Source organism: Salarias fasciatus, chromosome 23, assembly GCF_902148845.1.
Source record: "Salarias fasciatus chromosome 23, fSalaFa1.1, whole genome shotgun sequence".
Taxonomy (NCBI): Eukaryota; Metazoa; Chordata; class Actinopteri; order Blenniiformes; family Blenniidae; genus Salarias; species Salarias fasciatus.
This window is the reverse complement of record NC_043766.1, coordinates 6,764,884-6,909,062: the sequence shown is the minus strand read 5'-3', so window position 1 is coordinate 6,909,062 and position 144,179 is coordinate 6,764,884. Positions and strand designations below refer to the sequence as shown.

Sequence of the window (144,179 nt, the reverse complement as noted above, 5' to 3'; positions counted from 1 at the left end):
CGTCAATACGGTGTTTCAAATTAACTGGTTTCCTTGTTACCTGGTGACTGACTTCCTTTAGCACTTCCTGCTGCTGCTGCTGCTAGTAGCCGCAGATGTTGAAATCAGACTCATAAAAGGTCGGACACGGCTTTTTGTCTGGTTTTTAACATCTATCAGCAACAAGGGACGTGAAACAAACCCAGTCGCCAGTTAACAGGGAATCAGTTCTTCCAAAACACCGGCTCCTCTCCGGTTTCGCGACACTCCTCCTCCGCTAGTTAGCTGCTGCGTTCAGGTGACTGGAGCAAGCGGCGGAAAACTGAAACTCCGTCATTCACATGAAGGCAGCGGAGACAGCTGGACTCAGGAGACACTCAGGAGACACTCAGGAGACATGTGAAGGAAGCGTGGACAGTTTGCACAAAGGAACGGCTCTCAGACAGCTTTGAACCGGCTCTCGTCGTTCACTTGAAAGAGCCGTTCAAACGAACGACTTGTTCACTGAACGTCGCAGCTCTACGAGGGCAGCACATGTGTTTCCTCCCGGTTCCAGAGCTGCAGCGCACCAGACTAATTACCGGTATTTTTTCAACGTGACAAATACACTGTGTGCCGTGACTGCGTGACAACACAGCGATATGCGTGACACTTCAGAGCCCTGCTGCTGCATCGTGTTGTCAGACATGAGAACGTCCGCGGTCCACATTTATAACAGCGCTCACAGACGTCTGCAGCTTTTTGCGTAGTTTAATGAGGCGGAGCGTACCAGCGTATTTTAATGTCAAATTGCGTACCTGCTACGCAAAATGCGTACAGGTTGGCAGGTCTGCAAAGAAAACACAGAAAAATTAGCACTGACTAGCAAAATCCTGCCTACAGCACCTCTAAAGCTAAAAATGGCGTTATTAGGCTGTAGCAGCTTTGTTTTTATCGTGATCAAAAAAAAGGAAAATAAACATTAATCAAATCTGGAGATTGTAAAACCAACATTACTTTAGCCAATCAATAACAAGGTAGCCTCGTTATCTATTGGTTTTCTAACGTGTCGATCAACCTCTCTACATTTGTAGCGTAACTGTCATGCTCCTACGCCCTTTTCGTACGCCCCCCCTTCCCCATGCGCTCCACCCCTGCTGCTAGGCTCTGCTGCCGTTATCAACACCTTTTCACCTGTAGACTTGAGACAATTTTTCTTAATCATAGCTGCAACATGCTTGCCATTTGGCGAAAATGTTTGTTTTAATCTTAAAACAAGACTTGTACGAAAAAGTCCAGAGAGTGAGAGGAGGAGGGGGTGGGTTTGTTTACGCCTGCATGCCGCAGCGCACATACAGATCAGCTGTGAACTCCGAGCGTGTGCTCCAGTCATGCAGCTCCACACAAACCTCCCCCGTCCTCCTCTGATCCACCTGAGAGCAGGGACGGGTCAGGTACAGGATTTGGCACAAGTGCAGGATTTTACTCATATTCGCTGTGTTTTGTGTTGTTGAAAAGGACACGTTGGTAGCTATGTGTTAGCGCTTTGATGCTAAGTTGCTACATACTACATGCTACTTTCTGCGTAAGGAGGAGGAGTTCCTCCGTAGAGAGCAGGGGAGGAGGGGTGTAGGTCACGCATGCACAGCATTCCAAAAAGGACTAACTGTCACTGGATTTCTCTCTCCATGGAAAATCCTCTATACAACCTTTAAGTTCTGCTACCTCCAGCTCTGCCTCCTGTCTTTTCCTCAGGGGCACTGTCACCAGAGCAAACAACATGTCTGGTCTCACCAAAGTTTTGTAAACCTTTCCTTTCATTTTAGCTGAATCACACATCACACATCACACCTGACATTTTTCTCCAGGCATTCCAGCCTGCCTGTAAACGCTTCTTCACCTCTTTTCCACACTCTTCATTGCCTTGGACTGTTGACCCTAAGTACTTAAAATCCTTCATCATCTTGGTCTCTTCTCCCTTTAGCCTCACTCTTTAACTTGGGTCCCTCTCATTAACACAGAGATAGTCCATCTTGCTACGGCTAACCTTCATTCCTTTCCTTTCCAGGGCAAACCTCCATGCCTCTAGCTTCTCCTCTGCCTATTCCCTGCACTCACTACAGATCACAATGTCATCGGCAAACATCACAGTCCATGGAGACTCCTGTCTAACCTCGTCTGTCATCCTGTCCATCACCATAGCAAACAAGAAGGGGCTCAGAGCTGATCCCTGATGCAGTCCCACCTCCACTTTGAACTCCTCTGTCACACCTACAGCATACCTCACCACTGTCTTACAGTCACTCATACATATCTTCACCACTCTAACATACTTCTCTGCCACTTCCAGACTTCCTCATACAAAACCACAGTTCCTCTGGGCACCCTGTCATAAGCTTTCTCCAGATCTACAAAGACACGATGCAGCTCCTTCTGACCTTCTCTGTACTTCTCTATCAACATCCTTAAAGGAAATTTTGCATTTGTTGTAATTTTTCTTGGCATGAAATCATACTGCTGCTCACAGATGTTCACCTCTGCCCTTAGCCTAGCTTCAACTATTCTTTCCCATAGCTTCATCGTGCAGCTCATCAGCTTCATTCCTCTGTAGTTGCCACAACTCTGCACATCTCCCTTGTTCTTAAAGATGGGCATCAGCACGCTTCTCTTCCATTCCTCAGGCATCTTCTCACTATCTAAGATCCTGTTGAACAACCCAGTCAGAAATTCTGCTGCTACCTCTCCGAGACACTTCCATACCTTCACAAGTATATAATCAGGACCAAGTGCCTTTCCTCTCTTCATCCTCTTCAATGCCTTCCTCACTGAATCCTTACTTCTTTTTTTTTTCCCTTGTCCTGTTCAGCAGCTGGGGCGTGCAATATTGTATGATTGTAGCCTTTTACTATCTGAACAGATTTTAATGTTAGCAGCAGGACGAGAATGAATCTCCTCCTGCTGCTGCCTTTATTTAAAGCTGGTGTCCAGCATGGCTGCCGGACAGGACCGGGACGGAAACGCTCAGAGAGCGAGAGACAGAAAAGAGAGAAAGATAAAGAGATGGAGAACGGGGGGGGGGGGGGCACAACCTATGTACAAATTCACAACAAATGCAAACCAGTGTTGTCAACGCACCACACGCAACCAGGAACCATCCCAAACCCCAATCTAGACAACACCAAAACAGAGCCGACAACCAACACAAAAACTGACAGAACCATACATTTATATAATTTTTTTTTTCCTTTTTTTTCCCCCTTTTTTTTTTCCCCCCTGATGAGCCATAGTAGCGAACAGACTAGTAACTAGTAGTAAACTCAGGGCGTGCATCAAGACAGGGCTACTACAGATCACCATTATTCTAACCACCACAAGAAGACAAGGTAACCGAGTATATGAAGAGTGATTAAAGATCAGCGTGATCGTGCAAATATGATGGTGATAGTGATGGCGATAGTGATCATGCATATATGACCTCTGACCCCTGAGAAGTCCAGAAGCAGGCCAGAGAGGCCCTCAGAGCCCAGACAGCCGGCGGTCATCCCAGAGCCCGGATCCAAGCCGCTCCCCCAGGCAGACGCCCACACTCCGGTTCAGAAATGGGGCAGAGGAAAGCCCCGGCCGGGGACCCCAGAGGTCCCGGGGCCCGGGCCCCGCGGAGCCACGACCGGCAGGAGCCGGTCCGCCCCGGGCGTCCCGGGCGGGCAGAGCCGAGAGCTCAAGGCCCAAGAGCCCAAGAACCGATCCCCCACACAGGCGGAGGGCCATGGCCCACCCGGGAGAACCGGCCCACATGGGCGGCTACCCACCCCAGGCCAGTACACCCCCCAGCACTCCGGCCACGCACCCCGAGATCCAGGGCATCACCCCCCACCGTCCACCCCCCGACCCACCCCTCCCACCCTGTCCTCTCCCACCTCACTCCCCCCCACCCCAACCCAACACTTACACCCACTCACTCACGCTGACACACACACACGCATGCGCGCACACACACACACAAACACACACACACACACACTCACACACAACCACTCATCCCTTCACTGAATCCTTACTAATCTTTGCTACTTCCTGGTCCACAACAGTCATCACTTCAGTTCACTATTTTTCATTTGCTCTCATTTTCCTCATTCATCAACTCTTCAAAGTACTCTTCCCATCACCCTCTTTCCCTGGATCCACTCCTGCACCTCCTCATTCCACCACCAAGTCTCCTTATCCCCTTTCCTTCCAGATGACACACCAAGTACTCTCTGAGCTGTCTCCCTGATCACCCTGACCTTGTATTCCAACACAGTATTTGCAGTATTTTACTTTTTTGGGGGCAGAACTGAAAGACTATCAATACAAAGTGGTTGGGAATGTCTTCTGTTGGTGAACAGAAATCATGAACTTGGTCCTACAAAATAATGCCATTACATTATGGCACATACAAAAAAAAAAAAAAAAAAAAAAAAAAACGATGAGATATTTGACACTATTGATAAGGTAAGCTTATTAACACTGGACCTTGTCTTACATAGAACTAATCTGAGAATGAAACAGGTCTACAGAGTTCCAGTTCATTGGAATTCAGAAAGAGTCAAAGAACTGCAATGTAACTATGTGCAAGTGTCCTATACAATCCCACAATTGATGCATACTCTCAACACTGTATAAACGATATGTATTTCCGTATTGTTATTATAATGATTGTGTTTCTCAATAGTGGCCACTCCATGTCTATTTCTGATATTGTCATGTGTGTTTCAGAGAGTCCTTGAACTAGAGGAGGCTGCAATAGAGCACCAGTTCATCTTCACAGATGAGGTTGGATTAAACTGCACAAAAAGATGAAGGAGGAGAAAGAATATCATCAGCTAGCATGATATTGTTGAAGTCCCTGCTCAGCGTGGAAGGAACATCACAATTTGTGCAGCGATTACCCACCATACATCACCGTGCTGCCCTTGGCCCCTACAACACTGCCCACCCGATTACATTCCTGGACACCTCACACAACAGAAATTGCTTCTCGTCTAATCCAGCACTATGATGCACGGCAGTCCAATGCTGCTGTGACCTCCTGACTTTGGCAGAGTAAGTTCATCTGTGTGAAAGTAGGGTGACCATACGTCCTCTTTTACCCGGACATGTCCTCTTTTTACGTCCTGTCTGGGGCTTCCGGGCGGGTTTTTTAAATTCAAGGAAATGTCCGGGTTTTACTGCTTCTCATAGCACGTGAACGTAAGTTGACCAGCGCTTTGCACACAATACTATGATACTTTGTTGGGCGACGTAATTACCGAGAGGCGGTCTTGAGCCGATCTGCGCCCCGTGCGTGCACACACACAGACGGAGCGGAGAAGACGGTGTCAGTATCCGATCCGTACCCGGAACACGATCCGTACCAGACGCCTCTGCGCATGCATCAACTCCCCGCACATGCGCAGAAGTGGGTGTATTTTATGACAATCTGCGGTGGTGGTTCAGCCTGTGAACTCGCGATCGATTAGTTTCATCTCAGAGGCCGTGCAGAGATGAGCTAGCGCCGCCAGGTATGTGTGTTTTCAGTATATATGCTCCTAAAGTTTTAATTACATTTTCTAATTTGTTTATGTCTGTTGTGAGAACATTTTAAGGCATTTTGAGGGCTTTGGGAATACTATTCGGAGAGTTACGTGCTTAATTAATGAAGCTGCTTCACTCCGTCCTCCCAGCCGCTAGTCCTTGTTACCATCTGGTCTGTATCGATGCTGATCAATCAGGGACTCTAGAGCAGGATTCACTATTGTTTATCAGTTTGGGGATATAGCTGTTGTTCTTATGAGTTCATTTGCAATTTGAAATGTGGTCAAATAAAACTACACAGACATATCTCTACAGTTACTCTGCATTCATTTTTAATAATTCATGTCTGAGTAGAGCTTTCAAGGACAGTTTTATGGTCACTTGTTAACAATTTGTTTTCACATGTTTAAAAAGGGGAATTACAACACACTTGCCTGTGATATTAAAGGTATAATACAGGATTTTCTCAAAAAGACAAAGCCAAATGTCTGTTACTCACTTTTGAACAACACGCATGCACCAGACCATCCGCCCAGCTTTCCTGCTTCTCCCAGAAAACACAGAAGCGTGCTCCGGGCATGCATGGCTCTGTTTACAGTTTCTGCGTTTGGCCTCACTCATACATAAAGCTTGTTTTCCAAAACAGTTGCAGTTTCATTATGTCAGACTCGCCATCGGTAAGTACTAGCTCAGAAGCTCACCGGCTACATAAACACTCTGAATGCGCATGCGCAAAAGGGAGAAGCTTATTGGGCGCAAGCACGTAGAACCGCCTTACGAAACCAGCTCGTCAGAATGATTGACAAACAGACACACCAATTATTTAGGTAATCCACCTGGAAATCAAAGCAAATAGAAAATCCTGTATTACACCTTTAAACCTGTTAGGAGACAGTCACTGGTTCACTCCTGTAGCTTTAATAAACCAACATGAGGTTTGATAAGACAGGGCCAGTGGTAGGAGGAAAGAGGGAACAGGTTTTATCAAGATCAAAATAGCCTCAGAACGACAGAACTAGAACAGATTTGTTGTTTGCTGATTCAGTGAAAGGAAAACAAGAAAACAGTAACATTTAAGAGCTGATTCCCTCTGTTCTTTGTTCAGTCTTCATAGATGAATGGGGCTAAACCTGTCCCAGAAGTTTGCCACCATCACAAGGATGGTCCTGGTCCTGCCCCACTCCGATCCAGTGTGTTTTCTGTGGTGGGACTAAACAAGACCAAGACCAGGAACAGCTTGGCTCTGGTTGGAACCCTGGAGTCCTGGAGTCCTGCTTCAAGTGGGAGCCCTTCCCCTCCCCAGCATCTGGGCCTCAAAGACCACGACTCAGTACAAGAAGACTCAGAGCTTCAACATTTTGACTACAGCATCCTTTATCTACAACCTGAGACAGAGTAATGGGATTGCAGTTTGCACAGAGCTACACCAGCCTTACAATACTACACTGCTAAATAAATTAAAAATGTACATACAAACATACAAATTAAATAAGTTTTAGTTTTTGTTTGTATTCTGTTCTTTGTTTTTCAATTCTTTTTTTAAATGTTTGAAAAATTTGTTCTCTTATTCATACATACAAATTGCATTTTGTTGTCTGTGGATTTGTTCTCTGCACACTGGAGTTGAGGGTAATCAAATTATATTAAAAATAACTGCAGTGAAAAGACTTTTCTCTGGTCTGTGTAATAGTGTGATGTTATGAAATTACGTAACTGTTGTGTGTCAGATGTTTACTACTGAAACTCTGTGTTGGTGTAACATCACATTTGTCTGATAATGTAAAAAGTCATAAAGTGTGGAGAGCCAGGGACCTGGCCCTGGAGAATGGGACACTGCCTGCAGGAGGACTGCAGAGGCTCAGACTTCACTGTCCATGAGAGGCTCCATTCACCGTAGGTACATTTAGCTGAACTGAAGTGTGTGTTGTGACACACAGTGAAAGCCTTCCAATTCAACAGTCTATTATGATTACATTCTTTTTAAAGCATCTTTTCACAATTAAAGTTAATAAAAGCAGACGTGCAGCCCATGCTTTAGTCAGATAACACTGTCCACATAACAAAGAAAGTGATAAAACAGTGTGGGTGATGTCAATAAGCATTAAATTAATGACAAGCAAACCTTTGAAATAAACAAAATTACTGTGTAATAAGTAATTTTCATAATGTATTCCATCCCTGAGAGTGACTGAGTATGCTAATATTATATTATAGTCTTCATTTGGCATGTTGTCCCTCCTTGCCTCTCGCGTGCCTTCTTCAGCTCCTCTCAGCAGTTTCTATGTTTTGCATACTCTGTTATAAACTGTTTTCTTGTCTGTCACATCTGCTGATCGTGTGTCCGTCCTGGCTGAGGGAGCTCTGTTGCTCACACTGAGCTTTCTTCCATTATTCCTGGTTGAGAGTTTTCTTGGGAGTTTTATCTCAATGGATGTGTGGGTATAAGGGCAGAGGATGTTGTTATGATGCTGTGTAAAGCGATTTCAGACAAATTATTTGTAAAAATGGGCTTTACAAATAAAATTACCTGGCTTTGTTTCACCATTTAGAGTTTAGTTTGATGGCATTTTCAATATAAGATGTTTAAATGATCATTTCTTTGTGAGATAATAGGATAAATGTATTTTTCTAAACTAGACACACACACAGACACACAGATCTTTTCTTAAGTATGTAATTTTGCTAAACTTTAAATTGACATATGCCTTAATAAAGTTTGTCCCAGTAGAGTTGCTGTAAGGAGCTGTTTCGCTGTAAATCATGTTGTGATGATGCGGACACATGCGCAGAAGCGTCTGGTACGGATCGTGTTCCGGGTACGGATCAGATACTGACAGACGGTGTATGGCGTCATTTTAGTGCCAAAATTCCGCGCACAAAAAAATCAAAATCGCGCACAGTTAACCCACTCTCTGTGCGCTCGCGATGCCTCTCCGCGCGCGCGTGGACTCTTTCTGCGCGCGCGCGGTCACTTTCTACGTGCGCGACATCACTTTCTGTGCGCGCGCGATCTCTTTCTGCGCGCGCGGTGACATGTCTGAGCTGTCTGCTCGCGCGGTGGTGTTGAGTTTTGGCACTCAGGGGGCGGGATTTGAGTTGACGCCACTCAACCCCCCTCTCCTTTGTGATTGGTTGCTCTAAACGTCTACTGTCTTCCGGTCAGAGCCAATCAGAGGTTAAGTAGGGTGGGTAGTCATCGTTTGGCGGCAGAATTGGAAAATTGAGGAGTAAAATTCACACAACATAACCTCCATACAGTGATTTGATTACTGTGGAGGAGACCTGGCTGTTTCCTGGGAGGAGAAATAATGAATAAAAACGTTTTCATGGAGCCATCAAGGCTATCTGTCTGAAATGTATATGTAAATTATATTTGATTTATATCTGTTAGTGTATATCTGTTATTCATCTAATTATAAATCTGTCTTAGATTTTTTTTATTACATTTAATTTGTATCAGCTAGTGTATATCTGTTATTTATTTAAGTATGTCTGTCTTAGATTTATATGTAAATTATCTAATTCATATCTGTTAGTTTATATTTGTTATTTGATTATATCTGCCTTAAAATAATATTTAAACTCTAATTTTGTTATTTAGTTTATATCTGTTATTCAATTATACCTATCCTAAATTTATAGTTAATTTTTTCTCCTTTTTTTCTGTCTTTTTCCCTCTCTCTCAGATTTCATTTGATTTTATGCCAGGATCAGTGAAGTACTTTTGCTTTTTTTTTTCCTTTGTTTTGAGCAGGTGATATGTTGATAAGTTTCATAAGTCACAAAAGTAATAGACCCATTTGAAGACAGTAGACGTTTAGAGCAACCAATCACAAAGGAGAGGGGGTTGAGTGGCGTCAACTCAAAGCCCGCCCCCTGAGTGCCAAAACTCAACACCACCGCGCGAGCAGACAGATCAGGCATGTCACCGCGTGCGCAGAAAGAGCTCGCACGCAAACAAAAAGTGATGTCACGCACGTAAAAAGTGACCGCGCGCGCGTGGTCTCTTTCTGCACGCGCGGAGAGGCATCGCGAGCGCACAGAGAGTGGTTTAACTGTGCGCGATTATGATTTTTTTGCGCGCGGAATTTTGGCACTAAAATGACGCCATAACGGTGCTGTTCAGACAGCGGAGCACTTGTTCTTCTTCTGTGTTGTTTAACGGCGGATGGCACCATTTCAACAGGCGCATTACTGCCTCCTATCGCTATGGTAACGCTTTCTTTTACAGTACGGTAATTACCATGTATTAACGTGGTAATTGCAAGGTAAGTACCATGTAATAAGGAGAAGTTACTGTAAAATTACCATGTAATTACAGGGTAACTATGTTGCTAATTACCTAGTACTTTTAGAGTAATTACCAAGCCAATTCCAGGCAAATACCAAGTAACTACCTGGTATTAAGTATTAATTACTGGGCAATTATAATGTATATAGCAACTATGTCGGTAATTGCCAAGTACTTACTAAGTAATTGATAAGTAATTACCATGTAATCACTGGGAAATGTAGACTTTTTACTAGGTATTACTAGGTACTGCTAGGTGTGTACGCTATGTATTTCCCTATTAGTCAAGTGTTTTTTACTACTTACCTGGTAACTTCTTAGTATTTCCCAGTAACTGCAACATTTACCTGGTAATTACGGTTGAACTGCAGACTACTGCAAAAGGAAGTGAGGCCTGTTTCCACACTATTACCTGGTAACTACTTATTCGTTACCCAGGAACTGCAAAAATACCTACCTCGAAATTACATAGTTATTAAAGTGGATTTGTACTGTAAAAGGAAGTGAGGTCTGTTTCCATGTTATTACATGGTAATTGCTTATTTGTTACCTAGTAAATAGAAAAATATTTACCTGGAAATTACATAGTTATTAAAGTGGATTTGCACTGTAAAAGGAAGTGAGATCTGTTTCCATGTTATTACCTGGTAATTACTCATTTATTACCCAGTAAATAGAAAAATATTTACCTGGAAATTACATAGTTATTAAAGTGGATTTGTACTGTAAAAGGAAGTGAGGTCTGTTTCCATGTTATTACCTGGTAATTACTCAGTATTTAGCCTGTTACTCGGAAACTTTCACATTACCCCATAAACTTGCACCAAAAATGCAGCAAACATGGGGTTTGCTGATGGGCAGTGTCTGTGATACAGTATCTGAACAGCACACTGTATCTGTCAGGAGATCAGAGTTTCCATCAAAAACCACCATCACCAGCCATCACATTACATGAAGATGAACGCATTATTATTACACTTCCTCACTCCAAACACCTCACTGTGACAGACATGCAAAAACAAGAGAGCTGCCAAAGATAAACATTTTAATCAAATGGAGTTCAACTTCTTATAAAACAATTTACAAAACAGTGCACATTTTTAGCAGTCAGGCACCTTTTTTTTTTTTTTAAGAAACAGAACAGATTTCTTTTGCAAAAAACAAAATACAAAAAACATTGATAAACAATCACTATAAATCAACATTAATAAGCAAACTGCTCCAGTCTTCTGAATTCACATCATCATGTGTTTTCTGCAGACCCGTCTGGTCTACAGGAACCCTTGATCTCCGTCATCTCGAATACCAAGGGCCGCCGTCGCCAGGTGTTGTCACGTTGTCCACGTCCAGACTTGTACCTCCCTCAGCGTGATGGAAACGAGGACAGCACAACTGTTCCTTCTTAATGCTCAGGGTTTATTCACTTTAACACCCAAACCCCAAACGTGAGAGCTGAAAAAATACAAATATACATTTTAATAAACAGAAACTTACACAATAAACAAATATACACATTGCACAAAACACAAATATCTTTAAACCTTCAAATATACACATGAAACCGACATTACAACCGAAATATCCACCCAAGCCTGAACCACAGCCACCCAGCACCAGCTGCAGAGCTCCACACTACCACCGCTAGAATGATCAATGAAACACCAAGAAAAAGGAAATATACACACCTCACTGACTGCTTCACATTGTAAGCCGTTTGTTTTTGCTCTTTTTACAGACTTTTTGGAGCGTTTTTTCTCTCTCCACGTTTGTGTGCACCACTTAATGTGGTCCTACCCGGAACGTCTGCAGAGGGTTAGTTCCGCCACTCGGTGATATTTATATTTAATTAAATTATGGTTCTACCTCGACTGAGAGAAAGCTTATTTATGGCAGAACGTCTGCAGACACTTGGTGATATGGTGATATTTATATTTAATTAAATTCCGGTTCCTACTCTAATGAGAGGAAGCGTGTTTACGGCGGAACGTTCTGGGTAGGACCACGTTAAGTGATGCACACATAAACGAGGAGAGAGAAAATAAGAACAAAAAACTCCGTGAAAAGAGCAAAAACAAACGGCTTACCTCCTTTACAATGTGAAGCAGCCAGTGAGGTGTGTATATTTTCCTTTTTCTTGGTGTTTCATTGATCATTCTAGCGGTGGTAGTGTGGAGCTCTGCAGCTGGTGCTGGGTGGCTGTGGTCTTATGTCCAGGCTTGGGTGGATATTTCGGTTGTAATGTTGGTTTCATGTGTATATTTGAAGGTTTAAAGATATTTGTGTTTTGTGCAATGTGTATATTTGTTTATTGTGTAAGTTTCTCTTTATTAATATGTATATTTGTATTTTTTCAGCTCTCACGTTTGGGGTTTGGGTGTTAAAGTGAATAAACCCTGAGCATTAAGAAGGAACTGTTGTGCTGTCCTCGTTTCCATCACGCCGAGGGAGGTACAAGTCTGGACGTGGACAACGTGACAACACCTGGCGACGGCGGCCCTTGGTATTCGAGATGATGGAGATCAAGGGTTCCTGTAGACCAGACGGGTCTGCAGAAAACACATGATGATGTGAATTCACAAGACTGGAGCAGTTTGCTTATTAATGTTGATTTATAGTGATTGTTTAACAATGTTTTTTGTATTTTGTTCTTTGCAAAAGAAATCTGTTCTGTTTCTTAAAAAAAAAGAAGGTGCCTGACTGCTAAAAATGTGCACTGTTTTGTAAATTGTTTTATAAGAAGTTGAACTCCATTTGATTAAAATGTTTATCTTTGGCAGCTCTCTTGTTTTTGCATGTCTGTCACAGTGAGGTGTTTGGAGTGAGGAAGTGTAATAATAATGCGTTCATCTTCATGTAATGTGATGGCTGGTGATGGTGGTTTTTGATGGAAACTCTGATCTCCTGACAGATACAGTGTGCTGTTCAGATACTGTATCACAGACACTGCCCATCAGCAAACCCCATGTTTGCTGCATTTTTGGTGCAAGTTTATGGGGTAATGTGAAAGTTTCCGAGTAACAGGCTAAATACTGAGTAATTACCAGGTAATAACATGGAAACAGACCTCACTTCCTTTTACAGTACAAATCCACTTTAATAACTATGTAATTTCCAGGTAAATATTTTTCTATTTACTGGGTAATAAATGAGTAATTACCATGTAATAACATGGAAACAGACCTCACTTCCTTTTACAGTGCAAATCCACTTTAATAACTATGTAATTTCCAGGTAAATATTTTTCTATTTACTGGGTAATAAATGAGTAATTACCAGGTAATAACATGGAAACAGACCTCACTTCCTTTTACAGTACAAATCCACTTTAATAACTATGTAATTTCGAGGTAGGTATTTTTGCAGTTCCTGGGTAACGAATAAGTAGTTACCAGGTAATAGTGTGGAAACAGGCCTCACTTCCTTTTGCAGTAGTCTACAGTTCAACCGTAATTACCAGGTAAATGTTGCAGTTACTGGGAAGTTACCAGGTAACTAGTAAAAAACACTTGACTACTAGGGAAATGCATAGCGAACACACCTAGCAGTACCAAGTAATACCTAGTAAAAAGTCTACATTTCCCAATGATTACATGGTAATTACTTAGCAATTACTTAGTAAGTACTTGGCAATTACCGACATAGTTGCTATATACATTATAATTACCCAGTAATTAATACTTACTACCAGGTAGTTACTTGGTATTTGCCTGGAATTGGCTTGGTAATTACTCTAAAAGTACTAGGTAATTAGCAACATAGTTACCCTGTAATTACATGGTAATTTTACAGTAACTTCTCCTTATTACATGGTACTTACCTTGCAATTACCACGTTAATAAATGGTAATTACCGTACTGTAAAAGGAAGCGTTACCGAGATCAATGCATCCTGACTGTTTACAACACTATTTATGGAAAACTGATGAATTCCTTCTCTACTTAATTCAACAGCAGAGCACGGAAAATGCCTAAGCTTAAAGGTGCTGCAGACAGGCTTCGGCATCTCCGCCATCTTGCTTAGGTTTACTTAAGCAAGATGGCGATTTGACCCATCTAAGATGGTGATTTGAAACCCAGCACAACCAATCCTGTCCTGTTTTCTCTGACATCACGCCCTCATGCAAGTTAAGCCCCTCCCACAAGAACGTGCGACAAACGCCCCTCTACCAATCACGGTTAGAGCCTCAGGGGCTCTTCTGATTGGTCAAAGATACCTGGAGCTGTGATTCCTTTTCAGCTCAGAACAGAGACAGATGGAAACGCTGTGCCCTTGCAGTAGTGCAGTTATGCTACACTCCTAAAGGATTATCAATGAATACTCTAACATTTAATCCAAAGAAAACACAGAAAAATTAGCATTGACTAGCAAAATCCTGCCTACAGCACCTTTAAGAGCACCTTCTCAGATGAACTGCAAAAAAAATTTCCAACATACCGAGATGAAAAATAGAATGCAGAAGAAAAGCAGGATGAAGAAAACAATTAAAGATTAAAAGTATCTATCTTTTTTGTTTGTTAAGTTAGTATCTTGGTGAGACTCTCATATTCTTCTATCTTATTACAGTTATTAAGAAAAATATTGTTGAAGCTGGATTTTCTAACAGAAGAGTTCATATTTAGAACATTATTTAGTATTTGTAAAGAGTCTAAGAGAGCTATTGTTTTGTTACAAGTTTTTACATTTCATTTTATTTTGTTAAAGAAGTTAGTTTCGCATCACTGAAGCATAATAAAGCATGTTCATCAACCTCTGAGAAGCCTATCTGAATTTGTGCCTCCAGCACCCCCCACCCCACCCTCTTATTTTTTAAATTCAAAATACGGTCACCCTATGTGAAAGGCATATACGCTATTATGATGAATAGAAAAGTGTCTTTCACTCATCATAGTATTTTACATTGAGGACATAAGTGTTCAAATGGCTCTGTAGGGACCCTCTGAACATGCCATCCCTCCATGACTCTGCTCTGTTGCTCTTCCCTCATGTGTCCTGTCCTCCCTCTGTCTCACCTCACCTCCTTGTGAAATCTTCTCCTCCTGTGTGTATTTAAACTCCCCTGTCTGTCTAAACTCCCCTTCACCATCATCCTGTGACTCCTCATATACATTCATGCGTGTTGGATTCCCGTGTTTCTTACCCTCTGTTTGTGACCTCCACTAGCCTTCTGCCTCAGACGGTAGTGGCACCCGAGACTTTTTTGTAGGTGCTATGGGGGAGCTCCATCTTTTAGTGATGGTTCTGGGGAATTTAGGGATCTGCAGTTTACTTTCTACTGGAACACCTACAATATTTGCACACTGCACCATGCCCATAGTAATTGCACACGTACAGTAAAAGCTCCTATGAGTTAAACATTTTATGCAGCACAATACACAAGATATTTGGCCAAGTGATAAATACAGAGGTTTTACAAGTCTGTCATTTAACAACACCTCTGAATGTAAAAATAACACAATACTTATTCTCATTAACAGGGATGAACAAATCTATCACAATCAAAACACACTGTAGGTTTTCATTTCAGCCTCAAACACTAACCCTGTGTTTCCACCGGACGCGACGCAAATTTTTCGAGGGATGAGATTACATACAAAGTCAATGTAATGACGCAATTATCACTCAATCTTGAGCGGCAAGTGATGACGCGGCGAGCGACAAGCGGCGAGTGTTTCCCCCTGAAAATTTGTGTGCTGGTAGACACGCGCTGCCACCCACTGCCGCTCCCTGCCCGATGATCGCCGTCCGCCACTTCATCACTTGACGGTTGTCGCTCAAGTTGAAATAATTGAACTTTTCAAGCTAATTCGCGCCAGGACAGCCTATCAGCGTGGTGGTCGTCACAGATGTTCTGACGTAGGGCACGCAGGGCTCTGACCACCAAAATAGTTGGCGTGATGCCACGGCGAGTGGTGAGCGGCGTGCGCGATTTCATTTGTTCACCGCTTCTGTTGGAAGCGTCAGCCTGAAGTAGCGCTGGAACCAGCCGTCCAGGCACAGCTCCTGCAGAAGACGGTCGAACTCACTGAGCTCATACCGCCTCCATAGGGTGGCTTGCATCCAGAAGCGATGTCGGGCGCCTCACCTGCAGCTGAAGCTGACTCCTCCATGCCAAATACAGAGCAGCGATGGTGGTAGTCGGAGCCATCTTAATCTCAGTCTTTATTTGTTAAAGAACTTTTCATATTCATAAAAACAAAGCAAAGTAAAAACAATCATAAAAACAAAAAAGAGCAAAAAAACGCACCATCGATCAGTATGCACACACAGAGAGAGACAGAGAGAGACAGCCAGGTGTACACAGGACTGTGGGACAAACATCAGAAGAATCCTGCCCACTGCTGCTGTGCAGGAGACGGCAATGAGAGGGATTGTGATGTTTCTGCAGAATGTTTTGTTTTACATATTTGTAACAGCGATAAAACTCGAGCGTTTAGGGTGGTGCAGTTTAATTTGTCACGCAAATGAATTCACACACCAGCGATAAAACTCGCGCGTCTAGCACGGCGCCATTTCATTTGTCGTGTGAATGCAGTCGCGTTCAACGCGTCCGGTAGAAACACGGCGTAAGACCACAAAGTTATGCTGCCAGTTGACAAAAATTCCACTAAAAGAGAAATATTTGGTTCAAAAGCTCTGATGACATATCAAGAAACATCAAATACAGCTAAGCAGAGGAAGTCACAGTTTGGATCTCAGCCACCAAAAAGGCAATAATCATGCGCTTACCATTAGATGTCGTAATAAAATGATACATGGTTGTTGTGATTAAGAGAAACAGGCAAAGCTGGGGTTACACTCCCCCACCCCCCACCCACACACACACACACACACACACGCACACACACACACTTTTAGCTAAATACTTTATGACTCTTATTTATTACTATAAATAGGTTATGTTCACCAGAAAAAAAAGCACTCTCATCAACAGGGATAGGAGCGGCAAGACATGAGCTGCTGCTATTGGCTGATTCAGACCACATGGGGTTTTAGTAAAAAAAAGTAAATAAATATATATTGTATTGCTATATGTATTGATTAATCAGACAACAAATCCCAATACTCAGATAAAATGCAATCTAAAGAAACTACTTCTTTTTTTTTAATCATACTTCTTGAGGTGCTATGGGGATGCTATGGTGATCCCCAGGAGGAGCTTCATCACCCCCAAACCCCCCACCCCAACCCCTTGACACGCCTGTGGCCTCAGCCCTTTGGACTTGCCTGCCTGCTGATTCCTAATGAAGGTTTTTGAGAGTTATGGAACCCGAGTCTGCCTTTGAGTCCACCTTGGTTCTGACAGGCTCTTATAAATGTCTATTAAAGGTGCATTAAGGAGTTTGCACGTTTTATGCGAAACAGCGGCCCCTGCAGGACTTGGGCGTAATGCAGCTTAGTGAAAAACTCATGCCTGTGACTTGTGTTCACGGAAGAGAGGAACTCCTTCCTTGCTCTTTGAGTAGCGCTCGAGCAAAATGTAAGTTTCTTTTACCTGGTGGGGTCTGTGCTGGAGTTGTGGCAGTGCTAGTCTTTTCTTACTTTCTGGAAGATCCTGCTCAGTTGTTGCTCACTAAGCATCTGGCGGAGTAATGGCGGACAAAATGAAACCTAACTAAATCAGGCCAGCCGGAGTGTGCATTAGGTCATTCCTTTCAAATTCTCCCAAAAAAAATTCTGGTGCCGGACCGGCACTGCAACTTTCAAGTGACAATTTAGCTCTGTTAGCGGTACTTGCCATGAATAAGTCAGGGCACATTGTACACATCATTAAAAATGTGTAACATATTTATGGTGGAAAGTAAGTATTTTTAAAGCTGAAAAACTCCTTAATGCACCTTTAATATGATGGTTTGTATGTGTCATTTGAAGACAAAATATCATTTTAAGAAGAAATTGCATTATTTTTAGTATAAAGTTTCATATAGCAGGAGAATTGAGGGGTTTTACCCATTGTGTGCGTTATTTTGGATTTGTGAGTAGTGTTCTGAGAGAAAGAGGCATGTTTTCATAAAATGAGTGTAAACAATCAAGAAAAACTGTAAAAGATGACATGAAGAAAAGAATACCTGTGATGAATGCATTTAAACAGATGTCTCCTTGTTGGCATTCAACTGTCTGTCCGATTATGCATTCCAGATCATTGAAATCTGTGCATACGTGACACAGGATTGCTCCAGCTGTAATGAGGGGGAAAAAGTTAATTTAACTTTGAATATGTTAAATGAAACCTTAACTATATTGTATTAATTCTGAATGTATTGAGTGAACGTTGAATATATTGAATGAAACTTCACTGACGTCAACAAGACACTGTCACCATCTTCTAGTTTTTAATGTGTGCATGCTGCTGGTGTGGAGACATAAGAATAGCCAGGCTTTATTGTAAAGTTAGTAGAGGTAAAGGTTTAATAAACACATCTGCTCTGTGCAGAATCATGTCATGTATGACTTGAAAATTTGATCTAAATGTTATTTATACCTCTGTGTGCGAAACTTGCCCAGGCTGACAGCGTGCTGCCAATCATTAAAAATATTTCATACATTATGCTTCAGGCTGCATTGTACTATGAATGTGGGCGATTCTTAATGTATTTAAACAATAAATGAAGCCTGTGATGTGCAGATTAATCCGCTGTATTAAGAAAGTGCTGCGTCAGAGTGCAGTGCCAGTATACTCATCGATTTGCTGTATTTGTTGCAGCTACTTAAGGTGAAAAGACCAGAAGAGTATTGGGGTTTTTTTTTCACTTTTTTTTTTTTGAGACCATCATTTTCTAAACACGGGCCTTCCCTGGTTCCTCTCATGAAGTGTAACGCTGTGGCACTTTTCACTCCAGTCATGTTCAGGCAGCTTGGACATTACAATGTGAGGTGTTCAAAATTGGCAATTCGGTGTTAACTGATTATTAAATTAAAGGAGTGACACAATGGCACAAGGAAAATAAATGTGGGGTATCTGTGAAACTTATAATGTGAAACCCATTTTTACAGTGTTGTTTTCTTTTCATATAATTGGCAAGAGAAAATATCTTTGAGAATGCATATAATAGGTCCATATCTCTAACATTCATGAAATCAGTTGAAAATGACACCAAGCAGCTACTGTTCAATATGCAGACCTGGGGTCTGTTTCACAAAGCAGGCTCAACAAACACTGAGTCGAACCCTGAACTGTGAGTTGATCTACACTGAGTCCAATTTTTTTTTCACTTTCAGAAAGGCTGATTTGAATTGGTTAGATCAATAATCACTAATTTCACCCAGAGTTAGGCGCCTGCGCATAACTTCAAAAAGACAGCATAAAAGAAGCCTCGTTCTGACAAGTCCATGGCAAGAAGGAAGCAGCGGGAGCGGTTTTCATTTTAATATGGTCATAGGGTGCATTTGAATATGTTTTTAGAAAGTAGTGTAACACAGCTGCAAAAACACTGAGAATATTGTTGCTTGGATCAATGTGTCAGTTTAAATGTGGTCCTTTGCAATCAAAATAATGTTGCAATAATGTTACAGAGGGAAACTGCTTGAATTGTAGAATATTCATTTATTCAATTTAGGTAGAATCGGACTGGGAGAAGCAAACTTGGAGGCAGCCTAAAACGAAATATAAAAGCATTGTTCAAACAGGTGACACCTTGGAAAAATCTCAAGGGATAACCATGATGATTTTCACCATGTTCTGAAATGAAAAGTAAATAATAAGTGGCTGTTTTATAGTGCATTCTGCTACTTTCACAAGCATAAACGTCTTCTCTATCTGTCTATCTTTCTATCGAGTAATTGTCATGTCCTGTTACAGCAGCATTGCACATTACAAATTACAAGATGGTGACAGTGCCTTATTGATGCCACTTAAGTTTCATTCAATATATTCAAGGTTTCCTTCAATGTATTTAAGGTTTCATTCAGTGTATTCAAAGTTCCATTCAATGTATTCAAAAGTTTATTACATTTATTCAAAGAATAATATGCTGTTCAGAAACTTTTTTATTCTTTATAAATTTTAGTCCTCTATTATTGTTAAATGTGCATAAGGTGTAAAAGTAAACATAAAAGTAAGTTTGGTTACCTGTGCTGGAGAATGCCCAGATGAGAGTTAGAGAGAGGATCAGCTTCATCAGGATGATTAGCAGAGTCTTCCTGGAGGCTGCATCTGTCTCTGCTGAGCTTTCCTTCACTTTTTATATTGTGCTGTTGCTGAAATGCTGGATGAAAAATTCACGTGCAGCTGCTTAAATTACTGGGTGTGTTTTCCATGATTACAGGACGACCATTGAGACGTTCCCCATTTCATTCACTCAGTGAATCACCTCACCCTTTCAATTTGCCATTTAAAAAGTTCTTTACCGAAAACACTAAGGACATGCCACTAAGATAAAAATAGTTGGTTTTGTTTGCTTGCACCTAAGACAATGACTTGTTAACCTCCCATTATATTTAATTTGATAATTGAATCATTGTGTGTCTGCTGTGAAACCATACACACACTTCTATACAGTTATCAAATGAAGAGTTGTTATGATGCCTATGAATATTAAAATGTTTCCTGAAATGTCATTACATCTATGGCTATACAGAGATGTGGCCATCATTCAGGCTTTCATATATTTTTATAATTGGGAGTTAGAAAATCCATGTAAAAATATTTTTTTCCAAAGAAATGAGGGGTTTTCTTTAATAATGTAGTTTGGTTAAATAAGTATAAATTGTGATTTTTAAAAGTCAAATTTGATTATTTATGTTATTTCTGTCCATCATGGTGTGGCTTTGTATGTAAGAGATCAGTTGATCTCAGTCAACTGTCTGGTAAAATAATTTAATTTAATTTAAAGGTTAAAAAAGATTTATGGAAACCTGAAAACTAGCGGTCAAACTGCATTGAGACACATGTCTTGGGGTTACTTTTTTGGGTAACAAAGTAAAGCAGCACATTATGCTTAAAATATCTGCAACAAAATTACTTTACCGGACTACAGTGTTGTGCTTTTCTGTGCTACTCAAGCTGTGTTTGCCTATGTGTGAAGTTCTGATTCTTCCAGCCTGCACTGTGCACCCTGCACAGCCAGCTAACAGCACGGCGAAAAGATAACCACAATTTATCGTTTCATCTCTCTCCAACCTTCGTAGACCACAGGATCTTTAGCTCATGAAAAGATCTCTTTTCACTCACCTAAACACCAAAATTTCTCCATGTGAAATCCTACACAATGTCTACAAATTGGCACTATTACATTGTGAGTGGAGGGACATTTTGTTTATGAGTCGTGATATGGTCTTTACGTGATGGTTCCTGCTTTTCCAAAAACAAACTTGATCTTCCACCCCTTTGTTGTGACTGCTGGACTACAGAGAAGGAAAGTGTTCAAGACATGAAATGAGCTGGGACTTTGCAGCTTCTACTAGTAAGACCAATGAGGTTCCCACTGCTCCCTGTTGATCACCTGCATCCTGTCCCTTCTCTCCACCCCCTCATCAATCAAATACTGGTGATGAGAACTTTCTGTCTTTTCTTTCTATTTTTGTTGCATTTCTGTTTTAATTTTATATGATAAAATCACCAGACCTTTATTTTTATTTTTATACTTTTTGTTGACCTTTCATTTCTTTTTGAGATGAATATAAAGAAAAAAAATATTTTTAGGAGGTTATTTCCGTCAGGTTTCCAAAAGAATGTGTTATCAGACTCTCTTCCTTTTACATTATACAATTAACACTATCTAGCCAGGATAAATGATGATACAACCATGTTTTTCCAAGTACCGAAACTGTAAATTAAGAAATTTGGAAGTGAAGTAATAAGTAGTGATATTACTTCTTCAGTGAAGTAACTTATAAAGTAGTTTCAAAACTATTCACAGAAGTAATGAGTAACTATTAACTAATTAGTTTTTTTAGAATAAGTACCCCAACAGTGATCTTGGCCTACCCTGGTTTCAATTTTCATAGAGCTGCATGATGAAATTGTCAGACAGGATGTTGGACCGACCAGAATCCCTTTATCAGAAGTGGACAAGAGGATAGAGTTTTTTGCTGATGTAATTATCAGTTACCTTCAAAATGCAAATATAACAAGATTATGAACTGATGTCAGGTTACAAACTGAACATCGCAACAATACAAGCACTCTTATATAATTTTAAAGCAAATAAAATGGAATTTCTATAAATTAACTTGCGAAGGAAGATCAATAAAACATTTAGTAATACTAATTACTCAAGAACTTGACAAGTTCTATGAAATAAACTTTAAGCCAAAACATTCTAAGATGCAGAAAGACATGGTAAAATGGTCCAGGCTAGCATTACATCTCAATTCTAGAATTGAAATCCAACTAGAGGTCATAAAATTAATATTGCATCAATGTGTGAGTTTGAAAAAACTTTGTCAGACTCTGTAATTTTCTCTGGCCCCTTACCCAACTTTACCACTGATGACATGTTTAACCAAATATTCTTATTGGAACGGCCGACTATCTCAGTTGTCTTCGACACCAACTTCACCTTTGAGCTTCACATCAAACAGGTCATAGAAGCAGCTCAGAGATGGGAACTTGAGTCATGTGATTTGGACTTGAGTCAGTTCGAGTCTCTTTTTTGATGACTTGTGATTTCACTTGAAAAAAGTTCAAGACTTGAGACTCAACTTCAACTTGCAAGTTAAAGACTCAGGACATGGCTTGACTTGAGACATAATGACTTCATTGTTGTTGATTTTGCATTTTCAGTATTAATAAAAATGCTTCATCCCACAGCCAATCAGAGAGTGGCTTTTGGTCCCAAAGCCAATCAGAAGATGGGGATAATGATTAGCAAAGTATGGAAAGTGACAGTTTGATTTCTTAGATAATTGATTTCATAATGTGGCTAAAAGTACAACCAGCACTGAGTGTTTCTGAAATCTGTCTCTGATAACTGATGTACATAGTATGTTTATTGAGTGATATTAAAGCGGCTGTGAAGAGACTCAAAAGTGAGGCAGGCAGTTCTTCGGCCTCGTGGTAGGGGGCGCTCCATAAATTAATTAATTAAATACTTGTTGAAACAGTGCATGAAAATAAGGAGACTCAACTTGACTTGACTTGAAGAAAAAAATGACTAGGGACTTCCTTGAGACTTTCACTTCTGTACCTTGGTCCTCAGTGGCGGACCGTGCATTTCACACTAAGGCCTTCAGAACAGATTCGCCTGAAACAATCCACCCTTCAATAACTATTTTATGTCTATAAAAAAATATCTTATTAAACAGATATGCATATAAAGGGTTGTTGCACAGCAGATAGATACTTGTGCAGCCACAAAAAATGCCTTTGCTGAAGTCTCCTACTACATCTGTGCACATACAATAAGCATCAACTTAATAAAACAGCAATATTATTTAGGAAAAGAGGAACATTTTACTCACCAAAATCCTGATTATTTGTAAACAAAATCCATCCACCTTTCCTTCCTCAAAAAGAGTTCATTTGCTCTGTCATATAGATTATCCGTGCGTTTCAGTTCAATCAGCAGATCCTTCTCCATTGCCATCAAAGCCAGGGCTGAAAGTCCAGCTTGCCCTGTGGTACTTCTGGGGTAAGTTTTAATTCTCTTCAGGTCTTCTTCTGCTTCTTCTTCTTCTTCTTTGGAATAATTGCGGCGGCAACCAACAACTTAGGTGCATACCGCCACCTACCGTATCTCTTGGTGAATGTAAATCAGAAGGCCTGGATATGCTGTTGTTAGCGTACGCTAGCTAGAAGGCGCTGAGTCGCCAACTCGAAATCTGATTGCTTGAAGCAACTGTCTGTTTGACGCTTCACTTTACTTTACTGGGCTATCAGAACGGACTGTGAAGGCCTCAGGCAGATTTCTTTTTACCCTAGCAACAGATGATGCCTGAAATCTGATTGGTTAAATGATTTAACATAAAAAAACACATGTCTGGAAGCAGCGCAACCACGGGAAAACCATGAAAGGAATCAGAACATACCGTTTGGAATCATTTATTTGTCATTCATGGACAAAATATAATTTACATCAGTCTGTAATTCAGATACTTTTTAGGCCAGCAGAGAAGGCTTTGCAGGCCCTGATGGCCCACCACTGTCTATGCCTTCCTTCCACTTGAAAACTTTGCCCAACTCCAACCATTTCTCTCCTGCAACAGAAACTCTCATTCATTCTTTCTTTCATTACTTCCAGACTGGACTACTGCAATAGCCTCCTCTATGGTTTACCCTCAAAACTTATGAACAAAGTTCAAATCATCCAAAACTCCACAGCACGTCTCCTCAGCCACACCAGCTCATGGCATCACTTCACCCTCATCCTTCAAAACCTCCGCTGGGTCCCTGTCGAACAACGCATAACATTCAAATTCCTCCTCCTCACCCACAAAGCCCTCCATCACCAGGCCCCCTCCTACGTCTCAGACCTCCTTCAGGTCCACAATCCTTCCCACAGCCTCTGACCTTATTTTACTCCCTCCTCATCCCACCACCAAGAACCAGACAATGAACCTGGAGGGACAGACTTTTTGTGCTGCTCCACATTGAAGTCGCTTTTAAAAACCCATCTGTTTAAAATAGCTTTTAATATTTAACTACTCTTACATCTTTCTTTGTTTTAACTACCCTATACCTGCTATTTTCACCTTTTTGTGTCTTTGTTTTAAGCTTCCCTTTAGAACAATGTTGAGAGTTTTTGCTATAAAAATCACAAAGGGCTGTACAGAACAAGATAAAAGGACATACAAATGTTTATACATATAATAGAATTTCTCTGGTGAAATATTCAGATAAAAACTTCTCTAAATAAAAGTGTCTTCAAGTCTTTTTTGAAAGAGTCCACAGGGTCGGCCATGGACTGACAGGAGCAAGTGGCTCCAGAGTCTGGGGACAACAACCTGAAAGGATCCATCTCCCTGGGTTTTAAGCAGTGTGTTTGGGACCTTCAGGAGTTTGTGGCCTGAAGGCCAAAGGGTTGGCTGTGAGGAATTGGGACATAAGAAGTCCGTAATGTACTGGGGGGGCTCATCATGTAACACTCTGAAAGAATCTGATGAAAAAATAATGAAAGGGAAATTAAAATCTTATTCAATACTTCACTGATTTTATGAGATGTGTTTTAGTCAGGTTCTTTGAAATGGTACTGTGTAGTCTTATCTATAATTATCCAACAAAACTGGTACTCTTTTGCCAAAACTTTTGTTTTCTTTAAGAAACAGTACACAGTGTCTTTTTGTTGTCATGTGAAACAAAAAAAAAAAAAAAGTGCCACTGCTCATTTGAACTTTTGTCTTTTGTTTTCTTGGAAGACTGAAGTTTTCAAGATTGTCATGCTGGTGTTTCTCAGCCAACATTCCTGCTGGGTGTGGTTCAACGATCTTTTGTGCACTGCTCAAACAGTGACACCAATCAAAGCATTTACTCAGAAGCAAGGTGTGATGTTACTGAGCTTGCTTAAGGCTTTGAGAGTTGATTTTACATTTTCTAAGAAGATGGAAAAGAATACTTGGTAACACTTTATTTTAGCCCCCCTATGTAACACATTATAAGTACATTTATAAAGCATTATAATGCCATTATAACATGTGTAGCTACAGTTATAAACATTCATAGATGATCACAATTCCAGGACTTAACCCTAACCCTAACCCTATGCTGTATAGTGCTGTATAGTGAGTTATAAAGCATTGTGATCATGTATGAGTGTTTATAACTACTTATAATGTTTTATACCAGGTGCTTAAAGTAAAGTGTTACCGAATACTTTGTAGGTCCCATGTGATGGCCAAGGCCACACATTCAGCAGGAAGGCGAAACCCTTCACTTAATTTCTTAAGTTGCAGATAGCCACACCCCAAACATTTCACTTCACACAACACAAGATGTTTGCTTTAGAATTAATTTGCTTTTCTTAGTCTTCCACTCTTTAAATGGAGTGCACACATTCATACCTTGAAAGACACCTGCCATTATGTTTTCTGTTTGTAATAATTGTGTTTTCTTTTGAGTTACCCTGCTGGTGGGAGGTTCCATCTTGGAGTGGCAAAAGATGTGGCAGTTGAATAAAGACTCTTTATGGCAGAGACCACCTGATGAGCTGAAGCATGTGCTGCCACGTCAGAGGGGGATTTTGACTGGACTTAAAGGATAAGTTCGGTTTAAACAGTTTTCACGTTGTTTATAGAAAGCTGTATAACAATATACTCACTCAGAAGGGTTTTCTGATTCGAAAAGTGGTCCGGGAGAAAGTTAGATCCATAGTCGAGCTGCAGACCTCCATATACTGTTAGCCAATTGGGCATCCGTGGCGCCGGCTCCCAAAACGGCTTTAATCGTCCAAAAACTCATTAGTTTCACCAATATTTCCCCATTGTCCGCTCACGCCACTCCTCCACCACAGCCCGGTGTCGCAAAATACATGCTGTTGCGGTTTTACAGATCTCTGAAAAGAATACAGTGATCTGGAAGTAAACTGAAATACATTCACCAAGAGACACTGTAGGTGTCGCTGTGCACCAAAGTTATTGGTCGCCACCCCTCCAAAGAAGAAGAAGCACATCTCTGAACTGCAAACATCTGCTTCGCAAAAACGCTGTAATTCCAGAGGAATTCCAGGGCGATGATGCTGGTTTCAAAAAGAACCCCGGTCTCATTGGAAACCATTCAAAAATGCCGATTTTCAGAGTGCAAATAAACATATAGAGCGCCCGGTTTCAGAACATATTTTGGTCTCTATCACTAACCGTGCTGTCTTCACCAGACTCTGATTTTCATAAAAATCATCTGTTGATTTCATATTACAAGTTCAAGTTTTGCATAAATCGCCCTATCACAGCACCTCCTCTGTCTGCGTGATGCAGTCACGTGACGGGCGGGACCAATCACATTTACATCCGGTTTCAAATATTCAATGTGGAGACGTCCTGCTGGACTCGCTGAAGTCTTCAGAGCAGCGGGTGGGAACGCAATGGGTGACGTCACGGAAGGTCTATCCATTTATTTACAAATCTATGGTCTCCACCTGTTCTTTTTTTTTTTTTTTTCGTTCAGTCCAGCGCTATATTTACTCCCTCTCAGCTCATTCTGTTAGGTCTGTTTGTTATGTTAACACCTCAGTTTTGTGAATTGTGTATGAGTTTGTTCTATTGACCTCTTCTAACTTGTGTTTGTATTTTGCTGTAGTTTCTTGTAAATACAGCAAAAAGGATTTTTTTCCAACAAGCTTTAGTTTTTTTTCTGTTTTTCCTCATTGCTGGACTGTTTGGCCCATGACATCCTATATAAGAGTAAAACCTTACTTCCACCGTATAGATTGTGCCAGTACAGCACAGTACAGTACATGTTTTCATATGTTTCGCTGAAGATAGTACCAAAAGAACCGTACCCAACTGTTACGATTTTTCATTACCTCTTCGTTGAGGTATCTGGCACATCGGGACGGTTACCATAAAAAGGAGTGACAATACTGTCTGCTGATTAGTAGTGACGATCATCTCCCTCGAAAAACCCACCATGTTTAAACAGTTCATTCACTAAATAAATCCTCTTTCATTCTCATATGTCACTTTGCACACACTGCTTGTTTAGTAAAGCTTTGTTTTTGTTTTGTTTTTTTGTTTTTTTATGACGGCACACCACCCAGCATTGCTCATCTGGTGTCATTGTGCAGGTCTTCATAAATGGAGAGGACGAGACTGTATGGTGAGTTCCCACAGTTTCACATTGGATCAAAGACGTTTTATTTCATCTCAAATGGGAGAAAATGACATTATCATTGAGAGGTGCAGAAAATATATTTTATAAGGTGTGAAGGCCTCTCCTGAACTTTTTTTGATCAACCATCTACTGAGGTGCAAGAATTAATCTTTCATTTAGTACAGTATTTTCGGGTTGAATTTGTAACTCTGTAATTTTGTTGAAAACTTTAATAAATATAGTAGGGCTGTCAGTCGATTAAAGTATTTAATTGCTATTATTCGAATGATTGTCCATAGTTAACTATCAATTAATCGCAGATTGATCGCACATTTTTTTATCTGCTCTAAATGTGAATTAAAGGAAGAATTTTCAAGTTCTGAATACTCTCATCAGCATGGGAGTGGACAAATATGCTTGTTTTATGTAAATACGTGTTTATTATTGTTGCTAAAGTCTGGAACAATATCAAATACTGCCCAGAATCATCTCCACATAACCTCAAACATTCTGCATAAAAAATAGGCTGGAAGGGAATTTTTACCTGAATGGAACATTATTTAGTAATAATCTGACCATGTAATCATGTAGTCCTACCAACTACATTTCCAGTTTTCCAAACATTTTTCAACACAAACTGATTGAGCTCCTGCATCAATAACAGACTCCTAAACCAGTAAATCCCATTGGTCAACAAGAGAACAGAATTTCCTGAAGCCCTCATAAAAGAAAAGAATGGCACAGCCTCCTTATTCCTCTCTGCTCCTCATCCAAGCATTGATTGTATATATAATGGACGTGGGTCCAAAACGTGAAGCCTACCCGAAAGACTCAAAAACTTGCAATGACACAGTGTCCACCAGGGGCTGACTCCAAAAAGGCTGTGATTCCATAGACTCCAATTCAAAATGAAATATCAATAAAACTGGATCAGCTGAGTTTCTACAGCTCAGAGTTGTTGTTTTTTTTTTTTTTTTTTGTTTCATTTCACTTCATCCAGAAGAGAGATCAGGCAGTCCATCTCAAAATAATGTAACAACGTGCAGCAACTTGATGCAGGAATGAAGACAAGAGCTTTGATTCAACAGTCCAGGATCCCCCCGCTCACGGTCCGACGCATAAAAATAAACGAACACACAAAATGAACTCAGAACACAAGAACTCAACTTAAACAACACAACGAGCAATAAAAGGAACAACCATTAACACAAATAAAGCCCCAGAACAACCCCAAAACTTCCAAACGGGGAGCTCCCAGCATGCTCTGCAGCATGCAGCACATCACAGCGACCCCACGGTCGCTATGATATATTAATACTGAATTTTTTAGAGTGTTAACATTTTCATAATGAGGGGGTGTGGCTACTTGATTGATAGGTCTGCTCTGGCTTTCAGGAGGTTTACATTATGGAGCCAGCATTAAGATTCAGTTCTCCGACAGTTGTTATTTTCCACAGTTACTCAGTTTGTTGACTAGTTTCGATTCATTGTTGATTATTTGTAACCATGACTAGTTCCTGGATTAACTACTCTAAAAGACCCTCGAAGGATTCTGTTGTCCAGTTTTTTTCTGTAATTTTTGCATTTACATATAATATTAACGATATGATGTTTTGTGTTTCAACAAAAAAGTCATTTTTTCTGAGGTGTTGTGGCCTGAACATGAAGTTTAACCTGGGTCGGAGAGAAACCCAGATGGAGGGAAGCTCCACCGCTAGCCGTGCCTGGCAGCCGGGGGGATAGCATCGTTAGGGCCAGGGGAGAAAACAGCGCTAGCGGCCGAGGAGCTAGTGCCACTACTCGGGAGAAAAAAACTACCGACGGCCATGGAGCTAGTACTGCTACTTGGGAGAAAACAGCATGAGCGGACAGGGGAAAAACTGCTACGGGGCAGAAAGCAATGCTAGTGGCCGGAGAGGAAGCACCGTTTGTGCTCACTGTCAGGGGACAAACCACCACTAGTGGCTGCTGCCAGTGCTGAGCGGCCGCCCGGCGGGCACTTCTCTCCATGTACCCTCAAGCCTGTGAATCCCTGAAGAGAGTCAAGATACTGCTTAGCTGCCTGCTTGAGGACCAGGTCAAATATATAAACACTTCAAACGTTATTATTGAAAAACAAATGATGTGCAAACACTATGGAAGCAGTTTACAGCAGACCATCACATTATCACACAAAACAACAGTCCTGGGCTTTCAGTGTGCTCCGTTGCCTTGCTGTCTTTTTTTCATCTCTGGCTCCAAAATTCCATCATGTCAGCCTCCAAGCTGGCTTCATTTTGTAATAATAGAAAGAAACGGGTGACGTGACGAATATGGAGACGCTGCATTCACGCTGCTGCAGATTGGAGCCGACGTGTCTATGTGGTGGGCATCTTGGGGAGGTGCCACTCACTTAGACATGTTACACCAAACTGCTTCTCCTTCTTCTTTTTTTGGCAGATCACAAACAGCTTTAAGGTGCATACTGTCACCTACTGTACAAGAGTGTGCAGTATCACACCACGTACTTCTCAGTTTCTCAAATTACAATGTGAGATAAGGGTCACAAAACATGTGCAAGTTAATTGTGTGTCAAATAAATTAGTGGCATTATTAGGAATTTGAAGTAATTCATTATTATCACGCCAATTTTGACAACCCTAACATGTATTTAACACTAAATCACTCAAATAAATACATTTAGATTAAATAACTTTGAATTGTAATCGCAATTGAATTTTAGTTGTTCTATCACACAAAACAAGGTTATGTGTCAGGAAAAATTTTCTTAATTTGTGATATGAAGGTATTTGCTGCAGTTGTTAGTTGGATACAGACCCAGTGAAAAAAGGGAGTCATTCCAGAACAAGTTGGACATCCCAGTCTTGAAATTTAATTAGGGACGCACTCCCTAAAAGCAGCATGCTGTTAGCTTCGCTACTTTCATAAGTCAGCTGTTATCTTGGCAAACTAGTTAGTTGGGTTTTGATCAAGTCATTCATACTCCAACATCACTAGGCGGGATGTGACTTCTGAGATGGTGCAAAAGAGATTAAAATGCTGTGCATCTTGGACAGAACAGAGCAGGTTGTCAGTGACAGTCATATTTTTAGAGGAAATGTCCATGATATAGTTGCGATGGAATTTGATTGTTGGACATTGCTAAAGGGGTTTGATTTTTGTGTTTGTCATTGTTGTGTTTACTGTTCTGCACACAGTCAATACCATAATATGTTTAGTTCTAAGAGGAAGCAGTCATCCACAACATTATAATGATACACAGTTTTAATTTACTCCGCATGTCACACACATTTGTATCTTAAAAGACACAGACCCACATGAAGTTGTCCACCCCTGCCCTAACACTTTTCAGTATGATAGTCGAAGAAGAAAACAGTGAATAACACGAGGAAATATCATCAAATATTCAATACAGAGAACGTTTATGACAGTGAGCTTTCAGAGGAGACCAGTAGGGGGAGCGCGAGAGCAAAAGTTGCATAGTTCATGGGGGGGGGGGGGGGGGGGGGGGGGGGGGGGGTGTTACGTGCTTTTTTTTTTAGCCTTTTAGTATCAACCTACAGCACACTCAAGCAACAACTTTGCCCAAAGTTGGATTGTGGAGGCTGCATGTGTCAAAAAACAACTTAAATTAAATTTGCCTCTGCATCATGGCTGCCTCAAACAACTGGAAATGAGTCCCTGCCTCTTTAAGAATCTCCTCACCTTAGCGACAGGCCCCCCTCAGAGTGTCCATTTCCATGTGCATGCTCTGTGAGTGGAGAGGGGCGGGGGAGCACGAGCTGTGCAGGAGGAGCTATGCAGACTACATCAGACCTGGGGCAGAGCTGTGCATTATGGGCGGAGCTGTGCAGCACCAAGCGTTTCAGCGCTCAACATGGCTGCCAGAGGGAGATTCAGGGATTGCTCAAATATGTGTGAATGGTTCAGGAAACAACTCCATGCGTCTTTTTAATGACACTATAGCATTATACAAAGCTCAAGAAAAAGTGGATTTTGCATAGTACCCCTCCTTTATGGAATGTTTTAAAAAGCTTGATAGCAGAGGGAATTAGTTTCAAATAGTGACAACTTTTTCTTCGTTCACTTTTTAGGTCTTTTTTTGGTCTGAAGGCCAAAGAGAGAATGACTCTTGGCGTTGAAGAAGACAAATGTATTGTTTTCTTCACTGATCTCCCTAAGTCAGGGGTGTCAAACTCGTGCCAGAAAGGGCCGAGTGGCTACAGGTTTTCGTTCCAACCAAGCAGGAGCACACCAGACTCCACTCATGTCATCAGGTCTTCAGTGTAGCTTGATGACATGAGTGGAGTCTGGTGTGCTCCTGCTTGGTTGGAACGAAAACCTGCAGCCACTCGGCCCTTTCTGGCACGAGTTTGACACCTGTGCCCTAAGTGCATTTGTCCTCTTGGTCAATAGTAAAAGCAAGGAATAAAGTTAACATTAGCATGAATTTTTAACTCTGTTACTTGCAACCCTATTACCGAGGTTACACTAAACTGAATATAGCAAATAACCAAAAATAATAAGAACTGAATAAAAAGCATGCCTGTGATGACTGAGCTGAGCCAATCAAGCTTTGTGTAGTTTAGATGAATAATAACACAAAATTTAACAGAAGATTTTTTATCAGAAACTTTGTTTTTATAGATACAAAAGATTTATTAATGCAAGAGTGGTGTGGAAGCCTAAGACAGTTACAACAGGTAGCATGAATAACCAGAAGAAAACAAGTAAACAAAGACAAACCAGCAAAGAATAAAGACAGAGACAGCTCTAAATGGGCTTGGCAGGGGGCAGAGACAGGACTCCATCATGCCGTGGCTTTGTTTATAATGCTCTCAGTCAGAGACACGATGTAGGGATGTGACTAATGTAGATGCTTAAGCTATAACCAAAAGTGCAGTGTCATCTTCATTGGCAGCAATGGGTTAGGGTTATGGAGTGTAACACTAATTTTGTATCGATAGTATCCACATATTTGTGGTTTACATTTTTACAAAAAAAAAAAAAAAACACAAAAATGCAATGACTGAAAAACTGTTATTCCAACTGCAGTGTTTAGTACTGAACAGATCAGTCTTTTCACAAGACAAGTAAGACAGGTGTCTCTACGGACACAAAAGCTTCTAAATCTGTTTTCCTTAAACCTTGAAACATGACTATCATGAGTTCTTACTCAGTCTTGAAAGCTGGCGAAAGGATCAGTGAATTCTACGTTTTCTGGAAGAAGCGGGCACATTTCAGTGGATGTAACCTGTAACCCTTCTACAAAACTAGACATATCCCAACCGAAACTACAAACACAACCACTTCTCAGTCAACATCAACCACTCCCATGTCAACTTCAACCACACCTGAGCCACTCACAGTTACTTTTGCATCACCTGCTGTTACAGTAATGACCCAACAACAGTTAACACCCCATCACATGATCTGTGAGCAAAAATAAAAGCTTTGCTGTAGAAATTACAGCAACTGTCAGCCAAGATAAACTTGAGCTGCAACAGCAACTGGGACTTTCCCAACTGCACCTACAATTGCTTGACTACCAACAACTGCTGCTTCATCAGGTCCATCTTTCTCTCTGTGGATAACAGCACCTTCTACAGCTGTTCTACCAACAATTGGTTCTACATGAGCTGCTGCATGGCCACCACCATCAACTGATTCCCCGACACTACTAATAATCTGCTTCATGACGATGGTCATCATTACCCCACTTGCACAGAATCTTAACTTGTGTAATAACAGTTTCACTTCAACATTTTATCAGTTGAGTTTCTTAACTGTGAATCTCTCCACTAGGAGATAATCATCTCATTTTTTTAAAACCTGATTTCCCCTCCTAGCAAAATATTTAAGTAAAAATAAGAAACTTTTGCAGAACCAGGCTCAGGTGTCAGCTTTCAGCTATTCCGGTTGGTGTGAGGGGTTAGAAAGAGAGAAAAGGAAAGGACACACAGATTGAGAGAGGGGGGGGGGGGGGGGGGGGGGGGGGGGCGTAGAAGTGACAGATGTCAAGTGAGTGAGGACAGAAGAGAAGCTATAGCAGCTTCACTGAGAAAACGATCTGGGGAGGCCTGAACCAGCCCTAACTGTAAGCTTTACTAAATAGAAAGATCTTAAGCCTAACCTTGAAAGCAGAGACTGTGTCAGCCTCCCTAACAGAAACTGGGAGCTGGTTCCACATAACAGGAGCCTGGGAGCTGAAAGCTCTGCCTCCTGTTCCACTTTTAGAGAATCGAGGAGGGCAGATACTTTGAGAACACCCGGGTTAAAATAAGGATTTTAAATTCTATTCTAGATTTAACAGGAAGCCAGAGAAGAGAGGCTAATATTGGGCTGATGTGATCTCTTCTGCTAGTTCCTCTCAGAATTCTTGCTGTAGCATTTTGAGCTGACCAAAGAATTTTTAGGCCACTGTTCAGGCACCTTGATAACAGGGAATCACAATAGCTCACATTACACCAGTTCTAAAGTCGCTCCATTGGCTCCCTTGGATGGATTTTAAGGTTCTCTTTAATTACTGTTATTTTGTTCATTTATCGTTTATTGCTCTTCTCTTTCTCCTCTGCATCAGAGCAAAGCAACATGGCGGAGTTTAGGTTTCGCTTCAGCCACAGCTAGTCGCTGATTGGTCAGTGATTGACCAATCAGCGACCAGTATGTGTTGACGTCACATTTCCAGCCCGACTCAGCCCGAGTCGACCCTGCTGTTGAGCAGGGCCGAAAACCTACCCGGGTTGTGTCAAAGCAGGCTGGTGGAAACGCCCGCAAGCGGGGTAGTGCCGAGTCGAGCCGAGTAGAGTAGGGGAGGTGGAAACGCGCCATTATTAGTCTTTAAATGTCTTAAATGGCTTTGCACCTTCTTATTTAGCTGATTTGTTTTTACCATATCGATCCTCGCGGGCCCTGAGGTCCTCTGGCAGCAGCCTACTGTGAGTCCCAAAAGCCAGAACCAAGACCCATGGTGAGCCGGCCTTTAGCCACTACAGCCCCCGCCAGTGGAAAAGCCGGGCGGAGAACCTCAGGACCGCAGACTGTTGATATTTTTAAAGGGAGGTTAAAAACATAACTTTTAATCAGGCTTTTAAAGGTGCTGTAGGCAGGATTCTGCATCTCTGCCATCTTGCTTAGGTTTACCTAAGCAAGATGGCGATTTGACCCATCTAAGATGGCGATTTAAAACCCAGCACAGCCAATCCTGTCCTGTTTTCTCTGACATCACGCCCTTGCGCAAATCACAAGAGCCCCTCCCACAAGAACGCGCGACGAACGCCCCTCGACCAATCATGGTTAGAGCCTCATGGGCTCTTCTGATTGGTCAAAGATACCTGGAGCTGTCGAGATTCCTTTTCAGCTCAGAACAGAGACAGATGGAAACGCTGCGCCCTCGCGGTAGTGCAATTATGCTACACTCCTAAAAGATTATCAATGGATACATATAATCCAAAGAAAACACAGAAAAATTAGCATTGACTAGCAAAACCCTGCCTACAGCACCTTTAACTGACCTTTTATTTCCCTCTTATTTTCATCATTATTTATGTAATTTTGTTCAATTTTATTATGTTCTTTTAATTTATTTTACTTTTTTACTTTTATAATCTTATCTTACTTATTTTATTATCAACTGAAGCATATCCTTTTAAGTTTTTAGTTGTTAAACTTCAGTGTTAGTGTGTGTGTGTGTGTGTGTGTGTGTGTGTGTGTGTGTGTGTGTGTGTGTGTGAGTGAGTGAGTGAGTGAAATGAATATGAAAATTGCTCTACAAATAAAGGTTGATTTGATTTTGTGTGAGTTTTCAATTTATATCTACATTTGCTTCCGAAACAAATTGCCTTGGTGTAACTCTGTTACATTGCTGGTTTGAGAAGTGTGTTTTGAATGTAGATATTTCATCAAGTGAATTGAATCAAATGTCTGCTATTGAGGATGCAATAAAACATTAAGTGGTCCAAAAAGTAATTAGTACTTTGAGTACTTACTTTTGATAAGAGTAATTTTTACTATTAAGTATTTCTCTAACACCAGTACTTTTACTTGTAATTGAGTACAATTTAAGCATTGTAACTGTACTTGTACCTGAGTACAAAGTTTCAGTACTCTTTCCATCTCTAGAAACAAGTCACATGAGGAGTTACTGCCACCAGTAACTTCCAAAGATTTTTCGTTTGTGTGGGGTGCCATCTACTGGTTAGAAAATACCACCACATCTCTGAGGTTAAAAACAGTGTCAATGTATTTGAGTGGTATTTTTGTTTATTATTCTTCTTTTAGCAATCCTGTTGTATGTTGTTCAAAAAAAATTTTAATCGAAAATAAGGTCTAATGCAGACACCAAAATATTCCATGGTTGTTGGTAATGAACAACAAAGGAATTTCAAATTGTTTCAGTCAATTTAAATGGACTGTACAGTTCTATCAAAAGAGGCAAGCTGCCAGAAACACAGCCCACATCGGCAACATAAAAGATTTAAAAAGATGGAATTGAAAAGCATATACTACTCCTATTGTAAAAGAGGCCACATTGGGAAATTGCTATCCTGAATTCAAATACATGTAAATAAATGAAAATACACACACACACACACACACACACACACACACATATATATATATATATATATATATATATATATATATATATATATATATATATATATATATATATGTATATATATATATGTATATATATAAACTGTGTTCTCGCCACCCCGGCGGTATTGTGTCTGTCTCCTTCAAGCTCGGGTCCTGGGAGCTTGAGGGTTCTGCACAGGATCTTAGCTGTTCCTAGGATTGCGCTCTTTTGAACAGAGCTCTCAGATGTTGTTCCTAGCATCTGCTGGAGCCATCTTCCCAGCTTGGGGATTACTGCTCCCAGTGTCCCGATCACTACTGGTATCACTGTTGCCTTCATGCCCCACTCTCTTTATCTCTTCCCTCAACCCTTGGTATTTCTCCAGCTTCTTGTGCTCCTTTTTCCTGATGTTGCCATTACTTGGGATTGCTACATCTATCACCACAGCCGTCTTCTGCTGTTTATCCACCAACACTATGTCTGGTTGATTGGCCATCACCTGCTTGTCAGTCTGGATCTGGAAGTCCTACAGGATCTTGGCTCGATTGTTCTCGACCACCTTTGGAGGTGTGTCCCATCTTGACCCTGGGACCTCCAGTCCATACTCGGTACATATGTTCCTGTACACGATGCCTGCTACCTGGTTGCGTGTGGAGCGGTGCGGCACGGTGCTTACATGCAGTGTAGGACCGGGCGGTGGGGAGGCGTGGAGCGGCGTGGAGTGGCACGGAGCGGCGCGTGGAGCGGCGTGGAGCGGCGCGCAGCGGCGCGTGGAGCGGCGTGGAGCGGCGCGCAGCGGCGCGGTGCCTGCATGCTGCGTCGGGAGTCGTGAGTGGGGTGCAGGATGGGCCCCCCCCAACCCTGGGCCCGGGACAACAGACCCGTTTGTCCCCCCCTGTCGGCGGGCCTGGTTCCATGTATGCCTTGCCTGCCAGCATGTTACACCCTGCTGTGATGTGCTATACTGTCTCTGGTAGGCCTGGGCGATTATATGATCGTGATTGGTGATCGCGGTTAATTTCCAGTCGATCATGGTGATCAGCTGTGAGCACATTTACTCGATCAGACATGGCAGAAATGTGCGTGACACAGTCAATCACAGTCGACTTTTTCCTGCTCAACGTCCGCCTGTAAGTTGTCTGAGAAGTAAACAGAGATGGAGATGAACGTGGAGCCGAGGGCTGCGAAGCAGATGAAGTCAGCCATGCATTGGCGTTATCCTCTGAAGATGAGGCTGCTGGTGACAGGAAAGGCTGCTCCACCCGCACCGCTGCTAGCACACCGCTGCTAGCACAGCGATCCGCAAGGAATCTGGTCTTTTCAGTACAGGAACTACTGGTGATACAGTTTAACTAACGATCGTTCAGTTCTTCTCTTTTACTGAAAATGATGGGGCATCGCATAATTGAACATATTACCACTTCTTGCCACTAACATTCTTCTTCTAACAACATGCAAAGAGAGCCTGCAGCGCCTGCAGCGCCCTTCTTCTTCTGTGGTGTCTGTGTAAAATAAGGTTGAACATGCAAACAGCACACGTAGTGGCGTGAAGTGCAAATGCAGTCATGGCGTCGTCTGTGCACCGTGGTCTGAATGAGGATCTCCCTGAGTTTATTACCTCCGCCAGGAGGTTATGTAATCACGTCGGTTTGTTGGTTGGTTGGTTGGTTAGTTGGTTTGTTAGCAAGATCACGGAAAAAGTAATGGACGGATTGCAATGAAACTTTGTGGAAAGGTGGGTCTTGAGCTAACTTGGAATCCATTAAATTTTGGTGATGATCCAGATCACTGTCTGGATCCAGGAATTTTTTAAAGGATTCTTTATCATTGAGAGATAGGGAGCCTTTCACATGGTTGGGCAGGCCCGTCGACAGGGGGGGACAAACACCTGGTTCACACAGGACGCGCCGCTTCCGACGCGGAAGTGGGAAGTGGAGAGTGATTTTGCACAGTCTCTACGCGAATTCAATAGGCTCAAAGTTTGCCATCTTTTGTCTGAAGAGGAAAAAATTCTTGACCAAAGAAATTGGTATGAGCCTAAAATGGATCAGATAACAGGCTTCATGAAAACAATTGACAGATGGCTGGCAGAAGTGTATGATTCCACAGAGAAGGAAAACTTGAAGTTAGAGGAACCTACCGAACAAGTGACAAATGAACAAGATGCTGTTTTGCCCAGTGACAGTGTTTCACAGATAGGGGACAGCAATAGAGAAAAGGCTAACTCTCATGTAAGTAACACCTCCAGCATGTCAAGTGTATCGACCACTCGAGCTCGTCAAGAAGCAGAACATGCAGCTCTACTGACGCGTGGCGGTGCTAAAGAAAAAAACAAGAACTTGAATTGCAAGAAATCAGAATTAAAGCTGCAAAAGAAGAATTAGAACTGGAGACTGCATTACCTGAAAGCCAAGTAAAAATTCTAGTGCTTAAAGAGTATGAAACATTGGAAGATGGCAGACGTAGTCACGTGTCAGTGCGAAAACCAGTAAGTGGGAACATAAAGAAAGAAAGAGTTAGCATGCCACCATTGCAACATGCTACAATGAATATTCAAGCATCAAGACAAGTGCAGCACTCACAATCACCACAACAGTCACAGCTAGTCTCGAACCAAAGTCCTAGAACACAAACAGGTGATGACATTGTGTCAGTCATGCAAAAGCAGAACGCAATTATGGAATTGCTCGTAAAGCAACAACAGCTTTCGCAGCTACCGACAAAGGAGGTTTTTGTGTTCAAAGGTGATGCACTTCAGTTCAAGTCTTTCATGTGAGCATTTGAACATGCTATAGAGCAGAAAACAGACAATGACCAAGACAAACTATATTTCTTGGAACAGTTTTACAGATGGAGAGCCCCAACAACTTGTGCGTAGTTGTGCTCATATGGCACCAAGCAAGGGCTATAAAGAAGCGAAGCATCTTCTGCATAAGCATTATGGAGATGAGCTTTGAATTGCCATTGCCTACATGGAGAAAGCACTCAAATGGCCACAAGTGAAGGCAGATGATGGGAAAGCGTTAAACACCTTTGCAATGTTTCTGATAGGATGTCGTAACTCTATGGAAGACATTGAGTTTTTAGAAGGGATGGATAATCCTACCAACCTGCGCTCCCTGATATCCAAGCTGCCTTACAAAATGAAAGAACGTTGGTGAACAGAGGCTTTCGACCTGAAGGAACGACTTGGTTACAGGGCCAGATTTATGGATTTGGTGAACTTCATAGACCGACAAGCTAAGATCAAAATAGATCCACTTTTTGGTGATATCTCAGATGGCCGCTCAACCAGGGCAATAAAGATGAACCCAAAAGGAAAGCAGTCTGCAAAGGAGGTTCGTGGAAGCAGTTTTGCAACCAATGTTGTTTCAGAAGCCAAAGAGCCTCAAGAAAGGCCTGCCAAGGTCAAACCTGTCAGCAGCGGTAAAGCGGCGAACGCCTTTTGATAAAACGTGTTTGTATTGTCAGCAGTCTCACGCTCTTGCCTCATGCAGTAAGATCAAAGGTCAGCTCCATCAAGACCGAGTGGAATTTCTGAAATCAAAGGGTCTATGTTTTGCATGTTTGATTCCTAGCAATCTCAGCAAATCATGTAAACGAAAAGTGGAGTGCAAAGAATGTGGTTTAAAGCACCCTGACATTCTGCACAAACAGAAGGATGAGAGTTCCACCTCACAAGGAAAGCATGATGGTTCTAGTCCGAAAGAGGAGCTACCTGTCGAGGTTCCCATCTCACAAGAGTCTTGCGGCCTTACGGGGGCTGGAGAAGCTGAATGTGTGCTGTCAATAGTACCGGTGAAGGTCAAGTCAAAGAATAATGATCAGCATGTAGATACATACGCTTTTCTGGACCCGGGAAGCACAGCAACATTCTGTACGGAAGACCTGCAAAGGAAATTGAATGTGAAAGGGAAACCAACAAGGATATTTCTCAGCACCATGGGTCAAGATGCACCGAACAAACAGAAACTCATGAACAGTTTTATTTTATCAGAGCTTGAAGTGTGTGGGCTTGAGGACAGTATGTGTGTTGAGTTGCCCAAGGCGTTTACACACAGCAGCATACCTGTTCATACTGGAAACATACCCAAGCAGTCAGATATCCAGCAGTGGCCTTACCTTCGCGAAGTAAGCTTGCCAGAGATAGAAGCTGATGTAGGCCTACTTATTGGAGCTAACTGTTCAAGAGCAAGGAGCCCTGGCGCATCATTAAAGGCCAAGATGGAGGTCCTTATGCGGTCAAAACAGCCATTTGGCTGGGTCGTGAGTGGACCTATAAGAAAAAATGAAAATGAGAACGAGCCACCTCATGCATCTGTGAACAGAATCTCATTGGTGGAGATTGAGAACCTGTTGGTCCAACGGTACAACACTGACTTTCCAGAACACAACTATGATGACAAGGAAGAGAGGTCTCAGGAAGACAAACAGTTTTTGCGATCTGTTGAAAAGACAACAGTTTTTGAGAATGGGCATTACTGCATCGGATTGCCACTCGGGAATGAAAAACTCCAAATGCCTAACAATCGCTGTGTGGCAGAGCAATGCATAGCGTCATTGCTCAGAAAATTCAAAAAGAATCCTGAGTTCTTCAAGGATTACAAGGACTTCATGGAAGCAATCATCTCCAAGGGCTACGCAGTCCAGGTTCCAACACATCAACTGACCCGAGAGGACAACAGGGTTTTCTATATACCGCACCATGGAATCTACCACCCAAAGAAAAGGAAGCTTCGGGTGGTATTTGACTGCACATCCACCTATCAAGATTGGTGTCTGAACAGTGAGTTGCTCCAGGGGCCTGACTTAACCAACACGTTAGTTGGTGTCCTTCTCCGATTCCGAGAGGAGCCTGTAGCGGTAATGGCAGACATTGAGTCAATGTTTTATCAGGTTAATGTGCCAGAACATGATGCAGACTTACTCCGTTTTCTTTGATGGCCTAACGGCAGATTGGATGAGCCCATGAAGGAATTCTGGATGACAGTGCACCTTTTTGGAGCCACTTCTTCTCCAACTGTAGCCTCGTACACATTGAGAAGAACTGCAGAGGATCACAGAGACACTGCATCTCCAGATGCAGTTCAGACAGTCCTGCACAATTTCTACGTAGATGACTGCCTGAAAAGCGTAGCCACAGATGATGATGCAGTGAATCTGGTCAAGGATCTTCAAGCTTTGTGCAGCAGTGGAGGGTTTACCTTAAAAAAGTGGATAAGCAACAGCAGAATGGTGTTAATGTCAATCCCTGCAGAGTACAGAGCCACTGAAGTCAGAGACCTGGATTTGCGACGTGACACTTTACCAGTGGAAAGGACACTCGGGGTGCAGCTGGACACAGAATCGGATACTTTCACGTACAAAATCAAGCTGCAAGACAAGCCAGTGACCAGAAGAGGCATCTTGTCAATCGTTAACTCCATCTACGATCCACTGGGCTTTCTGGCGCCGGTTATGTTGCCTGCTAAGCTTTTGTTGAAAGATCTCTGTCAAGAACATCTTGGCTCGGATGAAAACATTGATGGAAAGCAAGCTGAAGAGTGGAGCAGATGGCTCAAAAAAGTTACCTACCTTTCCAACTTCCATGTGAAAAGATGTTTGAAACCCACTAATTTTTGGATGCACTACTGCAGCACAGTTGCCTCAGAGAATGCCTCCGGCACTGTGTCTTACCTACTAATGGAGAACGAGCATGGCGAGAAACACTGTTCTTTCCTCATGGGAAAATCAAGAGTGTCCCCACTGAAGCCAGTCACAATCCCTAGGCTTGAGTTGACTGCGGCGGTTGTCGCAGTGAAGGTCGACAAGATGTTGCACCAAGAACTGCAAATTCCACTGCAACAATCTGTCTTCTGGCTCAGATACATTGACAGTGAAACAGCACATTTCAAAACTTTTGTTGCTAACAGAATATCTTTGATTCGAGAAGCAACCGAGCCGTTACAATGGATGTATGTCAGAACAACTGAAAATCCTGCAGATCAAGCCAGCAGAGGCCTGAAGGCAAAGAGTTTGGTCAAAGGAGGAACATGGATAAATGGACCGGATTTTCTCCTGAATGAAAAGGACTGGCCGGAACAGCCTGTGCGAAAGAAGGAAAGCCTTGAAGATGATCAAGAGGTCAAGAACACAGTCGCTGTCCACGCAGTCAAGGTTGAAGAAAGTATGGCACCAATGAACCAGCTACTTACCGATTACTCTGATTGGAACAAATTGAAATGATCAGTGGCCTGGATTATAAAGGTAAAGGATGCTCTGAAGAAACGTAAAGAAGAATGCAAGGAAGTGTTAAGAGCAATCAGCTAAACTGAAAATTACCCTGGAAAGCAAAGAAAAAAGTTAGAACAACATATGAAGAAATTTCAAACCGGAAAGAAATCACTCACCTTGGATGATTTGGATGCTGCTGAAGCAGAAATCGTACAGTTCAGTCAGAGACAGCACTTTGAGGAGGAAATCAACGTTCTAAGAAAAGGAAGTCAGCTCAGTCACAAAAGTGTGCTGTATAAACTTGATCTGACTCTCCAAGATGACATCTTAAGAGTAGGAGGAAGACTTAACAAGTCTGCTATGCCAGAAAGTGCCAAACATCCAGAATTCTTCCCAAACACAGCAAAGTCGCCACTTTGATCTTGAGGGACATGCATCAAAGAACAGGCCACTGTGGACGCAATTATGTGTTGGCAAAAATGAGACAGAAATATTGGATTCCACAAGTCAATTCTGCAATCAGGAAAATCATCAATCGATGCACGGTGTGCTGAAGGATGACTGGCAACGTTGGTGAGCAAAAGATGGCGAGCTTACCAAAAGATCACCTCATACCTGACCAACCTCCTTTCACGAACACTGGCGTTGATTACTTCGGCCCATTTGAGGTCAAACGGGGCCGGGGTACTGTCAAGAGATATAGGGTAATGTTCACTTGTCTCACTCTCCGCGCCGTACACATTGAAGTTGCTGAGAGCCTCGACACAGACTTCTGCATAAACGCTATCCGTCGTTTTATATGTAGGAGAGGTCAAGTTACCACCATGAGGTCAGACAATGGCACAAATTTTGTGGCAACTGAACGAGAACTAAGAGAAACTATCCAAGAGTTGGATAATGACAGAATTGAGAGAACCCTGCAACCCAAGGGAATAAGATGGATATTCAACAGCCCAGCTGCCTCCCATCAGGGTGGGATTTGGGAAAGGCAAATTCGCACTGTGCGAAGAATCCTCAATTCCCCACTGAAAGAACAGTCAGTGAACGACAACTGTCTCCAGACAGTAATGTGTGAAGTTGAAAGTATAATCAATGACAGGCCACTCACAAGCGTTTCAGATGATGCCAATGACATTGAGCCTTTAACACCAAATCATTTACTGCTTCTGAAGGCTCAACCAAGCCTGCCTCCAGACATCTTCGGCAAAGATGACACCTACACAAGAAGAAGATGGAAACAAGTCCAATATCTCGCAGACTTATTCTGGACTCGCTGGACACGCAAGTATCTTCCACTTCTTCAGGAGCGACAGAAATGGCTGAAGCCTAGAAGAAACTTCATGGCAGGCGATGTAGTGCTCTTGGTGGATAGTTCCTCCCCTCGCAACTCCTGGGTCATGGGGAAGATAGTTGAAACACTACCAGACTCTAGTGGAGCGGTGAGAAGAGTGAAATTGAAGACCAAAACCAGCACGCTGGAACAACCTGTAAACAAGCTATGTCTGCTTCAAGAAGCTACGTAAGAAGACTAAAGAAGAAGGACAAGTTGATACTGGTGGACATTCTTTAATTTAAGCGATTTTGGCTCTTTAATGTTTTACGTTTATAATTGCTTAGTTTTCCAGCCTAACCAATTAGGGGCCGGGTAATGTAAGAGCCAGTAAATGGGGAATTCATATAGAAAAATAATTTAGATTTAAAATGTTTAAAAAATGCTTCATTTCATTTTAAGAAATTCATGATGATTGTTATATGTCAAAGAATGCATAATTTAGTTAATATAGAAAGAGAAATTTACTGTGAAATATGATTTTGGCTTCTATTACGTATTACGTCATTTGATACTGCCTGCATGTACTTCAGATTGCAGCTGGAGAAGATGGAAGCAACACAGTTTTTTGACCGTCTGTAACGAGCTTTAATTTTTTTTGCATGCTTTGAGTTTTTAAGTAAAACATATTAAAAGAAGACTTGGTTTCAGTTGAGTGATCCAAATACTGTTTGTTAGACAAGCTGCAAAGGTGGTACAACGAACTTTGAAGACACAGAGTGCCACTACAATACATATATATACATACATATATATATATATATATATATATATATATATATATATATATATATACATATTCTTTTTTGGTCATCATAAGCTACACTCAAGAATTGACTACTTTTTCATGTATAATTCTGAAAGATATTGATTAAAAGAGTGTAACATTGCTATACTTCAAACTACATTTCAATACATGGAAGAATACATTATGAAGGCTTAATGCAAGGAATATTAAATGAATCAAAATTTTGCAACATAATGAAGGAAGGAAGAAAATAACTGGAAAATAATGGCAATGATTATGTTGCACAATGACATTATGGGATGCTGCAAAGCCATCCTTAGAGGGAGAACCATATCTTCGTATAACCACACGAATTAATAAAATAAATAAGAAAACCTGAATAATTTCTATTGTCAAAAAAGAAAAGCTGGCAGGTATCCAGCTGAGTGGTATAAATCAGTGATAGAGTGATATCAGTGGTGGTAGTAACCACCATTCCAAAGCGAGGCCATAATATCTGTAATCATAAAAGAGTAAAAACGTAGAACAATCAGTGTCTTGAACCAGGAAAAACTCAAATTTCATGCAGCTGTCATGGCTAGAAGAAAAGACAAAGTAATATCAATATTGATACACGATGCCCAAACCAGAATTAAAAAGAATAGAGAAACTCGGGATAAGACATGATGACACCTTCAAATTGCTTAAGAAATGAACTAGAATAAGCAGTGTGTTTAAATTATACCTGAGAACTTATAACTGTAACTTATAACTGAGAAATTATTCATTATTGTTTCAATTTTTTTTAATACAATACAACAAGAAATATAGGTTTGCCTAACAGTGCTATAGACTGTACATAAAAGATGGAGTTGACGCGACGTCACCCACAGGATTCTGAAAATCCTGTTCTGAAGCTCTGAGCAGGGCATTGCCCTACTGAACACTTTAAACTGGATGTAAGTCTGACTGATCAAGCCTAGCACATGTGGGCAGAGGAGGCACTGTGATTGAGGGATTTATGTAAAACTTTAACTCACAAAAAAAAGTCAACAGATGACTTATATCAATCAATCATTCATTCATTTTCTGCCACTTTATCCCTTTCGGCCCCCCCCCCCCCCCCCCCCCCCCGACAAGGAACCACGAGGGACATGGTCGAACGCCTTCTCCAAGTCCACAAAACATATGTGAACTGGTTGGGCGAACTCCCACGAACCCTCTAGCACCCTATGGAGGGTGCTAGATGTTCTGTGACCAGGATGAAAACCACATTGTTCCTCCTGGATCCGAGATTCAACAATCGGCCGAATCCACCTCTCCAGTACCCAGGAGTAGACTTTCCCAGGGAGGCTGAGGAGTGTGATCCCCCTATAGGTGTAGCCTCCAGTCTCCCACCCCAGTCTGCCAATCCAGAGGCACTGTCCCCAACCACCACGTGATGTTGCATAGACGTGTCGACCAAGACAGTCCCTGCGCATCCACAGATTTAAGATACTCAGGGCGAATCTCATCCTCCACCAGTTCCTTGCCATCGAGGAGCTTACCAACCACCTCGGTGACTTCAGCTTGGGTAATGGGTAAGTCCACCTCTGAGACCTCAGCCTCTGCTTCCTCTGCGGAGGACTTGGCGACGAGATTGAGGAGGTCCTTGAAGTATTCCTTCCACCGTCATATAATATCCCCAGATGAGGCCAGCAGCTCCCCAACTCCACTGTAAACAGTGTTAGGAGAGACCTGCTTTCCCCTCCTGAGGCGCTGGACGGTTTGCCAGAATTTCTTCGAGGCCGACCAGTAGTCTTCCTCCATGGCCTGCCCGAACTCCTCCCAGGCCCAAGTTTTTGCCACCACAACCACTCGGACTGCATTTTGCTTGGTCTGCCAGTACCTGTCAGCTGCTTCTGGAATCCCACGAGCCAACAAGACTCGATAGGACTCCTTCTTCAGCTTGACAGCATCCCATACTTCCGGTGTCCACCAACGGGTTCAGGGGTTGCTGCCAGGACAGGCACCGGAGACCTTACGGCCACAGCTCCGATCGGCTGCTTTGACAATGGAGGTGGAGAGCATGGTCCACTCAAAGTCTGTGTCCCCAACCTCCCTCGGGATCTGGGAGAAGCTCTACCGGAGGTAGGAGTTGAAAACCCTGCTGACAGAGGGTTCACCAGACGTTCCCAGCAGACCCTCACAACACGTTTGGGTCTGCCAAGTCTGTCCGGTTTCCTCCTTGGCCAATGAATCCAACTCACCACCAGGTGGTGATAGATTGACAGCTCTGCTCCTGTCTTCACCCGAGTGTCCAAAATACATGGCCGGAGGTCAGATGGCGCGACAATAAAGTCGATCATCGAACATGTATCCATACTTTTATGAAAACATCGATCTTTGAGATAGGAGCTGAACCAGAATGCTATTCATAAAAAGGGGGGCTGAAATTGTTCGTAATTAATGAGAAAGTTTTCAAAGCTGGAAATTGATAAATAAATAAGGACAAGCTCTAAGTCTAAAAACTGGAAGCCGACCCTCACAACACGTTTGGGTCTGCCAAGTCTGTCCGGTTTCCTCCTTGGCCAACGAATCCAACTCACCACCAGGTGGTGATAGATTGACAGCTCTGCTCCTGTCTTCACTCGAGTGTCCAAAATACATGGCCGGAGGTCAGATGGCGCGACAATAAAGTCGATCATCGAACATGTATCCATACTTTTATGAAAACATCGATCTTTGAGATAGGAGCTGAACCAGAATGCTATTCATAAAAAGGGGGGCTGAAATTGTTCGTAATTAATGAGAAAGTTTTCAAAGCTGGAAATTGATAAATAAATAAGGACAAGCTCTAAGTCTAAAAACTGGAAGCCAAAAAAATGTTGTCTGGAAGAAGATCACTTGCTGCACTGAATCACATCAGTGTGGACGAATAGACACTGGCTGAGGTGTTAGTAGGTCATTCAATTAAACCGTGACAGTATCATCTATTACAAATAATGGAAATTCACGATACACGTGCACATTTTCATTGTTTCCTTTAATGGTGTCTTAGAGCCAGACAGCAGTGGAACGGCAGCCAGGTCTCCTCCCCAGAGCAGTGGTGGTCCTGCCGTGCCAGACCTGGGTCAAAGCTGGACTCAAGGACCTGATTCAGACCCGAGGACCTGAGTGGGACCCAGGACCAAGCCAGATCTGGGACCAAATCCTGCCTTCAAGCAGTATGAAGCAGCACTCTGCAATGACGCGTATATGCGGCATACTTAAACAGTACTCCTGCTCTGTGGCAGGGATTGCAGCATTATTTAAATTTTTTATTCTTTTCATTTTCAATCTGTACTGAATATGTGGATGCTTGGACTTTATGACATATTTGAGGTTTACTTAATAATTATTTTCATGCTCCGCCAGGTTTTTCTGTACTGCGCAGCAAAAACCAATTTGACTCAAAATTGTGCATGTGATGTCAGATCTGTTGTGAGATTTGATTGTACCATACACTCAAGTCCATATTGATAAAAGCCAATCCTAGTGTGGAAATGGGCATATGCCTAATTTTCTGTGGAAATAAGTGCCATTTTGCACATCAGTGTTAATGCCTTTAGGGCAATTTTGACAAATAATCTCAAGGCAGCAAATCTTTGCAATGTTTCCTTATGTTTGAAATGCTCTGACAGCAACCCATGCTTCAGATCAAGTAACTTCACTTTGAAATGTAGTATTGCTCTAAAGACTTTTTGCCATTTGGTTCCATTTTCCTAAAAAGGAATGTAACATATACCTCTCTAAAAGTGACAAACAGAAAAAATTGAAATCATAAGAAGTTGCAGATGTAGATTTATTGCTTGAATGAGGAAATGACAGCAGCAAGTAGATTATTAGATCAGAACAATATGAAAAACCTGACAAGATTCCTTTAACGTGATTTGTATCCCACTGAAGTAATTATATTACTTTGATTAATTCATTAATAGTTTGCTGAGAGAAAAAAAAAACACATGGTAAAATAAAATTAATAAAAGGTAAAAGTGATACAGAGTACACAAGTTGAATTTGTCTAAAACGCTAAAAAGAGTGAAAAGATGACAAGTATGCAGATGTGTCAGCGTGGTGATGGCCACGTCATCACAGATGGTGTATGGCTATATTCAACACTATTTACCAAGGCCATGAGCAAAGGCATATGAAAGATAACTGTAGTAGTGGGGCAGAAGGCCTTTGTGGTGGCCATGTAGCAGCTCTTGTAGTTTGTGGAGAACCAGATGTTGTTGGCTGAAGAGCTGCAGAAGGTGCTGTTGCCCACAGAGAGAAAGATGGAGCTGATGGAGCAGTAGCTGGTGGTGGTGTACAACCAGGCATTGCTGGTAGTACAGTGGCAGCTGTTGGTGGTGGTCAATTGGTAGTTCCAACTGTTGGCGCAACAGTTGTTGGTGGTAGGAAAGCAACTGGAGATGCAGTTGGAAAATCACCAGTTGTTGCTGGAGGAGATAAATTTTTATCTTGAATGACAGTTGCTGTAGCTCCTGAAGTGCAACTTTAATTTGAACTAACACTTCACGTGACAAGGGATGAACGGTTGTTGATTCAACAACAGGCGCATGAGCAATTGTCGGCTCAGGAGTGGTTGTGGTTGTTGTTGTGGTTGTGGTTGGGGCAGGTGTAGTTGTTGTGGTAAAAAGGTAACAGGATGGTGTGAACAGAACTGTGCCCACTTCTTCCAGGAATGGCAGAACTCTGATGTCATTAGCAATGTCACACACATTTGAGGTTCCACAGCCAGTAACAGTGAGCCTTTCACGATCCTTCAGTACTGTGGATAAAAAGGTCACATTATGTGTTCAAATGATTTCTTGATTAGTTTTGATATATATATATATATATATATATATATATATATATATATATATATATATATATATATATATATATATATATATATATATATATATATATATATATATACTTACTTTCCGACTGAAAGCAGGTGTCCTCCTCTCCTTTACAGTTCACTGAGCCACACTGTATTCCATTAATTTCTGGAGCATCAGGGACTGAAACAAACCACGTGAAAACACTGAGTGAATATTTTAAACATTTCCCTTTGAAATTATTTCAGAATAGTTGTTTGTAATTGTTTTCTTCACAATCATTCTGATCAAAATATACTTACAAGTAAGGTTATTCAAGTTGCAATCATCCACGTCACAGCACGTAGTATTTGCAACTGTGTGTAACCCATCCGTGTTGGCAGCAATCGTCTGTGGGCCTGTGGTTGGACAAACAGTGGGACTTGCACAGTCTCTGTAGATTCTCTGTGCTCCATCTGTTTCTGTTGTCAAAACACAGTAGAGAGAATTTCATGAAGCACACAATTATTTTTTAATACATGTAGTTCAGTGAAAATGAAAAGATGACATGAAGAAAAAAATACCTCTGATGAATGCATTGAAACATTTTTCGCCTTGTCCACATTGAGTATCCCATCCATGTGCACAGTCCAGATCATTGACATCGGTACATACATGACAACGGATTGCTCCAGCTGTAAATAGAACAAACATTACAAATATATATTACTATATGAAAAATGCACTGATGATCCTCTATGTCTAAAGCTTTTTAGATGTGCTTTTTTCCACACATCATAGTCCTGTCATGAAAAGTTTTCAGGTTTTAGTTTCGTTTTTTGCCTTTACACCTCATGCTGTCACATTTCGTTAGTTCTCATGGGAATTAGAAATTAATTATAATTCACCTTTTTTTAATTTCTGTTTTTCTGTCATTAAGAGTAAAAATATGATTTATGTGCAGGTTAAAACTGTTCATTACATGTAGTAATATTTCGCATCTCACTTAACTCTCTTTTATCATTTTGAAATTGTATTCCTCTGTTAATATTAAATGCGCTTGTCTTTTTCCTGCATTAGGTTTATTGTAAAATTAAGTTTGGTTACCTGTGCTGGAGAATGCCCAGATGAGAGTTAGAGAGAGAAACAGCTTCATCATGATGGTCAGGAGTTTACAGCAGAGTCTTGAAGGCTGGAGCTGTCTCTGCTGAGCTTCTCTTGGCTTCTTATACTTTACAAGTTCTGGAATACTTGATGAATAATTAGTGAGTATTAACCTAAATTACTGGGCGTTTTACTGGATGTTCTCTGAAGACACTCCCCATCTGCTTTTTAGTCACCGCACCCTTTTTGTCATTTCAAATGACTGACAGCATATTATTTGACCTAGTAGTTGAGAGGGTTCAGATTGTTCTTTCAAAGTGGAAAGACACATCGAACATGGCTGTCTCAAAATATGCAAATTGTCCACATCTGCCAGGTGTTCTTTACATAGGAGAGAAAATTGTCACTAAAAGCTGGAAAAAAATGCAAACAAACCCTGAATAACAGTATTCAGTAACAATAACTGGCACATAATACTTTTTTGACATACTGTTAAAACCTTTAAATTTGTTGCTATTGTAAACACTACAACAATGACAATCCCGAAGGTCTGATGAACAGTTCTTTGCTCTTGTTGCTTTTGTCACACATGCTCATGTTCAAACAATACCACCTGTTTTTTTTTTTTGTTTGTTTTTTTAATGATGAAGTTATAATTTAATGGCGTTGGATGGAATTTATATGAATAAGACTGAAAATTAGAAGAAAAAAATTAATAAAAGTTTAAAAGTGTAAGCAATATGCATTGTTAGATGTTACACAGTGCTATCCCATTTCAAGTAGAATTTATTTAGCAATTTTTAATAAATGTTTGAGTCAAAAAAGTTGCCCTTAATTCTCAGAGAGATCCCTATAACAGTTTATTCCACACTGTGTTTATCTGTTAGATTATTTCAGTTACCAGAGAATATTTATCATTGACCTGCTCAGGAAAGCTTTGTGTTTACAGGATATAGTTAAATGCACTTTGTGTCATTTAAAATAACATTTAAAAAAAACAAAAAAAACATGAGATGTTGCTCAATGTTGGCGGTCCAATTTCCCATGAGACTTGTCCATGTTTCTTTGTGTCTCTGAGCGAGGCAATTTCTCTCATGGTTTACCTAACGTGTCAGCAATTTAAACCATGACACACTTGAAGCAATGAGTTCAGACAAACCAGTCAACACATTTCATATAACAAAGGCAATAACTGTAACCTTATTTGGCACACCTTGAGGTTATTAATATAATAAGGCTTAGAGATTAGAAGAAAATGCTTCTGGCATTTTCAATTTCTCAAACCATATGTATACTCTTTCCTGACAACATCAAGTGAAATATTTTCATTGTCATGAAATATTAAATATTGATCGTTGTGAGCATACACCCTGAACTTTTCAATATTTTGCATTTGCAAGCTCACATTAGATCAGGGCTCTCAGACCTGCTCGACCTTGACATAGTTCCTCAAGTAAGGTGTGTGTGAGCAGAGCCTTGTCATAAAGAAAAATGACTTTCTATTGCAAAGTATGAAAATATTGCAAAGTATATAAAATATGTACCGATCTTCAAACATTTATAGCCTTTAGTGGCTGGCTGTTGCAATGCTTTGCTGTGGGAATATATTGACACCACTTTAGCTGCCTGCCATTACTGAGTACCAATATGTGTACTTGTTAAATGCCATTATGATTAAAATTGTTTTCAGAAATGTTTTCATCTAATGCTTTAATTTGTCACATAACAAATCACAAAGCTCACACTTTCACTACATGCATTCTATATTGTTTTCTTGGCCTTAGTATTCCAACATAATTGGATAAAAGTCTGAATAACAGAAATTTTAAGTATGACTATATGACTTTAATTTTACCAATGGTTTATTGAACCATTGTCACATATTTTTCAGTTACAGTTTTTTTTTGTTTTTTGTTTTTTTTTTCAAAGAGCCCACTGGTTATCAGTGAGGTTGTTGGATTTGGTACTCCAATCCAAAAATCCTGAGTCTTTTTCTGTTCAATAAGAGACTGTAGCACATAAAATGTAATATTCTAACAGATCTGTATGACCTGCTACAGGAGAGAATAGGCTAATACTGAGGGTTCTAATTTTGTGGCACAACGCAGGGTGATGGACCATGGCGCAACCTGCACAGTACTAATTTCATCTGGTGCAAAGCCCCCTGCTGGATGTCAAGACAGGGTCGATCCTGGGTCCTCCTGGGTCTGTGCACAGGTCTGTCTCTTCCCATGCCTCCCACCTATCTGTCCCGTGAGGTTATCACAGGAGTCCAATGAATGTGGGTTCAGTTGTCTGCATCTTGGTTAAACTTTCACTTTGTTCCAGACCTGAAAAGATGAGTTGTCTACTCTGCAGAGTGTATATATCACTACAGTGTCTTATGCATTTGTGAAGTCTAACCAAATACCTGAAATGTAGCAAATCTTGTTTTGGCTCAAAGTTTGGCCACGGTTGTGTTCTGTCTTGCAATATATTGCCACACATTTGAAATGCTCTGGTAGAAACCCACAAATTCAAAACAAGGAAGTTCAATTTCACATAGAATCCTGTTCTGAAAGAAAAAAAATTGATTATTAAATCAAACAATGGAATAGGATTGATTCCATAATTTGAATATTCATCCACTACCAGATGTGACAAATATGAGAAGACTTCCTGAAGGCTTTCATGATCCACTTACAGAAGTGGGTCATATCATTATCTCAGAAAAAATGTTGATAAACTGGTGGAAGAATGTTCGAGGTGCCTTCTCAACTTTTCAAACCTACATTAATTATTTGAATAGTCAATTGGAAGTAATGAATAGGGCAAGTGATGAAAAGAATATGGCGTGGAATGAAACAGATTATCACCATAATTAGTCACATAGAAATGAAATGTCAATCTAACATCATGGACAAAATAAAGACAGTCATTTTGTGTCTTGTTGAATAATTTTATAATATTCTTTACATCATGCTTATTATATTATGTTATTTACTATTGTTCATATCATGCATGTCTCTGTTAGTTATAGTGTGCTAGTGGACACAGGCGTGGAAAAGACATGTATCCTTTTTCTGTTCGCCAGCCTGCCATTTTTTTATTTTTACGGCAGCCTCTTGGCAGCTGGACAGTTTGCTTTTTTCTAAAGCTAAGACTACAGGTCAATTGTCTCTCTGTCTCCCTCTGGCGCAAATTAGGCTCATTGGACAAGAAATGTGACACTATGATTTGTTGCACAACACCTGGCATTTGGAGACCTGATGGAGGCTGATAGAGCCTCCCAAGGTGTCACGGACATTGACCTTTGTAGGGAGGGGGGAAGAGAGTCAACTGAGAAGCAACAAATGGTTTAGAGCAATTGTGTTTTGACGAAGAGTCAACTGAGAAGCAACGGATGGTTTTGAGCAATTGTGTCTTGACGAAGAATCAATTGAGAAGCAACGAACTCCCAAAAAATAGTATAAATAGATGGAGCGGAGAGCGATCGGCGTGTCAGTTCTTTTTGGTCTGCCTGACTGCCAGGGGGTTTTTTGGAAACAAAGTCCTCTTTTTGCATTCTGACTCCGACTCTGTCTGATTGTTCCGAGGAGAACTGCGATTGAAGACTTCAAGAACCAAGAGTGGATATACGTGAAGATTTTACGTTTTTTCTGGAATAGATGTTTGTGGGGTTATTTGCACCGTGACTGGCCTAGGATACTTTTTAAATAAAAATCCACGACAGTCCTTCAGATGCAGTACATTACATTTGTTATTAAATGTGTATAGACAAACTGTTATTTAGCATTGCTCAAGAAAGTGCACTGCTTTCTTGACTATTTTATTGATCTGTCTGACAAATTCCAGATCAGCTGACACATTTTTATTTTATTTTTTCACAATTCATCTTCTCCAGGTACAACAGGGCACCATTCAGTCAAACAGGAGCACACATGTATCCTGAAATATTTAAGGAGAGCTAAATGTTAGAGCACAGTGAAGATAAAGATGTACATTATATTTTTAGGCAGTTCAATCTTTAATGGCAACAACTTATTGGCATCAATTATTATAAAGGACCAGCAACCGTATGAGTGCAAGGTGTTCAGGAAGTGGCTGTATTCACTCCGTTGACTGTTTATAAATATGACAAAAACTTGTGACTTATTGACCGTAGCATTCTGAAATCCTGTTTTGTTGATTTGAGCAGGGTGTCGCCATATTGAACATTTGAAACCAGATGTAAATGTGATTGGTCAAACCTGTCATGTGATCGCATCACATGGACAAAGGAGGTGCTGTGATAGGGCGATTTATGCTAAACTTTAACTCATAAAATAAAATCAACAGATGATTTATGTGACAATCAGAGTCTGGTGAAGTCGACACAGTTGTAGAAACTAGAGAGAGAGACCAAAATATTTTCTGAAACCAGTTTGCTCCTATATGTTTCTTTGCACTCTGAAAATAGGCATTTTTGAATGGGTTTATATCAGAACCGGCCTCCTTTTTGAAACCAATATCATTACCCCCTGCTGGAATTTCCCCAGTATGACAGCTTTTCTGCACTTCCACTTTATCTTCACATTTTACCAGCTACGTTTGGCCGCTAGTTCACTCTTACTCCTTCATTCCAACATCAGAGGGGAAGTAAAATTTGATCATTGGAAGAGTGGGGACCTTACAACAATAAAGGACATAGTAGGGGAAAGGAATAATGAGCAAAGAAGCCAAGGCAACTACCTCCAGCTCTCCTGGGTGACCCCATGCCCTCCCAGGCCAGACCAGAGATATAATCTCTCCAACAAGTCCTGGGCCGATCGCAGGATCTCCTCCCAGTCAGAAGTGCCTGGTAAGCCACTAAAGGTAGGCAGCCAGGGGAATCCTAATCAGATGTCCAAACTGCGTCAACTTGCTCCTCAGTGAGGAGTGGCTCCCATAGTGGGTGTTGTGGAATTTTTGGTGAATCAGAGCCAAAGATGACGATTCAAGGTGTTGACACTGCACAAGGAGGATTATTGAGGAATTGCAGCGGAAGCACACACACAATCAGCTGACTGAGAGCAAGGCTGTTGCCAAGGGAGAATCCAGCCCGACTTGGCATGACTCTCCGGCCAGCCATCACCGAGACTAGCAGACACTGTTTCCAAATGACTTCAGACAAAACAGAGCAGCCTTCACACTGGTTCCTGAGAACTTTGAAACAAAGCATTATTCCACATCAGTGGGTATTACAATATTTGGTCACGTTATGTTTGTTGCAAATATTTAACAGGAATTAAAAGCAACACTTACAAGACATTACTGTAACTGTTTAGTATTCTTTCGGCACATGTACTCCTATTCGCATTTTATTTTCAGAAATTGTGGCCCAAGCATGGCCACAAAATCCAGTTTTTATAACCTTTTTAAACCAATTTTTTCATTCTAAGCCGCTTGTTCCTTTTCAGGGTCATGGGAGGTTCAAATTAATCCCAGCTTTGGGTGAGGGCAGGGTCTATCTCTTTATTCATCTATTATTTCTGATAAACCCCTTGAGATGAGCCATCTCATTTTTCTACTCCACCCTGGTCAGTTTGCCAGTCCATCACAGGGCCATCAGAGGCAGACAACCATGCCACATCACATTATCACCTAGGGGCAATTTAAGGTCGCCAATTAACCTAACAGGCATCATTTTTTGACTGTCGTAGGAAGCCGGAGTACCCAGAGAGAACCCATGCATACAACAGGAGAACATGTAAACTCCACACAGAAAGGCCCCGGGCCCTGGCAGGTACTTGAGCCTGGGACCTTCTGACTGTGAGGCAAGAGCGCTAATCGCTGCTCCAACATGCAGCCCAGTCTATTCTAATCTAAGTTTACTATAATGAAAGCACAGTGATAAGGAATTCACAGGATTGTCTTTTTCAGCACTTTACTGATCCGATGCAATGGGTTTTACTTTGTTTTTGTTAAATAGTACTTTGCAGTTTTACAGTTTTAAGTATTATCCAACAAAACTGTAATTTCTGTTATCAAACTTTTTTTTCTTTATTAGTCATTTGAACAATACTTGTGCTTGAATACAGATTTTCAGTATCATTTCCACCTCTAAAACAAGCTGTGTACTTGAATAAGGTATATTTCAGAGGAAAAAAAAAAAAACACAATGAGAAAAACTAAAACAAAACAAACAATCCTACATACATAAGCATGGTTAAAAGCTGGAACGGAAACAAAGACATTCCACAATAAGAAATATTTGGCAGAACTTGAATGTGATAGCTATAGCATCTGCCTCAACCAGTTGGATCATCCTACAAACACATTTGAAAAACTGAACAGTACACTGTGTCATTATGTTGTTACGTCGTCTAATATTTTTATCTTTTGTTTCACTTGGAAGACTCACTTAAGTTTTGAAGATTGCCATCCTAGCATGCTCAGTCAACATTCCTCTGGGTGTGGTTAGAAGATCTTTTGCATATTGCTCCAACAGTGACATGGATAAAAGCATTTACACAGAAGCAAGATGTGGGGTTAATGACCTTAAGGCTTTGAAAGTTGACCTTACGTTCTTAAGAAGATTGGAAATAATGTTTTGCTGGTCACGTGTACAAGTATTGTACATTGAAATTTGATCTCTTCAATTCCTTTTTTTTAAAACTTCTGATTAGTCCACCAAGGACTACGCTGGAGAAACTGGGAATGCCTTGGGATCCTCCCGGAGCACTGGAGGAACTCTCTTTCAGGGGTACAGGGAAGTCTGCTTTGCTGCCCTGTGACCGCGTCCCAGATAAGCAGTACAAGATAGATGGATGGATGGAAATCAAAACCCCCATGGAGAAACAAAATCACACAATCATTAAATTAAAAGAAACTGTGGGAGTGCTGAGAGGAGATGCAGGAAAGCCAGCTGATATTATATGTTATACTTTTAATTTTTTTAACCGCAGTGTTTCCTTAGAGGGGTCCTCCAGACCAGGGGCTGTATCATGTCTGCTGCTGGGGGTTCTGTGTCCTGGTTGTTTCAGCATGGTTGCAGGACTTCCCACCTCAGTATTTCACAATACTGTGGCAACTCCAAACCAATCTTGTCACCTGAGAGGAAAGTTGTGGGTTCTGTATTTGTCCGATGCGCTGCCGAGTTATCTAGGAAGCAAAACTTTCCTCTCAGGCAACAAGGTCGGTTTGGAGTCGCCACACTTTGTCAACAAAAATTACGGCAACCCACTCTCCTCTCCCCAGCTGACTGCAGGTAAACACGCCCTTTTAAAAGCTACCTGTCAATCACTGCATGCTTCACGTGACCCAAGCTCCCATGCGTTGCCCCCCAAACACCATGTGACACATTCACTCACTATGTTATGGTACCTACAAATACCATAGAAGCAGAAATCAGGAAAACAAAACACTAATATAGAATGAATATAAACAGCAAATGCAACCCACATAATATGCCTCTCGGCAGATGATATGTTATTCTTCCTGCAAAACGCACAAACTTCTCTCCCGGAATTAATAGACAGGTTCTCCTTAAATTTGAAATGCACTATAAACTGGAAAAAAAAATCAGTTGTTTTGCCTCATAACTTTGCTAAAGTCCTGCTAAAACTGGGAAACATTAATTACCGCAGCATTAATATTTCTACCAAACTATCTCACTTAGTACATCTAAATCCCCGCCCCCTCCCCATTAAAACAATAGAAGAGGATTTCCAATCTATGGAGGACACTTCCTATATCTCTCATGGAGAGAGTGATGACATCCAAATGATGGTCCTGCCTGAACAGACATTATTACATTTCTCCCATGCTCCAAATCAAACCACCCTCAACACCTGGTTCAACCTGCTGTCCTCAAAAATTTTATCTAAGACACGAACTATCTCATAATCTATGAACTCTACCAGAACACAACGACCAAGGTGGTTTAGAACTACCTTTTTTTTTTATAATCAATACCTGGTCAGTGAAATATATAATTCTGAAATGCAATCAAACAGGACTCTATAGATGAAAACTGGCTCGACACAGACAAAACATCAGAAATCTCCCCTTTCTTCCACCCTACCATCAAGAAACACAACTGCTTCAAAAGCTCTGAGAGTTTGGTTTGAATTTCTTAAACTGAACTAATGGTAACAAAGACCTCCCCATAAAATCATGTTCACAAACTATTATCAAACTTATCCCACTAAACAGTAACAGTATCCCGTTCAACCTCCAACTAGAACAAAGATCTCAACATCAACACTGACCACCTTTTTGGTATCAAATTTCAACAAATTCAAAATGACTAGTAACACCAATATACAGCCATACAATATCAAGCTGCTTCATAGAGTTCAAAACAAAAATACTATTCCTTTCAAAATCATTATTATCATGCTGTAAGCACAATTGCTCAACACGTGATTCGTTAATGACTAAGAGAAACATTCTTACCGCTATGTTTAGTTTTTGATTGAACATCTTACATTTAAAGTACTTTATATATGTTATAAGAATGAGACAAATCATGAGACCTTGGACTTTTACTTGGTGTCTGGGTTTATTTGTGTGGACCCCAGCCTTTGAGCCATTGCTGGATAAGTATAATTAGTCTTAAATCTGAATGGAAGTTTAAGTAGCTCAAACACTCTAAGTCTTTTTTTTAAAACTGTTTAAAAAAAATAAAAAATAAACTGTTGTGTGAGTAGGCCAGGCTTTTTGGTTGGTGTCCGCATCTCTTTCACCTGCAGTTGGGAAAATTGGGTCCAAAAAAGAATGAAATCCAGTGGCTGGAATGAGATTTCCCTCTTTCATAACACGGAAATGTGTGATGTTGTTGTCAGGTATTTATCACCTCAGGCAACAAAGTCACTGTCTTGGCAGCAGTTGCTAACAAACATACAAGCCAGGCTCTCAGTGGTTAGCTTTTATAGATTAGCTAGCTTGGTTGACAGTTCCCACATTTTTAATAATTGCTTGTTGTGCTTTCAAAGCAGACTTTGTTGTAAATATTAAGTCTGGCTGTTGATCTTGATTTACCAGGTTGATAAGAGATGGAGCAGGAGCTGATTTGCAGAAAATGTGACATGATATTTCATTCCAGCAGACTGCTGGAGAAACATGGAGCACTGTTTTGCACTGGGAGCACTGTTAGACATAGACTGAAGCAAAAACATAATCTTCAGTCAACCAACAGTAAAGCATGTAGCAGCATGGACTCAAAACAAGCAAGGAGCGCCGATCACTTGCAGGTAAGTTTGTCAGTTTGGTCAAAAGAAAATCAATGTGTTGTTTTGTTTCGTTAGCAAATGTAAAAATAATTATTCAAATGGAAATTCTGCTTTCTGCACAGAAGTAGATACACACATTCAGTTGCTCTTTGTTTTACAGATGTTAGACTTAAAAGTTTAAAGGTGCATTAAGGAGTTTTACAACCTTAAAAATACTTATTTTCCACCATAAATATGTTACACATTTTTAATGATGTGTACAATGTGCCCTGACATATTCATTACAAGTACCTCTAACAGCGCTAAATTGTCACTTGAAAGTTGCAGTGCCGGTCCGGCACCAGAATTTTTTGGGGGAGAATTGAAAGGAAATGACGTAAAGCGCGCTCTGGCTTGTAAGTTTCATTTTGTCCGCCATTACTCCGCCTGATGCTTAGTGAGCAACAACTGAGCAGGATCTTCCAGAAAGTAAGAAAAGACTGGCTTCTAGCACTGCCACAGCTCCAGCACAGACTCCACCAGGTAAAAGAAACTTAAATTTTACTTGAGTGCTACTAAACGAGCGAGGGAAGGAGTTCCCCTCTTCCGTGCACGCGAGCCACAGGGACGAGTTTTTCACTAAGCTGCATTATGCCAAGGCCTGCAGGGGGCGCTTTTCGCGTAAAACATGCAAAATCCTTAAGGCACCTTTAAAAAAACAGGCAAGTTAAATAAATATTAAGTTGAATTAGTATGCTCAAAAAATAAATCATTGATTTTTTTTTCTAAAATGCTATTCTCACCTCTGCCTAATAAATGCATTCAATCAAATACTGAGGTCTTAATATATCCATTTGCTTGTATAAATTTGTACAGCACTGTGTGAGTCATCAGTGGTTTAAAAGCAATGTTTTTTCATGATAATTTTTAATTATTAAATATAGAATATTTGAATATTCTAATAATATAATATCTTGTTGCGGATGACACCACTCTATTTTATACTGGTGAAAGTGTAAATGAAGTATTACGTATTGTAGAGAATGAGTTTGAGAATATTATGAGATGGTTCAACGCTAACAAACTGTCTTTAAATATTAGTAAGACAAAATATAGATTTTAGTTGTAGGAGCAAAGATGCCAACACAACATTGACTGTACAGGGTACTGCAATCGAAAGGACAAATGAAATCAAGTTTAGAGGTGTTTTGATTGATGAACATCTAACATTTAAATCTCGTATAGAATACTTTAAAACAAATATTTCACAAACCATTACTGTGTAGCATAAGGTCAAAGAATCACTTAATAAGAATGCCCTTGTTTCTATTGTACAAACTCATTGATTGTTCCATATCTGACCTATTGTATTGAAATGTGGGGAAGTGCCTGTAAAACTTATATTGAACCACTTTTCCCTAAACAAAAATGAGCCATTCGTGTGGTAAATGGAAGTGGATACAGGGATCACACAAATCCAATATTTTAAACTATTGAAATCTTTAAAATTCATTGAATTGGTTAAAACTCAACCTCCTTAAAACTATGTATAAAGTTCAACAAAAATATGACCAGATAATTTGCAAAACAGATTTTAAAAGAGATAAAGTCAATGTGAATTACGAGCAACTGAAGTCTTTCATTACCAGAGTCAAGAACCAAACCAAAAAAAAGATGCATCACAATCCAAGGAATCAGTTTATGGAACAATCTTGACTGTAAAATTAAAATGTCTCAGTCCATTTATAGTTTCAAGAAATGTTTAAAAGAACAATTATTAAGAGATATGATACTGCTGTATAATGAGAAATTATAATACTTTGATTTTATAAGTATCTTGTGAAATGGTTGTGTTTATAAGCAAACCTTGATGTAAACTGTTGTTTTGTCAATTATTTTATGTGGTAGGGCAGACATACGTTTTACTTCTTTCTGCTCCTTTTCATTAATTAAAAAAATAAATAAAATAAACAATAAATGAATGAAATGAATGAATGAATGAACTTTTCTGATCTATGTGGCATATTACTGGCCAAGAGAAGGATGACTGTAATAGCATCAGTCCTGCAGTTGGAATTACTTTGACTTGAAAAGGTTACATGAAGTTGATTTAAGTTTATTCCCATAATCTGCAGGGGCAACTCCAAATGCTAAATATTTCTGTTTGAATAGCTGAGAGGTCAACAAAAGGACATCAGTGGATGGAGTATCCGTTGAGGCCAGGACCAGTGTCTCCGGGAGCAGAAGACAAACTGGCAATGTGCCAGACAGGACATTGCTGCCCTGCAATACCTCACAGATGAAGTAAGACATGAAACCTAATATTGTCAAACCGGAACTGCTGTCAACATGTGCAACCAAAAGGTTCATTTGAATCATGCCTCAGGATTAAATCCATCAGGCCTATTATTTCATGAGTTTTTACACCTCATCCTATCAAGTTCGCATAAAAAAACTCTTGTAATATTGGACATATTGTGCAAACAGATAGAATATTTATTCATGTTGTTTTAAAACAGATAAACCACATTTTCAGGTGCTTTTTTAATCTTGGTATCTTTGCGAATTTTATTATTGAATGTGAAAGTGAAGCTATATTTTAATATTTGTCAGTGCAATATAGTTTATTACAACAAAAAATTCATCCACTAAACAATTAACTCATTCTTGTGTTACATGAATTATTTTAAACCAAATCACATCATAATTTATATATGTTAACTTTCAGTTTCACCCCAGTGAGGTGCTAAAAGAAAATGCATCAAATGGTCAATAAGGACAAGTGATAGTAAGGTAAGTAATATAATGCATATAGAAATACAACCCTTGAAAATCTGTGTGCATCATTTAAATCAATGTAAGTTTCTTGAATACTCAGTTATGAGTGATGATCAGTGAAAATGAATTGTTATTTTTACTTATTTTTTTCAAAGATAATTTTTAAGAACATTTTTTTTTATTTTTTATGAATGACTTTGTGGTGTAACAGTAGTAACAGATGAATAACCATGGGTGAATTTATAACAATAAACATTTTCACCTTCATTGATGTCCAAGGATAAAGACTCTGCATACCTCAGTTTGTGTTTGGGCACATAAGTGAGTGGGTGTCAGTCTGCAGATCTACTGAAGGAGATAGAGGAGATGACAATGCTTCATGAGCGCCATCTGGCCCTGATACATACGGAAAACCATCAGCTGGAGCAGCAGAGAGATGGTGAGCTGACAACAAAAAAGTCAAAATGTAATGAAACTCTTAAAAAAAAAGTCAGTAATCCTTAATTATAGTGTCTAATTAATTTATGAATTGTGACATAAATTACAGTAAAAATTAATTTTAGTAGGATTCCAATAAGTTATGAATTGAAGTTTTTAAGCAGAGTTATCTCTTGTGGAAGGTAAACCCAGACGCATGGTATTTGAAATGATGACTGAAGCTACTTATGTAATGGTCACTTACCGCTTTGTTAAAGATAAATAAGAGCGTAGCAAGTCCTTGGATACTAATACACATACAGTATTTGGAAGTCATTTAAATAGTCATTTAAACATAAATTGTGTATGTGTGTATGTATGTATGTATGTATGTATATGTATATGTGTATATATATATATATGTGTACACACACACACCACACACACACACATATATATATATATTTACGTATATGTATATATATACTAAATGCACTTAATTCATTAATTATGGCAACCTAAAGATGTTAAGGATGACAAGGGGTGGGAGTTAACAAGTTATCTTCATCCCACTCCTTTTCGAGGTACACTCATCAAATGAATACAACCATGTCTAGTTCTTAATTGTAAATATTGTTGTTGGGGTTTTGTTAGTTGTTTTTCTTTTTTTCTTTTTTTTTTTTTTCTTTTTCTTCTGTTGTTTTTCTTGTACACTACTTCTGTATAATCTTTTTTTCCCCTGCCCAGTGTGAGGAATTTTGTGTTCAGTATTGTTCAGTATATTATTTTATGTTGTTTTTCCTGTGCCTCGAAATAAATGTATTCATCCATTCATTCATAAATTTTTGTGATTCAGAGCTGGCCCATCACATAACAACTTGGCTGAGAAGAGCAGCTCAGTTCACTTGGGGAGTCTTCTGGAGGAGCTCAGACAGCAGGAGCAGAGGACAGAGGATACACTGCAAAAGCTTACTGAACATCTCAGTACATTACAGTACGAACAAACTACTGTCAGTTGTGTGCTTGCTCAGCTAACAAATTCACTAGAGTTTTCAGGGAACTTTGACAGTTTTCCTCTCAGACAGCATCAGCTGAACATTTAATTTAACCTATTTTGTCATAAAATATGTTGGCTTTGTTCTTGTAGGCTGGGTTCTGCTAGACTTTTTTTTAAGCCAATTTAGTCTAAATTCAATAATCCACTTTTGTTGTTGCTGTTAATTTGTCAAGTGCAAAAATGTGTTTTATCTGTTGATTAACCATAGCTACAAAAACATACAAAGATAGATCACAACAATCAGGAACTGATTCAGGCTGAAAACACTCACTTGAAAGAGAAATACCTCAGTTGGGTTCAAACAAAAGTTTGCTTTTTTTAAACACATTCAAATAAAAGATTTATATTTTCTTCCTGCCTACACATGTGTTGTCCTCAAAATCTTTGGTTTCCTGGTCTGCGTACTTTGCATTGTAGAGGCCTGCGACAGGCTGAGACGGACATGCCGACAGAAGATGGGGTGCTGGGGTGGAGTCTGGAGAAGTCTCCACTTGAAGTACCCAACAAGTCCAGAAAAAGAGTGAGAAATAACTCATTACACTTTCACACATTGCCAACTCAGCTGTGTTCATGCAGGTCTTTAACGTCAGTCAGCTTGATTTTCACTTTTCTATGTTCATGGACAGTAAATTCAGGTTGAATATTTCTTAATGACACCCGAGCACAGACCAGGCAACAAACATGTTGACTCTGACAGCTTTAGTCCATGGTGCAAACATATACTAAATACAGATAAATAAATAAATAAATAAATACAGATCACAAGTGATATTTTTCCCTTGACCCTCGATGACATTTTTTTTTTTTTTTTTGTTCTTGTGCATAGAGGTGAGGCCTCCTCAACGGAGTAGAAGCTTGGAGCTGTTGATTTTGGAGCAAGAAAACCAAAGACTGGAGATGGAGATCATCAAGATCCAATTAGCCAAAGAGAGACACTGTCATAATGCAGGTCCTTCTTCATGTTTCTTTCAAATGTATTCCGTGAGTTGAATTTTCAAAATGAAACATGGGCTAAAGAAAACAAACAATAACAATAATAACAACAACAAGCCCTCTGAGATAGGGCAGCACATGGAAGCTGGATGAGACTATAGTGCTGACCAGCTGGCTGGACATGTTGTGAGAGGACTGCACCCCTCATTCAATTGGTGCTATTGCAATGTTTCTCATCTGCCTCAAAAAATCATATTGTAATCCACCTGTTCCTGAAACTGTTCCAATCTGTAGACAGAAAACAAAACCATATCAAATCTCCATCTGACATGGATGGATGTTTTGATAGATGGAGGGAATGTGGACTTGAGTCGTGCAGAAAATCTGTATATAAATGCAGAATTTTCACAATTGTAAGAAAGATATTAACTGTCAAAACATCAATTATTTGTACAGTTAAAATTTACAAACTAAAAGGTTTCTGGATAGCAATAATTTCATTCTTTTTTACATGTATTTAATTCCAAAATGAGCCCATATCCACTTTGGGCCATATGAGGATCATAGCCTAAAGAGCACACAATGTCATCTACTGGCCTACGGCTTCCATTGTAGGGGGAAATAAATAAATAAATAAATAAATAAATAAATAAATAAATAAATAAATAAATAAAGACTTCCTCTTACACTGGAAAAAGAATGAACCACCAAATTAATCTCCTGAAACTGCAGTAACTGATATTTTACATTGAAGAGGATTCAATATACCTCTAATAACTGACTGGAGAACTTCGAAGGATTTGGAACTTATCATTTTGCATTTGAAACAAGATGTAGGACAACTGTTGGTAGTACTTAATGAGAAGATGCATACACATTATATGTTCGTGATGTTTTTCACCAATATGGCTTTATACAATGTGTGTAGAAAAGAATACAAGGTCCATTGAAATGTTTGTTTCACAATGACAAATATTTGAAACAAATATAAAACTGCAAATGGAATTGCATGAAGCAAATGTTTAAGTAGGAATGGGATTCTCTGCAGTAATTATTTACATTCAAACCCTGCAAATATCATTATAATTTGCTTTAATATTAAATTTATTACTGTATAGCATGTTAAATAAATTAGTAAGTGAATAACTTTCAAATAATTGTATTATTTATATCATATTTATAATATATTTATATTGATAGCTCTTCTGGCCTTATGTTACCAATAGCATTAATTCAAAAAATAATATTAATTTCCAAGATTGCTTAAAGCTCAATGACTAAAAATGGAGATCACTATAAAGCATTACAGGAGGTACTTTTTCACATCTTGGCTTTATGTTGTCCAACAGGTGTGAAGACAGAGGATGAGCTCATTCAGTGGGGAAAACCTCGATCTGGCCGAGATGGAAAGAAGAAAAGAAACTCTGAAGCCAAGAAAGAGCCTTCTCTACCTCCACTCCAACCAAAGTCCCTCCTCAGTGCACCTCTTTCTCTGGTACATCTGCATAACTAACAAAATAAGACTTCAAATAGCAAAATGAAAGACAAATATATTTAATTTACAGCAGGCAGAAGCCTGTTTGAATATTAATTTTTAAATGTTAGTGTCTGTGCTCCTGGTTCAGATTTAAAAATGTTTTCTGTCTTACAGCTTCAAAACAAATCCTTCTCACCTGTGGTAGGACACTTTGCAGATACGCTGGACTCTCTTGGACCTGCCCCCTACAACCCTTGTGAAGTTTAGGGCCCACGTCCTTTAATCTAGCAGAAAAAACAGAGTGGCACTCTATTTGACATACTTTTATGGGATAAATATACTGAATTTCCATCAATCTTCGATTCCTGCTTTGTTGAGCTGATGGTAATGGTGATTCCAACAGGCATCTAAACCAACAAGCTCTTCAGAGCCACAAGTTAACTTCACAAGCCTTTGGTTTGTGGAAGAAAAAAAGTCATATCTTTGTCCCTGAATTTACAAACTATTTGTTGTCTGGTTTTGCAGTGCTGGGTTTGTGGTTTTCTATGACCTGGTGTTGGGAGTGGAAACCTTTCAGAAGGTGCTGCACCTAGTCCCAGCTGTTTACTCCAAAGATCAAGTGGTGGGACCACCAATTCCACTGCAGCCTGTACAATGCATGGCTTTTGCCCACAATCTCAGCCCTCGAACAATGTCCGCCTGTCATTCAAGCAGCATGTACCCGGGTAAGGATACGTCTTAAAGAAAAAGGGCTCTTTTGTATATTTTTGACCCAGCAGATTTGGTCACTTTTTCAGTTAACCCATAATAAAGTCATAAAAGATCCAAACTTCATGAGTGCTTTTTGTGACAAAAAAAAGTATATGTTACAGTCACTCTATCTGAGAAAAATCTGAGTTGTAGAAATAACTGGGGACTCAAGAGAGACATGATATTATGTTCTTTACAAGTGTATGTGAACTTCTAACCGCAACTGGATGATCCCTAAAAAAGGCACAGGTCCCATCTATTACTGAGAGAGAAATGTGAATGTTCTTTCAGATTCTTCTTGTAGGCTCAAGCCGTCACCCTCCCTTTCTCTGGTGACAGAGGTGCAGTCAGCAGCAGACTTGGATGTTTATAACCAGGAAGTCTTCAAACTAACGTCCTGCGGCTGGATAAAACTACAACTCTTTGATGACTACAACCAGGTCTCGGAGGCTGCTATGCTTTACCATCCGATCCTGTGTCCGTTACACAAACGTAGATTTTTTTTTTTTTCTAAACCAGTAATAATAGAATGCTTCAGTCATATAACTCTCAGGATAGGGGCTGTTTTGTACAGTTATTCAGAAGCACCTAAACTACAGGGGATGATAACTTAATAGTTTACTATACTTAAAACGAGATTTCCGCATTCATAGCATTAATCTGAAAATAATATATTGGAATGTGCTCAGTCATCTAATTTCATTTAAAATATTTGCTCAATTTGGGTTTAAATTCCATTAATATATTAATATGAAAATATCCATCTATTGACATTGAAACATTGCTTGTATGCCTTCTTCTGTCCCCATCGAAAAGCTTCGAAGTGGCCACTGGAGGGTGCCGGTGCGCAGGCTGCCCATCAGCCCTACCCTAAGCAGTATTCAGCTGAACTCACTGCCACAGGTAAGATATTTTTCGGAAATGCCTGTAACACAGATTACAAGCATCACTGTATATGCTGTAAATTTTAATAATACAGAAAACCTGCCTGATTATACATTTTTTTTCTCTTTAAAAACCTGAGGTGGGGAATATGGAGCTGTGTATTCGCTGGTTAACGGCCGAGATTCTGACACACAGAGTTTAAGACAGTCTGACCCATGTCTCACCGGGCAGTACAAATATCCACCTGTGGTACGTTAGGAAAGCTTCGACACATCTCAAGACAATGCTCACAGTCTAAAGTTCTAGTCAATTCAAATGTATCCACTCCATTTTAAAAAATTATAAAAGTTGGGAGAATACATAATGCACTATCTGCTTACGGTAATTAAAAGCGGCATATGGTTGAAAGGGACTGTATTATCTTCTTTATCAGGGTCATGTTAAAACAAAACAGCCCAATCATCTCACTTTAAAGACTCATGTGCACCCACACAGTCATTTCTCACAAGGATATGCTGAGCGTAGTGAGCAACAGACCTTCAGTGACCTTAAGTACTATTTTGTATTTGCTCACACATTCTGCATTTCTGTTGCTGAACAAGTAAACATTAGTTGCTCCGATATACAAGCTTCAGTTCTTCATATCATCTCAACAAAACATGTGATGGATGTGTGATGGATACACTGCACGATGCAACGCCGATTTATGACCAGTAGCAAATCAACTTTTCCTTGTTCAAAGACAGGAATGACATGATGCATGATAAGCACACAAGATAGTGACTGTATCAGTGACTGTTTGGGGAAGAAAGAAATTGGACTACAGACTCACATCTAAAAGGTCTCAACTGCTAATGAAGAAGTTTCAAACTGAACAAGTTCAGTTGCCTAAATGATACAATAAATTACACTGGAGTGTGCCTATAAACTAATAGCCCTCTACAGATCAATTATGCCTTATGATTTGCATTTTGAGACTGTAAATGACATCCAAATATGATCCTGACTTTATTCTGTATACTAAAACAGTACAGCAAGTCAATACTATTTAAGAAGTGAATGTAACCCCCCCCCCCCTTTTTTTTTTTTCTTCAACAAACACAGGAGCAGCCTTCTGCTCCTTCAAGAGTTCAAGAAATGGATGCTCTGCCAGTTTCAGCAGGCGTGGACCAACTCTTAACATCTCTGCACCTCACTGATGGTGAAGATCCCTCATCCAGAGACAAGGCCAACGCCATGCTAGAACTGTCTCCACAACGCCCTGATGGGGAGTGAAATGTTTTGCCCTCACTTCCATTTGAAATAATTTTGACAGTTCAATGCCTAATCGTAGTGAAATCCTAATTGTAAATTTGCAGCAAGAAATGTCTTCATAAACAGTCACACAAAGCATGCAATCGTATGGATAAACACCTTAGCCCGGAAATTGTTTTTACCATCTACAAACCATAGTTGGAATAAAGCTTGCCAGAACTGGTAAAAATGTGTTTCCCCTAGCTGTAAACAAACTGGACAATGAACTCAAACTGTATTTGTTGCACCAAAAACTCAAGTGACAGAATGCTTTCAGAAAACCTCATTAATCCAGTCTCATAGTACGAAACCTATTTCTAGATTAGTAAGATTTCTTTTAATCCTGCTGTTGCCACAATTAGGAAATTTTGTAAGACAAAAAAAAAAAAAAAAAAAAAAAAAAAAGTAAACACCAAGTTGCACTTGAAAATTCTTTATTTAGAACACCCTTTTTTTAAGTATACAAAACTGCACCAATGTGAAAATTAATCTTATTTACATAAAGTTGTGAAAGGTGGCGAGGGGCTGGACACATGTCGTGCTGGTTTCTGAAAGAGCCGAGACCATCACACCGAGGGCTCAACTGACGTTGACTGGCTGGCAGGCTGGGAGAGGCAATGACAAAAGGAAAAAGTTAACACATTGCGGCTGATAAGCATTCAAGAGAGTGTTTGTCCTGAGGATAAGTGAATTTGTGGAGATCATTTAGCAATGCCAATTGCTGCTTTAAGAAATCTGAAAACTAATCATATGCATTTTCAAATATTAACTTGTGAATGAAAAATCTTTGACGATCATTTTCCAAATGTACCACTTTTCACAACTGTGTAATCTTCAATTATATCATTCACCCTCATTCACTTTGTGGCTACTTCTTACTTTAAACAAGGGCAGCTATTTTCAGTATAGTCTACAAAAACCAAAGGAATCAAACAAGTGTTGTCCTGGGGGTTCGGGTTAGCGCATAGATTCCATGTGATCAGTGTTGCCATTTACCTTGTGTGATTTTCCGTCCTGGACTTTCCTCGGGCTTGAGTCTGTGCTGCCATTATCTGTGGGTCCACATTTAGCCCTTTTTGCAGGACTGCCATCTTCAAAACTGTCAATAGAGGCAGTCTGTTCAGAAACAGGAGAAACAATTAATGTTGGTTATACATGATGATTACAAAGCACCTTACTACAGAACCATCAATTTCTAAGAGTATGAAATCACAAGGCACATGTAAATTATTTAGAAAAAGGTTTTGTATGAGTGAGACACGAATTGTATGAATTTACAATGGAATAAAATGCTTTAGGTGGGCCTCACCTTTCGTCTGACAAGGTGGGAGATGTTTGAGACTGGTTTGGAGGAAGAGGCACTGTCAGATGAAGGTTGTGCTTCTGCCAGGCTCTAACATTGAAGGAAAAAAAAAAAAAGAATGAGTTAATTTGTTTTCAGGATTTAAACATGGTGGTCAGATTTGGAAAGCGAACAAGCTGCATCATCATCATCATCATGTGAAGCCCTCACCTTGCTGGTGGTTGGAAATGCGGCTGATGAAGATGGGCTGCTGTTTCCACATGGGAATGCCAACGACGTTGAAGCGCCACGCTGTAAGCAGCCAGGGAAAAGGTAGCAATAATTTGTTTCAGAAGCTTACGCCAACAACGTCAGACTATATAATACTACTGTGTACTCACGAGTGTCTCCTGGATGGCCTGTGAGGCAACACTCGCTGTTCGCTGGCTTTCCTTGCATCCTCCACTTTCTCTCTGATGTCAGGCAGAAGCAGCTTAAGTTCTTCCACTTCATTTTTCTCCTTTGTGGCACCATCTGTTCCTTCTGCTGCATCGATCAACTCCTGTAACATGGCTACAAGGAGAAAAGCCCATAATATAAGACACTTCCAAATGGTCTCCATTAAGCTCGGTGCCCTAATAGAAACCACGGCTTTCACATAACTGGTAGCCACTTATAAAAGTTCAGAAAATCCTTGTAACAAGTAAAAAAGAGCATTACCCATTCGAGTCTCAAGGACTCAATGGAGTTGTTGTAGTGCTCGACAGCCTGGCTGTATTGATCCATATAGCAATATGTAGTAGCAACATGGTAGTGGGTTTCAGCCAGCAGACGACTGTGGGGAGGCAAGAGCTTCAGCTGCAAGGCAAGACACTCTTGAAAGTCTTCCAGAGCCTGGGATAGTTGCCTGCGAATGGAAACACACGTTAGTTTAATGTAGAGTTTGTTGAAAAATATGGCAATTTAAGAAAATATTCTTGGTTGATTAAACTTCGGCCTGAAATGTTTTGTGCGCGTCCATTCCCAAACTTTCACTTTTACAGAAAAATCCTTAAACACCTGTCAGCAAATGTCATTATGTCTACAAATAAGCAGCCAATGTATTTGTTGTGCAAAAACATAAACAAAAAAGCCTTGTGTAAGTCTTGAGCCTGGTGTAAATATGAGGGATAACTATCTTCATGAGACTAAATTAAACTTTAAAAAAAAAAAAAAAAAAAACATTCAAAGGGGGCCCTGTGTGACTGAAGAGGAAAATCCACAGAACCTGATGTGAAAAACGAAGCTTAAGAGTATTTTCACACTACAATCTTCAGTTTACTTCCCAGGAACTACTAGATTGCCAAAAATGTCTAAAGCCAAAACTGATAAATGCAGCAGGCTTTATTCAAAAATGATTACACAAAAATTAAAAAAACAAATGTGTCCTTTCAAATGAAAGTCAGATGGCTCTTTAAACTGACGGCATGAGAATGGGAATAAAAATGTATATCAAAATGGCAAAATATATTGAGCAATTATTTTTACCACACTGAGATCAATATACACACACACAGCTACCTTGAATAAATAGAACACACCCGACTCTGTGCTGACTTCTCCTAGTTTCAGATATGTCTGAGCTGCCATCAGCTGGTCATCTTTACTTTCTCTTCTGCAGAGATTAAAAGAAAGATTATGAGCAGACACTGAAGTGCCAAGCCAATCTCAATAACACAAACTTCATTTTTCAGTATTCAAATTATAACAATGTTTATACCTTTTGTAGATGACTTTGGCCACTTCCAGCATCTCCCATGCCAACTGCAAATTTCCAACATCATCTTCCTGAAAAAGTAAATCCATTTAGTCAAAAAGCACCTTTTTATTGTTACATCCAGTGCTTTCATTCAGGGGGTCAGACTTTATTTTGTCCCTTTTCTTCATCTGCATCCCTCGTCATCGTCATCGTCATCGTCGTCGTCATCCTCCTCCACCTCCTCGTCTGTCGAGCAAAACAAGTAAAAACTTACCGGGAAGTTGCCACCCAAAATACTTTAAAAACAAACTTAAGTTAGGCGTTCATTCCTTAAAAAGGAATTCAGACTGGACACAACACTTATGATTTTCATCTTCACTTCAACTTCAGATTTGCAGAGTCTTAGAGTTTCCCCTCTGACTGCTACATGTTTTTTTTAGCTCAACTACAACTTGTCTGTCCGACGTAGCACATGGCAACTGATCTAAGAAAAACATTTTTAAAACGCAAACATCAAATCTCCTGGTAGACACCAGCATGATGTTTTAATTTATTAACTATTAACTTAATAACCTCCATAGTCCTGATCGTGTCTGCAAGGAATCCAAATAAACTCAGTGATCTCTTCAGGAATAAATTTCCAAAAAAAAAAAAACAAAACACAGGATCGGAGTATTCGACAACAAACAATGTGCACCAACCATCAATATCATTTTCCCTTTCAATACTTGAGTTGGTGGGATCCCCTTCAGGCTCTGATTCCTCTGGAATACTTTCCAGTGCAGTACCGAGGACACCACTCTCCATCCTATCCAAACATGAAAAAGGATAAAACTTTTCAACAATGGTAACTCTAGCTAAAAAAAGGAAAGGCATTTTCACACTTCCTCATCTTAGGGGTGATATGTTCCAATATTTAAGTAAGTTAACACACCTGGCAAGCTCCAGGAGTGACTTCCCACACAGGAAGTAAGCCTCCCCACATTCATGAGCAATGTCGCCATATCTAGAAGCCCTAAGAGGTAGACAGGAGAAATGAACAACGGTAGAGGGTTTGATTTTTTGTTCAAGCTGTATTCTTCTCAGTACAGTTCATGATCGTCATCCCATCATTTTAATGTTTCCTTCACAAAAAGCATGTCAAACCTACACATTATGTCACCTTTCATTTGCGATTAACCAAATTGTAGAAAATATATAACCAATCAAACCGCCTAAGAGAGATGCTTTCTTTGTTGAAGATGTCATGAGAAGGCAATTAATGACTTGCAGTCGTGCTCTGTCTCCCCACGAGGACTCACAGCATGCCACAGGCACTCTGGAACATGTCAACAGCAGAAACAACGTCTCGCATCACAAGATGGCGGTTCCCTGTGCCGATCAGTCTCTTTGCCTCCTCCATCACGTCACCAGAGCTACGACTGAGGAGAAAAGGATACGTTAATAAATGTTAGCCAACAGATGTGCTTCTCCCAAATCTGGTAACGATACTCACCTGTCTGTTGATGACACGCCTGGTGTTCCCTCCTCACTGCAAGAGTTTAAATTTGAGTTTAGGTAACAACCAACTGAAGTTTCTCCAACACATACAATTAGTCAGGATATTTCAATGGATTTATTCAGGGTATGTTGACATTACCAAATCTATAACAATACTCACCTGTTTGCTGATGAGGAGCCTGGTGTTTCCTCCTCACTGCAAGAGTTTAAACTTGAGTTTAGGTAACAAACAACTTAAGTTACTCTATCCCATACAATTAGTCAGGATATCTCAATGGATTTATTCAGGACATGTTGACATCAAATACAATTAAATCTTGCATACACTATTCCAAAGATGGCCTCAAAATGTTTATATTTGTTCAGAAAAAGAAGAACACAACCGACGTAACACTGACACGGATAACAGGACCAAGTCTTTTTTAATTATTATTAACAAAAGACACAATACAATACAAACTCTCGTGGAGGAAAAAAAAAACCAGTGATACTTCCAGTTTTTCTTATGTCATACTACATACTGAACACCAATAAACAAAAACACAGTTGAACAAGAAAAGAAACAGAGACTAGGGGGGCACATAGATATCTAAAAATGAACTATAAGTTGGTAAATGTAATTATAAAGAAAAAATGAAAAACCAGAGGAGTTAACCATACAATGAAAAGTAGCTTAGAACAGGAGTGCCTTAGACATCATATGAGAGATCATACTAGCTGCCTTCCAGTCTTTTAATCTAAGTAATGCTGAATAATACAGTTTAAATTCATTCATGAAACATGAAAAAGAGGGTTTGTTCCCTCTCCATTTACTACAGTGGATGTGGTATTTGGCTAGAAGGATGACAATATTTATTATATTGGAGTTAGACAAGCTTAAATTGTCCATATAGTATAAGGTGTGGGAAATGTTTAAGGTCGAAATCTTTAGCTTTAAAGATAACCAATTTTTAATACTAAACCAAAATTGTTGTGAATAGTGACATGAAAAAAACAAATGCTCCAAAGTTTCATCGTCAGAATTACAAAAGGTGCAAGGATCAACATTAACTTAAATCTTCTTTTAAGAAATTGGGCTACCGGATATATGTTATTGATTATTTTAAAGTGAGTCTCTTTCACTTTAGGAGGAATAGGCCATTTTATGAATTTTGAGTAAGCGTTGGTCATAATAGATTGATTATATTAGGCAGCTTCCTGGGTAAGGCTCTGGTATAATCATAGTAGATCATTTGTTTTATGGCTTTAATAATAAAGTTATTATTACACTTAACATCAATTAAGTTATAATCATTCACTTTTAAAGCTGGGAGTGATGCAGTCACATCGGAATATAAGAGGGTATTTCTAATTAACTGAATTAATCGTAAAGGGATCACTTTGCATACCTTTTGAAAATCCTTAAAGGAACACTTTATATTGTATTTCTCTATAAAGGTTGATAAGTTTAGGAGATTTCCATGACAATCTAATATATCTTTCACAAAATAACACCCTTTTCGTACCATTCCTTCTTAAATATTGATTTTCTACCAATTATTACTCTGTTATTCCACAGAGTGGATCCGTGGGGAGAACAGGACCAAGTCTGACTGTTGAGGTTGCAGAGATGTTGTCGTTTACCAGCAGTCACGTGACCGTGAACATCACAAATTAGCGTGCACTGAACATCCACTATTATTACACCGGCAGTGGGAAATAATCCACAACAGTGTGCATCGGCTTATATCTTTTCAAGAGGGACGCGAGGGAAAAACTGTCACTTGACGTTGTAAACCCACCACCAGTGTCATGTTGTGTTGTTAGCATCCTGCTACTCTACTAGCTTGACAGTCGCTTATCGCGATGCCAGTTGCGATCAGACACCGCGACCACTCAAATACCAAGTTCATTTAAAGTCTACATCTTTAACCACGTCTGCGCACTCACACCATTACATAACTGAACATACCCAATGCAGGCAGGACGAGATTAGCCCCGCTGTCAAGCTAAGTGCTAGTCGCGCACAAACTCCCAGTGAAGAACTGATTCTCACCTCTCCGAGCTCGACGGAGCGGGCATCGCATTGGGCATCCTCACGAGGCACGAAGACAAGGTGAGAAGACACGCGGGGGGTCTCCCACCGCTTAATAAGACGCACCTGGACGTACTGAGGCGCGCTTCCTTTAACGCGAGGGTTTCTGTTTCCGCTTGAATTCGGACGCGGGAGAGAGATTCTTAAAGGGGCCGCAGCACCAGGGTGGTGAAAACAATGCATTGCAAGACTTGTCAATCAATCAATCAATTTATTTTTGTATAGCCAGTATCACAACAGTTGCCTCAGAGGGCTTCAAGATGTTACATTGGCCGGTAAAAATAAAACCAGTGAATAAGCATAATGTTAATATGTCATATTCACAGTAACGAGACAAAAACGAACCAACCACCGCCTTAGACCCTTGTCACTGGCCTTTCTTATTAGTTAGTTGAGCCTGTTGGTGTGTTGATGTCTCCACCCTTTTATTTATTTATTTATTTATTTAAAAAAAAAAATGGTGTTTTGTGTTATGCATGTGGTGTAAATTGATATATGGTTGTTATACTGTAGTTATGTTGTAATTATGTTATTGTATAGTATATATTTATGGGGATGACTATGTGGTATGTGGGGGCATATTTGTGTATTTATAAGGATATCTGCACAGTATAGCATATTATATTAGGTCATATTATGTCATTATATTATAGGATGTTCTTTGAAGTATGATTTTAAAACTTAAAAAGGGGTAGGACTCTTTAAAAAGTCTTTACTTCTTCCTACTCCTTTTTTCGAACTGTGTTGTTGTTTTTCTCTTTGTTGTCTTTGATTTGCATTAACTTTTTTATCATTTTTTTTTCTTTTGTATGTACAAATAGCTACATACGTTTATACAGGTTCGAAAAATTAATTAATTAATTAATTATTATTATTTAATAATTCATTCATTCATTCATTCATTCATTCATTCATTCATTCATTCATTTATTGAGGTTGAAGCTTGAGATCCAACATTTCTCAAGTGATTTATCAATGTCACGAATGTATTGTCACTTGTATAGATTTTTTAAAAATCGCAAAAACAAAAATGTAGAGCATTATCACGTTCAAAGAAATCATCTTTAGGTGGGTTTGTTTGTTTTACTTTTACAGTATCCATAAGACTTTTTTCACAATTAAATCCTTCATGTAAAAAGATTTAATGCATGTATATCAATACATATTCAATGCCACTTCTTTGGCTTTGTGTGGAAATTGGTATTATTTTTTTCTCATTAATTTAGCAGAATTTTTTTTTCAGTCGGTAAGAATACTATTGACATTAATATCAACTGAACTCCCTTAACTAAAAAGCCCAGCAGAGGATGAACCTCCTGTAACAGCTGAAGAAGTTCAGCCTGCCAACGAAGCTGATATTATTTATGTTTTTATACTTGTGCCTTTTTTAAATGTGTTCCTTCTTTTGTCTGTTTGCACCGCTACCAAAACAAAAACAAATTCCTCGTATAGGCTATTGTACTTAGCAATAAACCCCGTTTCTGATTATTGATTCTGATCTCTGAACTTTAAGCAGTTAATTAATTTCCAATTCATTTACAATAAAGGTAATTGTTTCCCATGTAAATTACTAATATATTATATAATTAATTAATTAATTATATTTAACCTCTGTCCAAATATTTTTCACATGTATCATCTTTTATGCCATCTATTTCATGGACAATACAGATAAGAAGTGAAAGGCGTGCTTCTATACCAGACTGTAAATGCAGCAAATCACCCACACACACCACACACACACACACACACACACACACCCACACACACACACACACACACACACACACACATACACACACACACACACACACACACACACACACACACACACACACACCACATAATCACAATCTTGGCAACAACTAGATTTGTATATTTGAAAGGTGCTACAACCAGCAGGAGTTTTATAAAAGCTATTGATGCACTGAATGAGCTGCAATCTGCTGTTCTGAACTCAAATTAAACAGATGTTTTTGACCAATACATTAATCCATTCATCTTCTGTACCATGTGTCCCGTTCAGGGTCACAGGGGACTGAAGCCAAATCCAGATGAGGGCAGGCAGGGTACACCTGGACAAGTCAGTCCACTGCAGGGACTGCGCGGACCGAAAGCGTCAGAGATAAATTATCTAAACGTATGGTTTCACTGGTGTACCACCATTACGACTGGGAGGAACTTGTGTTACTGTTGATCAGGCATCATCCTTCAACTTCCACATTAAACAAGTCCGCAGGTCCTCCTTTTTTCATTGTCTTCAAAAATTACTTACATGTTGAATCAGAGTAATACATAAAACTTCATCCATATTTTGTTAAATCTAGAGTAGACTATTGTAATTCCCTGATATCAGGGTGTTTCAATGACTGCCCAAAATGTCTTCAGTTGATTCAAAATTCTGCAGCAAGACTGCTGTCAGAAGCAGGTTAGATCACATGATAGACAACTTTATTAATCCCATAGCAGGGAAATCAACTTCCCACATCATATCCTAAAGAGCTGTAGTCTCATATCACCCCAGAAGGCTTCTTTCTCAGAGTGCTGGTTTCAGAAGTAGGAGTAACAGGAGACAGAGCTCTCAGCTATCAGGCTCTGCCCATGTGGAACCACATCCCACTTTCTGTTCAGGAGCCGGACACAGTCTCTATAGGTGAAGTTTTGGTTTAGAGCTGGTTCGGAACTATTTTCTGGTGAACCTGCTGTAAGCAATGAGTGGTGGAGGACCGACACTGAGCTTCTTTCCTTTCTCACTCAATATAATTTCATTTTTACACATGTTGGAAATTATGAGTTCAAGTAAGGCCCTATTGCTGTATGAGTACCTGGCTGTTGGCTTTTTCTTTTGATTGATTCCTTGTTTTGTTTTTTATGTTGTTCTTTTTTATCTTACCCTTGGATTTGTGATGTGGCCCATTCCCAGCTCTGAAAGAAATTACTTTTGTAGCTGTATTTGAATATGCTTATTTGTACACTTTGCAATAAAAAAAAAAGTTACACCAGGAAAAAAAAATCATTACACATCACTAACATTTCCGACAGGGGGAGACAGTGTTCAAATTTTTCCATTTAAAAAAAATCTACTTTTCTCACAACTAACAATCAAGTTTCTGAGTCTCCTTTGCAGAAACAGCTTTAGTGGATAGCATTTAAACACACACACACACACACACACACACACACACACACACACACACACACACACACACAAGCATGTAACAGAATTGTGGCTAATGATCATATAAGGACGTGACTGGTAAATGAGCTACATTTTCAGTCAGTGTTGTGTTTTCATATGGATGGTGGTATTTTGAGAAAATTAATTGAACTTGTGCACTTTTTATGAGGAGGGGGTGGGGTGTGGGTGTGTTGTGTGTGTGTGTGTGTGTGTGTGTGTGTGTGTGTGTGTGGTGGGTGGGGGGGGGGGGGGGGTTGCACAAGGTGAGGCGGACTGTGGGAGACAGAAAGAGAGAGAGAGGGAGGGAGGGGGTCGCAGTGAGCTGCAGACAGACTCATTCACTGGCCGCAGATTAAGTTTTTCACTCACGCTGCTCGGTGGCACTTCCAGGAATTCACACTAACTGTCCCGACTCTCACTCTCCCCACTGACATGTTGCAATGTTCCGCGCAGCCTTTCGAAACGTGGACCTGTTTGGGGTAATTCTGCTGTGTTTGGTCGTCTTGCCGAGGACTGGCTGCAGATCAGCCGGTGCAGACAGTTGTCATGAGGTGAAGACAGCCTACATGATGCGCCAGATTGGGCCGGTGGAGCTGGTGCCAGACAGTCCGGGGACAGGTCAGTCATGTGTGAGTGTGTGGGGGTCCCCCGCCTAATCTAAATGTGTCTGCATGATTTTTATGCATTGTTTTTCTCTTTAAATTGTTGTTACTTTATTATTATTATTATCATTATTATTTTTTTGGCTGTTCTTTTTGTTTGGTGTATTTGTGATCCTGTATTTGTAACCTTTATATAATTGTTGGTCTGTGTTTGAACACCTAACGCTTTGAAAATAGAAGGATTAAACTCACAATGGAGATATTGCAACAATCATGTATACAAACCCTTTAAAGAGTGAAAGGCTATTTCTGTTGAAAACTAACAGAAATAGTGTGAAAGACATGCATAAGCTCGGTAAACCACAGCTGACTATAAATGATGGTGTCAGTCTTGTACAAAAATATGGATGTCTATTATAAGAGCAATATATATATATATATATATATATATATATATATATATATATATATTATATATATATATATATATATAATTTTTTATTCCACAATGAGAGCTCGTCCTTGTGTCTGAAGTCGCTGCCAGGGAGTTACTATACAAGTTCATACTTAATGGGGCATTGCTAAAATTTATGATGGAATTACATTTTGGACTGTTATTTTTCCTATCAATTTTACAATGACAGTAGGATGGAATAATTAATATTTTTTCAGAAGCAATAAGAGTGTTCTTCAGCCCAACAATGAAAGCAGAAACATTCAATGTACTGTAAGAAAGTAATTTGAGTGGTGCTGATAATTTCATTATTCCGCAATGAATCTTGTGTAGAGCGTCTGTATATGCATTGCAATGAAGACTTCTTTATTTGGAAAATACACTCAATAGTGAGAAGTCATTGTAGAATTTATAAACTATGTGCTACTTTTCTGCAAGCTTAAGTATAGCCATCAATTGATTAGCCAGAGAAAACTAAGTTTTAAACATGTTTTTCTCTTATGTGATTGGCTCTTTTCTTCTGCAAAGACATAGAAATAAAATAACCTAACCTTATTATGAAGCTGAAGCTTTCATTTGGAGACACAAACTACATGTTCTGCATATTGCAAGGGGTTGTGAATGAAAATGTGTCCATACAAACTCCAATATATGAAAAATGCACAAAGGTGTTATATGTGAGTACACGGGTTGCTGTTGCAGTGACTTTAGTAGTTTCTATAAGTCACATTTAGCCTGTTGTATTTGCCGATTTTATCTGGCACTTGCATGGGGGTTAATATTTTTGAGTAAAAAAAAAATAGAGAGCATCAGATTAGAAGTTTACTGATCATGATGGCTCTTTAAGTTTTGAGGGCTTTGTTTGAAGCTGTTGAACTTTTGCAAGAATAGACTTATGAGAATAGTCTGTCTTGTGTGTGGGGTTCAAAAGCAAGTATGGCATACAACACACCATTAACAGTAAAGAATAACAACCACAGTAATGTGCTCTGTTGTCAGGTCCTGTGTGAATGTGTACCAAGAACAGTTCTCTCATCTCTCTCCTTCCCCTTGATCTCTGTCAGCTGGCTGTCAGCTTGGTTTACAGTAGACTACTAATGTCAGACTTAAACACATGCACACACACACACACACACACACACACACACACACACACACACACACACACACACACACACACACACACTGAGTTTTCGCTCAGTGCACATGCCATCGTGTTGTGTTGGCTCCCAAAAGTCTCTTTGTATAATTAATCTTGTGAGGTCATGAGGGTTTCTGCTGGACATGCTACAGGCCCCTAAATTAATTCAAGCAATTACCAAGAACGAGCCCGCTTTGTTGTGATGAAATGTGGAGAAAAATATTTTTCACACTTCTTTCCATTAGGATTCAGTTAGAAGCAGCAGTAGTTTCACTTGTTGAATATTTCTGTGGTGACAAAAAAAAAGAAATTCAACAAACTTTTTCTAGATGTATAATACATTGATGCATTGGAGCAAAGAAACTTATAGAAATGATTTGTTCTTTACTTAGAAGTCTGTTCTTTATCTGACCACACAGAGGTGTAGCAATCACAGTTCTTTCTTTAAAGTAAGAAGGCAACAAGAAAAAATTGGACTTCCTGTGTGGAGTTCACATGTTCTCAGTGTGCTACTTGGGTTTTCTGTTTGACTGCAGGTTCCTCCCTCCATCCACAAGCAGGCTTTTAAGGTCAATTGCTGACTTTAAGTGCTGAATTGGATGTATGAAAGTGTGAGTGTGTGAGACTGCCTGTGGTGGACAGCCAACCTTGCAGGATGTACTCTGCTTCTGGAGAGAGTCAGCTGGGATCGTATCCAGGCCTACATTGCCCAATGTGCAATGCAGGACCACCAGAATAACTATTATTTGAATTTAGCAATAAATGTATGACAACCTTGAACAAAGACAGAACACACAAACTCCACATAACCGTCATTGTGTTGTTATAAGACTACTTACCGCAACACTCTTTTTAATGTAATTTTTTTTTTTAATCCAAAGAAGCACTAGCCAAATGACTCAATTCAAACCAGTGCAGAAAAGGAAAAATGTATTATTCAACATCAATAGTTTGTGAAAGTGTCCATGTTTTTCATAAAATGTGTGTGACCACCAATGACCAGGACTGACATTTATGTGCACTTTGGCTATATCTACATTTTAGCAGATATATTATTTGATGTGACTTTCTGCCTTCAGATAAGTCTCTCCGGGTGTGTGTCCACCCCGGGCCTAGCTGCTGTACCAGTAGATGGAGGGTAGCTACATGGCAGCTGTTCGCAGTGAGACGCAGCAGAAGATGCGATCCTTCAGTTTGAACTCAAATACCTGATCGCTGGACACACCAAGGCTTACCAAGGTAAGAAATTAGTGGCAGAGTAGATATGAAATCAATTTATTTCTTAAGGAAAGGACAAAACATTGTGAAGTTAATACAGTTTGGTATATACTGAGCAAATTTTAAATACAGAATTAAGCAATTAAATGTACTGTGTGAAGTGATTTAAAGTTCAGTGCAAGTTTTTTCCCTCCTTTTTTTTTAAAATACATTTATAATTTTCTCAACCTTTTAATTATTTAAGATATTGCAAATATATTTCCACTCAATTCAGAAAAACTGTTATAATTCTGAATCTTTTGAATAAACACTGTCTCTTGAGTCTTTGCACTCAATATAGATGCACAAATGAAATAACATGATAAAATGATTTTACCAGGGATTTTTATTAATTAAAAAAGTGAAAGATATAATTTGTAAATATCCATTAATCATTTCAGTACTCAAAAAGACAGAATAAATTAATTTTTCAAGTATTTATTGAGTGTAACATTAATATTATATATACATAAGCTTTATTTCATACAACAGAGCATGTGGACACATTTTGAAGACCAAATAAATTTTAATGTGTGATGCTATGACCACTGTTAAAGTAATATTCTAAAATTTGTTGTAAATTCAAATAGCTGAGAACAGTTTTTCTTCATATCATTCATTACCATTGCAGGAAAAAAAAACCTTTCACAGAATAAATCAGTAAATATTTTATATTCATTGATTAGAAACAGATATTTTTTTCAAACAATGAACTCCTCTCGTTTTCAGTGCAGTGGCATGTTTTCTCATCAGGCCTGAAGGCAGAGTGACACCAGTGGTGATTTCGGTGTTGGTGCGGCTCTGTCAGGAGGCTGCAGCCCTCTGTCATTCTCACTTACTGTGGTCATCACGGAATATCTAGTTTGTGTCAGGGTGGTGGTGTGAGGCCAGTTTATTTTGTGAGGCGCCACAGTGGCTAGCCAAACAAACAACTGATGTTCGATTGAGTCTTTCAGAGAGCAAACTCTCAGAGGGAGCAGCGGAAAACTTTGTTACAACTCTCCGCGCTCTTTCTCCATCCGTCTGTCTCTGTCACTGCGATAATCAGGTTTTGTTCTTGACCAATGAGAGAGCGAGGCACGAAGAATGTTTACATTCAGCACGTATCCGCGGCGAAGTGTTGTTGCCTTGGGCAACAGCCGGTCTCTAACGTGTCTGCTCTGAATAGAAGGAAGAATACTCTGCTTGTCCACTTGTCTCTCAACGCTATTCACCAGTCTGAGTGTAAGCATGTGTGTCTGCGTGCGTGTGCGTGTGTGTGTGTGTTGCTCATCTAGGGGGGAGATTATGAGAATGGTTGAGTTGATGAAAGCCACCAGACAAGGATGGCAACATGTACCCTGTTTTTTTTCCTCTATCTCTCCCCCTAATACTCTCAGGCTCATTCTTAGAAGATATTTATGGGTAAACCATTCCACGGGTACAATTTATGCATAACATTCATACTGTAGAAAAGGCTGAGTGAGACGAAACTGCAACGGATGAATAGAGACAAATTTAAAGTTTGTTGAGAGATCACTCTTAAACATTGTTGGTAAATGTCTAAAGATGTTTCCTTTTTTTGGAGGTGCAGACATAACCTGGAAATGTCTTTTGTGCAGCTATCGATTATAAAGTTGAAGAAAATAGAATTGAATCCTGCTGAAAGGCAGTTGGTGAAGTAAATTTAAACAATTAAATTGAATTAATTTTGCACAGCCTCTTCCTCAACAGCTGAGCCGGGTCACAACGGATCTCTTTCCTAAGCACAGTGATTATAACCCACAGGAGAAACTGAGACATGCCCACAGAGCTTGTAGCCGGGCTCTTTTTACACCCCATGGATTACTTTGTCCTGTGTGTGTGCATGTGTGTGAGTACAGATGTATGTGTGGCAAGAACTGAACGGTCTGGGGACCTAAAGCTGTTCACACACCCACATTATCATATTTGAGACTGGTCTTCTTTCTGGGGACCGTAAAAATGGCAATTATTCTTCTTCAAAGCCGGAGCATTTGGTTGAGGTTAGACAAGTAACAATTGGTAACTTTAAGTGCATGAATTTCGTGTGTGTGTGTGTGTGTTTGTGTGTGTGTGTGTGTGTTGTGTGCATAAATATGTGTCTGCATGCTTGCGTGTGTTTCTCCTGGCACTGCCTGACCTTCCTGCCCTCATGTCCACATTGCAGCTGTTGTCCCATCACAGGGAGGTAAAGAACTAATCACATGACCCTCCCTTGAGTAGTCTTTGACATGTTACTTGATGCAGTCTGTGTTTGACTTGTTCCTAATAGATCATGTGCATGCAAACACATAAAATAAAAGAGAGTGGCTCTCTATAAGTGTTTCACTCTGAAAAGGCTTGCAGTTGCAGCTGCACCAGCCTCCTGCGCGTTGTTAAACCGCATCAGCTGAACATACTGCTGCTGTCTTGTGCATTCATTGCCTCAAGTGGGGGGGTTGACTCATTAATGATTTCCCACATAACTTGATGTCAACTGAGGTGTCTTCAGCCTATGACACACACATCCCTCCTCTCTCTCTCCCTTAAGTGTAACTATGATAGAGGTACTTTAATGAATTAATAAGCAAATAGGCCTACCTACATGTCCCTTGTGTGTGGCATGCGCCCTACAAAGCATGTGTGTGTGTTCGTGAAGATGCCTTTGGTCTGACATCATCCTTTTTTTACAGGTTTTACACACAGAGACACACACTGTTGCAGCCTCTCTAAAGGGCAGGGTGCTCTCCTCTTTATGGACCCTGTCTGACATAGGAAGCACGTTGGATCATGAGATTGGGCCCTCATTATCACCCGACTATAGATACAGAGCAGTGAAACAACTTGGGGGATGAATCAAGTATGAACTATTTTGGCTGTGAGTGAGCAGGAAAAAGTCACCACAAGGTCGGTTACACACAGCTCGTGTAACAGGACAACAAATGTATATACAGGAATGGAAACACACATCTCATTAGATGTAATGCTGGTTGCATGCCCCCATTTAAATGTATTTCACTTGAAGATACGGTCTCTTGAGAAGAGGTCATTAAAAAGTAAGATGGACAACAAATGATGACTGGCCCCAACAAAAATTACTCACAAAAGAATTAGATAGCAATGTCTTCACAGTAAAAAAAATACCTGTTCAGGATCTTTCTCAGGGGGAGTGGGGGACATTACCACTGTGCATGTGGAGGTTTTTCTTCAAGTACAACATACTGTATATGAATGATGTTGTTACGGTGAAAATTTCTTTTGTTTGTTTTGCAATCTCTGGGTCTTCGCGCACACCTGATTTGATCCTATCATGAACACATTGCTTCTCATATTATAAGCTCTTGAGTTACCAGGCTTTGCAAGTCCTTTTGCCACGCCAAGGTTGCCATCCGTGATGAGGGGCTCATATATGAGTGAGTTTGATTATCCAGAAGACACTTGAAGTCAATTTTCTACTTGTCTGTATTGAGAGGAGCCGGTTGAGGCAGTTTGGTATTTGCTACGAAGCCTCCTGGTCCCTTCTTCCGTTAGGGGTCCATCAGGAAGATATCAGACTGGGCCTCCACCCTGCTGGAGAGTTCATGTCAAAGGAACTTGTTGGATCCCTTCAGAAGACAGGGGTACTTTTATGGGACTAGGATGTCTGCAGTTCTTGGCTCTCCAAACTGCCATCCTGTCTATTTGGACCCGGTGGGAAAGACGATGGATGGATGGATGGATGGATGGATGGAATGGATGGATGGTTTTACTGTCAGAGGTTTTTATTGTCCTTGTTGAACGGTATCTTTTAGCGTAACTGAAATCAATTGAATAGTTGTTTTTTAATTTATGTCAGTGTGAACGTTCTGAATATCCTGCTGCTCTTAAACTTAAAAATACATTTACCATTCTCCATGTACCAATGAAGCAGTCTTAACTTCACCCTGAACTCGTTAAAAAAAGGGGATAGGAAAGCCAGTTAAAAAAAATAATAAAGTAGCGAAAAAAAAAAAAAGCAAATTGTGTATTGCTTCTGAATGATTGAACGTTCAAGCTCCATGGAATCATTTCCTGTAAAATTGCATGTACAATTCTTAAGCTATGAGAATGGGCTCTTAAAGAAAAAAAATAGATTCTGCAAATGGTTTTTGGTGCTATTGTTAATGTTTCAGCTAGTTATTTATTACTTCCCACACTGTTGTGTGCCACAGATTGAACTGATGATCAAATCCTCTTGTCTTTTTTCTTCTCTTCTCTCCCGTCCCAGAGACCTTCGAGTCACTTGTTTCTTTTACATCAAATCTGACCAGCAGTCTGTTTGACAGTGCCTACTCCACTCTGGCCTCTGACTGTCACCCCCTTGTGCTTCAGTTATTCAATAACATCAAATCCCACCTTTCTGGACAAGCCAATGCCTCACTGGACAACGCTGTACGTCAGTTCTACAATGACCTCTTCCCTCTGGTTTACCGCCGCCTGTTGAACCCTGGGATCGGCCACACGTCAACTCAGATCTCCTTTCATTCTACCAATCACGACGACTGCCTGCGGATGACACAGCAGGACATCAGCCCATTCGGACTCCATCCTCGCCTTCTGGTCAGCAGCCTGTCCATGCGCTCGAACCCGGTCGAGCATTGAGCCAGTTGTTGAGACTTGCCGGGGAGGTGCTGAATGCAACCGAGAAAGTGGCATTGTCCAGAGAGTGTGGACAGGCTTTAGTGAGGATGCAGTACTGCTCCCATTGCAGAGGGCTGACGCTGATACGGCTTGTACGGGGCTGTGTGTCAACATCATGAGAGGGTGCCTGGTAAGTCTGACTGCTCACTGTTTCGTGTGTGTATCTTTTAAATGCATCTACTTGTCTGCGTTGTTTTTGCAATGCATAATCAGAAACTTGATTCATTTTAGTGTAGAATTCCGCATTTACAGGAGTACGTCAGTGTGTCATCCATCACTTTATCAGGTGTTTTATATTTTTAGAAATGCACGAGTCTTATGAAGAAATTCTCTCTTTATTTTTGAAAGAATTTATTTGTAAATTATAGCCGTAGTCATATGATTTGGGTTTAATAAAAAAAGAAGATGCAAATATTAGCAGAGAAATTTCAACCCCATGGGACTGTAACAGTAGCACTGTTGATTCTGCATGCATGCAGAGATTTTTTTCAGTGTATATTGATTAATTTATACGCCATGGTATCTGCATGATATTCATGATCTCTGTCACTTTGTACATTTGTTGCTACACAGATTTCTTTGTGAAGTTACAATGATTTGCATGTATCTTTAAGAATTTGTGTGTTTTTATGATTAGATATGTGCATGTGTCTCTACTTCCTTCAAGCTAGTACTAGGGTCAGTTTCTCATATGCTGGGGTATGACATTAGGATGAATTGCACAGTGTCACTATCCACTGAATCAGTGATGACACTTCAGTATTCAGCAGTCATATTATATTATATTATCCATGTCTGCAACTGGTGCCTTCAGGAAATAGATATAGATAGAAGATCAGGTTTGATTTTACTCATGTGCAGGGAATTGCTGGGATTTGATGCAAATAGAGAATGGGTCAAGAAGAGTTAAAATACATGATTCAACATTTAACTTTTATAGGAATCTGCAACCCATTGTTTTGTTACATTGCATTTTCTGCTGCATTTCTCTTGTGTTAGTAGCTGTGGATTGTGCCTGGATAAGGACTGCGGTTGTTGTCACTTGCATGGTTGTAATTTCAATCCCCCTTCTCACCTGTCCATATTCTTTTATGTTTTTTTGTCCTTGAGCAAAGCACTGAACCCCAAACTACTCGCAATGGAACTGCAGCATCTTGCATGGCAGCCTGAAGAAAACTGTCATCATGAACATCATGAAATAGATAACTTACGAGTCAACAATACAATTCTTTGTGCTGACAATTTTTAAAAGTTGTGAATTTCCATGTTCTGCTTCTAAGAAACTCAGACTACAGATTATAAACAACCTTAAGCAAGTCAATTTCATGTCTTCATAGTGACACAGTATGTGTGAGCCATGTCCCTTTGACAGGACTTGCACTAATTGAGGGCCTGTTTAAGATGTAATTGGACTACACTTACATAGCACTTTTTACACTACATGAACAGAGCCCAAAGCCCTTTACACTGCAATATCATATTCACCCATTCACACACCAGTGGAGGTGGATGCACTTATATAGCCTTTTAAATTGCAATGAACAGAGCCCAAAGCCCCAATCCAAAACTGGATTGATTGATGGATTGATTGATTGGTTGGTAAAGCTGTGCATTTTCATCGATGAGTAATTCTAGCAACGTCTGACAGACAGACAATAGCAGCGTATCAGTGCTTCAGATTTGTTTTGAAGTATTTCTGGATGGAAGGTTTCAATCGCTTTTGAGCGCTGAGCTCAAAATAATGACTATTAACACGTGAGAACACATCATCTTCAAAGTTATCAGAAAGCATCTTTGCAACATCAAACACAATGTTTCAATGAGCAAGTGATACATGATTAAGCGTGTGTGATAAATTTCAACTTTCCTTTTTAGAAGTTGTGCTCTAGTTAAGATAAGTAACCTAGGATTTGATAAACCTAGTATGTTTTCCTGTGCCTTGTGGATTTTCTTTTCTTCTTCTTTCTTTTTTTTTTTTTTTTTTCAATGGACTGGAGCATTCTAATGCTTTGGTTAGTTAGGTTTGATTGTCTTTTCTCTGTTTGACCTGTGATGAACAGAGGCCTAAGATGTTTCTTGCTTCTTGCTGTGTGTTTCTTGAAACAACCAGCAATTAGTTAGTTTGGTCTAGAAGATCTGTGGTGGTTGACAAAATAAAAAGTTCCTTCACAGAGTATCTCATTAAATAAATCCATTTTACTCCAAATTTAAATAAATAACTGAATAACTAAATAAATAATTACTTAGAAACGACTGACAAGATTAGTATTTTGATTTGGGTCAACTCAAGCGTTTTCCTTTCAGTATTTTCTGTTGGACTGGAAAAATCACTTCCATGTGAAAATGAATGAAGTTTTTCATCAAAGTTTGCAGGGTAGCAATATATACTGAGATCGAGTGTGTGGTGTGTTTTTGTGGTGTGTGCGTGCGTGCGTTGCTTAAGACTTGTAGGTTTCAAGAAGTATCCATCTATCTATATCTATCTATCTATCTATGTACATACATATATACATATCCAATGCATATGAATATATCAAATGAACTGACTGGGTTTTAGCATATATATATAATAGATATATATACTATATATATATATATTATATATATATATATATATATCTATATATATATATATATATATACACACATACATATATATATATACACACATACATATATATATCTATATATATATATAAATATATTATATATAGATATACATACATACATATATATATATTATATATATATATATACATGCGTGTGTGTGTGTGTGTGTGTGTGGTGTGTGTGTGTGTGTGTTCATCACCCAACTTTCTTTGTTTGAATGAATGCTGAAGTCTATTTTTCTTTCTTCTTTCTGAGTATTTTGTATGTGCTTTCTGATGTCCTTCACATTCCTGCCCTTCTGTTCCAGGTGGCCATATCTGACCTGGGTGCCCCCTGGGGTGGGCTGGTGGTGTTGCTTCAGCGGCTAGCAGCCACTTTAGCAACCTCTAGCAACCACAACAGCCTTGAGCTGGCTCTGCTGGCAGTTCAGAACCATGTGAATGATGCTATACTGCATGCTCAACTGCATGGCCACGCATCACAGCCACAGTAAGCAATATGGATTATGGGACTAATGGTATAATACAGAGTTGAATTTAAACTTCCCAACTTCAAATTACTTACAGTAGAAACTTTGATTTCTGCACTTTGATGCCAGCCCATTAAGTTAAGCTCAGATCTTTCCCCTGTAAAACACAACAAAAAAACTAATATTATTCAGGGTCAGTAGCGGAAGATTGAAGCATCCTAACCAGAATTCTTCAATGATAAAGCCATTTTAAGCTTGGACACAGACTCAGGAAGGCCATGAGTTTCTCTCAGCCAAGCAGTTGGGTGTTCTTAAAAATGCCTTGTACCTAGATAGGCTAAAACAGCCTCTTCCTCCAGAGACTCCGGGGTTCCCCCCGGTCTGTGTGAGCGCGAGTGTGTATGTTAGGGTGAATACAGATCCACAGCCAGACAAAGACTCTGGTTGGCGGGACAACCGATACCCAGAATGCAGCTTGGTTCAGAGTGATGAGAAAGTTTCTGTGGCTAATCCTGTAGACAAACAGACAACACACAAACACATGCATGCATGCACACACTGTTGGAGGCAGAAAAAGAGAAGCAGTCCAAATTTTAGAGAACATTGTGGACTTAGTAGAGTAGATTCCTGAGAGGTAAACAAACACACAAGCATAACTCCACTGCTAATTGTTGCTAATAAGAACAGAACATTCAATAAATATTTATTTACGAGACACCTAAAGTCGGCCCCTGACTTTTGGACCGCAAACTCCGTATTAGAGCTTACAAATTAACATGGAAGTCTTAGACATGAAAACCTAGAACAGTTTTTTTAAAGAAGCAATGTTAAATAGATAAGCATGTTAAATAAATTCAAACACAGGAGCATTTTTGTATTGACGTTTAAAAACCGGTAAACTGTATGCCAATATCAAAGGAGAGCTACTGTGCTATTCTGGTCTTTTTTTAATGAAAAATAAACCCTAATACCTAATGTAGACCCCTCGAGCATGTTGTATCTGAAAGAAAGCACTTAAACTACATCAAGGTAAATGCATCGTTTTACATGTGATACGTATTACTTTTTCGTACATTTGATATCAGTATAAAGATATTTTATATTGACAATTTGCATAATACATCCACACCCATGCCACTTTCTGCAATTGAGAGGTAGCTGAATGAACAAATAAGTGGTATTGAACACTCAAAAAATCCCCAAAGGAAAAAGGTCCTTTAACTGTGTTTTCTCTTATACATTTACATTCGAGTGAAGTGAGCACACACTTCAACATACCACACGTATATATGACTTTCACAATATTAATTATGCCACACTATTAATTTTTATTTGTGATGTCTAATGTCTGTCCACAATTACTGGGCCTCTTTTTAGGTGGAGAAGGTATGTGGTCCTCAAGCTGCTGCTCCCACAGTGTTGAGAGCACAGACCACCACCATGCACCCTACACCACCTGCAGCAACAGTAACGGTGAACTCCCGCCCCTCAGTCGGACCCCATGCTCATCAGCGCTTACAACCGCAGTCCCACAGGTACGTTTTTGAACACTGGATTATATGAATATATTAAGCTGTGACTAATGCAGAATAAAATTTGAGTGTTTTTCTGTGTTTGTCTGTAGGTCGTTTCCTCTGAAAGGTTCAAGAGGAGACAAGAGTCGAAGCCTGAAAAAACTGTCAAGGTATTTTTGAAAGTAAAGAATCATATCAACATCAAGAAGTAAAATGAGCTAAAGAAAACCGTCTAGCTGTGGGGTTTCAGTTCGGTCAAAGAGGGCATATGTCCCTCAGCAAAAGTTTTTAAAATACATAGCAGAAATGTAAAATGAGCAGCAGATGGAGAGTTCAGGGGGTCTGAGGAGGATTGTGTACAAAAACAATACTGCCATATCTGGAGGAATAAATCCTCAGAAATAAATTCAGCTTGACACCACTGCGACCTCTAGATGTTTTTGTTCGTGACACGGTTTTGGACTGATGGGGATATGACTTATTAGCAGATATGACTTAAAGTCCTGAAAACACATTTGGAGATATACTGAGATACATGTAAAGTTACCATCTGTTAAACCTTGTAGCTGTTCTGATTACACCACATTAACATCATTATTGGCAAAAGCAGGTGTTTTTCTCATGCTGTGTTTGAGGCCAGATCAGTTCTCGTCAACCTTTCATAATTTAATCTTAGAAAACATTTTGTATAACAATATGTAAAAATCTGCATGTCACAGTGTCATTGTTGTATAGTCCAAAGGTGTTTTATGCTTATGTTCCTTCCTCATGTTGCCTTTTGGCTCTTTGTAAATTGCCATGCTTCACTAAGGTCAGAACAAATTTTTCTGTGTATTAAAAATGACAAGTCAGAACTGGAACAAATAAAAAGCACATGGTACAGTGCCCTCCCCATTATTAACAACTCAAGCATTTAGCTCTCTCTCTTGCTCTCTCTCTTCAGAGAATTTGAGGGGTCCATCCAGCGGTACCAGTGGTTTTTCTCAGAACTGCCAGAGATGCTTTGCGAAAGCGAGATGGAGGTTGAGCAGCACACATGTTGGAGCGGTGAAGACGTTGTGGAAAGGTCTGTGAATACTCTCTTTCTAGAATTACTTTGTCTCAGTGGATTTCTCCATTTCTCTTGTATGCGAATACAGTAACACTATTTAGCCCCGGATTACTAACCATCAAAAGGCTTTTTTCTTCCTCTCTGTCACAGGTCCCCTGAAAAAGTGTCTATTATACTGTATTCATGCACAAAGGAAGGAAACACAAAACTAAAATTAAAACACTAAATGTTAGGTCAAATTTATACAGAAGCTTGTTTTTGAACTGACTTTGTGAATATATAAACATTTTTTTCACTCATTAAGCAATGTTACAACAGCTTCGCTGTGTGGCTGTAACTCTAATGCAGAACTGACAGGACATGAGACTCTTTAAAAGATAGAAATTAATGCACATCTTTCTTCTGTTATATTGTATTAGAGCTGGTCAAACAATAAATAGAAAGGCATTAAGGAAGTGTCAAATTGCAGTGGGAACACATCAATAATCATATCATGTGTAGGCAGAAATGATTTTGTGTGCAATTACATGTCTGTTACTGTTGTGGACTCACACGTTTTGCTTGTTTGCCTCTAAGTCAGAAAAAAAAAGGAGTGCTACAGGTGTTAACACAATGCTGATATTGCAAAGGACATACTTGGAGGTGAGTTAGACCAATGATGAACTGTTGTCAGATTGAAGTTGGTATTATGGGAGTTTGCAGTCAGACTGAGATTTCTGTTACTGGTAGACTGCAGTTCAGCTGACTAGGAGTAGTTGGAATGTTTAGTCGGCTGATGTTATAGTGTGGATAATCAGACTGAGGTTGGTGTTACAGTAATTTCACTTCTAGACTGAGGGTTCTGTTTGACTTAAGTTATTATTTCTTTTTTAGTATTTTTGTTTGTTTCTCTACAAGTGTAATGTTTGTACATTACAATTTCACCTCTGATATTAGCTGCCAGGGCAGGAGGATGACGGGGTTCTTAAGGTTAGAGAGTTCGTTTCCACAGTCTTTTTCATGGTGATTACATTGGCAGCTTCAACTAGCAACTACACAAATGGTTTCACACACACTCACACACACACACACACACACACACACACACACACAGACACACACAGACACACACAGCACACACACACACACACACACACACACACGCACAGTCTTGTATTTCTATCCTTGTGGGGACCGTCCATTGACTCCCATTCATGTCTAGCCCCTAACCCTGACCCTTACCCTAACCCTAACCCACACCACAATAAAGCCTAACCCTAAAGAAATGTTTTTGCACTTTTACTTTTTTCAGTAACAACAACATGGTCAAGAAAACACTGTTTCTCCTACTTAGGACCGGAAAAAGGTCCCCACAAGGCACGTCATTCCACGTTTTGCTATCCTTGTGGGGACATTTGGCCCCTGACAAGGATAGAAATACGAGAACACACACACACACACACACACACACACACACACACACACACACACACACACACACACACACACACAGAGAGAGAGAGAGAGAGAGGGAGAGCCCAGTTTTGCTTTATCGATCTCTGTAGAGAGCCATCTATGAAGGTTTATTGTTTTTTAGTAATAGTATATCACCCACATGAAACTGGCTGTGTATCGTCTAGCTGAAATATTTTCTATCAGCAGACATAAACTTCTGTTTGTCTCCGTCAGTGCTGCAGCGAAGACCACTGAACTTCACTGATCACTGTGCTGTTTTATTGCTTCCTTTTGATGAGACTGGAGCAACTGGAACATGATTTAAACCCCTCAAGATGCCAAAAACAAATTAGAATTTATGAATTTGTGTGGCAATATGAAAGCCTGTCGACTTGATAATATTCCCCATCATTACTGCCTGGTGCTGGCAGTTATCAGATATGAGTCTCTGAAGCTGACTTAATAGTTGTCACATTTTTTGACTAAAAATGAAAGGTCTTCACTTATTTGTAATTTGGGTAAGATTTCTGTTTGAAAATCAAAAACTCAAAAATATTCTCTTTTGTCTGTAGATTTGTTTTCGGGTAAAGTTCTATGTGAAAGCCTGGAAGAGATGCTACTTTAGTCTGTCCTGGAATGCAGCCAATCTGTGCCTCTCTGACCTCTTTACATCTTCTTCTCTCTTTCATCCACCCATTCATTCATTTTTTCAGCCATCTGTTTATCTCTCCTTCCTCCCATTCAGACCTCCATTCATCTCCTCCACCCTCTGACCCACTTCACTTACAAATGTCTGTGTCGGTGAGAGTGTGTATGTAAGTGAGAGGGGAAGAGATGGAGGGAGAAAGGTGGTCAGTGATGAGAAAGTGAGAGCAGACGGTAGAGGAGAACAGAGCAGACTACAATCTGTTTTCTTCTGAGTTGCAAGCTTGCATAAGAGTGAAGATCGTTATTGGTCTGTCTGGGGAAATAAGGAGAAGTTAAAGTACAAAGAATTCAAGCTTCACCACTGAATTTTTGCAGTTTTTTTTAGCATCTTTAAGGACTTTTAAGGACCTTTTAAGGCAGGGTTTACAGGGCATGTTTTGGGAAACATGATTTATGCCTGATTATTCATTGGTTTCTGGAAAATGAAGGCTTGGGAGATGGTTGGATCAATGCTTGGTTTTAGTATGTGTGACAGCTTTAGAATATCTGACAGTTTGAAAATGTTTGGGTTTTAGAATGCTGGATGGATTTTTGTGCAAGTATATAATCTTGCATTATTGTGTGCCAACTTTACAAAAACAATGGTCATTTGATATTTACCCCTGTGATTGGCTCAGCGTGTTAAACATGAATCTCTATGGTAGCATTTATGTCAGTTAACGCTCAGAAGTAAGGGATTATTAGATCAAAATCTGTACTATCATTAGAACCGACAATCTTCTGTCCACTGATGACTGTGAATACAGAAAGTCAGACATGGGCAGTTACCTTAAAAAAAAGTTTGACATATTTAGCTTTTGGGTGAACTTTCAGGGTGAACCTAAAAAAATCACTATGACGTTTACAGGTGAAGTAAGGTGAGCCATTGAATACACATGTCCAACTGTACAGTGTTTCACTACTTTCTGCACAACTCACTGCTCTCTGATGGAGGAGCTTAGCGGCCTGACTCACAACAGCTGTTCAGTCCATGCTTCAGTTAGTATTCAAACAGTTGTCATGATTTTCACGGTTTGACATCACGAGAACAAAAGGACTCCCAACAATTGATGACTTCAACATCGAAAGCTTCAAACAGGTTGTTCTCAGACCCAAGAGTCCACTGAGCTTCGAGTGTCACAGAGTATCATCAGCAGGCTGAACAGAGATACAGAGAGATGAGAAGAGCCACAGAAAGGCAGAGAAGTGGACGGCCTTTGTCCACATCCCACACTGACGACTGCTTCATTGTGAGCAGAGCTCTGTGAAACCAGATGATGAATGCCACTCAACTCCAGGCACAGTTAAGAGAGGTGAGAGGCACCAAATGTCACATCGGACCATTGGAAATGGCTTACATCAATGTGGTTTGCGTTCTGGACGACCTGCAATGAGACCTGACCTCAATACCAGGTCCAGGTGTCATCTTCTTAATGAACCATGGAGCATCTACTCTGGACAAGAGACCAGCGGGCCTCTGATGAAGAAATGAAGACTGGAGAGCGCTCTGCCTCAGTCACTCACCTGATGGTCATTACGGCATGGACACGTGTGTTTAGTACATACAGAACTGCCCTACACTGTGTGAATGGTACAGTGACAAGCCCATACTACCTGAATAACATTGTTAATCCAGGCATTGTTGCCGCTGAATGAACAATACAGGCTTAATTTCATCTTCCTGGATGATACTGCTCCAGCTCATGGAGGTAGCATCATTAAGAACTGTCTGCTTGAGACTGCGGGTACCTCAAATGGAGTGACTTGATCTTTTTCCAGACCTGAAGCCCATAGAAAATCCTCTGCAGTGGCTGTTTGGTAACTCAGTCTGTAGCCAGATCCTAAATGACCTGAGGGCCCCCCTTCAAGAAGAGTGGGGAGCCTAATTATTTTTAAATGAGGATATAATGCATGCTCATTCTTAAATAGCCTACTTACATGAAATAATATCAATGCAGCACTTCCACAAATTTCACCTGAAAGCCAAATAGGCAAGCTGTGTGTGATAGAAACCCCAGAATTTGCATAGAAACTCATCTTGAGTCATGTATTAACAAAACTCATGCTGGCCAATTGCAATGAACATTTTTGTGGTTGACGCCCTCACCTCACAGCTAAAATGAGACCTTTCTGTTTGAAATCAGTCTTTTTTTCTCCTGGTATATGAACTCCCACAGTCTAGTGCATGAATGGTAAAAAAAAAAAAAAAAAACTAAACTAAACTTACTGTAGGAACCTACATAGTTTGGGCTGTGCATTGACACAAAGACATCTGTAAATGTCTTGTCTTTTGTCTCCAGTGTCAAGACTAGAGTTGTTTTATGGATATCTGTATTTTAACTAGCATTGCGCATGTGTGTGTGTATGTGTTCTTGCATAAGGGACCTGATGACTTTCGAGCAATGTTCGTGGCCGTGGGCATCCATACATTGTAGTAATGAAAGTCAGCCTTCACTGTTCCAATAAGCCCTTTTAAGTTTGAGTATATGAGTCAATTCTGATGTTTACGTCACAATTTGCCCCCAGAAATGCAGTTTCCTGTTGCACTATGATGCTTACATTTCATTTGAGATCATGTTCTACATTGAAAAGAATAGAAAAACTAGAAGATGTAAGCTGCAAAATCAGGATCTCTGAATGCAAAATGTTATGGAAAAGCTGGAAAACACTAGATAAGATTAACCCGCACAAACTTATTGGTCTTTATAACAAGATTCAGAATTATTCTGCTTTATATATTGAACAAAGTGATGTTGAAACAATTTTACTGAAGGTAGGGATTCAACCATTTAACAGTAATCTTAGTGATCAGAGATGAGATATTGTTTGAGTGACACTACAAATATGCTTCTGTGCTTTAATTCTGGAATTACAGTTGTGCTGAAATGTAGCTTAGTAGAGGTTAGAATCATACTGATAAGTAGACACTTTGGACATCTCACACACATAAATAAGTCTCCTTCTGTGGTATCACAAGTAAGGATGCTATGCATAGAAGACATGGAAATTATACTTAATAAATTGATAGTGTGTGTGCTCTTATAGTGCACTCACTAAAACCTGTAGTAGCTGGTTGTCTCCAGAAGAGGGAAGTAACATATCATCAGAAGTAAAGAGCTATAATCTCGGTTCTTTCAGCTGAGGAGCTGCCACACCCGATGTTTTCTCTGTGCTGAGTAATTTTATCGACCTTTAAATTTGTTCCTTAAATTTACAACAGCCATTAATGTTTAGTAGACTCAGGGAAATACTGCATCAAGGCAGAGGAATAATGGTCCTAAGAAGACAATATAGCAAAGATACTATGAGACCAGTGCAATTTCTCAATACTCATCACTTCCATCTGGTACAAACACAGCAATTTGCCTCAGGTGTGGCTAAAGTGTATGTGTGTTACCATTATTAAACCCCATACCCGAGGTCGTTTTTCCATTGTGATACTGGTGATTCATGTTTGCCATGCTCCAGCTCTGATTAGGTGTCACTCTCAGTCACATCTCTCCCTGTCATCCGAGGCTCAGTTCCTGCAATATGTTTATCTGGTGTCTGACACAACACATGGAGAAGCCCGACAGTCTGCAATGTGGCCCATAACTCATTTGAAGCACTGATCAATCAGTAGGTCAAGATGCAGAATACACACGGAAAAGTGTCAGATATGCAAACATACTTTTTTTATATATATATATATATATATATATATATATATATATATATATATATATATATATATATAAATATGTATAAATAGTGGTGCTACATTCAACTCTATGCAATTTTAGCAAACTTTACACCCGTGGAGGAAAATGTGTTCGAAGTATCTTTGCTTTCACTCATGGCAGTAATGTATCAGCTTCCATGAGTGAACATGAAGTTGCCTTTATAAGACCAACATATGTTTCTCTTTTTTTTTTTAGCTATTTTATTGCTTCTTCACCATGTTACCATTAGTTCGTCAGTGAGAGCTGCTGTTATATGTGAAGTTCTTTTTGACTGCTGGAAAGTGTAATCCCCTCTTTTGAGCAGCTCAACTAATGCACAATGAAGGATATATAGAAGCTGGAAGGATGGATTTCTTGTTTTCACTCTTTTAAGATGGCAAGCATCCATTAGACTGAGAAAAAACTCACCACTGCTCAGTGACAGACAACAAATAGAAGCATGCAAACCGAACGTAGGTCTCTGTGTTTCAGCCTTTCAGTTCTGTTATTGTGCTTAAGGTTTCCTCGCTACGTTAATTATTGATGTTTCCATTACATCTTGCATAGTCATATAAATTGGCTCCTGTAGCCCTGGAGATGACCCTGTTGTCCAATTTTCAAGCTGCTCCAGTCGACACCTACAGTGAAAATGCTAATCAATGAAAAAAGCCCATCATCCTTTTCTGCGCAGCCTAACATAGCCTGTTTTTTATGTTACCTAATTATCTACTTATGTTCTCTTGTGCTGTACAGTCTATGCTGATGGCTTAAGAGGAAATGCTAATGGTTTTATAGACATATAAAGACAAAAGCCTGTGATGTAATGCATATACAGTCCAATTTAACGTCCACTATTTTTCTTTGCCTTTCTAACCTATTCATTATTCAAGTCATAGCTTTTGTCTCCTCTATGTTTAATTGTCCAGTACATCTTTATGCAGAGTACAGGCTTCCCAAAGGCATCCCATGCAAATACAACAAAATCCATGCTATACCCAATATCCATATAGATACATTACAGTAATCTGCATTTTTGTTATTTGCATACTTCTACTAATATTGAGAAGGTCACACAATACTGAAACTGGCATATACGTCTTTTTTTATTATTGCAAATTTACATTTTATAAAGGAATAGAAAAGGTTGCCACAAAGCTGAAACGGAAACACCTTCTGCTTGTTGGAGTTGTTAGCAAAACTAAGTGTTGTCGAAGATTTTTTTTTTTTTTTTTTTTAGTTTTCTTTCCCCTCTCAGTTCTTGATTTTGAGGATTGTAATTTAAAGGCAAGCTCCAACCTCCACCTTCAGGCCCACAGATTCCATTTACCATTGAACTCTAAGATTCATTAGAGAAGATAATTACGTTTCTCACCTCGGCATTTTTCATGATTAAGCCTGTTGATCTGCCTGTAACAACAGACACAGTTACCCTTGAAGTTCCTTTATTAGTGAATACCTGCCTTCCCTCTGGTGAACACATCCCCTCCCCCGCCTTCTATTTATGAATGGGGTCAGATACAGTTTCACCCTGAAACACAAATTAACATAAAATGAGTTTGATATTAAAGCTCCTTCACCAGCAGACCTGGTGTACGTCTATCTACCCATCCATCCATCTTTCACACCATTTCAGGATCACACAGTGTCGGAAGGCTCTTGAGACGAAGCTGCAGTACATTACAGGGCAAACTCAAAGAAACAGTCACTCACATGTACAGGAAAAATTTTCAATGGGCGATTAATAGTTTATGAAGCCTGTGCATTGCAAAGGAAGAACATGCAAACGTCATGCATCGATGAGGTGCAAGTGCCAACGATGATATTGTAGCCTGTAGACAGGAATATAGACACCAAGCAGAACTGCCATCTCTCACACAGATTTAAATTTCATGATCTCACTTTGTCTCATTCTCACTAACAAACAATTTTTTCAAAAAAATCAGACTGATTATTAGACTTTTTGTCATTTACTTGCAATTAATTGCATATCGATTTTGATAAGGAAGCAACTTTTTTTTTAATTCAAACAGATTTGACTGAAATGGTTGAATTAAGTTATAGATATCTGTTATTTTCACTTGAATGATTTTAGCATTAGCTGCTTCATCTGTGCTCAACACGGTTTGCGACTTTGGTGATATGCATGACAGTCGCTTTTATGCATCCCACCTGCTTCATGATCTACTGTGCTGAGCCACTTTCCACATGGACCATTTTACAAAAACATTGTCTTGTCTGAGACCGTTTGTCGGAAAATTACGGCTTAACCGGTGATAAAGACGGACATGTACTACCTTTCCAAAATAAAAGCAAAAAAAATCCTTCAAAATAAAAGCCCTTTTACAGAAATTGAGGTAAAATCGTGGCGAAAATGGATGTTTACGGAGTAGCATGAGTCCAGATGACCTGGACTTCGGTCGGCAAGGTACGAGGATGGCCTCAGTCCCGCCCAACGCTGCTTGCAGCTTTAATTGTTTTTCTGCTGCCTTTTATATTCTGTGACCTGTAACATATTGATTAAGGGATCAACTGATTAATTTAGTTGCACACTTCATCAACCATTCCTTTTCTTTTGGTCTTGTGAATGGTATATACGTATTATGAGGTCCTGTCCTCAGATATCACATCTCATTATGGAATCAAAATGTAGATGTAATTATATTCTTCCGATTGGCCACTCAATATGTTTAGTATCAGCAGTATGTTGTTTATTACATGCTGTTCAATTCACTTTCTTTCAGTGCTATTTGTTTGTTGTTTTCTTTTTCCTACTGTATCATATTATTGAGCTTCTCTATGGTCAAAAATGTTCCCAAGAGGATCTGTAGTGTCTTGACTTCTTAAAATAAACATGTGGCAGATGATCTCTTGATGTTATGCTGTGACACTGGCTGCATGTTTAATGCGAACTCGCTCAGAACTGGTTGTTGGAAATCACACCTCACAAAGAGGCATTTTTTTCTATTTATCACTAATGTCAGGCATAATGAAGCCGTTCACGTAATTAGACTGAGGGCAACCTGGGGACATGCACGTGTTGTTTTGACAAAGACCTTTATTATGAGGTGACCTTTCTTCAGGGAGAATGTTCACAGAAAAACACAATAGTTTTGTGAATAAAACAGGAAGCAGAGAGACTTCATTTAAGACTGTATGGGCTATGTGAAGACTAGGTGGGTTAGATTCTTCCACCATTTCTCCACTCTTTGGTTCCCACAGTCCATTTTCCTCTTTGTCAGTTTCAGAGTGTATTTGTGCTTTCTAGGGTGTGGACTCCGCGGTGGCTGATTGTATTAGCTAGCAAAGTCTGGTTTGGAACATAGAAAATGTGACTCATAAGCTTTTTTTCTCCACTTAATCTTTTTTTTTTTTTTTTTTTTTTTTTTTTTTGATCCACCCAACTGCACACCACACATGTATAAAATGATGTGATACTTGCTTACAGGAGAAAAAAGAGAATCAGTCAATATTTAAGAAAATTTAAGTTCACACTCACTGAAGAAATGTCCACTTTTGGCTATTGAACATTAAAAGTACACATTAAAACTAGCTTGGGCAGCTGAGCCTCAGTCCATTGATCAAGTAGTCAATCTCACCATGTCGATGTGACAAAATGTTGTTGGATACACTGAATCGTGAGGTACTTCTTTACCTGGCGTTACCATGCCTTTGTTATAGGCATCTGTATGAATGTATGGCCTGAATGGTTAAAGGTAATTGATCACATAAAAGTCAGTTATTTGGATAAAGTCTGTTTACCACACATCATTAAATAAATATACCAGTTGTGTCACTGTAGAAAGACTCTGGTGTGATTTAGGTTTCAAACCTGTTTGCACAAGTATTCCTTGATAGGTCTTGGTTTCTTTTAAGCATGCAGGGATACATGGATGTAAATTTTTTTACAGGAGCATTTAAATTCTCTCCAGGATTCTTCAGATAATTAATCAGCTGAAAATTGTTACCATGGAACAAAATCTCTATGTTTCACTAGTTAGATCATATGACTCCGATGCCATGGTAAACACTTGTGTTTCCTTTCTTTGATTTCACAAGGACAGAACTCATTTTACAGTGTGTGTGTGTGTTCAGTGGACATAAATCAGTTCAGACAGTCATGTGTGGAAACCTCCTTCTGGAGAAGAAATGTAATTCCATTCCGTGATCATTAAATTTTAGGATGAACTCTTAAAAGGTTGAAGGCTGGTACTAACTTGTTAAACAAGGAGTGGGAACTGTGACCGTGTTCGTAAACAGACCTATCAAGTGGTGGAAACATGAGTCTGTCTGTTTGTCCACATGAAGTGAATCACTTCAGTCTGACTTAACACTCTGGTACGGCAACAGTGGGAGAATTGGAGCAGGGCGCGTCGCACACACGCACGCATGCACGCACCACCACGCTCTGCATGCACACACACACACACACACACACACACACACACACACACACACACACACACACCTAAATAAACTGGGACAGGAAGTACTGTGTGTCATTCTCATGTTCGGTCTTTGTTTAGTTATGCAGGTCGCGTGGTTGGCAGTACTTTAAAAGCCCAGAGTGAGAATCCAGAGATGACCGTCCGCAATACCGATCCTGTCCTGAAGGGGTTCAAACAGAAACTGGAGCAGCTAACACAGGTATAGCTTCAACTAATATCAGCAAATATCCAACTTCAAAATGATTGCATGTTTTAGCTGTTAATTTTTTTTTTTAATTTGTGCAAACACTTGAAAACGACCTGAGCATGTCTATAGTTTCAGCAAAAATCACATATGACTTGATTATGCAAGTCTCTTTTGTTTTTTTTGTTTGCTTGGTTTTTTTTTTTGATGGAAAACAGACCTGAACTACCAAGGCATAGGCACAACAAGACTGCTGAAGGAATTATGTAGCATTTGGCATCAGAGTGTTTGCAGCAGAAGTCCTGTAAGTTCCCCCTTGGGCCTTCATAAGACTACATGCATCAGTGAGCTTTGGTTGTTCATGGACAGGGTCATGGCTGACCAAGCCTCTCTGATTCACTGTATTGCCTCCTTGGATCCGTTTTGATAGATTCTGATTATTACAACTTCAAACAGATGCTCCCAGCTATCCCAGTCTTGTGAAACTTGTTCACATCATTACACTTGCTGATTTGTGTGGCTTTAAATTTGGTGTTTAACATTAATTCCTAATTCTCAAGTCAATGAACAAGTGCCATGATAAGTCAGTGTTTCACTCATTTGTCCGTGGGCATGATGCCATGGAGGCTGGCAACACTGGCAGAGGTTCAGAGCTACAACAAATATTTATAATTTTTTTAAAACATATTTGTATCAAAAAAGTCTGATGATATCAAGCTTTATCAGTCCCAGGAATACTACTTTTCTTGCATGTATGGTCTATGAAACATCTGTTTATTTTAATTCTGTAGTCACATGAAACCGATAACCTTTTCTGTGACACATCCTGCAGGACTGGTCCAGCCTGCCCTTAAAGCCATAATTGTCCATTTTTGTGCTTTGACAACAATATGTTCATTTTTTTTCATGTTTTCCTGGATGATATTAAAAACCATTGGTGTTCTATGATGCACATCTGCTAAAGCCAGCTGCACCGCTCTGGATTCATATTTATGTGCGTCTGTGTGGGAGTGATGTGCACTAATGTTCACCTGCCTCTCAAATCTCAATTAAACATTATCACCTCTCATGGTGAAGCGCTGCTTAATCAAATAAAGCTAAATGCCATCACACTGAAAAACAGATAGTGGGATGCAACAATAAATTCATTACAACAATAATTATTTAAGATTTATTTCAGCAACTTTCAGACTGGTGTGAGGTTCGGTAATATAGCGATTAGCTTCACATGGATGATTCACAAAATCACACGCATGCCATCCTGTATGCTGATGAATTAAAGTTATTCATGATGATTCATTACTTACGCTGTTGGCCATGTGGCTCTCAACCGTTTGCAAACCGACATGCATGCTAATAGACCAAATATATTCTGTAAATAAATACATTATTTCCAGGCATTTAATGCAGACTTTTTTTTATATAATCACCAAAGGCCACAAGTAAACCAAACCTAGCATAACATTTACCCAAGATAAAACTTGGGCTTTTCAACACTTTGGGTCCAGAAATCATGTTGAACGGATAATAAAGCTCATATGGCAGTCTGAGGCCTTGTCTGTGTTTGTGAGAGTGGGTTTGTCCATTAACAAATCAGAGAGTATAGACCAGGGGGTCTGCAGTCTATCTCAATATGTAAGTGCTGAATTAAAAGCAAAAAGCCACTGTTTCAGACGTCTTCCCTTCGAGTCCAGCACACTTAAATAAATGATCTGTTCCAAAGATCTGACGAAGTCAAATAAATGGCCATTAATTGGAACAGATGTGCTAACACACCTGAAACATTAGTTTACCCTGAAAAGGATTCGAAAACTTTGACACATACTGACCATACATCAGATTATCTAAAGTTGCTAGAACCAGTTTGCCAGCCCAGACCTCTTTTTGCTGTGAAAACTTGGTTTTTCTTGACACAGATTCAATACGGTTTTGGTTCGTAGTCTCATGACACGGCCTCACAGCATTGGTGCAGATGTGGTGGCTGCTCATCTCTGTTTGATATCTGATATAATGTGGAGACACTGGGGTCAATTTAAGTCTGCTGCCATGTTTGAGGAACCACTTAAGCTTTTAACGAGATGTGCCATCCTGCTGGAAGTTTTTCGAAAATGGGATCACTGTGCCTATAAAGGGAATTGGAGCACTTACCTCATTTGATAGTAAAAGGCCCTGAGGTCTGATACAACTCTCATGATTTTATTTGTTTCTGGACAAGAGATACAGAGGAATAAAATATTGGCTTTTTTGTTTGGTTTTGTTTTGTTTTGTTCTGTTTCATGTTTGTTTGTTGAAATCTTGTTTAATTAATTCCTTAGTATATTGTCTGTCAGTGGTGGTGTATGTTCAGATATATTTATTGCTATAATACACAAACACACATGCTCCATACCACATGCCAAACACTCCCCCTACTTCCTGGTCTGCTATACCCCTCTCAAATCATCACCATGATTCTCCCTGAACCGTTTGTAGTTCAGTTGAGCGTGCACACCTCGACAGAACTGCTCCTACAGACTCAGCCTTCTCGGGGCATTGGGAGGGAAAATGCCGCCCGACCAGCTGCGCTCAATTAATCAATCAATGATGAGTACATTTGTCATTTAAACAGTGCATTCTGAACTAGTCAGTGTTTTACATGAAAGAATGGGGTTTTTATTTTCTTTTCCACTGGTGTTTAATGTAATTTTCTGTTTGTTAATGACCACCAATATGCCCTTTTTGAATGCATTATTATGATTTCCTAAGCCCAGTGGGAGGGGCTTATCAAATGTAATGGAGGCCAGTTTGGTTGGTCTGGTGGCGGTTTGTTGGTGAGTTGAAGGAGTGAGGCAGAGTTTTGAGAGCATCGAGAGAGTTTTTGACACAGAAAGTTGATAGTACAGATGATGGTAGTGAGAGGGCTTGTCTGACTGGAGGCTGACCTGTCTTGTTGGCCTTCTTTTGTCTGGAGGAAGGAGCTGAAGTCGAGTTCCATCCAGACCAAGGAGCGGGATCTGGGTCGACATGTTGTTCTTTGTTTGTGTTATTCTGGATAAAGGAGCTAAGGAAAAGCTCAACAAAGATCACAACCTCAACTGACTCTGTAAATACTCAACGTTGCAAGTAGTTTTGCTTCGTCACTGGGATTTTGGAGTGGTGAACTAAACACAATTTTATGAAACGGTTAACCTCGACTACACCATATTATTTGCTGAGACATTTCCCGGAAAGAACCTCGTCACAAATACTGAACAAACTTAGTCCTAACAGCAACATGGCTGATTTCCTCCTGAAAATAACACTATCCCTTCCTGGCATCCACAGGGCCTGTAAGGTATTTGCAGCCCCAGATTATATTTAGCTCACCATTCAAAGAGCTATTTCTGTTTCTTTGTAGTTTATTTCAGCTTTTTTCTACATATCGTACTTCTGACCATCAAGCATTCAGGTTGCAATGCCGTTGCATTTTACAAGTAACAAAGATTACTTCTAAATGAACATTTGATACATTTGTATTATTATAGTAATGAGTATAGTAATGAGTATAGGAACTCAGACGATTTTTTAAAGAAGCAGCTACAAACTGCAGTCTTTTTCAAGTAATTTGAATGTCACCGATGTACGTTTAGGTAATAACATTTCCCAACAGAACAATATAGTTCACCTACTCACAAGTCTCTCAAAAGTAGTTTCGTGGAGCTGAAGCAACTTTCCTATCATTAAATTAAGAAATAAGAATGATGAACGTGATGTAAACTCGTTTGCTGTGAGCAACATGTGAATGTAGACATGCATAAGAAAATAATTGTACACAAATTAAGGGTACGGAAGAAACCCTGTTGCTGCAGTTATTATATTTAATGAGTGATACTGAGAGGAAGAAAGATGATTATAGATTAAACTAAATGTATTTTAATAGCCACGATGTCTTAAAGTCATGATTGGGAACATGCTAAGGTTTATTTCGTTCCTTTTGCTGTTAAAGCTATTTCTGTGCCTCATCCAGTTTTGGTGGTGAGTCCATTAATCACATTGCATTTGCATGAAGAAAAATGCCTAGTCAGCATCCCCTCCATGGCATGCACACAAACACACACCACATGTGCACCATGTAATCATTTATGGATGAGAATTTGCTTTCTCAGGCCCATTAATTCAATGTAACTCGTACATGTCCTGCTGGTCTGTGATTTAAAGAGTTCATGTGGATTGTGAGGGGGTTGTTCGCCACACCAATCCACACGGAGTACGGGGAAAGATAAATCTGTGTTTTGGATTTGTAAAATTCACCCGCAGGATTGATCATGTTAATGCTCCCATGTTCTAACATGAACCGAAGGGAAAAGTCGGATATCACACCAAGCTCATCTGCATTGCAAACGATCTTCTCTTCGAAGAGGTGCAGTGCTGCTTTCCTGAAAGGCTGTAAAATTTCAAGCAGAATGAAAAACAAAGCACATTCTGTGTGAAGGTATGCAGCATGAGCTTTGAACAAATCACCTTTGGAAATGCTGGTCCTGGGCCGCAAGCTTCCACAGTGCTTCAATGGGCTGGGGGTGGATAGGGCACACACACACCACACACACACACACACACACACACACACACACACACACACACACACACACACACATTAATGCACACCGTGCATTAATTATTATTCATGCCTGTCAAGTGTGCCATTTACACCCTCCCACCCGAAAGATGAGAGCAGCAAGAAAATATGAAACAAGACAAAGAAGCATCCCTGGAATTTTAATTAATTCGTCAGGCATGTTTTGAAAGTCCGTTTTTACTGATGTCTTTTTTGTGGTCCGTTCTTACTTTTCACTGTCCCAGTTTGCATTACGTGCTCATTACAACTTTGCGGCCGTGGTTGGCATTTCACAGCGGCTATGCAGTCTAATGGGATTCAGTCTGTGTTAGCCAGTCGTTTATCCTCACAATTAAAATGTGCACGTACATGCTCAGCTAATCACGATGAGTCTAATCACCCTTTGGGAAATGCCCTGTGCTCGAAAGAGCAGTGATCTTCCTTCTGCTCATGTACTTTTTTTATTGTTAAGTGACAGCAATACGACAGCATGGCCAAGGACGGCTTCATTAAATGAACGTTTTCTACTTTGTTGTTCCTTTTGTAGTCTATGAAACCAGTTCCCCAATGGATTAAACCAGTGAAGATGTAATTTACATCTAATGACAGTTTCTAATCGTTCTAATACAGCTGTGGTGATCATAGTTATTGTCTCATCATGTGCAGTTAATGTTAGCTTTGTTAATAAAAACACTTCAATACCTGCAAAAGCGCTGTTGACTTGCTTGATGGAGCAAATTGTTATTGTCCAGGATTTCATCAAAAGTACATGTAGACAAGCAAAAACATCAAAAGTGTTGTTTCAGAATTTTTTTTGTGATTACCGGCAACTGTGGAAAAAAAAAGTAAAATGTACTCTTAAACACACTTAAAGGCTTAAACACTATCTCATTCAGGACAGCTTAAAATGAAGTTGTTGAAATATTAAATTGTAACTTATCTTCATGAAATAACTTTGCATAGTGCTTATTCATTCAGCTTCTTGGGAGCAAAACGTTTCTTCATTTAGATGACTGATTTTCAGGTTGTTACTCAAGAGTCATGTTTCACAGACAGATTAAAATATCTGAGCTTTTTTTTTTTCTTTTTTACCATATTTTGTCTCACACAGTGGTGCTTTTTAAAATTTGAATTTTTCACATATTTTTATTTCAAACAGTGGCAATTCCTTAAATTTCAGCTTCATCACTCATGAGTCAACAATCTGAAAATATTACATTTCATTGGACACTTTTTAAACTAATACAGTAATTTTCAGGCAAACATTTTTAAAATGATTGAAACCTTGCTATAGTAACTACAACATATTTAACTTTCAATAATATAATCTTTGCATTTGAGATGCGCCTGTGTATGCTGTGCAATAAATGTCGTTAGTAAACGGTAGTAAACTCAGGTTTAGATATTGGTGATGTTAAAGACATTTGTTTCAGGTCTGTAATTGTATCAGTTTGAGCCACTACACATCAAAGTAGCAAAACGAGGTGCACAATGCCATAGTAATTCTGTTTAACATTCCAATAAGCACTTAGATGAAAAAAAAAAAAAAAAAAACTTTCAGGGAACTGACATTTGTTTGATGCAGAGAGTGATTTGAGCACTTGTGCAATGAAGATTAGAAAAAAGTTTAAGTCATCCCCAAGGACTGTCAAATAACAAAATGAAGATATAAACAGAATTCTTGCTCTCTGGTCCTACATTTTCATTCTGAATTATTACAAGATGGTTTTAACACCCATAGGGCATCCTGAATAGATTCCCAGAGAGTCTTTGTTTCCGTTTAGAAGTGTGAAAAAGACTTCAGATAATATGTTTCTCCAAATTTTGTTGTGTGATGTGGAAGAAATGCACTGACAGAACAAAAGTCTTGCTACTTTTTGCACTTATTGTGTTAAAAAAACGATATGGTTAAGCTCTTTTAAGAAATGCTACCTGAGTTCAGTTTTCACTCTGAGGAATAAAATTAGCAGCATTCATGTTGTAATCGGTCATTGTGATGAAGGTTGGAATAGTGTGGTGGGAAATACGTGAAACCTTCATCATTCAGAAAAAACACACACACACGCTCACACACACAGATTTAAAATGATGGCCTCAAACATTAATTGCTCAACCTTTATGTTCAAGATTTTATGCTGCCATCAATTAAACTGACTGTCCCGGAGCTTCTTCCTTTCATCATTTTTTTTGTTTTCTGGTTTCAGTGAAAGCGTTTCTATGCTGCCTGACCCAAATTCTGTTTACATTTGAGACTTTCCACATGACTAAGAAAACGTCTTGGTGGAACAGTGCTGTAATGTATTTGTGTCCTCCCTCAGCTCTCACTTTGCAGTCTGATGACATGATACTGAATCATTGCACACAGTCTAGTCTGTCTCCAAATCCCCTCGGAGTGCTGTCCTATAATAACCTTGACTCCCCTTGTTTCCATGGCTGCCACCTGCTACTGTATAGTGGAGGCCAAATACCTCGTTGTTTAGAAGGAAACTCGCCAAAATAGACAACAGCGATCATTTTAAAAACCACATCATTAGTTTTTTTGGGTTGTTTAGCTGAAATACGCATGCTGTAAGCTTGCTAGTTGAGAAGACGCTCTTGTCTGGTGTATTATTTCGGCAATAGATAATAGAAGGCCTGATCCACTAAAGTAGGAAAATAGCACAAGCATGACATTGCGTGCTCAAACTTGAGGAACCTGATCTAATGCAGCACACTGAGGATCGAGACAACGTTGCAAAATAAAACATGCCAACCAGATATTTTCCTACATGAATATATATCAATATTTATGTTTTCCAGGTCACACAACATACTGGGAGTACATGTACATGAACGTTCAAAACAGTGAGACTTTCAACTGAAAGAATGTTACATTGCAATTATTTTAATGCATTTTAAAAGTTCACAAAAATGGCCTCAGACAAATTTGCGAACTTATTAAAATACATTTGTGTGTTATATCTCAAACTTTGACTTTTGAATGCTTATCTCCCACGTGGCATTCCGTATTTTTTAATTTAATTTTTATATTTATTTACTCTAGCACTGGTATATGTTTCCTCCTTTCTTCATCAAAGTCCACATTTTGTGTTGGAGGGGTTTTCAGTGCTTTATTCAGTCATAAATGAACATGGGTGCACTACTGTTTCGGTAGATTGTGCTCATATAAAAATGGCCGAAGTCATTTAAGTCCACCTGTTTGTTTCACAAACTGAGAGCATAAATCTAACACAGTAAATGGAATATCTTTGTGAATGCATGTTGAGTAGCACTGTTTACTTCGTGACACTTTAATTGAGTTTACGTCATCTCACAAATGTGCAGCGTATCACGTCGGTCAGTGACCACAGAGCAATGAGTCACAAATGAAGTTATACTGTCTCTAAATTTTCAAGGCAGAGGTAAGCCATGTGTGAATGCTGAACTGCCAAATTAATTGATAGAATTTAAAAGCACAACAAAAACAAAACCCGCCCAGCATGACTATCACGAATATTAGGCTATATTAAAACCAAAGAGATTTCGTTTACATTTGGCTGTGTGAGGAATATGAATGATTACTAGGGATGTTGCGTTCTTTCTGGCAAACACCTTACTGTGCATACACACAAATGCTATCTTAGTGACAAAGAGGAATATACTGTAAGTACCATACATCTTTCTTTTATTTATTTATTTTTTTTTCTTTGGTTGATGAAAGCTGCTGGTTGTTATCTTTTCCTTAGTGAGAATTTATATTTTCCCACCTTGTCTCACTGCCATCCTATTCATCACCTGAAGCTGTGTACACAGAATTTTCTTTTCTACCTGGAGCAAAAGCTTGAGTCACCATAACTGAAACACCAAGGCTTTTTTTTCGTGACACTGATATGCTTTAGAAATATTTCTGCTGTGGGAGTAATTTGTTTTCTCCTCCTTATTTTCTGGAGACGTGGTTGTTATCTAGGATCACAGTTATGTAACATGCCACAGCATCTACAGCGTGAGCTTAACAGAGCGGTGGGACAATATGGATTCCATGCTGAGAGACCCCCGTGACCCCAATTACCCCCTTTGTCTGCTCTCTGACCTGTTTGTGCTTGTTCTTCTTTCATTGTTTGTGTATGAAAGCTTGTCTTGCCATTTTTGTGCCTTTGGAAGGGTATTTCAGAATTTCAGGCCTTTTTTTTTTTTTTTTAATGATTGTAAATTTAAAATTATTCTTCATACTGTCATCAACATTTAAATAATATCCCAATATCATCTGCTCCTGCTCCTGCTTTGACCATATTTTTGGAACTAACACCAACACCAGCATACAAATGAGCTCTATCAGTCAAGCTCATGTTTTAATAATGGTAGTAGAGAGTTTTAATTAAGTCCTTTGATGGTCTTCACATGAAGGAGATGCTGGTGGTTGTGCAGTCAATTTTCCTTGTATTTATGTGTAGAAGAGTTTTGGTGTTCTAGACCTGATTTCTAATTTAATTGCAATGCAAGACAGTTACTTTCTGTGACCCTCTGGATTCTCACTTAGTTGTTCATGAGTGGGCGGAGTTTAAGCTCTAAAAGTTACCACTTCATAAAACTCCTGTTTACCAAAGCTGAAGCTCATGAACTATTCCCGTTAATCTCCCTTCAAGGGCTTCATAATGGCACTGTAGATTTGTCTCGGCTCTTTTGTTACTACGCCGTTTTGTTGTCATAAGTTTATGAATGTTTCTTTTAGTTGCGTTCAAATGAAAGATCGTCCTCCAGGTAACTGATCCATCACAGCGATATCTCAGCTAATATACATTCCACTAATAGAGGTTTAAAATGCGAACTCTTTTAGGTAATACTTGTTTTTCAAGCAAAGGAAAAGAAGTAAACTCTGTATCACAATTAATGATCAATGAACTTGACGTTGAATTTACTCAGCGTCAACTCAGATCGACTCCAGCTTGGATAAATATATAAGATAGATAAGATAGATTAATGTCCCTAAATACCAACACAACAACACAACACACACACACACACACACTTTTGTGTCTCTTGCATATGTATCCGCACTGTTTACCGACATTAGCCTGCGTGTGTTTTCAGGAGCTGCTTGTCCGAGCGTCGGCTGGTGCGAACAAAGCAAAAAAGAAGAGTGAGGAAGAGGAGGGAGGAAGCACGCAGACAGATGGAAGTGGTGGAGATGACTGCGATGATGAAGATGGCTGCGAAGCATCTGGTGAGGAGAGCAGTGAGTCACACGTGCACGCAAACGCACTGACGCGCGCACAAAATACAGAGCAGCAAACGCGTACAAACGCACACACCCACACATTCATTCATATGAATTGATGCATACTTGCGAGCTTTCTTTTTTTTTCCTCACCAAATAACTTTTTTTGCCCCTATTCTGTCATCAAGCATACACACACTGTACACTGACCCACACACATGCTCACTTAATAATTATAAGACAACGCAAAGATATCCTTGGGCCTGGCGGTGATTTAAAAATGCTGCAGCCTTCACAAATCTTGTGCCAGCAGAGAAATGCCCAGAGGGAGGGATAATACTGAGAGATGGATTCAGCTGTTCTCTCCCTTGCTCTCTCACTTTTTCCATCTCACTTTCTGCTGGCCTTGGCACTTTATTTCCTCCTCAGCTGGGGACAAAGGATGCACCAACAACCGGGTCACTTCCAAAAACAGAAAAATAAACTCTAATTATTCATTTATCTTTTGACTTATTCATAGTGCTCACACTTATACATTATACATGGTTGTCACCGGGTGTCCCTTGGAGCCCGGGGCAATCCCACCGATGTGAATGTCGTTAAGCTCGCTGTGATTTTAATTGCTGATGAGAGGACGTTGCTCTGTGTTGAGGTTTTGGACTTAAATGTAAGGGTTCTGTCCTTGATCTGAAAAACATTTTGGGGTTCAGTTCCTTGTTGGAGTAGAAACTTAGTTCAGCTGTTAACTATTTTTAAGCCGCGCTACTGTTGTGCAGCTTTTGTATTTTCACATGTTGCATGGTTATAAGTCATTAGAGGGAGAAATTTCTTATACTCACCCCTCAAGTGGTATCAATCTATCCCTTTAATATGATTTCTTTTTTTAATTCAGAAAAGTGTGAGTCCACATTGATATTATTTCTCTGGCTCCAATTTCCAGCCTTATCACTTGACCTATCCCCAGTAGCTCTATTAGATAGACGCAATTATGAGACAGTTTAAAGCATCTATGAAAGATAATGCTGTTTCTTCTGACAAGTTCTTGTTTTGGGGGAGGAACAACCCACTGCCAGGAGTTTCAAATCCCTGCTCCGAGTTACAGGAGGTTGATATAAGGACCTGGGAACTGGACTGGTTTGAGGACTGGAGCAGGAAGTGGTTGATCTTTTATTTGGTGTTTTCCAGGAAGAACATTTAAGATGGTATTTCATTCAATAAACTACCTGGAGACGAATGTCCAACCACAAGATATTATAAAGAGATGGATGAAACTATGTTTTTTTAAATCGTGTTGGGACTTAAGTCTGGTAATTGTGACATATTCTGTAGGTGATAGTTTGTATTTATCTTATAGCTTATTTACATTGTTTTTTTCCACTTGATAGCTGCTTACTCCTTGCATTTCACTTCCTAATTTTCATTTGTGTCACTGACATTATTTCTACCTGCCTGCATTTTTTTTCAAATTTCATCCACACAAGAAAAGAAGTTACTCAGTTTTTGTTTTGTCTTGTTTTTTTACGCTCGTTATTTATTAAGTTTGCAATTTTTTTTTTTCCTGAATTAGGGGGAAACCTCTTCCAGAGGGTCTGAGTAATTGACAATATTTGCAAGTTGTAACTTGCCCTCAGAATCGAGGGCAGGACCAAAACTTGCCTGCCTAGCATATTTAAATTACTTTTTGCTGAGTCGTTTGTTGGAGGGATGAAATTCACCCTCCCCAAAAGTATTGAGAGCTATTTTACAGTCACACCAGAAAAAAACATGAAATAATTAAAAAGGGCTGTGAACTTCAAACTTAACAGTGAAACACAAACGATTAGCTTGAAGCTGACTTTCTGTCTGTCACCATACATTGTCTTAACACTAACTTGGTACGGTTTTCTTTCAAGTGATACAACATTTCAATCTGCATCACATTAATGATGTTCAAATATTTAGTTCAAGTAAATATGTATGTATGTATATATATATATATATATATATATATATATATATAATATATATATATATCTATAATATATCTATATTATATATATATACATATACATATATATATGGTTTTTTTTTTGTTTTTGTTTTTTTTTTTTTGATTAACCCTAATGTACTGTTTAGGTCAGAATGGTGCCACTGAGAGAAAAATGTTATGAATGAAATTCTTTTCACCCAGTATAACCCAAAATAGACCAAAATGTAATTATTAGATTATTTTAATTAATTTTTAATTTATTGAAGTTGTTGTACATGTACTATTGCGATACGTGTGCATAGAGTGAGCATATTTTTAAAACAGTCAGATCATACATAAAGCTGATGTCTGTCATAAAGCTGAGATGGAAAACTGATGAAGATGAGTCTGATCGAGAAAAGATAGGGAGATATTTATGTTATTGGTCTTTAGTCCTACATCAAGTTTGCGGCAGCTAAATGTCATTTGAATAATTTGATGAACCAGATTTTTTTATATGACTATCAGGATTTTTTTTTTTTTTTTTTTTGGCTTGTTGTAGCAGTACTTCTTCACATGTAATCTCATACCAATAAAAGCCTGGATCTTTTCCCTTTCATTTAATGAAAGACACTTATTTATTGGGCACACAAGTGAAAAAGTTTCCATTATTTTTCTGCCAAGGCCAAGAACATTCTTCCTGCATCAACCCTTTTTTGGATCTTCTGGTAGCCCAGAAATTGACGTTTTGGTGACAGGGCCTTGATCGTCAGCACATTAGAGCAAAGTTCAAACGCTGCAGCATCCTCGGAGCATTCACTGAATTAAGAGCCTTGCAGCCCAGTGCGTTGGCGATTAGGTTGAGATTTCATTTTCCCCGTTCCGACCCTTTGCTGGTTTTGGGATTTCAGCCGGTGACCTGCTACAAACTCACTTCATTAGCTAGAAGAACACCAGTGCTTCTGGTTTCAAGGATTTGTGATGTACTGCTGATATGGTTGTTGTGTGACAACACCACATTTACTTTATTTTTCTTGGCTAATTTCTTAGCCTTCACTTAATTACTTTTGTGAAACCGTGATTCTGAGAATATTTATACATTTTGTCTTGACAAGCAAACAGCCTTACAGTTTTCGGGCAGCTCCAGTGCCGTGCCTGTCTTTAGTGGAAAGATGTGAAATGACCTTAGCCACCTTTGTGATGGCAAAAATTTCCATGTCATACAAATAGATTGCGCGGGAGTCTGTGGGATCATATTGGTGTCAACACTGAGTTTTCATTTCAGATCAATAAACTCATAACGGCAGTGTTTGTTGGTGTTTCCTGAAGATTTACCAGGTTGAAGATTGGAATTGAACGTTTTACTGTTGACTGTTTTACCGTTGGAGGTCAGCCTGCTCCTGCTTCGTGGTATCGATCGACTTCACTAAATAAAGCAGACCTCATTGTTCTCTTTTACCAGCTCGCTACCAGTGAACAGATTTTGTGTTACTCCCATGGTGCAATGTTGTTGCTCTTGCCAAAGGCAGGATGGAACAGGGTCAGATGTCATCTCTCATTATCTCTGCACGTCCTTGTCATTACTGAAACCATGAGTGTTTGCTTTCGCAGGTTTTAAGGAAATGGCTTTTCCTTTCTGGTATTGTACATGATGTACATGCATGTATGCATGCATACTGCTAGTCATAATAAGATGCCTACAGACTAACGCATGCTCATAATTTTCACCTGGCCAGCTGTTTTGTGTGTTGCCTTTTTTTGAGCTTTGTACAGTCGTTACTCTGACCCGGCCTGTCTGTACTTCTTATTTCTTATATTTTCAGTTGTGTTAATTGTTATTGTCTGTCTCTCTGTACTCTAATTTCATACCACAACCCAGAGACAGGCTCGTCAGATCAATTATGGATTGTAAAGTCTCACTAAAAAGTATGAGTCTTTGTTTCAGCCCTGTGATGGACAGACAACTTGTCAAGGATGTATCCAATGTTTTGCAAAGAATGAGCGTGGTAAAGAGATGAAACATGGAGGTACTTTGATCCAAAGAAAAACTGGTGTTTGTGTCAAATATTGGTGAAAAAACAGAAGGTCATCAAAATGATATGACAGAATAAGTGTTACTGGGTACACCGCTGCCAGAACATGTGGTTATTCCAACACCAATACAGGGCTTTGACCCTTAACAGTGAATCCTCTTCACACAGTGTGCAATAACACAGTCGATATAAAAACGATCTCTGAGGGAAACAGTTGTTAACCCTCGTGGGTCAAAGATTGGTTATGTAATTTAGGTTGCCTGATGTAGTGATGAGAAAATCAAAGGTGCAATAAACAAGGGTCTTAGGCTTAACCTTAAAAAGCAATAATAAATAGAAATAGATTTTATACTGTGTGCTTTAACAAAATCCTAATGTTTTCTTGAAAAAAAAACCCCTCAAGAGCATTCTAAAGTGTTCAGACGGCAGCTGTGTTCATATTACAGAGGAAGGACTTTGTGAGACCTCTCGACAACACATTTCTATCTTCATCTTTGCTTTCATATACCAAATTTAACTTCTCTGAACGTAAGGTATTTGTTGGTACCTTTGTCCACTAACCTTGAAATGTCAGTTGTGAGACAAATAACACCTCCCACTGGGCCTGAAACTGGTACATTGGCTATCTTCATGGAAAATTGCTAGTTGTGATTTAGTAAGCTGGGAGCTGCATATTGGGAGTCAGGATGAGCAAAAGGGGATTTCTCTATTTCTACTATGTCATTTTCACCACATGCATCTGAACAACTCTAACACCGAAGCAAATCAAAAACACCACCAAAGTCAAACATTGAGGCTTTAACTTGTCAGATTTGCCCATATAAAGATGTTTGCCTGTATTTAATTGTGCTGTAAACCAACAGTTTTAGTACAAAGAAAATAACATTAAATGCATGTATACAAGTCACTCCATTGCCTTTAGCAACTGCCTTGTACTGTAAGTGCTCTTTCACTCCTCTTTTTAAACTTCAAACCCACGAACGACTCCTCTAAATTTCAGTCCTGGAAGAAAAAGAAAGCCAAAACAAATCCCTCGCATGATGACTGGACGATGTAGAGGTGCATGTACACATTCATCTTCATGACTGCATATATGCTCTCCATGAGCTTTGCATGACATACTTAATAGGTCTGTAGTTATGTAAATGATACAAGTAAGTCTACAGCATCTCCGTGTGCAATCTGGTGTTCTTATACCAGCTCGGTGGCAAACGGTCCAGTAATGTGTTTCTTCCATGTTATAATGTCTTTCTCAATATCCTGCACAGGGTTCCAGAAAACTATCAGGAAGATGATTTAAGATTGGAAATATTAGCAATTATCAGCTGTAGATATATTTTATGACTAAAATGTAAATCAGAAGCATGTTGCATAATTATTTTCCGCCCTCCCCGACAATTAGTCAGACAATTAGTCTGTGCACATGTTGCATTGATGAAGTGTGGTGTGGGTCAGACTAGTGACTGATTCACTCTTAAGTTCAGATCACGTTTCATCAGTGAGCTGCTGGGCGATGTTCTGCAATCTAAATGTTGGCGGTTTTTGAAATTGTTGATTTATGTACAGTATGATATCCACCAGAAGAACCTCAAACATGCAGACAGCAGCAATATTTTAACAGAAAGCTATTTTTTATGCTAATGCACTGCAGGTTCTGTGAATGTGAATCGATATTATTGCTCCTCAGTCTTAGTTCAGGAACAGCCGGGCATTTTAAATGAAAATGGTAACAAAGCTTCAGCTATGCTTATGCTAAGCATGTTCCATTCCATTCTAATGTCTTTATTTTCAACGTTGCTCACAGTTGATCTGAAATCCTCCACCCCACTCTCTCTCTGCCTGACATGACAGCTATGTGCAAGGAAAAAAATGAAAAAGTTTCTTGTATTGTATTAATCGTATTGACATGTGGGATTAATGAAGACTGCGGAGGTGGCACAGGAGAAGTGTAGGATGAGAGGGAGAGGTGTGGTACCAAGCGGTATCAAGCCAGGGGAAGAAATCCGACTCTGAAATATAATCCTCGTGGTTTTATTATGTGGGCCATTTAACAGTGAGAAGTTATTTTAGTCATGCTGAGACAGTATACAGTCTGTTATTATTTGATTTAAGTCCATTTTCCACATCAAGGTGCACTAAGCTCAGCCCAGAGAGGAAGAATCATTTGGCAAACATTGTTCACAGATCAAAAACAAAGAAAACGACCAGCCATCCCAACTTTAATACACCTGGCTTCAGTTAACACCGTTTGTGCGATTTCATTTATTATTTATTCTTATGAAGGAGACAATGAGGACCAGACACACCGACAATCTGGTTTTGTGCTCACAAGCTGTGGTAAAGTGATCTGTAAATTCTCACAGCTAAGAACACTATTAATCAAAGTCATGTGAGTAATTTTGCTGTTTGAATCAGAATTATATGAACTGAAATACTTCTTAGTGAATCAAAAGCTTTTTTTTTTTTTTTTTTTTTTAAATAATTGATGCATTTCAAAAATGAGGTACAATGAAGACTTCAGGATGTAGAAATGAAAATAAAAGCTATAATGAATAGAAGGGAACCATGGACGTACGCAAACTTTAGACATTGTCAGAGAAAGGTGCTTTCCATTCTATGCTGAAGCGTCTTTGAAGGCCTTTGATAGAATTCATAAATATTTTATACTTATAGCTTTCTACTCATCCATCCTTCCTGCTGTGTTCAATATATGGATACATGGAGCGAGAGCCAATCCCAGCCTATAGTGGGTGAAAAGCAGGGTACCTCCTGTTGATTATCGGGCAAACACAGAGAGAGACACCATCTCACACACATCTATTGCCCCTAATAATTGAAGGTACGTATGTAGGAGCCCAAAACGCAAACTAACTCTTTAGACCAAGGGCCTGTACCTGGAATCAAACCATGCTCTCCCCTTGTTAGGTGAGGAGTACTTTCCACTACAGCACACCTGCCTTTCTATCTGCTCTGATGCATTTCATTGTGTTGTAGGGGAGTATTTAGGCTCCTCCGTAAGTGTTCTTTCTTCGTTTATCTCATTTTACCTCTTTCTGGATTTCACAAAGATTAAACAAATTGATTTTCTCTCCTCAAACAAGCACAATCCCTTCTTTCACTGCCCATTCTCCGATCTCTCTGCCTCCCCAGACGTACCCAAGTTCTGTAACGTCAATAATGTAAATGTAATCACAGCTTCTCTTCTCTTCTCTTCTCTTCTCCTTCTCTTCTCTTCTCTTCTCTTCTCTTCTCTTCTCTGTGGTGGATTTGGGGGTGGGGATGCTGTATCCTCCAGGTATTTATGAGTCATATCACAACCACTAATGTGAGTCTGCAAAACACCGAACCTCCACCAACACCTCTTTTTTCCATCAGACACCGGCAGGCTGGTTTTCTCCTCCTCTTCACATAATTTGAAATGTATTCAGGAACTCTTTGTATCTTTTCCAAGTCTGAGGGGGTATTTGTGTGCGAGTGCATCTAACAGAATGTGTGAATCTACTACTCGCAAGAGGCAATCAGTTCCTGTAACTATGGTTACCAGGTGGTCTGCCCTCCCATGGGTTCCCAATTGGATGACAGTGAGGAAAGAGGAAGAGAGAAATGGAGGAATGGAGAATGGGAGAGAGGGGTGGAGAGGGGAGATTATAAGCTGAGTAACGTGTATTTTCTGCTTTGTGCTTCCTGTGTCACCTCATTGCTTTTCCTTTTCATAGTTAAACTCATCTACAGTTTAATTTCCAGTTAAAGTGTTGTCATTCTTTCAGGCTCTTACCATAAACCCACAATAAATAATAGACACACAACAGGATATTGTGCACCATAGAACCATTTTCTCTTTATTGTCCTGCTCTCATGTATCTTCCCTCCATCATCCCTGCCTGGCTCTGCCGGCCTCCCCCCTCTTCCCTGGGGCCAGATTCACAAGGCCTTTAGAAGCTATTTCATCTTAAAGGGAAGGCCAGTGTTTTCCCCTGCTTAAAATGTTGCCCCCTCCGCCTGAGGACAGTTTGATCTGCATTCGTAAGCACCCACCGCTGTCTAAAGGGAGCCAGAAAGAACAATAAAAAGTCTGGCGAGGCTTCTAATCTGCACTGGTGACCATAAAAGTTTCCCACAGCGGGCCTTTGGATGGAATTGATCAATGCAATAAAATGGAACTGCTTTCTTTGTACATGCATGCACTGGAGAACATTAGGGTGTAAAAACATGAAATGAATGCAGAGATTACCTGATTCAGCAGCTTTACCCTGGGAATCCAAAGCAAAGCATTTTCCTCGTCTCACTCTTCATTTTCACCTACAGTCAATAGATCGCTGATATGATGTTAAGTCTAATGTTCAAACTATTAGGGTTAAGTCCCTGTAAAAACATATGAAGAAAGACACATTGATGTTTAAACAAAGCGTAGATGGAAGTAGATTTGTTGATGCATTTTCTATTTTAGTTATTGTTCATGTTTTCATTTGTTACTCAGAAAATCTGCTAGAGTATTACAAGATTCAACACTTAATTATTCCATCTAGAAAAATCAATTCTAAATATTGGCTTTAAATGGAATTCATTGTGCTCGTCTATTTATGAATTCGAATTAGATTATTACTAGTTTTTAATGTTGAAAATAATAAAGTCTGTGGCTAAACTATGATAAAGTTAAATATGATTTTTGTGGTTACTATATTAAGGTGCTGTATTGACACTAATAATAGCACTTTGAATTTTAGTTAATGATATTAATAGGTATTAAAAAGTGCTTTATTCAGGTAACAAATAAAACCTGTGCTTTCAGTTTTTAGCAAAGTTAGTTTTAAATTAACCTCTTCTGGACTTCAAGGCAAAACACAGTTGAGTGGTCAAACACATTATGACTTATTGCTGTCTTGAAGCTAGGAACTATAGTTGTGGGATTCTGGTTGTGTTTTCAGTGCAGTTCTACTTTTAAATGAGAAGTGGATGATGAAAGGCATACTTTCACTCATCTAATGAATGGTAAGGGTTAAAAGATTGAGGTGCTGCTCACAGCCATTTGTAGTTTTGTGTAGACTTTATATCTACTGAGTCTCAGTTAATATTCCTAATGAAGATAATTAGGACAAATCAGACTTCCTACAATTTGTAATGATCAAATCTAATAATTTCACAGTCAGAAATATTTTATATTTAATGCAATATCTATTGTTTTTAATGCAACAAGTAGTTTTCCATCTGTATCTTTTCATCTTTTTTTTCGTTCTTGTTGTTTATATCACTTTGAAATCACAGCTTGAGGTATATAGACTTTCACTGACTCACACCTAAACCCACATGGAGAGAAATTCAAGCGATCTGCTCACATGCTGTGTGTGTGTGTGTGTGTGTGTGTGTGTGTGTGTGTGTGTGTGTGTGTGTGTGTGTGTGTGTGTGTGTGTGTGTGTGTGTGCGTGCATAGTTAATAAGCAGCGATGTTAAATGATGAATCCTCAGGGTAAGAGATGTGGCTCATTAAATAATTCTACATTCACTTTGCCCCACTCCCTCTGTTCTCTCTCTCCTCTCTCTCTCTCCTCCTCTCTCTCTCTCTCTCCTCTCTCTCTCTCTGTTGAATTCAACCAAATGATAATAATGGATCTCTGTTTTGTTCAGCATTCCCACAGAGATGAAAGCATGAACTTCACATGAGATGCTGCACCAGCTCGTCGTGAGCACAGTTCACACCCTGTGTTCCACCCGTCAGCCTACCTGTAACCTTCAAGCATGCTTCTACCGCGGTCCTCGTTTGCTGTGTTTATCGAACTGGCTTCATGTCTCTACACTTACTCAGACGGGTTGCAAATCTCATTAGACAGCACTTGGTAATTAGTTATCCTATCTGCAGGGATGTTGTTCTTCCCATACCTGACCTTTTGAAGAAGGCTTGCTGCCCTTGCTTTTTCTGGTTGCCATAGAGCAACGCCCTGATGTGCTGCTGCCTTCAAAGAGCCGCCCTGCTCATCCTTTCTCCAACCTCCAATCAGTCAGTCTTCAGCTCTTTTTCTTCCCTCCATTGTTCCTCCAAAGGCTTCATGATTCCTCTGGAAGCTGATTAACCTTGCAGGCGCTGACCTTCAGAAAGCACTCCACAGCAAGTCATGGCGTTACCTGCGATTAAATTTATTTGAAAACAAGCAGCCGGCATTAACGTGGTTATTGCTCTTTAGTACTTGATGTTACCGCTCGGTTAATTCAAGATCACTTGAGTAGATGATGGAGATGCCTGTTAGAGGGAATGACCTTACCCGTCGATGACAATAATTGCGCACGCACGCACGCACACACACACACATGCCACACACACACACACACACTAGATTCGTGGTTATTAAACTGCAGACATCACAATTAGCCATCCATAACTTCAATACAGATAATTTGCTCCATCACAGCATGTAGGCTTAAGTATGTAAGCAGTCGTAAAATATCTCAATCAGAGCAGCTTGTGCTTGTGAAACTGCATTTTGACATTGAATACATTAAGAAAATATTGATTATTTTAAGTAAGGAACTACAGTTATAGTATTGAGTGCTGCCTTTCACATCTTCTCTGATCAAAAAGAATCTCCACAGTGTTTTGTGGCATAACGTGACTTCAGAGGCACCAAAGATCAGATTTACCTGAACAGCTACTTGATTGGCTGTAACCAAATTAGTTGAAACAGTTAATTTCAAGTGTGCTGCATCAATGGGGATTTGAAATGATGTCATGATTTCACTATTGTTTAATTCATCATCCAGAGAAACCTGTAAGCTTGGAGGTTTTATCCCGCCTGGCAGCCATAGACACCACAACACCACTGTGCTGAGCCACAGACAGGCGTAATCATGGCAATCACTTTAGGTTTTGCTTTTTGGGATAGTAGACATTGCCCTACTGTTTAGCTCTGCTTTCCAGAGATTGGTAACCATTGACTGAACAGTGTAGCATTATGCTCAATATTCACAGCTATGCAATCAAATTACCAGTATTTCTAACCCACTGGGTGACTGCTTAATATTTAATTATTTTTTTGTTCTATCATCTACTCAATGTTATGCTGATATTAACACTTTTTTTGAAGATTGTGCTGCGCAACTCTGGCCTTTTTAACATTTCATTGCAGAATGAGTATATTTATTGCCGCTATCCATAATTGATTTTTTTGTTAGCTGTGAAAGCTTATTAGCATGCATATTAATAATCATCTAACATTATTTAATCATCACATCATCACCGTTGTACTTTTTTTTTTATTATTATTATTCTGTAAGGGTTTGAAGGAAGATATCTGTGCTTATAGAATTCATGAGAGCCAGGATGCCCTAACGTACACGTTATTGTCCATGACAGTTGATTGTGTGCCTGCTCTGCCAGCACATCTGCTAAATTGAAGTCAATGGCTGGAGATTGAACAATAAGTAATTTCATTCTGTGAGGGTAATTGGAGTCCACAGCAATTTACTGAAAAGAAATCTGCTCTCAGCTTGAGTTGAGACTGGGTTGTTGGGTTTTTGTTTTTGTTTTTTTTTTGGTTGTTTTTTTTTTTAACCACCATGTGCTGGATGTGTAAGTATTTTCTACTTAGCTGATTCTTGAATGACAAAGTGAAAAAGTGAAATGTCTGTATGAAAATAAATATGTTTGTTTAGCAACTATTTTACAAATGATTGAGCCAATGCTTTGCAGATAGTCCCATATTTACTTGTCTAAATTGAAGGTGTCTCATTTTTATGATGAACTGTAACTGTTGTCCTAGAAGAAGGCATCAATAATTTATCTATTGTGACACCTGTCAGTCATAGTTTTTTTTTTTTTTTTTTATGGTTATTAAAGCAAGTTTAGAAGCACATTCAATTACAATAATCAGAGTTCCTGGAAACAATAAAGTTTTGCACTTCATAGTAATCAGTACAAAAGTTTTAGCTTGATAAAAAAGCTCTTAACATGATTCCCTGTGAAATTTCCTTCAAAATTTTTCCTTTTACATGAATTTAACTTCAGTGATCCTCTCCAAAATAGTCATTGTCTGCTCTCCCTTTTTCAGCAGCCTGAAGTCTTCTATTTATCACTGTCACTGCCGCCCGCATAGCACATTAAAGACTCATGAAAACGTTACCACAAATTACCCATAGGGGACACATGGGTGATTTTAGCATCTATAGATTCTTATGATAATGAACAATTTGACAGGACATGCCAATTTTTTTTTTCTTCTTTCGTCTTTTACGTCCAGAAATAAGATGCCGACTGTGAGATAATTTACACAAAGTCTGCAGGAGGCTGTGAGAACAATGTGTTTTCATTTCCACTTTAACAAACTTTGTTACTATTTAATTTGAACATTTTGGTAGAAAATAAAGTGTCTTAATGTGAAGTGTAAATCCAAAGACAGATTTTCAAAAACAACTAATCTAATATAATTTATGCAAATTTTAGGATCTTGATAAGCAGTTTTCCCTGAGATTTGCTATGTTGTGCCAATGTTGTTGTTTTTTTTTTTTTGTTTTTTTTTTTTTACAATTTTTAATATTTATATTGTTTTTGATCCGCATTAATGATCTTGAAATACCACAGACGGATAAAAGTTTCACCATATTCTGACTTGAGAATGTGTTTTATCATTGTCTTTATTCTGGATAGCTGCACTCCAGTGATCTGAGCTTCTACCATTCTTCTTAGAGTGTTAATAAATACAGGGTGGTCCTTTGTCCTAGCATTGTTTTTCCTATCAGTATTGGAAATTACTGATACTAGGAATACTCTGGCCAGTTTTTGTGGATGTCGATTTACTCCTGGTATCAAACTGTCCTGCTTCCCCGGGAGCGTCTGTGACGGGATGGATTGTTAAAACTCCAGCTGAGGAGGAGCGATGCAGACGCCATCCTGAGCATGGAGCAGCAGAGCAGCAGACTAACTTTTCACTCCAGTCTTCATGCATTTTGTGGACCTGGAGAAGGTGAACAGCAGAGTATATTGTCAGGGGTGTTCTAGGGGTTTGTGGTACCAGGGCTGCTGCAGGCTCTCCCGTCTCTGTACTACTTGTGTGTGACCTCTATGTAAGCCAAAATCCAAACGTGGATGAGGAGTGGGCAGGGCTGGTTTACGAGGCTAGGTAAATAGTACACCCCTGGTTGCTCCCCTCCCACTGGAGGCCCACCAGGTCCTGGACTTAGCCCAGGACTTACTGGAAATATTTTTCTCCCATACTTTAAAGACCTTGACTGTAAACAAAAGCATTTTCTGTGTGAAAGTCAAAGAATTGATTATTAAGTGCTTGTACATGTTTTTGTTTGTCTGTTTCTTATTAATTTTTAATCTTTTTTTTTTTTTTTACTCGCTTAATTTCTCAGTTTTTTTTTTTTTTTTTTTTCTACTTCATGTCTTTAGATTTTGATTGAAGTTTTCTAATGGCCTAATCTGCAGCTACTCCCATCATGCTCTTTCTGCTTTGTGTGTGTGTGTGTGTGTGTGTGTGTGTGTGTGTGTGTACGTGTGTGTGTATGTGTGAGAGCGAGAGTTTCCTCCCTGGGGAACTGAGGCTGAAGTAATGAAATGCTCATTACTGATTCAGCTGGAAATGCTTGGGATACATTTACACGCCTACACACACACCAGCTATCCAGACGCTCTTCAAGGTCACCTCGCATCATTTGCCCGTGTGTTCGCTTGTGTGTCTTTGTGTGAACAAATGTCTGTTGTATACACAAACTGAGAAACAACAAGATTGGGCATAATTGGGCCCTAAATTGACAGTTTTTGCAGTACACTACAGGCATCTGACCAGACACAATCATTAATGCTGCCTGTCTTTTCACACACACCACACACACACACACACACACACACACACACACACACACACACAGAGGGATGCATCCTCACCTTTGCGTTCACTTCAGTTTTCAGCTTTCATCAGCGCACGCCTCTCTGACAACTGGTTCATCTGCAAACATACAATTATTTGATCTTCATGAGGTTACCCTCTGCAGCAAAGCATGCTGGTACAAATGACACCCCTCTTTGTCTAATGCATTCATATGCATTTGCTCAGTTATGCTTTCAACTCGGGTCAGGCTGATCAAAGGATAACTAACATGTTTCTTTGACAGATGCTGTGTTTATGGACACACACGACACACACACACACACATACAGTCCAGTGTACCATTCTTGAGAAGCTCTGCTATCACTGGGCTGTTGTTTCAGATAGCCAGCTGGAGGAAGGCATGAAACACACACTCATTCTGTTGTTTGGGTATTTTGGGCTTTTGTCTAGAATGAATGCTTCGCTTGTTAAAAATCAGCCAGAAAAGTTTGAAAAACAAGGACTAAAGTACCACAGGTGCAAATTATGGTATTTGAGTTTCAATGACCCACCTTATGAAATGTTCATTTGACTTCTGTACCTTTTATCTGGGCTAATGCATGTTTTATTTAACAAAAGAAATATAACATGCAATGGTGGGACTTGATAAACAAAGAACATTTCATACATAAAATCCATTTGTGATTAATTAATCACAATTAATCAAATTTCTTTCAGATCTTAGTATTTGATGAAATCTTTTTGATCAGATTTTCAGATTTTGCCGTATGTGGATTCATAATAAAAAGACCTACACATGCTTACACAACAAAGTATTATTTCTAATATCAATGATGATGTGTTATTTAAATATACACACTGAACAAACCTATTGTTAGTTCTGCTTTCCAGGTTTACAGCTACAGATTTAACTTTGAAATGAAAGCAATGATTAGTTAGCCATGCAAGGAACTTCCACAGGTGCACTGAGAAATATTCCATGTTATATTCCTTATTTGATTGTCAAAATTAACTTGTTACTGTAAAATGCCATAAATAAGTAAAATCTTACTGAAGCTCCTACAGCTGTGTGCTATCCTATAAACAAAGCTGTTTGGTGTTCATTTATTAAAGTAGGTTGTCAAAGTGTCCTTGAGCAGGACAGCCAGTCCTAAATTGTGCTCCCAATGGTGTGCATCCACCTTGCATGGCAGCCGTTTCCATTAGTGTGTGTGTAATGTATGAATGATTGCATGTGCAAATGGGAGAATGTGATTGATCATGTAAAGCACTTTGTAACATAGGTGAAACATCCAAGTCCATAAAAAGCTGTTATTTTCAGCCTCAAGACAACACAAACCTAAACAAGCATCTAACAATAGTGAGGGATAACATTCTTTGTGTTCTTTTGCTACTTTAACTCATTGTGTTGAAAAAAACAGACTGTGAGAAAAAGAACTGAAACTGTAAAAGCTAACATGCTTGAATATTAAAAGTAGAAACACAATTGAATAATTATGTTAGTGATCACTGTGGAATAACTTATTAGTTAGGTAGTAGGAATGAGCGTCGTACTGGACTTAGCAGGATATTTTTTGAGCTGGAAAATATTTTCACATATTTTTTCTGCAAAAGAAACTGAAACAATTCTTGTGATATGTGCAAACTGATGATGAGGATACGTTTCACTGGCTCGCAAACTGAAGAAATGGCCGTTCAAACAGGAGAGTGTAACCAAGAGCACATAATTCAACATAATATTCGTGTTGACAGAAGAAAATGAAGAATTCGCATGTCCCCACTCTACACAGAGAAAGAATTAACTCAGCCAACGAAACCAAGGTGGATAAATAAATCGGACTATTAAAAGCCATGGGTGGCGTTCTGCCTTTTTATCATTTTCAGTTGTGCGGAGCTGATTCTGTGAAGCTCTTTGGTAGTTTTGAATAAAAAATGGGTCATGTAATTGGAGAATGCCTTCCACTCCTGTCTGCTTGGCAATGTGAGGAAAAGGATCACAAATGACAGATAATTCCAATGGTGTTCGTCATCAGTAACCTTTGTATATTATATAAGATAAAACTACAAAAAAAAAAGAGTATAAAACAGTATAATATAAAGACTTTGTGCCATTTTATATTGTCAAACTAAATTAAATCTAATTGGACTTTTAGGTGCTCATAAAAGTTACCAAAATAGTAATTTAATTGTAGAATAACAACTTTAAGTGCTAATAATAATTAAGTATTCTCAGAAGTTAAGAAAAAAAACCCTTCTCTTTCATTGAGTGTGCACGTGTGTGTGTGTGTGTGTGTGTGTGTGGGTGTGGTGTGTGTTGTGTGTGTGGTGTGTGGTGTGTGTGTGTGTGTGTGCAACATGCACTTGACAGCCAGTCTGTTTCCCTCGAGTCACCGCTCTTCTGATTTATGGCCCTACTCCACCTGCCTGGGACCCTGACTGTCACCCCTGGGTGAATGCTTCGCTCCGGTCCGGGTCCATTTTATCTTATCATTTTCAAAAAGTATCTAAATTACAAGTCAGCTGGAGAGCCGACGTATTTATTCGCTGGGAAAGAAGGGCATGATGAATCACTGCCTCTAATGTTTTCACCACCCCTTCTGCAATTACTGTACATGCTCACCGTTTGTCTCGCGCCTTGTAAACTGTCAGCTCAGCTCCTGCAGCGAGGCAAACTGTGCGTGAATGGAGCCGTTTGCTGCTGGTGTGCTGGAAGGCTCCGGAAAGGCCCAAATGTCTGAACGTCTGCAACAGCACTGACCTGGATACTGCAATGCAATACTGCAGTTCACTGAGAGAATCCTTTAAATGTCATTCCTGAATTGCTATTATCGCACACGCGCACACACGTGTGTACGCTCACGTGCACGCTCACACGCGCGAGTGTGTATATGCATGTGCGCACACACGCTCGCACACACACAGAGGCCTGGAGATGAGTGATGAACAATGCCATCAGACCTACTCATGGGCTGGGTTAACCTTTACTGAAATGAGTAATGAGTGTGTGTGTGTGTGTGTGTGTGTGTGTGTGTGTGTGTGTGTGTGTGCGCGCGCACGCGCATGTGCTTGCACGTGATTGCAAATGCATTTTGAGCCAATCTGCCATATGTGACATGTTTTGGATTGTTGCTAAGAGACAAACATCCTGAAGGGCATGTAGGAGGAGACAGCATGTTGCGACCCGCTTCAGGAGATGCGCGTGCACGTGCACGTGCACATGGCAAGCACATGCACATACATCACCAGTGGAGTGACACTGAGTCAAACAGCCAGTCCCAAAACGCATTTTAATGGTTAAGCAGTTTGTTTGAATGGGCATCCTACCTCAGGCACAGCTGAGGTTGCTGTCGGTTGCTGTTGTTGCCACAGTTGTGTGTTGTGTGGCAGTATTTCCTCAGTGTAGCAAAGACTCAGTGCACTGGTTGTCACTTTAACAGTACTCTCTGCTGGTGCTCAGTTCAATTCAGTTTCATTCCTATAGCGCCAAAATCAACACAGTTAAGAAACTTTTAAGGAGGAAAACCCAAAATTCCGCTTGAGCAAAAACAGATGAAAAAAAACTCCTTTTAGCAGGAATAAACCTGCAGAACCAGACTCAGAGGAGACTTTCTGCTGTTCTGTTGGGGGGTAAATGGTTGGAGTAAAAATTATTGATTCCCATAACATGAGACCACAACCTTCTAGATTCATCAGGAAGGTACGGGGAGGGGGTGTTAATAACTTTTAAAAAATATTAATAGCAGCAGCAATGTTGTCCACATCTTCTCAATAACTCCAATTTCAAACTATTTGGTTGGTAATATTTCTATTGACATTGAACTGAACAACTCTTAAAGACGTTGCATCACAAAGTAAATGTGTACAGAATGTACTGAATGAAATATACCTTCAATAAGGAGGCTCGGTTTGTCTGCTCTGGAGAGGACAAAATTTATGTGCATAATTATAATGAAACACTTATCAGAATCTAGATCAGACTTGCCAGAACCTAACTGTTGCCTTTATTGTGGAAGTTTCAACTTTTTATGGTGGTGAATATCGTGTATCCATTATGGTTTGGCTTCTCTGCATATTTTCTCAAATCTCAGATGCAAAATGGAGGCTTCGGCCTGTCCTAAATGTAATGAACTGTAAAGTCAATGAAATTATTTATAACTTAAATACGTCAATCAGTGCGGAATGTCAGCTTGTCATTTTTTTTTTTTTTTTTGGTTTTCTGTGTTTTCGTAATCTGGTTTCTCATTTTAAAATCTGGCTACAGATTGCTTCACAACATTTATATTGTTTTGTTCTTTTTTCTTGCTTTTATTGCCTGTGTTGTGTCAAAACTCATGTATGTATTGCTTTTGTTGTGTACAAAATGAGGGAAACTACAGGAAACTGATTTCACATGTTAAAGTGATGCAAGTGTTTTTTTTTTTTTTTTTTAATCTAAACGAGCTCATCATAAGAATGCAAACTGGTTGACAACATAAAGTAAAACATAAACATAGAATATTTTATTAGCATTTTTCATAGAAGAGATTAATTGACAATCATTTGATTAATTTCTGTGCACCACGCGCTTTTAAAATTTTCACTTTCGATGCAAACAGATGACGGAAATATAGCCCAACATATAGTGTCCCACATCATTCCATGCTCTCGTGTTGCAATAAAAGACACAAACCTGGATGGTAAACACTCACCCTCATCAGCACAGACAGACAACAATAAGAAAACATCTTGTACTTTGCAATACAAAGGGTTGTCAAAGTAGTTTTTTTCAACTTTTGTGCGGTCTGCATATTTTGCCATGCTTTTGTTGTAGTGAAAATGTTTTCCCTGCTTCCTTTCTGTCGATGTAACTGTGAAATGTAATAAATGTGTGTGTGTGTGTGTGCGTGCATGAGTGTGTCAGCATTATTAGACCTGCCACATTCCTAAGCAACTGAAAGAGACTCTTTGTCTATTGTACTGCAGGACAATTTCTATTGTAAAAGACAGAATCAGATTTCGTCCCAGACAGGTGTGTATGAGTTTGTGTTTGTGCCAGAATATGAACGTGAGTGAGTGAGTGAGTGAGTGAGTGAGTGAGTGAGTGAGTGAGTGAGTGAACGAGCGAGCGAGTGAGTGAGCGAGCAGGGCTGCATGCAAGTGTGTTTGTGTGTGCGTGTGGGTGCACTTGGGTGTTGCGTGTGTCTGTGTGCATGTGCATTTTGCTGGCGGCACAATCTGTCTCCCTCCCATCCTAATCCACTCATTTACCTGAGTTTCTCCCAGGAGGAGCCTGGAGTCTTGCCAACACACACACGCGCACCATAAGAAAGTGTTAGAAGCAGCTGGTTGAGTCCAACCTCGTACTCATTAAGTGAAGCAACATTTTGCACACACATCTGCGTGTTTCAGTGTGTTTGTGTGTGCAAGGTAACGCGCTCACACTGTGTGATGATGTGTGTAGGCAGGATAAAATCCATAAATCTTTCAGGTCTAGACGAAAACAAAACAGCCAGAAACTCTGTAATTTTATTTATTTATTTTTTTTTTTTTTTTTTTTTGCAATCCCAAGATTAAAAACAGAAAGTAAAAATTACTTGAACAGTTTTCCCCTTATTTGTAAAGATTTTTCCACCAGACTTTCCTGTAATGATTTGTCTCCTGAGATATAGAAATTCTGTAAAACTGAAATCATATGTGTTTTTATACATTATATGTTGCATATTCTGTATTTCAGGGTATTTTTTGCATGGAAGTGTGAAAGGATTTGTCAATATTTGCATAATACTTAATAGCTCATCTCTCAATTTATTAGTTTTTTGTCTTTTGTTATATTTTTTTTTTCAGGTGACGAGACTGATGATGCATCCAGTGGCCGCCAACCAGGCAGAAAACATGTGGCTCCTCCCCCTCCTCCACCGAGACGCCCCGCCCCTCCTCGCCACAACTCACCTCCAGTAGGTTAACAAATAAACAACTTCTAATAAAATAAACTGACTAACAAAATTTTACAAGATTCCTGCAGATAATTTGTTGACAGACATGGCAAAAGCATCCTCAGTTGCAATAAAAAAGCCTGTCTACATGGGAATGGCTCCAACCGTGTGTGTGATTGGAGGCGGATGAGCCAGCAAATCCCAAATGTCAACATGTGTGAGATTGAGCGAGAGTTATTTAGAAGGATCTGTTTTTGAAAACCTTATTGATCTCTGCTGCCGCCCGTGCCGCTTTAGGGACGGATCTGTGGCTCTGCATCAGTGTAGCTGATTTTGCAGCCTAAATCTCCACCTGTTTTTCAATATTTTTAGATTTATTTTACACCCTGATTTCTTTCGCTCCATGCTGCAATGAGCTGCTTTCATTAGTTACTGAGGAGCTGCAGTGTAATCGATCAGTTCATCGCCTACTGACCTCTTTCAGACAGATGATGCAACATGATAACACATCGCTCATTAAATAGTCTGCCCTTTGTGACATTTACCGTGGGGCGCACCACCACCACTTGTTTTCTCTGAGGTTTTGTGCAGTATATGCCATCAAATCTGCAGAAGAACAGACAATCCAGAGTGTAAAAATAAGATAAAATTAAAAATAAAAAGAAGAAGAAAAAAAAAACAGAAGAGGGGTGTGACTGTCAGAGTTGGGGGCTGATTATAATGTATTGCTACAACATATGTGGTGTGCCACATTTTGACAACTAAAATGGAGAAATTAGTGTTTAGGTTCGTGTTCGGTTATATTTTGTCAAATTGTGCATGGATTTAGGACAATAGAACCACAATCAACAATCGATTTTGTTCTCATTAATTCTCTTTGGTTGCATGGATGCAGTGCTAAGGATAAAATTTCAATACCTTCGTTTACTCTTCCAACAAATTACACCTATTTTTTATTGTCTGTTGGATAAATAGAAAAGATAAAAGAAGAAATAAAAAAAGAATTGGAAATTTATGACATGATGGCCTGTTTTTATTTCAACCATTAAAAACATGCACCAATAAAGATAAATATTGGCTTCAAACCAAAAAATAAATAAAAGAAAGAAATACAACAGCACATACAAAGACCACATAGACAACAAATAGATTTTAAAACTAATCTGCAAACTTGCTAGAGGAGATAAGAAAACAAAACATCATTGGTTCATAGATGCTTTTAACAGTACAGTATGGTCCCAGACGTTCTACCAAAAATTATTATTATTATAATTATTATTCATTAATCTTACTGTTCAGCACAGGATTTCTGTATAATTTGAATTTATTAATTTTTTCTTGATTTTGGGGAACTTTTAGGGATTCGGTCCAATAAACACCACTTTGCTTTTTCATACCTGTTGTGCAATAAGACTTTATTATTTCTTATTGTCTTTTAGGTGTCTGTTCAAGGCTCAGCGCACATGATAACCGTGGAACCTCTGACCGTGGTGACCTTGCTGCTCCTCATAATTTTACCCTGGAAACCACGCTGACCATGAAGACTCACATCTGGATACAGACAAACATGACAGACGGTTAAAGAAAGCTACACACTGTGCATTTTGTGGTGTTGTGAAGTACTTGAAGGTTCAGCTTGGCTGCTCTGGTTATTTTTTGTTATTTTTTGCATGCGGCCGAGCCGGTGGGTCAAGCTGTTGGTTTTACATAGCTGCGGGTGGGCAGTATTCATCTTTATATTACCTGTACTGACCTCTATATATATATGTCCATTTTGTATTTAACTCTGATAGGTTGGATTGCACATCACTACTGACTTTTTTGAAGAGATGTAAATACAAAAATTATATATTTATATATTTATATAAAGAATTTCTATAGATAACAAGGGCTTGATGTGTAAATAGAGATTAATATAGAACAGCAGAGACTGGGAAGTGAGGGAATATCTTGTTTGTTTGGTTTGACCTTTACGAGATGTTTCCCCGCTGAGATTAAGGCCCATGATAGCTGAACCATTTCAGTGTTAACACTCCAGTACATTTAGAGTGAGGGCATATTTGTGAGGATTTACTGGCCTGTGACGACCTCGACATGCTGATAAGGGAAAACTAAGGCACTTTGCAAAACAAAAACAAATCATTTTTTTAATTGTTTTATATTTACCAAGCAAACCAGCCATTTTTCCAAGCAGATTCACACTTTTTTTTAAATTCTCTTTATTTAATTCTTGAAAGAACTGCTCCTCCAGCTGAAATCTCTCCCAGAAAACTGTGCCTTTGGTAATTTGTCATTTCAAGGCTTTAACTACCTCCAATGTTATGGATTTTAAAACAAACTAAAAGCTCTGCAGGGAAACAGCAGAGCTTTTATAGCTTACCCATATACTTAAAGTACATTTAATCTACAGTCTTTATTTTAAAATAAGAATATCAAGAACAAATATAAAATAAGAGATTAAACAATACATGATTTTCCAGATATGCCATGTGCTTTGACTACTGCCTACTGCTTCTCAAATGGGTGTAAAATAAAAGAATTAACACTGTTTAAATATGTTGGGTTTTTCCAAACCAACTTGCCTTCAGTAGTCACAGGAGTCAGGAGCATTGAAGAGAGTGGTTACACCACTGAGCTCTGAGTCAAACTTGTGAATTGAATGTAATTCATATAAATGGGTGTTTGGTTCCTCCGGCTCACTGTTAAATCTGAAAACCTGCTCATCACAACAGCAGAGCAGACAACTGGAATACCAACGAAGTACATTTAAAACCACTGAAAATGAACCCGTCAAAGTGTGCTGTGTGTGTGTGTGTGTCAGTGGGCGATTGCCTTTCTTCTCACATGTATCACACTGTGCTGCATGCATTAACCAGCTCGGCTATATTTCAGAGCCAGCTGTGTTTTTTAACACTTCCCCATACTGTAGATTAGGTTGCACTTTTTTTTCCCCCTTCCTCCTTTCATTAGGTGCTGTAAAACTTTTACAAATGTACCCACTTTCATCACCTGACACATTTTATTTATGAGGGAATGTGACTGGCAGATGAGACAACTTGAGAAATGCCATTAAGAGCTTAAGTGTGTGAGTTATCTGGGCAGCCAGCCCAAACACCATGTCAGCCAGCAGGGAGCTTTTACAACATAATCCTCACACCAATGTGCTATTATTTGATTACTATTTAAATGTTATACCCAAATGAGATGAAACATTGGATTTGAGCCAACCCATCAATTTTTTTTGCTCTTGATAGACAACCGTTAAAAAAAATGCGCAGAGACCCGAAAGAGATGTGAAAAAGCACCGTTCAGTGTACATATTACATTGCTCATCAAATGGTAAAACCAAGCTGGGTCACTGTTCTATTTTTGAAATGGTTTAAAGTATATTTTCATATGTTTTGTATGATTTTCTATGTACTTTATTTGTTGCCATAAATTGCTGAGAATTTACAGCTACAGTAATCTATGTGCAAAAAATGTTGTGGAGAGTGGCGATCAAATGAATGAGTGGGTGGTACAAGATGTTTTCTGTGGTTGCTCACAAAGGTTGTTTAAATATTTGTAATAAGAAATGTGTACATCTTTTGAGCATCTGTAGATAAACCTCAGCAGCACAAAGTGTTAAGTAGCACGGAAATGACCTTCTGTTGAAAAGGCTCTTGATGTGCTCGCTGTTGTGCAGGGAGCCGGCTGTCTAGCATTGGCAAATAAAACTATTAAACCCACTTAATTCACACATTGCAACTCTGTTAGGTTCGTAATCCAAATTTGTACTGCTGTGTAGCAGCATACAGAGTTCCAGGATACAGCCTGCCTGCTCCAGTTGTGATTTTTTTTCTGTCCTCACTCTGAAAAACACTTTATTAATGTAAACTAACCCACTGAGTCTGATGTGAAACTGTAATACACACTGTGTAACGCTGTCGAGTTAATAACGATCAAATTAAATTACATAGCAATAAACTATTTTCAAATATGTGTTGTACCTTTGTTTTGTAGTTTTTTTATTTTGTGCCTGTTCCAGTGGAAGATTTAAGAGCCACAGACACAATGGAAGGAGCAGCATTATGACATACCCAACTGTACTTACTGTGTAATTTGCACTCATCATTCACATTAAGTATACCGTATTAGAACTTGTGTCGACAGAAAAGCTGCACTCTTCTGTGACAGCTTAAACAATGTGTTTGTGCCACATTGAGGCTTTTGTATTGTACACTTACTGCACAGTTACTGGTGACATACTTGCGATTTAAATGTGTTTCACTCCATCGTAGAAGGAAATCTGGTGACTTTGGAGGGCTTTGAATGCACGCTTACATTAAATAAACCAGTTTGAGATAGCAGCTTTGAGGTGTGGTGTTTAACGCTCCCTAAAGTAGTCATCAAAGGATATTTCTGTAACATTATTTCACCATCTTCACCAGCTTCAGCTGATGACACAAGGCAAGATAAATCTATGGTGTTAAGTTCCCTGCATCAGATATAATTTGAATCCAGGTGGAAGCATTTTTAAATAACACCACCAAAAAATGTTGACTCTGCAATACATCTGTGTTAAAACAAACCTCCTGTTGGACGACCTCCTGAAGGTACTCCGGTATAATTGGTGACAGTGGAGGTTGTTTGAGCACAATCGAATTACCTTATTGTTGTTGAAGAAACCAGTTGGAGTTGCTTCTAGGTTTGTAACGTAGTGCATTAACCTGCAGGAAGTATCAACAAGAAGACGGTATCATGTGGTCATTCGGGGATGGACATTGTCAGTAAGGTAACCCTGGTAGGCTGCGCTAGTAAGAAACCCAACCTGTGGCTAAAAAAGTACCATTCAAGCACCCCACACCATCACAGAAAATATAGTAGCCTGAGCTGAGGATACAAAGCAGGCTGGATCCAACATGCTGACTTTTCTGTTATGTTGTTAGCATTTTTTTTTCTTTTTATGCTTGCAACTTTATTGTTATCCTCTCACCTAATGTTTCATTTACATATACTGTATCACATTTACTTAAATGTCTACAGGTATACATCTAATCTTTAATGTAAATCTCCACACTCTAAGGGAATGATTTTGAGATTTGGTCACTGTGGAGGTCAATGAATATGATAAACCCATGATCTAGTTATCCTGCTTAAAGTGGCCATCAGGACCACCATTCATTCCCTGAACTGGTGACAAAAGGCAGATAGATTCATGCTTTTATTTTACCAACATCAAACCCTGACCTTGCAGCTGTTTTTGTTTGAATAAACTGTTATCATTCTCAAATGCAAAAGCCAAAACTTGGTTTATTTTTATATATGTTGCATCATTCTGTAAACAAACACACAAAAAAAGATAAAAGAAATGCTTTTCGCATCACATAATACGTACCTTTCACACAGACAGTTCTTAGGCTGTCAATTCTATATGATGAAATGAACCTGTAGGTTCCACAACATTTTCAGGGCTTTAAAATATATCACTATGATGATCACTGGAAAGGTTGCTGCTTCAGGGTTTTGAGAAAAACACACTTCAAGCTGTGCATTTTCAAACTGAATAAAAAAACCTTAAAAATAGACAAAGAGACTTTTTTTTCCATTCAGAGCATTTTAATTTTGGTGAAGCCACCACATCTGAGTCGCTAAATAAGGTTTTAACACACAAGCAATTGAAGCCTTCACAGCTTTATGTTATATGGGAACGTGGCCGCGGGTCGTTGGCCTCTGGCCCTGAGAGAGATTACTGTGATTGGATTGGCATGGTGAGGAACTTGGCACTGGGTCCTTAGCTGGCACAGAAAACTGCCAGAGGATGATGGGAAATAAAGACATCACTGAATGCAAATTACCAGAGAGAGAGAGCAAGAAGAAGGAGGTATCCCATCCCTCATCCTGATGTCAGCCTGTCCATTTCCCTCTGCTGTCTCAGTGTTGTTCCTACATCCCTTTAGCTCCATTATTTTATGAACTTTTATTTATTATCTCTTATTTGACTGTAATGTACTGTGTGGCTTTGATTACTTACCGGTACTTTCAGTGAATGCATAAAATGGAGAAAGGCTCCTGTAGTCTGCACATCCTTGAAGATAAGAACAAATGGAGAGGAGCTCAGGAGGCAGACGGGGTAAAAGGTTAAGCAGGTAAGAGTGAAGCAAATGATGACTCAGAGTTCAGGACAGCCAGAGGGAGAAGGATGGGGCATTTACAAGATGTTCTTTCAACACTCTGCTGAGGCTTCCTGACTGAATAACATCCTTTCTCTGTGCCAGCACTAATCACATCAGAGCGCTGATGATTTTGACCCTATTCAAGGGCTGTGATTGAGTTTGTTCTATTTAAACCATGTTTATTCGTATCTTTGCAGCCTCTTAGTACACATTATGTCAACACACTGTTTTGGAGCTGCATCAGCATTAAAACGGGCACTGAGAGCTCTCTAGTTATTAGTCTTAATGGACTTAATGCCTTCAAAACAATCTGATAAGATCTGTGATTGGATTGCAAAAGCACACAGCCGCAACGATCCAACATGAAAATTAGCCTTGGTTCCTCTTTTTAAATCAAACCCAGTGTAGGGTTCATATACCAACAAATTCAGTCTGAGAAGCCTGCCAATGGGAGCTTTCTTTCTAATCCATGTGGATGTGAACAGTCTATTGTTTCTTGATGCTTTTGGCAGTGTGAAACATCCCTGAATCAATAATACTGCTGATAGGATCTAAAAGGCAGCGGTGTGTTGCCACAGTCTCAGGATCCAGTGTGCAGGACTCATTTAACCCTGAAAGCTGATCATCTTTGCAGTGGTCGGCACCTTTCTCTTTCACAATGATTCTAACATTAGAGCTGCATGGCTTAAGTAATGTGACAATACACACCTTGCTGAAGGGTTTTTTTAGCTTCAGTTTGTGAAAAGGACACCACCAAATAAGCACACTTCAAAAAAATATGCATGTGAGGACAATTGGTGAACCCAAATTGCCCCTAGGTATGCATGTGAGTGTGTGTGGTGATGGACTCATGGCCTGTCCAGGGTGTATCCTCCCTTTGCAAGTAGTAAGCTGGGACTAGATCCAGCAGCCCACCACCCTGCACAAAATTAAGCAGAGTAGGAGGGATGGTTGTCAAGACTGAAGAATTTATGGCTGTTTTAGTCCCCCAAACACCAAGTGAAACAAATTCATTTTAATGATCCAAAAGCTTGGTTGAGTCCACCGAGCAGTAGGTGAGGTGTTAATGGGACTGAGCAAGGCTTAATATCCTGTCATGTGTGAAATCTATAGCAGCTTTATTTATGACTGAGAGATTTGTTTGTACATGTTGTTGACACCTTCCTACCTGTACTGAAGTGATCGTCTGCCAACATAGCGGCATCACCCCGGACGAGATTGAGTCACGCTCATAAAATCGTCATGTTCTCCCCCGTTTGCTCTTCTGTATTTATCATAGGTGACTCTGGCCTTCAGAGTTTTCAGGTTGAAGCAAGTTCATATTTAATAGGATGTCAGCCGGTTTTTCGAACGTCTGACTTTATGCCAGTGTTTATTGGCCATGAATGAGAGACCTTATCTTGGATGACTGGCAGCTCGGATTGAGAGTGGCAGATGAACTCTTAACGTTTCATCATCGCTGAGATCTATTGTTTGTACATGTTTGTATACACCGTATTTAGAGCTGCTGCTGTTGTGTAGTCATGCTGAGTAAGAGACAGAATGCTCAGAGCCCTGTGCTACTGCGTATGAGACCAAGTCAAAGTGACGTGTGAGTCAAGAGTGCCATTGGATTAAAATGTGCTGAGAAAGAAGTATCTGTCGCTCTGACTTACAAACTTGAAAGGAGACAGAGCAGAGCAGAGAAATATTTCACTCTAGCACCCACTCACAGGTCGCGATTGCCTATGCAGGTCGCAGCAGGCTAAGCTGCTTTGTCTTTCATTATTTTTCTCCCTGACATCTTCATGCTCCGATGCATCACTGGCACGCACTTACAAATGCTGAGCCTGATGATGTATCCACATGATGCTATAAGACTGCGTGTTCGAGAGTGTGGAAGGATATTGAAGAGGGAATAGATTCAAAAATGGCATTAAAGTATTAAAACGTGTCTCTCTGGAGTTCGTGAGCTTAGTTGAGGGCATGAAGTTCAGATGAAGAGAAAACAAGAGTGAAGCCGAGTTTAAAAGAGTTCAAAAAATAAACTAAGTGGATAAATAGTTTTAAATCCTGCTGATGATTCACATGTGTCTCTCTGACCTGGCTTTACTCACTGCATATCACGCCTCAGGCAGTAGAAATATAAAATGAACGATCCAAATCTGAACAGAGGCTCAATTGTGCACACAGACTGGCTAATTACAGTATCTGACAACAGATTGACACTGGTGGCAATGAATATTTTCCCCTGTGTGTTGCCAGAAAGAAAGAGGAGATGACACCTGTGCTCATCTGCAGACAGTGTCCACATTGTCAAGGATGAATCACTGATGTAAAAACCTGAAATCTCTGCAGACAGTTTTCACTGCTGGTGTTTCAGTGTAACCTTCTGCAGAATGCATCTATAATGTTGTGATGTTTTTATTGTTGAAAACCTCTAAAAGCTGCATGAACACATTTTTTTTAAAGGAGGCATGTCAACTCACTACTCTCTGAGTTGACTGGTGTAATACGAGGTTCTCATGAGGACTCTGGTGGCTGGTATGTGCCAGTCTCCTCTCACACATTAACACATTAATCCCAGTGGCATTTCGCCTGTCAAGGCCATAAATCATTGACTGGATTAACACTTGCCCTGACATTACATTAGGTATGTGCAGACCTGCGCATGCGAGCATGTGTGTGTGTGTGTGTGTGTGTGTGTGTGGTGTTGTGTGTGTGAGTTTGTGTGTAATGGCAGTCTGTGGAAATTCTTCATTTAGGTAATTAATTCAAAATTAACGTCTTTCTCATGGAGATATGTGGCAGTTTCATACATTTCAATGTTTTGTCATTTATCTAATATTCTGGAAGCTATGAAATTCTTAAATGATGAAAAACTGTTTTTTCTTCTACTCCTGCTGCTCTGCTCCCGGCCAACAGCAGCTGTTTGCAATTGACAATAATTCATTCATCTTGTCCTCTACATATAATATTTCAGTGGAAAAAAAATGTTAATTAAATATAATCTGTAATATGATGGCCACCATAATGACTGGACTTTAATGGTTAGCTGTCTCTCTCTCTCTCCATTGTAAGAATATCATGTGTTTGAGTCCAAGCAGGGCCAGGTCTTTCCGTCAGGAGTTTGCTTGTTCTCCCTGAGTTGTTTAGGGATCCCACACAGTAGAGGAGGAGGGGAGGCTGTAGAAGAAAGGGGGAAATATCCAGGCAACATTAGTAACACTGAGTATTTTGGTTGTGTGATAAATTTTTCTGTACCTAATATGAACCATGAGCCAGAACTTTACCTATAAATCCATGTAACTATATGGTCTCTACAGTACTACAGATTCACTGAGTAATAAACTGATTTTTTTTTTTTTTTTTGCAATAACACAATGGCCTTTCTTTCTTTCTCTAATAAATAAAACCTGATGGCCAGTGTGCAGGGGATTTCAACCATCATAAGTAACTAACTAACTAATCATTGTTGTTACAGTTGCCATTATTTCCACTCGTATAGTCCAGAATACTCAAATATACAGATACAACGCTCATGCTGACAGAACTTGCTTGAGTTTTGGGAGTTACAGTATATCTCTTTGTTTGGGGCCATATCATAGCTGTTGCTGTTGTTGACGAGGAACACAAAAGACACAGACCATCCTTCCATCAGAGATGTAACTCTCAATATTTCCATAACAACTCACCTGTCTGCATCCTTCAGCCTCCTGTAAGTGACTGTTGAGCCTCTTATTTAACTTTTTTTTTTTCAAACATTACTGCTTCTTGTCTCAGTCAGTCAGTCAAAAAAAAAAAAACCCTCACAGACATCGATTCATATGTTGTGGCTCTGTGATTTTTAATACAGGAAAATGCCTTTTACAAAAATGTCATAACATCTGATGCTTAATGCTTTCCAAGAATAGCAGTAACATCATATAAAAGGATGCCCACAAACTTTTTCAAGTTTCATAGACTGTGACACAAATTGTCAACTGCATCACATTTTGTTCATCAATATATTGTCAGTAAAAACATCTCACAATTCATTGTACTGAGATATTGTAAAAAAAAAAAAAACAGAAAACAAAAAAAAAAGTATACAAAAGCTTAAAGTAGCTGTTATCTATTGCAGGACACTGTGGTTAAATGATCACCTTAATCTTAAAAAATAATGTCACCCAGACACGTTTTAAAATTTAGACTCCTCTGCCACATCCAATTTCAAAGTAATGAGAATTCATTTAAATGCTTTGTAGCTTCAAAGTCCAATATGAGCAGCACTTCTGAGGTGTCCATCAGGCTTCGGGGCTGCCGGTGACCTTTCCAGGGCAGCCTCTAGACCCGGCACTGCTGCTGCTGCTGGGGAGGATGTTGGATGTGAAGACTGGAGAGTGTCTGACAGCTCATCGGTCACGTCCGCCAGATTCACCACATTAAGCTACAGGAGGGCAGTGAATCCGTGGCAGCTCCTGATCCAGCCTGCAAAGACACCGGAGAGTCCAGCACTATTTTGTTGAGCAAAGGTTTCTCAGAGGATTACTGGTTTCTTCTGTTTGCATTAAACATTATGATTAATGCATTTATACTCTTGCATATCTGTTCTTGAATCTTAAACCCTGTCTTCATATCAGTATTTAAGTGGCTGTGATTTGACTGATGTTCAAAGGCTGCAGGCCAACTGAACACTGCGTCACTGAAGAATTATTCAGCTAAATCCCTTTAGCTTTGAAACTCCGTGCCAGAGGATCTGAAGTCTGCAGAAAGAATCTCTCAAATCGAAACCATCTTTCTAAAGCATTTTAATAATGTCACACCAAAGATGTGCTGCTTAGCATTTAATTATTTTCCTTTTTTCATTCTGTTTTGCCTCTGCTTTGTTTCCAGAGAGAAAAGCACTCAGTAACCTTTGTCTCATAACACAGTTTAGACACATGACTCAAAAGAAAAATCCTTGTCGACTAGAAGAGCAACTAAATAATCTCACAGTAAACACATCCTCAGACTTTTTTTTAATTAGCTTTTTCTGAACAATCTCAATTTGTTTTCAGATTACAGTCTGTACTTGAAAACCAGTTTGCAGATGAAACAACATTAAAAAGTTGCGTTTGCCATCAAAACCACTTAATTTCATCTTTTTACCTGTTGTAATTAAAAAGAAGACAAAATGTTAGATATTTCATGAAATCTCCTTGAAACAAAGGACATAAAATGGTTCTGAATTTAATAAGGGTTAACCTTTTGAAATTAAAAGTGTGCAGCGCTCAAAAGAACAGGCTTAGTTTTCAGGGACAATATCTTCAGATGGAAACAAATGATGGACGGCAGAGCAGAAACAACATAATGACAGTTTCAACATGGAGGCCAACACATGGCTGATTTCTTTAAACTCACAGTGTCCTTAAACACAGTCATGGAGCAGCGGTGTTACACATAGGTTTCATTACATTCTCCCATAATCAAAACTCTGCCAGAAAATGTTGTCACCCCCAGAAACAAAGAAACAAAGCTTTCTGACCACAGGTAGATAGATAGACAGCTAAATAGATAGATAGATAGATAGATAGATAATAGAGAGATAGATAGATAGATAATAGATAGATAGATGGATA

At 39.5% G+C, this 144,179-nt stretch overlaps 2 pseudogenes; one reads left to right on the top strand and one right to left on the bottom strand.

Annotated features, from left to right (window-relative positions):
• Positions 1–45,552: 45,552 nt before the first annotated feature.
• LOC115381993 (uncharacterized) lies at positions 45,553–75,705 on the bottom strand (annotated as a pseudogene).
• A 3,515-nt stretch (positions 75,706–79,220) lies between these two features.
• LOC115381992 (glypican-5-like) lies at positions 79,221–133,980 on the top strand (annotated as a pseudogene).
• Positions 133,981–144,179: the final 10,199 nt, after the last annotated feature.